The sequence below is a fragment of the Mustela erminea genome, chromosome 9, assembly GCF_009829155.1.
Source record: "Mustela erminea isolate mMusErm1 chromosome 9, mMusErm1.Pri, whole genome shotgun sequence".
Taxonomy (NCBI): domain Eukaryota; kingdom Metazoa; phylum Chordata; class Mammalia; order Carnivora; family Mustelidae; genus Mustela; species Mustela erminea.
The window spans coordinates 54,492,340-54,615,207 of NC_045622.1; the positions used below are offsets into that span (position 1 = coordinate 54,492,340).

The following is a 122,868-nucleotide window of genomic DNA, read 5'->3' on the forward strand; positions in this document are numbered from 1 at the left end:
CTTCAATAAAATGTCTAGGTAACTCTTGGCACACTCAAACATAAGACTAATCTAAGGATAGCTAACCCTGGGAGTTAAAGCCTGTCCAGAGTGACAGATGCCTGGGACTTGCTTCAAAATAATCTGACCAGGGAGGAATGGGTGTGTTTGGGTGAATCCTTATTGGTTATGAGTTAATGAGGGTTGAAGCAGGATGATGGATACAGGACAGCTCATTATGCTGATCTCTCTATTTTTAATATATTTCCATAGAAAGAAAACACAGCCCCACAAACATGCACACCCCAACCCCCAACACACACACCTTCCATGGCTCTGCAGAGGCCCTGGAAGCCAAGTACAAGCTCTTTCACACGTGAACTGTGTTTGTACCATAGCCTCACCCCCTAGCAGGTTCCAGCTGTCTCCCTTTCCAAGAGCCTCACTGAACCATCAGCGCCCACAACGGTGTCTCAATGGCCGATACGCAGCCTGGTAAGGAGCTTTCACCACCCCATCTTCCAGGAAGCCCTCCCTCTCCCCAAAACTGCAGCCCTGCCTCCCTGCAACTCAGCACCCCAGCCTCACTCTGTTTCAGTGCCTGGGCCTGTCTCTGGCCCCCGACTCAGAGCTCTCCCAGAGCAGGGCCCCAGTCCCACATCCTCCCTGGCTCTCAGCGAGGAAAACACAGCCATGGAGGGCTGCCATCTGAGTCTCTGGCAGCCTTGGAAAAGCCCACTTCCGTGGCAGGACCAAACGGGCACCTGACCTGGGGTCCTGAGGGTCAGGAGTCCTGAGGCAGGTGTTCCAGGCCCAGCCAGCAATTCCAGTCCCAGTGACCCTATACAAGTTACACCTTTCCCATTTCCCAACTCCGTGTACCCACTGGACTGGTGTGTCCACTCAGGATTCCAAGAAGACACATGAGAGAAAGGGGGACAATGGAGTCAGGTAGCAGTGACTACAGGAGGAGCTGGGAAGGGCCTGGGACAGGCTCAGGACACAGGGATGGCCAGTGTCTGGAAAGCGCAGCTCAATCCACAGTACAGTCTCACAAGTGCCCCATTTTGTCTCAAGCTTTCTGCCCACTGCGTCAGCAGTGACTCTGAATCAATCCTGTGAGGGAGAAGCTTGCCAAGGAACCCTTTCTGGCATCCAAGGCAGGAATGAGATAAAAGCTTCCTCTTTTGAGTACATAAAGAAGTCTCTCTGGACAGCCAAGGCCACCTTGAGTTTTCACATTGAGGACTAACTACAGCTCCACCACTGACTAGCCAATGTGACCTCAGCAAGTCCCGGCTTCTCTCGGAGCCACAGGCCACCACCCAGGGTGGTCACGAGGGGAAAAGACTGTTGAGCACGTGGCTTTGGGTTCTGGTCGTGGCTAGTGCCACACAGCTGGCAGCCATTGTTAGTTTTACTGCTGCGTCTGAGGTGGGCTTGAACAGGCCATCGCTGGGGGCACCTCAGACTCTCTGAGGGCATGGCCTGGCACCAGCCGCCTGAGCCACCATCTGTGTGACTCTGGAGAAGCTGTTTAACCTTCCTGAGCCTCCAATTTCTCATTTGTAAGGAGCTCGATAGCCCTACCAGACGAAGCTGTTTTGAGCATGAAAAGTTTAATATATATAAAGTACTCTGTATACAGCAGGCGCCCCATTATATTTAGCTACTGAGGTCATCATCGAGTTCCCAAGGACAGGTTCCGTACCTCCTTCCCCAGCAGCGCCCAGTCCTGCCTGGACACCCAGAGGCTCAGGACAGCCCTGCTGAGCAGACAAATGGGCGCCCCAAGCACCCCTCTCCTGCAGGCCCTGCAGCCCCCGCAGCCCCCAAGCGGAGCCACCCCTCACCTGCAGGTCATGGGTCACCTCTACCACCCCCTTGGGCAAGGAGATGGCGACAGCTTTCTTCTGCATCTTCCCCATCCAGATCTTCAGCTGCTCCTTGGTCAGAAGCTTCTCCAGGCGCTCCAGGGGCTCCACATGGTGCGGCATGAGGATGAGGAGGCTGGACAGCTTGTGGGCCAGGGGCATCTCCACCATCTGCAGCTTCTCCTTCTCGTCGTCGTAGTAGTTGTAGAGTCCTGAGGGAACAGCAGGGAGGCCGCTGGGCGGGCCAGGCCTCAGGCACCCTCACACCCCCAGCTCGGCCCCCTACTTGACCAGGCACCCACCTGTGCGGTGCATCATCGTAACCCCAACTGTATACGAGCGGGTCACCATGAAGCCTCGGTTGTCCACCATCTTGTGGTGGAACTTCTCGTCCCAGTGCGCTGTAGTGGGAGGCAGAACAGGGTCGGAAACAGGCCCCGGCTTGGGAAACACGCCTTCGTTCCAGTCTTTGGAGCTCAGCGGCAGTCCCCTTCCCCTCTGAGCACCCACACCCTGGAGTACATGCTTCCCCCGCTTTGGGGGACTGGGGTGCTGGCCCTAGGACACTGCCAGAAGCTATGGGTCTCTACAGTCAGGGCCTGGCTGTTTCCACATGACGGGGAATACCTTCCGGAGGAGGACCCCCAGCTCAGCCACTACCCACCTCCGCCCTCCACTTGGCACCTGTCAGGTATTTAGGCGGCCCCTGCAGAGCTGCAGCCACCACCCCTGCCCAGACTCACGCTTGAAGAACATGGCGTTGACCAGCAGCGCGCCATCAGTCCGCTCCATGTCCTTGGTGACCTCAGGCAGCTTGCCATCGGTGGTCTGCGCGGCCCACTCATTGATGGACTGCAGGGCGCTGCGCTTGTCGCGGAAGTTGATCTTAGAGTGCTCGCAGTTATAGTGCTGCTTGCTGCTGCGCACGAAGTCCTCCACGAAGCTCACCGAGCTGGGCCCATACAGGCGGCTGCCCAGCTTCCAGGTCACGTTGCGCGCCGTGCTGTTGCTGAAGGCTCGCAGCAGCTCGCCCAGGCCCGCGTGCACCTCCTCATCGCGCAGCTGCTCTGCACTCAGCACCGCCTTGGCCTGGGACGCCGTGGTGGCCTTGCCCCCCAGCGACACGAGCCCCAGGGACGAGGCCACCACCACAGGCGACAGCAGGATGTTCTCCACTGCCTGGTCCTTGGCCATGGCCTGGTACAGGCTGAAGGCCAGGCCAGCACTGCGCTCAGCCAGCGTGGCCGCTTTGGGGCTCAGCTTCTCTGCCGTGCCTGGGGCCGCCGGCTTCTTCACCTCGGCGGCCAGGGCCATGGCCAGGAGGCAGCAAGTGCTGGTAAGCAGCAGGAAGCGCATGGCTGGGAGGCGGATGGTATGCACCACGAAGGACCTGTGAGGGCTGCAGAGAGGATGGGCCTGAAACCCAGGGTATTCCTCCCTGATGACCATCCCCAGCTTTCAGGCAGCCACCAAGTCCCCTGCAGATGGGAGCAAGAAAGCCCCAAGTTCTGAGGAAACCAGCCCTAACTCAGAGCTGCCCAGATCTGAGGTCTTACTCGGCCCACTCTCTGAGGCCCACTCTCTGAGCTCCTCATCCAAAACAGCGTTTCTAACAAGCCACCACCTCCTCCCAATTGATTTTAAGGCTGTACTGACAACACTCAGTCTTAGGCATTCATTATGCACTACCTCCATGCCTAACTAGACTGTGACCTCCAGGAAGACAGGAAATCTGGCCAGTCTGGTTTCCCTTTGTATCTCCAGCGCCTAGCACACAATAGGCCTCAGCTATTCCTGAATGAACAGAAACCAGGGCCACTCGGCCAGACTCAGGGTCCTCAGTTTGCATAAAGATTAGCTCTGATCTCACACCACCCCAGGGCCCTTCTCCCAGTGGCAAAAAGTGGCAGAACTGACGGTCTGCATGAAACACAGGTGCCTGGGCAAAGGATGTCCTGTTGGGACAGACGAAGGCCTGCTCCTCCCCCCATGCCTTTCCTTCTGCCCTGGGATGTTAATGAGTCACTGGTTAGCTCACTCATTAAGCGGGGAAGCCCAGATGCTCCACTCTCTCGCCCCATAGTGCCCTTGCGTGTCACCTCCTTGCTCAGCCTTGGTCCCCATTTTCCACGCTGTCGGGGTCTAGGTCTCCATGCCCAAGGCCTGTGTCCTAGCAGGAACAGGACTGCCCAGCTCTCCATGGTCCCTGGCGTGAAGGGGAAATTCCTAGGACACAAGCTGAGTGCGAGGTAGGTTTCCTGAGAGGAAGGATACTGGAGGAGGGGTAGGTCACAGCTCAGTGAAGCAATGACACCCCCTCCCCTTCACCAGAGGCTGGCCAGATGTGTGTTTGCAGGAAGCTGGGTCTACCTCAGGTTCCATTCTGCCCTCCCATCTGACAGTCGCTGCCACCCAGGCCCTCTGCTCTATGGCTTCAGGGTGGGCAAGACCCCTCTCAAACCACAGTGGTAGCAGTGGCCCCTAAAACCAGCCTCACTTGCCTCTCTGGGGCCTCCAACCAGGACAGTCTCTCTACATGGGATATATCCCCCCTACTTTCATGCAGGACAGAAGAGATGACAGGGCAAAGGGAAGGGTTGGAAGAACTCTAGTGGAGGCTGGGACCCCAATGCTCTGGCAGATCCCATCTCGTGGCTGTCCGGAAAGTGCAAATTCGGAATCCTGGTGGAAGACCCTCAGGACCCTCAGGACAGATCCTGCAGGCCTGTCTGTAGGAGCCCCGGGTTTCTGGGAAGACTCCACACTATAGCTGCCCTATGAACCAGGGCAGGTCCCCCTTCCCTGGGCTGCCAGCTCTTTGAAGGTACGGTGTAAAGGGAAAGCAAAAAATGCATGGGAGATGGATGAGGTGGGGGGAGGCAAGGCACAGAGAGACCTGTACCCTACCGAGAGTCCAGACTGGGGAGATCATCTATCCCAGGGCCCAGGCCGCCTTCCTCCCAGCCCTAGCTCCTTCCCCACCAGGCCTGGAGCCTCAAAAGCAGAATGACCATAGGATTATTGCACAAACAAGGACACCTAAGAAAATGAAATGAAGCACTACTGATGATTATACCAAGACAACAAACATATGGCCACTCTATAAAAAAGCCAACACTAGTTCATACAGCTGTGATGCCAGAGCACAGAACCTGGGCAGAGGCCATGAGCAACTCATTAGAAGAAAGTCAAGGAGCCCAGCTCACAGCTCCGCCACGTGGCAGACACCATCTTGACAGCCCCCACCCACAGCCAACTAGGACCTCAAAGGACTGGGAGGGGCCTTCCAAGAAAGCACCAAATGACTAGTTTGGGATTCCTCAGGCAGCCACAGAGCTGCGCTCCTGCTCCTGCTCCTGCTCCCACTCTGGCTCTAGGTGACGTGGCAGGCTGGAAACGGAATTATCTGCATCCGCCAGCAGAGGGGGGCTTCCAGCTTGGGAAGCAGGAGGCCTGGGTTCAGGACCCAAGGGGTGCTCCAGGGGCTCCCTGGCCTTGGCTTTGAGTAGGCACATCTGCTCTGCAGGGAGATCCGTGGCTGTGTAGAGGGCTGCCTTGTTAATCCAGCAGCAGTCACGGCAGAGGAAGACAAGTCTTGGCAAGCAAGCCAGCTTCCCGCAGCCCAGGAGCCCAGCCCACGTTGCCACAGAGAAATCCCAGGCCCGAGGCCATGGTTAGACAATTTACAGTCCCACAAAGGACAGGAGCCAAGGGCTGTACCCATAGCCAGACTCAGCTGAGACTGGATTCCGGGCTTCTCTAAGAGGGGAAGGGCAGCAAATTTTCAGGGGGTCCACAAGAGAGGATCTCAAACAATTGAGGGAGTCTAAAGTACCTTGAAACTGCCTCAGAAGGAGGTCAATGCCTGCCTTTTTCATTCTGAAAGAAAACAGAAGAGTGAGGAGAGTGGGATAGGGCAGAGCTGGGGTGGGTGGTGGTGAGGGAGGGCCCTGTAAGGCCTAAGCCCCAAAATGGGACTCTCCCCCAGCACAAAAAAAGGTTTAACCCAGTCCCAGATCCACAGGGACCTTGGAGGCTGTCCACCTCACTGGGCAGTGGGAGCAACTGAGGCCAGAAAGGGGGCAGGGAGGCACCCCAGGTCCCACAGGATCAGTGGGGGTCAGGCCTCCTAGCTCAGGGCTCCTTCCTCCCAGAAGCACCCACAGAGCCCCCTGAGGAAGCCAGGATGTGGTATCCTGTTACACAGCGAGTTAAAAAAAAATTCTGCTGGGAATCCCAGCGACTAGAGACAAAAGGAGTGGATCAGATCGGAGGCCTCAGGAAGGGGGGATGGGCAGATGAACCATCTGAGGACAGGAGGGTGTGGTACCAGCCAGAGACTTCCAGGGAACCAAGGCCCCCTAATTTTCCTCCGGCCTCCATCCGGGCCCTATAGCCCAGAGGGACATGCTGGACGGAAACCGGGAAGAGGAGGGGCCAGGCCTCCTGGCCATGCTGAAAGTGGTTTCATTCTTTCTCCACTCCAGCCACCTCAGGAATGTCCCTGGGCTGGGGGCAGGGAACCCTGGCCTCTGGAAGTAGTACCCTTAACCCTGCAGTTACCCCCAGAACCAGGAGGTGGACAGAGTTAAGAGTGCCTTCTAGTCAGCTAACCTTTCCCTCCTGGGTGGGGGGATAGGGACCCAGCTGTTTCCTCCCCCCACCCCGTTCTGGAAGGAGGTGGGGGAGAAGGTGCTGGTCAAGTTCTTTCTTTAGGTGCCAACATCTACCGATGCAGGCTGCAGATCAGAAAAGGAGCAACCTTTGGTGACCCCTCACAAACTGTGGGGAACCCAAGACACACACACACCCCGCCCTGAGAAGAGCCTAGACTATTTCACCTCCTTTCCTACCTTCAGGAGGCCCCCCTCCACCCCCAACAAGCCCGTCAGGAGCTGGTCCACCCACCCCTAATGACCCCTGGGCCTCAGCCCCGGAGGCGGAGGCACCATTAACCGTAAAGCTGGCTTGGCCTCCTACCCCAGCTGGAAAGGGCCCCAGACCCCATCTTCTCCCTTCTGGTTCCCGCACAGAGGCAAGTACCAGCATCCTGGCTCCCAGGCCCACTGTTTCCTCTCTGCCATCGCAACCCCTGCCCCATACTTCTGTAGAACTCCTCACTTTGCCCCAGCCTCACTTTGCTCCGACTCCCCGCCCCGCCCTACCCCTACAGGCTCACTCGGCCATCACCATCTACCCCCGGGCTCCGGATCCCAAACGCTCCAGCAGCTCCCAGGGTGCCAGGGCCTCCAGTTCGAGGGCTCTGCGTTGGCCCCCAACCCCTCCCCGAGGGCCTCCCACCCCCTCTCACTCTCCGGAGCACCCCCCCAAGGCACCGGCTGCATGCTCGCCGGCCCCCCGCCCTCACCTGGGCCGGGCGGGCTGGCGCCGGACTAGAGACCCACTCGAGCCGCGGACCGATTCCACTCTCCGCCGCTCCCGGCTCCCCAGGTCTATATATGGCGTTCCCCTCCTCCCGCCCGTCCCGAGAAACTTCTGGAAAGTTGGAAAAGCTTCCGGAGGGCGCCCCGGCTCCGCCACAAAAAGCCAAAGACCTCCCCCAGACCGCCCCGGCTCCCGCCCCTCCCTCTGCGGGCTTTCACCCGGCCCCTGGGTCCTACTGCCCCCCACACCGGGCGGGGCTCGAGGAACCCCCGCAGAGAGGCTGGGCGCTGAGACCTGCACGACCTACACAGGGTGCGGGTGACCTCTGGTTCGGCGGAGACTCCGGACTTTCGAGGTCCTGGAGATGGGGAGCGGGGGGAGGGCAGTCGTTCGAACCGCTGAGCTGGATGGGACACTGAGCTCCTGGGTCCAGCTCCCAGGAGAGGCGCTCCCTCCTCCCCACGTGCCGGCTCACCCCAGTCACACACCCTTCCGGCAGCCCTTTCCCTGGCAGGGGCTCTGCCCCGAGGCGATCCACTCCCCCGTTTTAGAACGGAAACTTAATTAGGTCCCCAGACACAACCCTCCTCAATCAGGGTCCCCCGCCTTTGTTTTAGAGGAGGTGGTCAGAAATGAGAGACCGTTATCTTTCTCCATCCGCAGCTTATCCTGAACAGCTCGACCTCAGCGACCGCCCTGCCCAAAAGGGATCCTACCGGGCCCAATACCTGACCCTAACTCTGGGAAGTCCTGACAGAGGCGGAGACTCCGTGAACGTCGTGGTTTGGCCGGGTCTAGACAAGTGCACAGGAAGGAGAACCTTGACTGTCCACTAAGGAATACGTTGTATGATTCTAAGCAAGTTACTTGCCTTTTCCGGGCCAAGTTCCTTCTTTGGCTGTGAAATGTGCGGCTGTCATTCCTTGCCTAACGCCCCCACCCCCACCCCCTCGCTTCCCCGTCTGTCTCCCGCTCTCCTTGGTTATCCCTGCCCCCTCCCAGGGCTCCAGGGCTCATTATCAAACCCTCTCACCCCACCCCTCCCACAACTGATAGTCCCTTGAGCCCTGAGTTAAGAGGTATTCAGGTCTGTGCTAGGTGCTGAAGCCGCAGCTGAGAACAGGATAAAGCCCTATGGTCAAGGATGTACAGTGTGAGCTGGTAATGCGCACGTTAGTAGGGAACTCCGCAGAAGATTATTTAGGACATCCCACTACCTCTCAGGAGTGCAATGATGGCTAACAGATGAGCCCAGAATAGAGAGGACAGGGCAGGGCAGAGAGACAGGACAGAGAGACACTTCATTCATTCATTCGTTCAACCAATCATTCAGCTGGGCTGAGTGTCTTCTGTGTTCCAGGTGCATCCTTGGATCTTGGGGAGCCAATGAATCTCAGCCGCTGAGGTGAATCATCTGGGTCCCCAGCAGCAGGGGTGGGGGAAGGGCCCTTTCCCTTTCCGGTGGTGACTAACTACAAAGTCTGGGTTAGGCGCTGCTGCTCAGAGCTTGAGGAAAAGGACTGTGGGAAATCTTAGGTTCCAAGAGCTTCAGACTCTTTGAGTCAGGGTCAAAGAATCAGAGAGGACTTGAATCCAAAAGTGACCATCATAGAAGGTAATATCTTACTTGAGTCCCCATAAAATCTTTGAATCCATCTAGTGAATCTTAGAGTGTTAACTCTCAGAGTCAGAGTCTGAGAGTGTTAACTCTCAGAGTCAGAGAAGAAAAGGAGCAGGATCTCAGAGCCGCAAGGCATCTCAGAGGTCATGGGTTCCTGTATGTGGCCCCTGGCAAGAGCTTCTGCAGTATCCCAAAGGCAAGTGCACAGCCTCTCCTAGAACAGGGAGTTCAAGCCCCACAGAGGCAGCTAACCTTTCTTAGGATAGGTTAGATTACTAAACAAAATTGTTCCTCCTCGGTGTGGTGTCCATCTCCTTGGAGTGGCTGTACTGGTTTCTACGTGCCTCTTCCTGCCTCAACTGTGGAACGCTTTTTTTTTTTTTTTTTAAAGATTTTATTTATTTGTTTGACAGACAGAGATCACAAGTAGGTGGAAAGAGGCAAGCAGAGAGAGGAGGAAACAGGCTCCCGCCGAGCAGAGGACACCCCCCTCCCCCATGCAGGGCTCAATCCCAGGACCCCGGGATCATGACCCAAGCGGAAGGCAGAGGCCTTAACCCACTGAGCCACCCAGGCACCCCTGTGGAACACTTTTAAGGGTAAGTCCTTGTTATCCAAGGAAGCCTGCCAGGTCACAGGCCATACCCTGCCCTCTACCCCACCCCCATGCACAGCTTGGTGCTCACAGGGTGATCAGTCCCTGAACTAAGAGTCCACAAAACTGGTGGAATAAAGGAAAGGTCTTGGTTTCCAGTGGGTCCAGATGTCAAAATCCCAAGAGACTTCCTTTCCTCCACACTCTTCCATTTTTTAACTCTCTGAGGCCTCACCAACACTTCCAGGGTGAGCTGAATGCTATGATTCTCAGTGCTGGCTCTGATGGGGAAGGGTCAATGGAGGCTCCTGCTGCTGGATAAACCCAGAATCCTAAGGTCAGAGTAGAAAGGACAAATGCCCTCCGTTAACAGAGAGAGAAACGGAGACCTAAGGAGAAGGCTAGGTCTGAAGTAGATGGCTACTGTAGCTCAAACTGAGCCAGAAGCCTTCGCTATGGCATTATTTCTGTATCATCACCCTACAGTGTCACTGAGTGTCACTGGAGACCCAGGCCTTCTTCTCATTAGGAGTCCCCAGTACCCAGCACAGCGCAGGCCCAGAAGAGGAACTTGGTAAGTGCAGTCAGAGAGCAAGTGGTGGGAAGTTGCTGCTTGAGTCTGTGGGGCTCCAAGCACCGCCTCCCCGAGGAAAGACCACGGCTCCTTTAAATTTCCAAGATCAGCAAAAAAAATGTTGAGAGCCTTTGCCACATTATTCTTAGCTCTGAGCCCAGCCCAGGCCTGGCTGTGGCCCTTCCCCCACACTCCCAGGCTGCACATTCTGGAAAAAAGCACTCTCTTTGGAGGGAGGAAAGCCTGAATTACAGTGAGGCTCTCCAGCATTTCAGGTCTGGATTTCCCTCCAGTGCCTTGGCTCCCTGAAGGAGCTCTTCCTGCCCTTCACCCCCATCCCATCCCTGAGAGGCGTGGAAAGTTGCCCAAGGTCACAGGGCAGGTCCAAGGTAGAGCTGGGCTGGCAGATTTGAGGTAGAGCTAGGCCAGAGTCCAGGCGCGGGATCCCCAGCTCTCTTACCCCCAAACCACCTTCTGATTGATCCAGCCGGATAGGCAGGCCCCATTCGGCCAGGGATTACAGAAACAGCTTTCTCTGGCTCCAGTGGCTAGACTAATGCAGTCCTTGCCCTTAGAACCCTAGGGCGAAAACTAACATATCATTTAAGTGCTCAGCATACCCCTATTTAATATTTTCAGACTAAGTAAGAATGTCACCATCATATTTTCAAGTAGACTCCGCACCCAGCATGGAGCCCAGTGTGGGGTTTGAACTCCTGAGCCTGAGATCAAGACTTGAGCTGAGATCAAGAGTTGGATGTTTAACCACTAACCCACCAGACACCCCAGAATGTTGCTGTTTTAAACCTGAGGAAACTGAGGCTCAGGGAGGCCCAGTGGCATGTTTAAGGACATAGAGTGAGCTGCATTCAGCCCAGGGATTTGAACTAGGTCAGTTTGTCCAAGGGAAGGTAGGGAAAGAAATGGCATTTATGGGTCACTTTGCTCTGGCTGGTCGTGCTGGGCACCTAAACAGTATCTCACTTTTAATTATATGACACTAATTGGAAAGAAGTCTAATCCCTTTCTCCTTTTTACATGGGTTAAAACGGGCCAAGAAAAGCTCTGCTAACCAGACCACGGTGCACCGTCTTCCTCAGGGAGCCTGTGCAATCACATGCAGTTCTTTGAGATGCTGCCCGGAAGCCAAGAATTTGCTCGCAGCCCAAAGCATGAGTCAGGGAAACACAATTTCTGCGATCTCTGATGCTCCCCGTGGCGTGTGGGGCCTTCCCACCAAAAGGGCTGTCCCATAAGCTGGCTGCCACGTAGGAGGGTGGGAGGCCTGAGTGGGGCTGGGGCTGGGCGGTACGGGGTCTCTCCCCTCCTCCTCCAAGAGCCCGCCCACTTCACCCTCACCCCTCCGCAGTCCTTTGCTGCGGAGGGAAATCACAGGGGCCATCCAGTGCCTTCACTCACACGCCTGACGCGACACCCAGGAGACACGCCCACAGACATGTGACACTGCAGATGCACATGTGTCTGTCCACCCGCTGTGGCCCCTTCATGCAATCCACCTACACACGTGGCTGAGTATTCTCTAGCAACACAATGCACGGCAGAGCAAGCTTGCCTTGTGGGAGCCCTGTGTATGGACTGGGGGCAGGGTGGGAGAGGGGGCACCGCCAGGAAGTCAGGGTCCCACTCTCATCTCTTTACCCTTTACTAGCTGTAAAGAACCGAGGAAGTCACTGCCCTCTCTGAGTTTCCATTTGTAAAATGAGAGGCTGGGACTCCTTGCCAGCCCACTCCCCACTCCTTGTGGACGTTCACTCTGCCTTCACCTCAGAACCTGCAGGTCGGGGCCACCTGGGTGGCTCAGTCAGTTAAGCGGCTGCCTTTGGCTCAGGTTGGGATCTCAGGGTTAAGGGATCAAGCCCCACATTGGCTCCCTGATGAGCAGGGAGTCTGCTTCTCCTTCTCTTCCCAATGCCCCCTGGCCCCCTTGAGTGGTCTCTCTCTTTTGCTCACCCTCTCTCAAATAAATAAATAAAAATCTTCTTTTAAAAAATCTGCAGGCCTTTCTTGAGCATCTATCATGGGTGGGGTGCCCCAAACACTACGAGGCTAAGACACAGTTCCCACTGGAAATGGAATGAGCTAGGTACAGAGCATAGGGGCAGGGCTCCTGACCCCAGCCTGGGCTCCCTCCATTGCACCAGCTCTCCAGTGGCTTCCAACAGTCCCTGGAGAAAGTCCAAGCCCCTTCTTCCCCTCATCCCTGTGCATCAGGCATGCCAGTTTGCAAGTGCAGGTCCTTGGGGCCCCGGGGCAGAGATGTTCTGCCTTCTAAGGGTCAGAGCAAGGGAAAATGCTCTTTTAAAAAACTCAGCCTTAGGGGTACCTGAGTGGCTCAGTGGGTTAAAGCCTCTGTCTTTGGCTCAGGTCATAATCCCAGGGTGCTGGGATCGAGCCCCGCAGGGAGCCTGCTTCCCTTCCTCTCTCTCTGCCTGCCTCTCTGCCTACTTGTGATCTCTGTCTGTCAAATAAATAAATAAAATCTTAAAAAAAAAAACAAAACCACTCAGCTTTAGGGACTGGGGGAGTACATTCTCTTTTGGGTGGATTGGTAGCTCTCTCCCTGCACCCAGCCTCCTCCTCCTAGGTTTCCTCTGACAGCCCCATGGAAATGGCTCCAGCTGCCTGCAAGGCCAGGCCAAGAGGGCTGGTATGGTAGTAGATACTTGTTAAATACACTCTGGCCTTTCCCTTCCCCTGCTCCCTCTTCCACCCCGTCACCTAGCGCCCAGCTCTTTTCCTCCCCCCAGGTGACACCCACAGCTGTCATAATAGTGATGCCCAGCTCAGCCACAGGGCTGCCCTCCCTGTTTCACCGTCTATCTCTGACACTCAGAAAAGGGACCCCCGAGTCCTGACCACCCACCCACCCACCCACCCCCCGCCCTCCCCCCGCCCAGGTCTAATCTGGTTCAGCCCAGGGCAGCCTCCCCAGTGTTACGAGTCCAAAAAGTCCTGGCTTGGAGGTCTGCTACATTTTAGCCTCATGCCCATGATCTAGAACCACCACGCCCCCAATCCCCCTTGAACTAGGAACGATCATCTCAAAGATAATGAGAAGCACAGATGAAACAAAGAATTGGAGAGCACTTTGAGAACTCCGGATGAGTTCCCACTCCGCTCTCCTCTTCATTGCCTAGTCCAGTCCTACCTGGCCACTCCTGCTCTGTCCTCTGAGCCCTGTCCTGTTGGTTCACTCACACCTGCCCTTGCACGTACACATGAGGATTCCAAATGGCTGTGAGTGTCATGGCGACTGCCCTGGGGAAGCAGAGGCAGAGGATGGCAGCCCAGCCAAGGAGGAAGAACCCAGCCTGGGAGTCAGAAGATCTGGGTGCCACTACTCATTGAGTGACCTTGGAAAGTCACTGCACCTCCCTGTGCGTCAGTTTCCTCATGTGTAACATGGGGGTATGAGCAGGATCTAGAAGGATCTGAGAGATTTCATTTTAAATAAGAGGAAGTGTTCTGCAAGGAGAAGAAATGGGCCTAGCCTTTCTAGAAGGCACTTTGCACCAGGAGCTTTCAAGACATGTTACTGAATAATTCCCTGCAACTTTGCTTTAATAGCAAAAACTGGGAATAATACCTCTGTTGGTAGGGAATGGGAATACCCAGAAGCTGGGAAAAACAGTAAGTAGGAAGTTCTTTATGTCCTGATACTGACATGGAAGAGGGAAATGAAGGAGAATGTATAAGTTACAATGATGTCTTTCAGACCCCCACGCAGTATCCCCTGCAGGGGGGTGAGAAGCTTGTACCATTCTTCCCTGCAGGGGAAGGACTGGAGGGAAGGGGGAAAGGGAGGGGTGACACATATGTTTGGACTGACCCAGAGCTGACCCAGAACAGCTCTGGTTTGAACTTTGTGAGTCCACTTATATGCAGATTTTTTTTATATATATAAATGCTGTACAATACTGTAAGTGAATTTCTCCTTCTTATGATTTTCTTAAAAACATTTCCTTTTCTCTAGCTTACTTTATGGTAAGAATACAGTATATAGTACATATAACATCCAAAATATGTGTTAACTGACTTTATGTTATCAGTAAGGCATCTGATCAATAATAGGCTATTAATAGTTAAGTTTTGAGGGAGTCCAAAGTTATATGTGGAATTTTTGACTGTGAAGGGGTTCAGCACCCCTAGCCCCTGTGTTGTTCAAGGGTCAGCTGTATACAAATGGATTATGTATTCACACATTTTTAAATTTTTAAATTATTTCTGTTCTTTTGGGGGGGGATCAGCTTTTTTTGAATTTAGCCTAAGGAAATTATTTTTGAAAATATGAGCCTAGGAACATATACAAAGATGCTCATTACAGCCTCTGTGTGTAAGGGCCAAAAATTGGAGACAGTGTCCGTATGGGATGGACTCTTGGCAGCCATCATAATGGGGGAAACTGTTTTAATCCTCAAGCAGAGAAAGACAGCTCAAAGGATTTGGTGGATTAAAAAATAGAGCAGCTTATAAAACAGCATGTGTATGAAAACTCTCTGTGCAGAGGGACAGATGTGTGGAAGTATGTTCACATTACCCCGAGAAGTCCACTCTTGGTATTAGATTATTTCCACTGAATTTTTAAAACATTTCTGCTGCTCAACATTGTCTTATTACTTATTTTTTTATTTTTAAAAATTTTATTTTTTAAAGTAATGTCCATATCCAATGTGGGGCTCGAACTTACGACCCTGACACCAAGAATCCCATGTTCTACTGACTGAGCCGGGCAGACATCCCTGAAGTTGTTTTATTTTTTTTCAATAAATGTGTGTTAATAAAAAATATAAAGAAATGTGTATAAAACTCCTAGAAAAAGACCAGAAGAAAATACTCTTAAATGGTTTAATACTGTTTATCTTTGGAGATGAAAACATACATTATTTCTATTTTCTTCTCTCTGCTTCTCTGAAAATTTTCAATAGCATATATCATTTCTATAGTCAGTTTCTAAAAATCAGTAAAGTGAATAGGGAAGAACCATCCAGTGGGAAGTCAAGCCGGACCTGAAGACCACATCCGAGTGGGGGGCTGGGGAAGTGCATGCCAATGGCCAGTCGGCTCAGGGCCCCTCACTGCAGCTCTGGGGAGGATGGGAGGGTGGAAGGCCTGAGCTGGAGCTCTTCTGGCTAGGCCTGGCATTTTCCACCCCCACCACTCCAAGACTGCTGGCTTTAGGCCTCAGGCTAAAATGAGCTAGATCCCAATAGTACTTCATGGGAAGCCGCCAATGCAGACAGAGAAGGTCCCGACAAAGGTCACTATGTGAGGGGTTGGGAATATGTATGGGTAAAGCTGCAGAAGATGATGGCCAGCCAGGGTTGTCCCAGGAGCTTGGGGACAGGGAACTTGGAGCTTCCTCCTGAAGACAATTTAGCAGGGAATGGACAAGGTCATGTTGGTGTTTTTAAAGATTTTATTTATTTAAATAAATAAATAAAATATTTATTTATTTATTTATTTAAAATAAATATTTAAAATATATATGTGGGGAGGAGTAGAGGAACAAACAGACTGGTTGAGCCAGGAGCCAACCCCAGGGCTCAATCTCAGGACCCTGAGATTGTGACCTGAGCCAAAACCAAGAGTCAGGTGCTTAACAAACTGAGCCACCCAGGCACCCACACCCTTTTTTTCTTTTTTTAAGATTTTATTTATTCATTTATTTGAGAGAGAGAAAGAGGTGTTTTTAAAGTAGTTCTCTGCCTGCTGCGTGGAGAGTGACAGAGGCCAGGAGGAGAATGTCACAACAGTCCCAAGCGAGGTGTTAATGCATTCACCCGGGCAGGAATCATAGGACCGGAGAGGTCCTGGTGGCAGACTGAGCATGGAGGGGCCAGGAGCAGGAGGAAGGAGGGCTCTGGGGCCTGCAGCCTGGGGGAATGGGTTGCCCATGGTCCCCTTCCTGAGACGGACTCTGGAGGTTAGGTGTTGTCTGTAGCTTGAAGAATCTGGGAGGCTGTAGCATCCATTACTATGGGGCTCAAGCGAGAGGGCCAGGCTGGAGAGGACGATTTGGGAGTACCCGACATCACGGGATGGGAGGTAAGTGAGGGCCGGTCCAGAGCGAGAGAAGAACTGAGCCCAGGGAGAAACAGGGCCACTCCAGGCAGAGGGGGCTCCCCTGCCACCGTCACGAAGGAGGATCAGAGTGGAGCTGGCCGGGCCACCCTGAAAGGGGACGGGGTGGGGGTGGGGGGGTTGGGGAGGGAGGTAGAGGGAAGAAAGCCTTGCAGGATGCAGTGGAGAAATCGTGCCCTGGTCCCCTCCTCCCTCGCTGGGAATGCCAAGGGAGGATCAGGCTGCCCCATTCCATGGCGGGTGGGGTGCGTCCGAGCCGGGATCTGTACACTCGGCCCGACCCCATTGGCTGGCGGGCGGGAACCGGCGCAGAGACAAGCCGCGCTGATGCAACGTGGGCCTATGGTTGCCGGCCCCGCTGAAGGGATGCAGCTGTGCAGGCCGCGGCCCAGAGGTTCCAGCGGGGAGCGGGGACCTGCTCTTAGGGGGGCGGGGGGAGAGGCCAGAGCTCTGGGACTGCAGCCCAGCCAGGCTCCATGGCTGTCTGTGGTGCGTCTGCTATGACTCACGAGGGAAACACGCCTTTCATGGAAGCACCCAGAGCCCTCAGCTGGGTGCGAGTGCGTGGGGGCGCTGGCTGGGGGAGGGGCCGCGAACGAGGCGCCAGCTCCGCCGTCCCTCTCAGCGTTCTTTAGGCCAGATAGGGAGGAGGGGAAGGGGGAGGGGAGAAGGGAGAGGAGGGGGAAGAGGAGGAGGGGAGGAGCTGGGCACCTGCGGAGCCCAGTCTGAGCACCGAGTCTTAGGTTTCCAGCTGTGCTCAGCCTCTGACTCTGTACGTGACTTCGGGCAAATCCCTCGTCCCTCTGAGCCTGTTTCGCCATCTCTTTAGCTGGGACAGTTATGGAAAAGGACTTGGAGACTGCGGGCTGGAGCGGGAAGGGGGTTCATCAGGAGCAGAGCTGACTAGTCCGAGTCCCCACACCAGGCACAGAGGAAAAGGCAATGGTATTTATAATGCCCACTGTGTGCCTTCTCTGTTAAGTCCCATAACCCCGCTGTAAGGTAGGCCTTTTTAATTCCCACTTTACAGATGGGGAAACTGAGCCTCAAACAGCCCAAGAATGATAGAGCCTGGATTTGAAGCCAGGTTTCCCTGCTGTCTGGAGTTCTGTCAACTGTAACAACTTGGGTCGTACCTGAGGGCGTCAGGAGGCTGAGGCTGGCTGGCATCACTGATGACCGGAACTCAGAGTTGCCCAAATCTTGGACACTTTCTGTCCTTAAGCAATGAGCCTCACGTGGGATGCTCAGAGATATGACAGAGGGAAACAGGGAGTGGGTATTAGAACCCAAAAGTACCTAGCCCCATGCAGGAATGAAGGGCAAGGAAGACTTCCTGGAGGAGACTGCCTGGGGTTGAGAAGGCACTCACAGTAAGCTCAGAAGGCTTGGGAGGGTGAGGAAAGCAAGGTGCTCACCTCAGGTGCACAACTGATGGCAACACCCAAACCCACAGTAATCAAGGTAAGTAATATTTTCAAAAGTCAAAATCAACACACACACAAAAATCCATGATGAACAAAATATCAAAATTTTAAATAAAGCCAGAACCAAGCCAACTTCATGGGCGTACAACCTGTGTAGTCTCCAGGGTCCCCACACTGTTCTTCTGTTGCCATCATGAAATTCCAAACAATTTTTGAGGAAGGGGCCCCATACATCATGTAACCCGTCCTGGGCAAGAACAGTAAAACAGTCCTGTGTCCTGCTGTATTGGAGCCTGAGCCTAAAGAGGAAGAAGTAAACATTTCTTTTTGCATTAACTTTGATTTTTTTTTTTTTTTTACAAAAACTGTTATTAATATTGCAAATGTTTTTTCTCTTGATTACTGAAATTTTTGATGCTCCTTTTATTTTTATTTATTTATTTTTTGAAAGATTTTCTTTATTTATTTGGCAGAGAGAAACAGTGAGAGAGGGAATACAAGCAGGGGGAGCTCGATGCAAGGCTCTATTCTCAGGACCCTGGGATCATGACCTGGGCTGAAGGCAGAAGCTCAACAACTGAGCCACCCACCGCTCCTCTGATGCCCCTTTGAATTTGCAGCAGCCAGCTGAGTGCCTCCTGGCCTCCCCCAGTCCCACTCTGACTAGAAGTTGAGGAAGGGCAGCTGGGGTAGAGGGAGCCGAAGGGCAGTGGTCAGAAGCCGGCTAGCAGAACCAGCCTGTGAGGAGTTTTAGCAAGGCTGGGGGCTAGGGGGGAGGCTGGTGAGCCACAGAGTCCTTGCAAGAGAGACACCTGGAGGTCTCCCTGCCTTGCAATCGCTGTCCAGAGCCTTAGTGCCCTATCTGGGAAGTGAGAACAAGGGTTCCTTTCAGCAGCCCCTCTTCCAGGTTGTTCTGAGGGACAAAAGAAAAAAACGTTGCCCTGTAAATGGGAAAGTACATGGTCCAGTTTTGTGCTGAAAGTTTTGTGTCTGCTCCCACACGGATGCTTAGGACCCTCTCCCCTCCCCCTCATGCCTCAGACCCTCTGTCCCTCTGTCCCTCCATTCTCCTTTCTCCCTCTGCAAAGGCAACAGCGCAGCAGCATCCTATCTCCCCCTCTCTCTGCTTCCTGTTGTGTTATCACACCTCTTTCTCTGACTTGAACCCCTGTCCCCACCTCCCTCCAACAGGGACCCATGTGGTTGTGTTGGCCCACCGGGGTAATCTCCCTATCTAAGATCTGTAATCGACTCACCCTTACCATGTAAATGAACATATCCAAAATTAGGACCCAGACATCTTTGGGGGACCATTGTTCTGCCTACCACAGAGGCCAACCCTGTGAAGGCTTTTGAGGAGAGGGCAGCAAGCCCTCCAAGCAGAGGGAACTGTGTGTGCAAAGGCTTCAAGGCTAGGCATGTTCTCAGAATAGCAAGAAGGCCACCCTTCTAGAAAGTCTTGTTCCAATTAGCTTGATTTTAGTCAACTTGATCCATGAGGTCAGTCCCACCTCTGCAGATGAGTGTGTTGTGCTCCAGGAGCCCTAAGCATCCAGGACAACCCCTATGGAGCAGTCCCTGGGCACTTACTGTTTTCTCCTCCATCCCCCGACTTCTTGCTGGCCAGCCGTTCACATGCTTAGAATGAGAGCCCTGGGTATTTGAAGAAGGGGCCTGCCTGGGCAGCCACCTAGAGCTGGAGGCCACACTGATTCTGGTCAAGGAGTAGGCCCAGCCCCTGGTACTTGCACATAATTCTGCTTTTTCTTCCCTGCTGAAGGCCAGGGTTGTGTGGCTAAGGGAGGAGGGGGGCAGGAAAGGCTAGGACTCTAGCAGAGGCAGCGGCCTTCAATGGCCACACTGTTAGCTCTGGACTGTGGCAGGGAGGGCTCCGGGGTCTGGCTGAATGAGGCATCTGTGATCTCTAGGTCAGGGGCTCTCCTAGGATATACCTCCCACCCCCTACCTCTGCCTGTACAGTTGGTTTCCTTAGCATCCCTTGTACTGTCCCACAGGGACCACAGCTGCCTCCCTGGGCCACTGGCTGTTGGATGGTGGCCTTTCCTGTTACAACTGAAGCTCTGAGAAGGCCAGACACTCTCTGTCTTGAACACACCAAGGCCCAGCACCCAGCCCAGGGCTTGGCTCAGAGAAGTTCTTCCATAAATGTATTGAATGAATGAATGAATGAATGAATGAATGAATGAATGAGGGACTGTTGCCATTCTTGCTTCATCTGATCACCTCTTCCCTGGACCATTGCACCAGCTTCCTCACCAGTCTCCCTACCTCTAACCCCTGCTCCACACCATTTCAGGGGGTGACGCTAGCATACCTAGTTAAAACCCTCCAGAAGCTCCCTGAAACCAGCTAAGTAGCTGCCAGACTCACTAGGCATTCACCCACAAATTCTCTTCCCTGCTCCTGCACTATCCGCTGAGCACACCAAATACCTTCCAGCCAGTGTGCCCTTCTGTTTGTGGGTTCGTAAGTCCAGAAGCCCTTCCTTCTCTTCTCCCCATCTGGGTGACTTCTACTCATGGTTCAGGAGACAAGCTCCTCCAGGAAGCCTGCCCTGACTACCCCCAGTTTCCTCTGGGCTCCCATAGCCTCCCCATTCCACTCCGTGCTTCCCACCATCTCAGCACCAATTCTGTCTCCTTCTCCAGACCCTAAGCTCCTCAAAGGTAGGCACTGAATCTGACCCATGTTTTTGTCCTAGCAAGGGCTCTGGACAGGGTCAGGCATGGAGCAAATGTTCAACAAAGCTATAAAAGCTCCGCCTCCAGAGAGCGGGAGGCCTGAGGCCTGACTAGTGGGCACTTCTGCCCTCTGGTGGTCCTTTTGGATCACTGCGCTTTTCTGTGTCCTATTTATGTACCTCACTAGGTTAATGGACTGGCTCCTAGAACAGTGGTTTTCGAAATGTGCCGCCAGGGGGCGCTTGGGTGGTTCAGTCTGTTTGGCGTCTGCCCTGGGCTCACATCATGATCTCGGGATGATCTTGGGATCCTGGGATCCTGGGATCCCGGAATCCAGCCCAGCGCCTAGCCCCGCGGGAAGTCTGCTTCTTCCTCTGCCTCTGCCCCTCCCCCTGCTGCTCTTGCTCTCTCTGTGTCTCTCTAATAAACAAATAAAACCTTTAAAAAAAAAATAGGAAGAAGAATATGGCCTCAGGACCACAGCACCAGCATCACATTGGAAGTTGTTAGAAATGAAAATTCTGGGGCACCTGACTGGCTCACTCCGTGGAGCATGCGACCCTTGATATCAGGGTCTTTAGTTCAAACCCAATGTGGGGCATAAAGCATACTTTAAAAAAAGGGGGGGGATGAAAATTCTTGGACTCCACCCCAGACCTATGAATCAGAAACCCTAGGGGTGGGGCCTAGAAATCTGTTTTAACCAGCCCTCCAGGGGCTTCTGATGAAAGCTAGTTTGACAAGTCACCTCCCAGGAGCCCCAGGCGGTGGAGGAGACTAGGGGACCTGCCTCGTGGGGCTGGCAGTTAAAACACAGGACTCCTGCTTAAAGGTGAATTTCAAATAAACCATGAAAGATTTTATTGCAACGATTGCACCAGACACATTTATTTATTTATTTATTTTATTTTAAAGATTTATTTGTTCATTTGACAGAGAGACACAGCGAGAGAGGGAACACAAGCAAGGGGAGTGGCAGAGGGAGAGAGAGAAGCAGACTCCTGGATGAGCAGGGAGCCCAATGTGGGGCTAGATTCGAGGACCTGGGATCATGATCTGAGCTGCAGGCAGATGCTTAATGACTGAGCCACCCAGGTGCCCCACACCAGATACATTTATATTGAAACATTGCTTGTTGTTCATCTGAAATTCACATTTAACTGGGTTTCCTTTGTTTCTCCCCCTTCTAAATCTGTAGGTTTTTGTATTTTTTAAGAATTTATTTATTTATTTGACAGACAGAGATCACAAGTAGGCAGAGAGGCAGGTAGAGGAGAGAGGAGGAAGCAGGCTCCCTCCGGAGCAGAGAACCCAACTTGGGGCTCGATCCCAGGACCCTGGGATCATGACCTGAGCGGAAGGCAGAGGCCTTAGCCCACTGAGCCACACAGGCACACCTAAATCCGTCAGTCTTAAGCAAAGAACTCTTCTCTTGGTTTAATGCTCTGGTGTCATCATCTTGAAATTCTTTTTTTTTTTTTTTTTAAAGATTTTATTTATTTATTTGAGAGAGCACACGAGACAAATCATGAGAGGGGCAGAAGGAGAGGGAGAAGCAGGCTCGCCACTGAACAGGGAGCCCCATGCAGGACTCAATCGCAGAACCCTTGACATCTGGAGCCAAAGGCAGCCGCTTAACCAGCTGAGCCACCCAGGCGCCCCATCCATCTTCCAATTCTTAATCATTTTTGGACATGGAGCCCTGCATTTTCATTTTGCACAAGTATTGAGTCATAGTAAGGACCTTTGCAAAGCCTTATCCGCAATATTCAGAACCAAGAGCTCAGAGACAGGAGGGGTCTTCCCTCCAGCCGCTGAGCCATACCTCTGAGTTTTCCCAGACACCCTGTCTCCCACATCCCCCTTTGCTCCCTGGCCGGATGGGTCAAACCTTCATCTCCTCTCCCCGGTGTGTACTATGTGTTTCCTCATTGTCTAGCTGTCCCCATCCTTACCCCTTCTCTTCCTGGTTCCACTCAGTAAACTCCCCCAAATGTTTGCCATGCCACCCTCCTGCTCAAAACTTTTCTCGGGTATCTTCTAACTTCTGTCTTTGTTATACCGGCCACCTGCCATTAAGAGCACTGAGCTGGGCACATTGCGGCCTCATTTCCCATGTTCAGGGCAGGAATCTGCCTCTGGCCTAGGTCTCTAGGTGGGAGCACTGTGGGCAGAGCCCTGCTGCAGCCTTTAATGGAAGGCTGAGTTTCATCTCCAGCATAGCAGGAAAGTTGCTGTCTGGGACGGCAAGAAGAGGTAGAGAGGCTCCAGAATAACTTATCGAGCACCTCTTTTGTGCCTGGCATTGTCCTGGGTACTAAAGAGAGGGAGAGAGAGAATCTTAAGCAGGCTCCAGAACCAGTGCAGAGCCTGTCACGGGGCTCGATCCCACAACCCCAAGACTGTGATCTGAGCCCAAATCAAGAGTCAGGCACCCAGCTGACTGAGCCACCCAGGTGTCCTGCACACGTTTACTTTTTCAAAGTAATATTAAGACTCCAAAATCTTTCTAGTCTAGAATGAGACCCTTCCTTCAGGCTAGGCTTGCCTCAGAGGTTGGAAACCTGAAGAGAATGCTGCTCTCCTACCATGACCATCTCTAGCTACCCATGGTCCCTCCAGAGGGGAGTGCAGGTGGGAGAGAGGGCAGAAGAGGCTCTCCTTGCCTAACATGTTGTAACCTGGCCTGGGAACCCTCTGGCCAGGGTGGATGTCCCAAGTTGATCTTAACTCATGGGATTCTCCTGGAGATTTTTCAGGAAAACTCCTCCTCTGGGGCCCTCTCACTTAGATTTCCCCTGATAAAGTAGGGCCTCCACTAATTTGGCACTTCCCTGTTGGTTTCCAGCTGTCCCCACTCTGTCGGGATCTCACCACCCCCAAACTGGTTTTCAGGCAGCGGGACACCAGCTTAGGTGGGCAGGCCCTCATCTGGTCCCCTGGAAAATCAGGCGTCCTCTGCCTGGTCTACCCGGGCTGTGGGCCATTCCCAGCGGGGCTGTGGCTCTCTCCACTCTGCCGTCGCACACAGCCCCTTCCTGTTTAGACGGCGCGGCATGTGAGAGCCCTTCTGGCCCCAATGTCTCCCAGACTCGAGGCACCTAGGTCAAGCTCTCTAAACAGTGCTCTGGAAGACCCCTCATTTGGCTTCAAGGAGGGAAGGGAAGCAGAGCAGAAAGACAATTGTCTTTTAAACAGCCCCTGTACCACAGCTGGGTGATGGCTTGAGGCTGGCAGGACCGGTCTGGGAGCCTTCCCTCTGTTGCTCCTGCAGGATGGGCTGGCACTCCATTTAGGACTCTGGGTGCTGGGGACCTCTTGTCCTCAGCTGGAGCCCTTGGCAAGACACCAGCCATAGTAGGAGCTGCATTCCCACCCCAGTCTATCAGGTGATAAGAGAACCTCCAGCTTAGTTGCCAGAGGCTCCTCCATCACCTGGGTTTGCCTGGCAAAAACTTGCTCCTCCGCAAGCCTCCAGTCAAGCTCTGCCTCCTCCAGGATGACCTCCCTGATTGTCCCATGGAGCACACTGAGACTCCTCCTCCCTGGGGCTCTCACCCTACCTTGTTCTCTCCTCCTATAAAAACTGTTCTAGTTCCTGTACTTTTGAAATGTCTGGTGTCATCGTTCCTCATCAGATTGTGAGTTTCTTGAAGAATATCTCTGGATGGCTTCTGGTTTGTCTCTGGGTCCCTGTTATCCAGCACAGAGGCTGCCAGAGACCAAGGAGTAGTAATGCATGAACAGCAATGATGACAACCTCCACTGAGGGTTAATTGCATGCCAGGTCCTGGGCGCCTGGGTGGCTCAGTGGGTTAAAACCTCTGCCTTCAGCTTAGGTCATGATCCCGGTCCTGGGATCAACTCCCTCATCCGGATCTCTGCTCAGCGGGGATCCAGCTTCCCCCCGCCCCACCGCCCCCCGCCTGCCTCTCTGCCTACTTGTGATCTCTGTCTGTCAAATAAATAAATAAAAATTAAAAAAAAAAAATTGCATACCAGGCCCTGTGCCAAGCTTCGTGGTGAATTATCACCTTAATCCTGTTCGAGTCTTAAGTAGTAGGTATTATTATCCCTGTTTTACAGAGAAGGAAACTGAGGCTCAGAAGGGGAAGTCACTGGCCAAGTTTACACGGCTTGAAGGCAGGAGAGTAGGAGTAGACACAAGTCCTCCTGGGTGCGGGGCCCCTTGTGCTATACTGAATTGGGGCTCAGTCATGCTTGATAGGCACCGGGATGGCTGGGCCCCCTTAGGTCAGCCTGATGGCCTCAGAGCCTGCCAGGACTCTGTGCTTTCTTGGGGGTCGCAGGACATGCAGAGAAATCAGTGGATACAGAAGGGTCAAGATGGGCATGGGAGCTGCTGACTTTGAGGCCAGTGCAAGGTCAAGTCAGGGATCCTGGGAGGGAGAAAACACATCCCTGGAAATGGACAGCTTGTAATGGCACAGGGTCTGGGTGTCACAATGCAGCGATAGGGGTTGGCTGGGCCACAGTTCTGGGTGACCACCTGTCCGGGTTTGCCCGTGACTGAGGGGTATGGGGCTTCTAGGACTAGAACTGTCCAGGAAGCAGTTGTCACCCTGCAACTTTAGATATTTCTGCTCACTAGATGCTTGTGGGCCCTGGAGGAAACACTCTTGGGAAGACCAGGTGTCAGCGTACGCAGGTTGGTCGGCCTGGCTGTGGCCCCAGGGGCTGGTGGAAAGAGCAGGACCAGCTGTCAGAGCATTGGGGGCTGATACCCACTTCAGCCTTACCCTGGTCAAGGGCCTTAGGCCACTTGCCTAAATGACACCCCTGAGCCTCCTTTCCTTTTTTCTCCAATGAGGTGGGTAACATCCACTTGGTGGGACTCTTAGGAGGATGTAAATGAGATAACCAGGCATCATTGAGAGATCAGGTTCAACTGAGAAAAACAGATCCCCAGAATTGTTCTGGCTTAAACAAGAGTTCATTTCTCTCTCAGATGCAAGTCTGGAATAGATGGTTCCAGGGTCGAGGGGAGGCTCTACTTCATTAAGTCCTTGGGCATTCAGGCTCCTTCTAGCTCATGGCTCCTCCAACACTAGGGTATGTCCCTTGTCTTCAAAGACAAAGATGGCAGCTAGAGCCCCAGGCATCACATCCATGTTTCAGGCAGCAGATGAGAGAAGGACCAAAGAAGGGCACATCCCACTCCCTTTAAGGGTACTTCCCACAAGCTGGCCGCAGCAATTCCGCTTACATTCCACTGGTCCTAACTTGAGTCCCAAGGTCACGGCAAGAGAGTCTGTGAAATGTACTTTTATTCCAAGGGGCCTGGTAAAATCAGGAGTGCTATTCTTTTTTTTTTTTTTTTTTAAGATTTTATTTATTTGACAGAGAGAAAGAGAGATCACAAGTAGGCAGAGGGACAGGCAGAGGGGGAGGGGGAAGCAGGCTCTCCGCTAAGCAGAGAGCCCAATGTGGGCTCGATCCCAGGACCTGAGATCATGACCTGAGCCAAAGGCAGACGCTTAACCACCTGAGCCACCCAGGTGCCCCAGGAGTGCTATTCTTATGGAAGAAGGAGGGTACAGATTTTGGGGAAATAGCAGAAGGGCTGGCCGCATGCACCTGGTACAGGGCCTGACCTACATCAGAAGGGTTCAGCAAATGTGAGCTTCTTCTCTGCAGCCTGAGAAAGCTTAGGGCTCCAGCTCCCGAACCAGCACAGAGCCTCCTGGGTGCCTCGGTGGAACACAGAAGGAGAAGAGCAGAGCTGGGACTCACTGGGAAGTAAGAGGCAGGGACATCCCCAGGTACCACATGGCTCAACCTGTGCCCCCCCCACAACTGAAGGCCAGCCCCCTAGGAGCTCAGCATTGGGGTTCTGGGGGGTAAGGAGCCCTCATCGCCAGGCCAGAAGCTGGAGGCGGGAGATGGTCCAGTAAGGGGAAAGGGCTTGACCAATGCCAGGCAGGACACCAGAGTCCACCCATGTGGCCTGAGATCAGGGCAGAAAGGCAGCAGGCAGGGGTTCCCTAAGAGCCAGGCCTTTACTGATGGTTGCCATAGAGGAGGAGAACACCGGGGAGTCACATTTGTCCGGTTTTATTTTAGAAGCAAGCTAACAGATGTTAAGTCATCTAAGAAAAGCAGCATCTGCCAAAAAACAGACCCCAAAATACAAGGACAGTGAAACCAGTCAGGGAAGCCCCACACTGGCTCTTGCCCTGGAGATGGGGGTCTCCTTCCTAAGGACATGACAGGGATACTATCTGTAGTATTTATGGGTATAGTAGGGTTGGTAAGACCTTGCCAAAGAGAGGCCGCTGAGTGCCCCACTCCCCACACAAGCAGTTTGGAAATGGAGGCAGGGGAGTTTTGCCTAAAGATGTTAGTCCAGTCTTGGAAGCTTGAGGTGTGCTGGGCACATTCCTTCTCCTGGACCCCGATCGGCAGCATGTCATTTATTCCCCGAGCTGCACGTCTGTCCACACCGTGTTGCCTGGCCCGCTGACCCAGGCTGGCAGAGCTGGTGCTTCTGGGCAGGTGCCTGGGCTTGGGGTCCTCCAAGGCTGCCTGGTCCTTAGTGCATGTCCGCTGATCCCAGGACCCTGCAAATTTCCATGCACGCATACCAGGGCCTGCCCTCCCAGGCAACAGCTTCTGCCCTCCATTCTCCAAGACCCCTTCTCCCACTCCACCTCCCCACTTATGGTCTTGCCTCCTGAGTCACTGAGAAAAGGAAAGAAAATGGACATTTCGCTCTCTCCCACCCCTTCAGCTCTTCTCTCCTCTAGATCCTTCCCTTGGGCGTGCACATGTTCTAGTTCTAGCTCATGAAGGCCCTCTCTGGTTCCCTCCTTCCCCCACAGCAGAACCCTTCAGAGGAACGGTGCGGACCTCTGTCTCCAGTTCCAGCCTCCTCTTCGTTCTTACGCCCACCCTAACCAGCGTTTCTCCTGTCCACTGAAGGTCCTTCCAAGGTCGCTCTGTACTGTGGACCCAGTAAGTGACTAGTTCGACGCTGCTGCCTGTCCCTCGTTGGGAGCCATTCCTCTCTTAAGTCCCAGGACTCCACACACCCTATGGTTCCCTCCTCCTCTTCTCTCCGGCTCTCTTGTCATCCGTTCCTCCTCTTCCCCTGACATGGGTGGCTGGGGCTGGTCCCCAACCTTCTCTCCAGCAGCCACTATTTCCTTGTTGGTCTTATCCCACCTCGAGGTTTTAAATACCTTTTCTTTTCCCCAACTGCCATGTTTCTGGACCTCTCCCAGACTCCAGACGTGTATCTCTCAACTGTGCACCCACCATCTCCTCTTGGGTTTCTCAGAGACGTCTGAGAATTAGCACATCTGGATCTGAATTCTGATCTGACGTTCCAGAATGTGACTCCCTCTCCCACTCCCTGTTGGGGCCCTCCCCTCAGCAACCTGTCCTTTAACTGTCACATCTGCTTCAACCCTACTACCCACTTTGGTGTGTTTCACTCATGAGGCAAAAACACTGACGGCCTCCTGCTTTGAACTCTGCAGTGCCTTCCTAGTTCAACTGGATGGAGACTTAAATTCTTATTGTGGGTTCTAGTCCCTCTGTGCTCTGATCTCCGTGACCTCATGGATCCACATTTTCCCTCCCTGCCCCACACCACCCCCTCCATCACCTCCTTCTTTCAAGCCACACTGGCCTCCTGGCTTGAACGTACTAGCTGTGCCCCACCTTAGGGCCTTTGCACCTGTGGTAAGCATTGGATTTTTTGTTTTTTTGTTTTTTTTTCTAAAGATTTTATTTATTTGACAGACAGAGATCACAAGTAGGCAGAGAGAGAGAGGAGGAAGCAGGCTCCCTGCTGAGCAGAGAGCCGGATGTGAGGCTCAATCCCAGGACCCCGGGATCATGACCTAAGCCAAAGGCAGAGGCTTCAACCCACTGAGCTACCCAGGCACCCCAGTTTTGGGGTTTTTTTTACTCAAATGACATCTTTCCTGACCACTCCATTTATTTATTTATTTATTTATTTAAAAAGCAGTTTTATTTATTTATTTTTAAAGGTTTTATTTATTTATTTGACAGAGAGAGATCACAAGTAGACAGAGAGGCAGGCAGAGAGAGAGGAGGAAGCAGGCTCCCTGCTGAGTAGAGAGCCCGATGCGGGCCTCGATCCCAGGACCCTGAGATCATGACCTGAGCCGAAGGCAGCGGCTTAACCCACTGAGCCACCCAGGCGCCCCCTGACCACTCCGTTTAAAATGGTAAATCCCCTGTTCACCTTTCATGTTCTCCTCTGTCTGTGGTGTTCTTTCTTTTCTCCATAGCACATATCCCATTCTTTTTTTTTTTCTTTTTCTTGCTTATTGTCTACCTCCTTCCACTAGAAAGTAAATTTCATGAAGGTAGAGATCTTTCCCTGCTGTACCCCCAGCATTCAAACAATGCTAAGCACAAAATAGTCACTCAACGTGAATGTATTTAAAGAATGAAGAAAAGCAAGGAGCAGTGAATATGTGAAGGAGTTGCTCTCCCTGCCCAAGGGGGCTGGGCTCCCAAAGAGGGCACTAGAATGGGGGTGACAATGACTATTGTTGAGAGTCCCAAGATGTACCAGGTCCCATGTGGGGGCTGGAGGCAGGGTGTGGCAGATACAGATGCTGACAAGTGATAGACAAGTGATAAATGAGGGGACAGAGGGAACCCCCAGAGGAGGCCTGTGGCAACCCACAGGAGAGCTTACCCATGAAAGATTTCTGTGAGGAGGGGACCCCTGAGCCCTGCCTGAGTCCTACCTAGCCACTCTTTGCTCAGCTCTCCTCTAAGCCTCCCGGAGACTCTGAGGGAGCAGTGAGATAAAGCTGCCCTGATGTGGTGTCAGAACTACCGGGGTTTCCATGTTGGGTTCCCGGCCGGGTGGCTTTGGGCAAAGCATTTTCCCTCACCAAGTCTCAGTTTTCTCCTATGGAAAGCGTGCCAGCTGCTGACCGGAGCTTCTCCTAAATTCCTCCAGACGGCAGACCTCAGTCAGGTCGTGGAAGCTGACAACTCAGATCTCTGTTCAAGAGAGCCCACAGCAGGGACGCCTGGGTGGCTCAGCTGGTTAAGCAGCTGCCTTTGGCTTAGGTCATGATCCCAGCGTCCTGGGATCGAGTCCCATATCTGACTCCTTGCTTGGCAGGGAGCCTGCTTCTCCCTCTGCCTCTGCCTGCCATTCTGTCTGCCTGTGCTTGCTCTCTCTCTCTCTCTGATAAATAAATAAATTAAAAAAAAAAAAAAAAGAGAGAGAGAGAGAGCCCACAGTACGGCAGTGGAAGGAAGCCCGGGGCCTCTTGGCCAGGGACAACAGCACCCGTAAGACTGACGGACCATTCGCAAACTATAGTGTTTACAGTTGAAGAAACAGAGACCAAGCAGAGTAAACTATGTCATTTGTTCTCCACTCTTCCTTCTACCGTTGCCATGGTCCACCGAGAGTAGAGGTACTTCCTTGCTCCGCTGACCTTGGCTTGGTCATGTGACTTGCTTCCGCCAGTGGAATGGGGCCAGAAGGGACGGGGCGATTGTTCTAGAGCCCAGGCCTTAAGAGGCATCACGTGTTTTCACTTGCACCCTGGAAGTTTCTGTCATCCACCTTGAGGAAAGCAGGCTCTGGGGAGCCAGCGATCCCCGAATGAGAGGCACGTGGGGCAGACCTGAGCCTGAAAGACAGCCGGAAGCCTTCCCTGCCATCCCAGCCCACCTGCAGACTGTGAGCAGGACAGAGGAATATTGCTTATAAGCCACTCAGAGATTTAGTTTTCTGTTATGCGGCTTTATCATAGCAATAGCTGACCGAGGCCCCGAGGTAAGAGAAGTCTTATTACAAAACGCCACACTAGAAGTCACAGCATGTAAATTTGATCAACGCTATGCATATAGAATTGTTTAGTAAAAGAAAAGTTCAGAATATTATCAACAAACTTCATTGTGACTGAACAAAACACCTGTTTGTGTCCTGGTCAGTATGGGACCAACTGGGCAGAGGGTCTGTCAAGCACCTTGTTTCCGAGATTTGCCTCTGCTCCTCCGTCCACATTTGCAGACAAAGATACCACAGTTCCTTGCTCTCAACCTCCATGATGAGAAATAAGGGCATAGTCAATCGAGGCCACATGCCTTCTTTCCAAGAATTTTGGAACTAGGACAGAGATAGAAAACTCAGTTTCTCTTTGGAGGGGGGTGGACCATAATATTAATTTAGGACCTGTTTGATGGCCCTGTTTTTGCCTCATCCTGAGACCTGATGGCACCTCTGCCCTTCGAGCTTGGGGGACTCCCCAATAATCTTCCACTGAATTCCCCTTTGGGCTGAAACTTGTTCTATTACAGAAACTGAATCAGAAGAAAACTCTGTGGGAAGCAATAGGAGACATTTTAGTTCATGAAATTTTCTTTGGTATAGTTATTACTGTGATGTGGTTCGTCTGTTTATCCCCACTAAACCAGACACTCCTACAGGGTGGAAGATGGGGCCTGGTTCCATTCTGCATGTTCCTGTGCCAGCTTCAGGTCTGGTGTGGTCTGGGTGCTCAGCAAAGTTTCATTGAATTGAATCATTACAGGAAGCCACAGCTAATATCACCTTTCCTGTGGTGTTGGCTGGTTGAAGGATACTTTTATTCCCATGTTCATAGCGTTATGCCCAGCAGCCAAAAGGTGAAAGCAACAGATGAATGGAGAAAATACATGCAGTGGAGTATTATTCAGCCCTCAAAAGGGAAGACAATCTGATCCATGCTACAACACGGATAAGCCTTGAAACCGTCATGCCAAGTGAATAAGTCTGTACGACTCAACTAATATGAGGTAACTAAAGTAGTCAAATTCATAAAGACAGAACGGAGAATGGTGGTTGGTAGGAGCTGGGGGGTTGAGGGAATGGGGTGTCATTGTTTAATGGGTACTGACTTTCAGTTTGGTAAGACAAAGAAAGTTCTGGAGACGGATGGTGGTGATGGTTGCACAACGCTGTGAATGGACCTCATGCCACTGAACTGGACACTGACAGTGAAACACAAATTTTATTTTATGTATAATTTACTACAATTTTTTAAAAAAGGAATAAAATGCTTAAGCCAGTGCCTAGTACACAATACACACTCCAAAGCAGATGGGGGAACACTTTCGGATCCAAACTTCTTTCGTTTTTTGCCTTTTTCACTGGGGTGATGTTTCACAGATGGGGCCAAACAAGGGGTGTGACCAGGGCTGCCCCCACACCCATCAGAGCGCCAAACTGTCCTAGAAATAGCCATATTCTTTGCTGCCTTGCCCTCACAGTAAAACACTGCCAACATCACTCAAGAAAGCAATAACATTATTTTATTGATGAAACAATAAAATGTATCCAATTCATTATATGTTGAACCTTGAATATACACCTTTTTAATATTCCATGTGGCAGGGGCGCCTGGGTGGCTCAGTGGGTTAAGCCTCTGCCTTCAGTTTAGGTCATGATCCCAGGGTCCTGGGATCGAGCCCCACATCTGGCTCTCTGCTCAACGGGGAGCCTGCTTCCCCCTCTCTTTGTCTCTGCCTGCCTCTCTGCCTACTTGTGATATCTGTCAAATAAATAAATAAAACCTTTAAAAAAAATTCCGTGTGGCCAAGAGGAAAGTATCATAAAACACTTCCGCTGTAGACAGAAGCATCATGGCCATTGTTTGAATTGTGAGCTAAACTAGCCACTTTTTTCATGGAACAGCATTTTGACTTGGAAGAAAAATTGACAGGCAAATTATGGTTATGCTGACTTGAATATCTGGCAGGCAGTTCTCAAAAATGAATAAATGAGCCTGACAGTTTGAGGTAGACTGACAGTATTTGCTGCTAATGATAAAATTCAACCTTTCAAGTGAAAATTAGAATTCTGGAAAACTGTGTTCACCAGTGTAAGCCTGACAGCTTCTCAATCTGTAAAGGTTTCTCTGATGAGATCTGCAGTGATATTCATGAATATGATTTTTTTTAACATTACATGCTAAAATTTGTCAGTATTTGAAAGATAAACTGATGAACTATTTTCTCCCCTAACGGCCAATGCATACTCTTACAAAATCATGCATAGGCAAAAGATACATTCAAAGTGCAAAAGAAGGGCATGTGGCAGGCTCAGTTGGTAAAGCATCGATCTTGGGGTCAGGAGCTTGAGCCCCATGTTGAACAGAGAGCTCACTTAACCAAAAATGCAAAAGAGACCAATGAATATTAATGTAACTGAGGAAGAAAAATTCATTGCTATGATTTCAGATTCTAATAGCGACTAACTGTCAAGAAATTTCTGGAGTTTGGGTTAGTACCAAAGAAGAATATGCACAATTATTTGAAAGACAATGAAAATACCTCTCCTTTTCTAGCTACAAATCAGTAGAAGCCTGTATTTTCTTTATAAGCTTCAAACAAAACAACATATTGTGCCTGCTTGAAGGCAGAAACAGGAGAATCCAGCTGTCATCTATTAGGAAAGCATTAAAGAAATTTGTAAACCTATGAAACGCCATTCCTGTCACTAGTTTTTGTTGTTGTTTAGGAAAAAATATTTTTCATAAAAATATGTTAAAATTTAATATGATTGTTATCTTAAGTTAATTACATAAATATTTTTAAATGTATTTTAATTTAGAACACTCTAAATACCAATATAAGCCACATAAAGAGAAGTTCCGTGGAGTCCTCAATAATTTTTAGGTGTGAAACTGTCCCTGATATCCACCAGTTTGAGAAGGAGAGCTCAAGCGTCAGCCCTTTGAACAATTATGCTGCACCAACCCATATCAGACACCAGGAGGCAGCAGAGACAGCCCGAGAAAGTTATCCCCCTTTAAAGCTATTAGGCACTTTTTTGGGTGTGACCCGTGCTGTTTGCTGCTGAAGACACAGAAGAAATCCAACATGGAGTTCAATGGTCCAGTGGTAATACAGTCGACAATGGGAGAGCCATGATCCCCGCTCTTGTGAACATCAGGAGGTGCTGGTAAAGTCAAATTGATCCCGGTTATTCCCACTGACGTGTGGCAAGGCCTGCCAGAGAGAGGGAGCCCACAGGATCTGGTGTCAGAAAGGACCCTGAAGCTCCCCATCCTTTCAAGGCTGGAGCCAAGGATCCAGCAGAAGGAGAAGCAAGTCAGGTATAAGTTTTTACTTACCCGAAAGAGATACTGCCCAGAGCCATCCCCAGTCCCTTCACCATGTGAAAAAGGCCCGCACAGATCTATGCCTCTCACCTCTGTCTCCCTTCCACTTTCCACGGCCACACCTCCCAGCCTCCCGCTTTGGCTCCTGCTTCCGTGAGGCTTCAGGTCTGATCTTCCTCACCTGCCTGAGCAGCTTTAGCCACCACCACCGCCACCTAGAAGCTGGGAAGTGCTGTCTCTCCTGAGTCTCTGGTCAGTGCCGCGTCTCTCTCCAACACTGCTACTCCCTCTCCTCACTGGCTTTAGGCTTTAAGTCCTCCTCCAAAAACAAAAACCCAAAGCCTCCAACTCTACCTCCTGCCCCAGCTGCCACCCAAGTGTGACCCCCCCCCCTTTGCCAGCAACCCTGGAAAAGGCTGCCCACACCGTGTCTACATGTTCCTGCCTCTACCTCTCCCGGAAACCACCCTCAGTCCCCAGATGCTGACCATAACGATTCAGCCCAGATGCTCCTAGCCTGTGCCCTTCTCCCCTTCTCTGACCAGTTTTTCCCTGACTCTGTCCTGGCCTCCATCCCCTGTGGGGTTTCCTGTGGCATCCTTGTGAACCACATTCCCCCCCTGGGGCTGGTCCCCTCTTACCTCAAAGATAGGCCCAGACCCCACAGATTCTCTATCTCCCTTATCTCACATAGACACCACCAGTAGCTTGCCCCTTCCCCACTAAATGTTCTTGACCCTCCACGCCCACCCTGAAGGACGGAGGAAATTCCACGGCCAAGGATTCCAGGCTGGCAGAGGCAGAGAGGTCCAAAAGCAGCACGTATGGGGAGTTCAGCTGAGCCTCCAGGACCTACCAGCAGGAGTCCCCCAAATCCGGGGACAGCGCCTGTATGTGGTGGGTGCCCCACAAGGATTTGTGAGAAGCAGAGCTCATGAGATGTGAAGTCACATAATTTGGTGGCCCTGGGTTCAAGAAAAAGAACGCAAGATTCCTACTAAAAATGTAGGCGTGAAAGTAAGTATTTATTTGTGATGAAAATACAAAGGATCTGTGCAATAGAGTGGTGGCTATGGCGGCTTCACTGTCACTATCCTCTGGTCAGAAGGCTATGAGGAGGATGGGGGGATCGGGGAGTTCGGGGGCACGAGACTGACAAGGTTAGCCTCTCCTGTCAGTGCCAGATGCCCAGGTTCAGAGCCCGCCTCTGAGCCCTCAATCACCCTCCCAGCCAAGCAACCATGACCGTGACTCTGTCACCCTTTGTGGGCCTCTCTGGTGGCAAAAAGGCCCAGATTCTCCCAGCTCAGGAGATTTCCTCCCCCCTGGGAGGGTAGCCAGAGGACGAATGTGGGTGTCTGAGAACTCTTTGCTGGTCCCCTCCTGGTGACCTTGGGCACTCTTCTCCTGGGCCTCAGGGGTGATGGCAGGGCTGTTCTGAAAGCCTCCTTTTCATTCTGGCATTCTGTTCATCTGACCCGCCTGGGAAGCTCTCCCAGCAGGGGCAGCCAGAGAACGGAGCTCTGAGAGCCTCATTCATTCCCCAGGGCTGAGGTCTTCCAGGGGCCTGCTCCAGACTCTGCTGGCTGCTGGTGGGTGGGGCCACACGGCCACGGAGGTGCTCCCAACCCCCATGGGGCCAACTAGACAAGAAATACGTCATTACCACGACTTCCAGCCAAGAGATCTTATACCAAAGGCAGACTTCCTGGAGGAGTCCAGGAAGGCTTCTCAGCAAGGTGACACTTGATTTGAGAGATGGAACATTCACTCAACCATTACTTCCTGAGCACCTACTATGTGGCAGGCTCTGGGCTAGGCTCTAAGGATAAAGGAAAGAGGCCACGTGGGCATTTGCCCTAAAGTTCTTTCTCTTTGGTCCAGCAAAGAAGTAGAAATTACTCAGGAGTGAAAAGAGGTATGGGATCCCAGGCAAGGAGAACAGTAAGAGCAACCCCATCGAAGGAACAAACTGTATCCTGCCTGTGCACAGAACTGAGAGTTTAGTATATTGGGAGATGTGGCTGGTGAGGTTGGCAGAGAGCAATCATGGAGGGCCTCTAACACCAGACTAGGGATTTAGGATTTGATCATGCTGGCAACTGGGAGCCATAGAAGGTTCTGAACAGAGGCAGAAGGCAAAGGTTTCTTAGCAAAATAGCCTCCTCGCAGTCCTCCTGCCACAGCTCACCAGTGTGAGCTTCCTGGGGCCAGACACCCCACCCCAACCCCTGGACTTCGCTAAGAGAGGGTGCCCCCTCCCCCCAGCCTGGACTTCAGCTTTCAGCTTACCCTCTTCCTTGTTGTTCCAACCAGACTCAAAGGATGGGGTACTCTCAAGAGGGGATGAGGCAGAGCCTCTGGATCCAGACCTCATTGAGGACTCCAACCCTTCACTGTGTAGGCTCCAGAGGATTTGCCTCCTGGGGTTGTTAAATGTTTTCATGCTACCTGGTTTCCCTACAAAGTCTTTCCCATATCAATGTCTGGCTTAAAAATTTCCAGGACACCCCTCTGACAACCAGTAAGTCCAGGCTATGGCCTCAGAATAAGCCTGCTGGGCTCGGGATCATGAGCAAGATCCCAAGAGAGTTCTTGGACTCCTGCCTTTGCATATGCTGTGTCCTCTGCTAGGAATACCTTTCCCTCCACCTCTTAAAAATCTGGTGCCTGTCTGCCCAGTCCCTGCCAAGTAGCCGCATCTTTAGATCCCTTTTACAGATGAGGAACCAGAGGCTCAGAAAGGTCAAGTAACCTGGTCAAAGCCACACAGCTCTGCCCTGGAAAGTGATAGTGATGAGGGGCTAGAATCCTGTGCCAGGTATATGGTCTTGGGAACATCACTTGGCCTCTCAGTACTTTGGTGTCCTCATCAGTGCAATGGGGTACTGTGCAAGGTTGACGGGGCTTACAGAAAAGCTGTCCTGTGCAGCCTCCATTCCTTGGCTCCCCACACCAGTTAGTGACTCTCACATGGCCCCAGAGGCACATCCGCGACTCATTCATTTGTACATCAATAATCTCCAACCCCTGCCCTGTGCCCTGCCCAGTTGACTGGGGACTCTTGGAGATAATCAGACACAGCTCCTGCCCATTGTGCGGGGGAAGGAAAGGGAGGGGAGGAGAAGGGCTGGAGCAGACGGCAGCTCTGTCACTACTCAAGGAGAGTGTGTGTATGTATGTGTGTTATCCTCACACACTACTAGTGACTTGATATTTCTTTTTTTTTTATTTTTAAAGATTTTATTTATTCATTTGCTAGAGAGAGCAAAAGCAGGGGGAGCAGCAGGCAGAGGGAGAAGCAGTCTCCACTGAGTGAGGAGCCTGACGTGGGACTTGATCCCAGGACCTAGGATCATGACCCCACCCAAAGGCAAATGTTCAACCAAAAGAACCACCCAGGCATCCTCTTGACTTTGTATTTCTAAAACTGACAATGACTCTCCTTCCCGCGGATGAGCGCTTAAGGGGGTAATGTTGACGAAAGATCCGCTCTTAAGAAAGAAAGAAAAGGGGCGCCCGGGTGGCTCAGTGGGTTAAAGCCTCTGCCTTCGGCTCAGGTCATGATCTCAGGGTCCTGGGATTGAGCCCCTCGTTGGGCTCTCTGCTCAGCAGTGAGTCTGCTTCCCTTCCTCTCTCTCTGCCTACTTGTGATCTCTGTCTGTCAAATAAATAAATAAAATCTTGAAAAAAGAAAGAAAGAAAGAAAGAAAGAAAAGATCCGCTCTTTATTTTAAAAAACTTGTTTTTCATCGCTTCCTGAAATCTGAGTATTTCACAGCTTCCAAGGTTCACCTCCCCGCCCTGAGCCCTAGAAGCTGAGGAGAAGGGAAGAGTACTGTGAGGGCGCTGTCCCAGCCACCCCGGAGAGCTCCCCTATCTCTGGGAGACTCCACTACCCGCCAATAACCCACCTGACCTCCATCCAGCTTCTTTTCCGACCCCAACCCCTGTTCTTACCTCCTGACTCCCCACTCAGTACACGGCAGCCCCCACGCCCCCATCCCACACAAACCAGCCCTCATCGCCTCTGCCACCTCCGGGTCCCCAGGTGACCCAGTACACTGTTCCACTCTTTAAAAACCCCCCACCCCTCCACTGTCCTCTCCCCAGCCGCAACCTCGTCCCTGTCTGCCCCGCCCTCTCTGGGGTAGAGTACACATTCCGCAGAGCGCCGCTCTTTTCCCACTCTCCCATTGGCTCCTGCTGCGGGACTACGCCGGGGCCGAAGGAGGGGTTCTGGGGCGTGCCCGCCCCCTGCCCGTGGCCCGGGCGGGGGCGGGGCCACCGCTGACCCCACCCCTTTCGGATGGGGCAGCGCCGACTGGCGCTCAGGCGCTGGGCGGCGCTGCCACGGTTGGGCTGGGCTCCGGCTCCGGCTGCAGCTCCTGTGGGGGTGGGCCGCGGGGATGACAGCAGCGGGGGTGGCAGCGGCTGCCGCTCGGGGCTGAGCGAGCGGCGAACGAGCTGGGGTGGGGGGGAAGAGGAGGAAGTGGAGCCGGAGCCAGGAGCTTCGGAGTCAGCCGCCGCGCCGAAGTCCGCCCCATTTTGCAGAGCGAGCCGAGTCCGGACCTGGGAAGACTTCCCCGCGGGGCTCCGGCCGCGGCGGCTGCGAGCGTTCTCGCCTGCGCCTTGCCCTGCCCCGCCTGCCCCAGCCAGAGGTTCTGCGCCGGGACGCTCCCAGTCCCGCGATCCCGGGCTTTGTGGCCGGGACGCCCTGAGCCCCCGACCCGATTCAAGTGCACCTGGGCGGGACGCTCCTGGCCCACCATACGGGTCCACGGTTGCGGGCTCGTTCCCAGCCTTTCTATAGTGTGTGTCGGAGCCCTCCGCCCGACACTCGGGTTAAGGCAGGTGCCCAGCAGCCCCCCGGCTGAGTGCAAAGGGGCCCAGAAGTCCCCAGCGTCGGGCTCCCGAGACCTGAACCTTCAGCTGCCTTCGCCCCGGTGCTTCGGACTTGGGACTGTTTGAACGCCCAGGAAGCCCCGGCCCGGCTCCAGAGCCCCGTGAGGAGTCCCAGGCGGGCTGGGCAGTCGGACTGAGCCGGACCGAGCTGGTGCTGCGAGCCGAAGCTGCCACCTTTTCTGCCGCCTCGGACGAGGGGCTCAGCGCTTGCCCGGAAGAAGGGAGCACCGGGCTACCCCCTGGCGCGGCGCCGGCGAGAGCCGAGAGCTGCAGGTGAGAGAGTCCCGGATGCCGGGTAAGGGCGGCCTTCGACCCCAGCGGGACAGCGCCGGGGCCAGCAGCGGGCGTGTGCCGGTCACTAGCTGGGGCTGCAGCTGGGTAGGAGAGGGCGCGGGAGAGGACGGAGGAAGGGAGAAAACAGGCACTTATTGAGCGCCCATTGTGTGCGGGTCCGCGCCCCACCCTTGCGCAAACGGTCCCTCTTGTGCGGCTCACTACTATTCCTCGAGATAAAAAGGTGTTGTGTATTGTTGCCGGCTCTTACAGATGGGGAAGCTGAGGCTCAGGGGGGTTGAGTGACCCTGCTCTTTCACTCTGGGGATGAGAGTGGGTAGGAGGGTTAGGGTGGAGAGGGAAAGAAGCAGGGAAGGGAGAGAGAAAGGAAGTGGATAGCTGCCAAGCAGGAGGCGATGGGGAGGGGTCAAGGTGGGGCCACTGGGGCATCCAGAACTGAACCTGAGGCCCGGAAGGTGGCTTCCTCTGACCTCCTTCCCTCCCACTCCCTGGCCAAGTCACGTCCGGGGAAAGGTGACCCAGAGTTGAGGGCAGAGGTAGGAGGCTTCCCAGTTCCACAGCTTCCCTCCTTGTGGGCCCCAGACCAGGGAGCCATGACTCCTTGCCCCTGTGTGCCAGACTCTACGGTCCTTAAGACATGGTGGCATCCTGAGATGCTGCTTACATGTTGGGAAAACTCACTCTAAAGGTCCCCAAGTCAGAGCCCATCAGAGCTGGGGAGGTGAGGTCTCCCAGCACTCTCCAACTCCCATCCTTCACATTGTCCGTGGGACATGGGAGGCTGGTGGGGTGGAGGATCTCAACTGCCCCGGGGCCTAGAGCAAGTTAGTGGTTGAGGCAGAAGTACACGTTAGGAAGCCTTCCCAGACATCCTTCAAGGTATCTACTCCCAGCTAGCATCTTCTGGGTGGGTGGCTGGGGTTTTCCCAGCCCTCATGTGAGGTCAGGGTGGCCACTTCTGAGGCTGCTTTGAGAGTCTTGTGTGGTTATTGCTGGGGTCCAAGACAAGCAAGCAGCCTCATTGCCTTTGGCCCAGACTGGAGGTCTGACCTCAGCTACTCCTGGGCAAGGGAACCTGCCAGACACCTCTGGCCCTGGAGGGGAGGGGCTCGCTCAAGGTCTCAGGGCTGGGACTGCCAGTCTGGGGGCACAGTCCCATGAGTCTGGATTCCCAGGCAAGGGCTCCTTCTCTTGCCCCTTGGGGCTGTGCCGAAAGAGGGGTGTTGTGAAAGATAGCTTGGCATGAACTCTGTGGGTTCTTGTTCTGAATCGGGAGGGGGAGGGAATGTGGCCTTGGTCTAAGCCCTGTGGCCTTGGCTGGGACTAGTTAACCCCTGCTGTGCCCAGCTATCCGGAGTCTAGGGGAACCACCCTGGAAAGCCCCTGGGAGGTGGAGGAAGGTGGGGAGATCAGCTGAAGGCTGGAGTCTCGGTCAAGGGGCTGAAGGGGTTGGGGGCACCAGAAGAGAATGTAACTGAGGGGCTTAGGATTACCCCCACTCCCATCGGTGAGGATTCAAATTCTCATAATAATCCCTGCATCTAAACAAAGCTCTTTTTTGGTGAGATAATTTCACACCTGTGATCTCATTTCATGGCATGGTGGGAAGAACCTGGAACCTGGAGTGAGGCAGAATGGGGGTTGGGGAGGCACCTGGGACCTCTCTGATGCATCCATGGCTCCAAGCCTCACCTGTAAAATGGGGTCAAGGCAGGCTGTTTGTTACGTGCTCAGATAATGGGGCCATCACATCTGGCAAACTGTCAAGTGCTCAGGAGATTTTCATTTCTGCCAAGACTGGGCTTGTTACCAACGGCTACCAGGTGTGGGAAACTGAGGCTCAGAGTGATGAAGCCACTTGCCCGGGACCTTTGAGTTTGCTTCAGGAACTGAGAGTTGACTCATGCCAGGTGCTCTGGAAGCTACCCAGATGGAAAAGGCAGTGGGGCGACTAGCTCCCAATTGGGTAACAATAGCGCCAACAGATGCGCTAAGTCAGACAGACCGGGTGGGAGTGAGTCCGCGCTTCTTCCCACTCGCCATGTGGCGCTGGGCAGAGCTCTTCACTCCTCAGAGCCCCTGGCTTCTCTGTAAATTAGAATTTCTCCTTTCCAAGGCTGTCCTGAGGATGAAATGAGATATAAATGTATAGCGCTTGGCTGAATACCTATTTTCTTCCTAAAGGAAGGAAGCTTGAATTTTGACCAGGAAATCCTCAGGCTTGCCTTAGATTAGAAGGCTCTGTTGCAGGCTCACAGACTTGGGTTTGCTCAGCTGGGACTCCTGAATGGGTCATGCTCCCCTGTTCTGCAGCCCTCTATAATCTGCTTGGGGACCTGGCAAGGGGCCTCTAGATTCTGAGCCCCTCACCCCAGGGCTGTTGGCTCCTGGGGTTGGGGGCTGCTGGTACTCATTGTGTCTGTGGCCCATTGTCTGGCCTCCAGGGCACAAAGGTGTGGTGAATAATTTACAGAGCTGGGAGGCAGGCTCTAGGAAATTGTGCTCAGTGGAGCTTCTGAACCCCTCCAGAGCAGGTGGGTGGTTCTTATCAGTGGTGGAAGAAGTCTTGGGTATGGGGGGACAGGACCCCAAAAATGTGACCTATCTTCAACCCTGGCTCTTCTCTTATTGGAGGCGGGGGCAAGGTGGACCCATAGGAAGAAAGAGAAACCAAGCTAGAAGAGCTAGGATCGAGCTGTGGGCCTCTGATGCCAAGTGGGTGGTGGTGGCTGGCCGGGAGAGGCCCTTGAGGACTGGAGTAACCCAGAAGGCTTCATCAAGGAGGAAGATGTTTAGGCTAGGACAAGAGGCAACTTGTTATGGCCAGTAGGGGTCCCGACATTAGTTCAAGGTTGAAACCTGGCTGTGTGAGATGGTGAACAGGACACCAACCCCACCATACCTCCGTTTTCTCCTCTGTGAAATAAGCGTACTTATGGGTCATATCCATAAAGTACATGGCGTGATGGGTACTTGGTGAAAGGGTGCTTCACTGTGAACTTGAAACATGGGGTGGGCTTGCAGAAGGGCAGACAAGATGGTGTAGTGAGCAGAGAGGCAGGGAGAACTCTGGGGTCATCATCCAGGGGTTCGTGGGCTCAGCGAGGGGTGTGGAGACGAGGAGCAGGTGACCAGGGCCTTGAATGTAAGACAGAATTCACCTTTCAGAAAGCACTATGCTGCCCCCATCTTCATCTTGTCTGTAAGATGAAGGCCCCTTTGTTGTGCGTTTAAGCCCTTGGCTGGCACAGCCGCTGCAGGAACCTCTGGCTTAGTGCTCATCACCGGCTCCTGGACCTGTCCCATGGAGGCCTATCACGGCCCCTTTGCTGCTGCTTTGCTCACCTCCCTGTCACTCAAGGCCCAGCTCCAGTCATGACTTCCCCCAGAAACATTCCTGGATTACCTAAGCCTCTGGTCACATCTCCTCTGAATTTTTAACACTTCCCGGGAATAGTCATAAATAATACCTACCCCTGCATCACATTTTGCAGCGTGTAGGGTGTCTCTCCGTACTCATAGCACTATACTGATGATATTGACAGTAGCCAATGCCCTTGAGTACTCTCCATGAGCCACTGTGCTAAGCACTTTGTAAAGATTTTATTTATTTATTTTTCAGAGAGCAAGAGAGTGAGCACAAGCGCACAAGCAGGGGGATCGGCTGGTGGAGGGAGAAGCAGGCTTCCTGATGAGCAGGGAGCCCAATGTGGGGCTCGATCCCAGGACCCTGGAAACATGACCTGTGCTGAAGGCAGAGGCTTTTACCCACTGAGCCACCCAGGCGCCTCTGTGCTAAGCACTCTATAGACACTCTCATTCACAGCTCTGGGAGGTAGCTACTGTTATCACCCAGAAACTGGGTTCTGAGAGGTACCCTGTCTTGTTCAAGGTCACACAGCTAGACAGCAGGGAATGAATAATCAGCCCCCTATTTGGCACTGAACAAACGTCCTGTCCCCTCAACTTTCCCCAAGTACCTCGAGAACATACCTCACATGTAAAATGCCTGGAAATGAGCCTTATTCTCAAGGATAAGGAAGGGCCAGGTGTCCAGGCCCGGGTGTGTGACTGGGTGTGAGTCGGACCTCCTCTGGGGTCCTGTTTGCCCATGTCTGTGGGGTGGGGGATTCTGAGCCCCCAGCGCTACAGCCTTCTGTAGTATCCTCTGTGACTCTGGAAGGTAGAGGAAGAGACCACAGCAACCAGGGCCAGAGGATGTGGTGTGACAGGCAGCTGTGATATTTGGCCTGGCCACTGTCTGGGCCAGCAGGCTCTGTAGTTAGCTGCTGCCTCCCCTGAAGGAGGGTGGAGGCCTGGGCTACTGGCAGCACAGTCATTAGCCGGACGGAGAAGACCCTGTGATTGGGAGCTGACGGAGCCATGCCAGGCTGGCGGGGCCACAGCAGGGTCAGAGGCAGGGCAGCTGGCCGGGCAGCTCCTTCTTCCTTCGCGGCCTCCAAGGTGGTAACAAGTACTCACTGGGCACCAGAACTTTGGAGGCCAAGGCTTGCCCTTCTTCCTGTTGTGGTGGTCATGGGAGTAGAGCAGTGAGGATTCCAGCCACGCCCAAAGATGCCTCCTCCTAGAAGGTTCCACGACTTCCCTGAAGTGGGGACTCTGAGCTGCCTTTTCTGCAGACCCATGACCCTCACTCATGAACTGTGGTCTGCGGAAGGGGGCTGTGCATGTCTGCTTCCCTTGCTGGCTTGTCAGAACTAGATTCTCCACCTCTTCAATTCTCCCCTGCTGACTAAGCTCCTGGCACAAAGTAGTGACCCCCTAGTCAGGGGAGGCAGCCTCTTGGACAGCCTGCTCAACCCCTATTACCTCTGGTCCCTTACCTGTAAAATGGGGCTAATGATAACAGGGGGGGGGCGGGCGCTAAATGAGATGACAGAAGGGAGGGACCCCGCCAGGTCTGGCACGTGGGCCAGTGCTTGGTCAACCTGAGTCCCCTCCCCTGTCCCTGGGTAGCCCTGTGAGGGAGTGAGTCAGAAAGAAGCTGATTGAAGAGTCTGGCCAGTGATACCAGGAGGGAGGGTGGAGGACTTCCAGAGGAGGACACTCTGCTGCCTGGGGGGAGGACTCCGTCAGAGAGCTGGGGTTCGTGTACCTTCCGCTGGGGGCAGGCAGCTGTCATACACAGAGGGCCCAGAGCTAAGTTCAGGACAGGTGGCAGCACCGGGGTGGCCAGCGACCTGGTTCTTCTCAGGCCTTAGGAGCAGCAGGGGCCCAGCTGGCAGGAGCCGTCTGGGTCCTACAAACTGGGCCCTACAAGTAGCAGAGGCTGGGCAGAGAGCGAATCCTTCCTTAAACGGAAGCAGTGTTCATTTGGTCTGTTTCCTGGCACACATGCATATCCAAAATGTGGTTTGATTGTTGGGGATTTTCATCTGCGGGCGGTGTTGTGTGTGTGGCGGGGGGCGCGGGGGGGGGGGGAGAGACACAGATACTAAACAAGTGGGCACATAGATAGAGTGAAGGGTGAGCTCCTGGGGCAGGGCCCGTCCCATCTGTGTTTGTGGATGGTCATAGTCATGCTCAAACCACAGCCTGAGTGCACATACTCATTAACCATGTGACTTGGGGAAGTGATTTACCCTCTCTGGGTCACAGTGTCCCCGTCTGTAAAATGGGGACAATTATAGCACCTGGTGCATAAGGTTGGGGTGAGGAGTAAAGAAATTATATGTATAATGCACTCAGAAAATTACTGAGCACGCAACAAGCACTCAAGACCTGCTATTGTTAGCTCTATCCCCAGCACACAGCAGGGAGTTTGACAGAGATCAGGAACAGCCTGTGGAAGGAATCCCAGGCAAAGGGCTCTGTGGAATGAATGAATGAATGGCCTGGGAAGGAGGGGAGGATACAGGAGCAGTGACAACATAGGATGGGATAGAATGAGGCAAGGAAGGCCAGGGGCTGGGGTTGTCCAGTGTAGGGTGGGGAGGGTATCAGGAAAGGCTTCCTGGAGGTGGTGTCCCTAGAGCTGAGTGTGAGCATATCCTTTAACACACAGAAGGACCACGGCGCCATGCACTTCCTTCAGAGAGGAGAGACTCCTGTCCCAGGGGAGCTGGTGGGGAGCCTAACTTGGGCAGAAAACCCCACAGGCTTCCCTCTTCCCAGGACTACACGCTGTCTCACCACCTGTGATATCCTGCTTTGAGGGCATGAGGAAGGCAGGTGCAGAGGATGTATGGGCTACCTGAGAGTCTCAGCTCTTCCCAGGCCTGGGACCAATCTCCCATGGAAAAGAATAAACAGGTTTTGCTCAGAATCCCACCTCTAGAGGTGGTCTTGCAGCATTATCACTCTGGTGGCTGTTTAGTTTTTAAATAAGTGGACGCTTCTAAAGGAAAAAATACCGTGAAGAATTTGTCTCACCCTCCCATGCAAGAGGCTCAAAGACACTGACAGGAGCTGGGATCCCCAAGTATTGTAAAGGAGTTCACCCCTGAGAAGTCCTGAAGTCAGGGGTCCCTGGGGCTGTCTGAGCTCCTGGTTGGCTGTGGTGTCTTGAGGACAAGACCTCACCCTTGCTGTGAAATGGGCTCTGAGTAATAAAGACTTTCTCTTCTTTAGGAGGCAGGCGGGGAGCTTGTTGGGTGGGAGAGGCTCTAGTGGGCATCTGGGCCCATGACTCAAATTTTGCTGCATGCCAGAATCCTTTAGGAAACTTAAAAAAGTCCTGCCTGGGCCAAAGACTGAGGCATGAGGCGTTTTTAAAGCTTCCCGGGTGATGTCTGCTCCCCAGGCTTGACAACCAGCCACCACCCTCTGGGGCCTGCGTACTTCGGAGTCCTCAGAGGGATACCCACACGCCCCCGTGAAATGGAGCTCATGGCTTCCACTCTGTGTCCTCCTTTGGGGCCCAGCCCTCCCCGGGAGCTCCCTGCCTGGAGAAATGGAGGAGTGGGAAGACTTTGCAGTCTGATAAGTCTGGGTTCCAACCCTCCTCTGCTTCCTGCTTGGCATCTTCTCTGAGCCTCTGTGTCCACCCTGCCCCGACTAGTGCTCTAGCCACCTGAGGCTGGGTCTCTTAGAGGTGTGAGGAGGGACCCACACCCTGTCTTGGAGCCCTTGCCTACTCCCCCTTCTCTAAGAGATAAGACGAGGCGGCAGGCATTTTGTTTTGCTGGGGTTTGTTTTAATGGCCAAAGCGTCAGACCCTCTGTAACAATGAAGCCTTGTCTGAGTCTGCTTGTTTTTCCAACCTGGACACCCAGCTGCACCACCCGCTTGGGGCCCTGTCCCACCTGGGAGAACTGAAGAATGTCAGAAGGTTGTTTTTTTGTTTTTTTGTTTTTTTTTTCATTTAGGGAAGGGTCACAGGGAGACATTGGAGACCTCTGTCTGGCCCTCACCAATAACTGACCCCATTTAAGTCAACTGTCTCTGTTGGAAGCCAGGTCAATGAAATTATTTCAACAGAGTCACCAGGATAAGTTTTGTAAGCCGAAGAACTTGCATTTGTGCTCTTTGTTGGTCACCGATAGCGTGACCTTGGGTGCGTCGTTTCAACTTTTTAAACCCCGGTTTTCTTTTCTGGAAAATGCCTAAATAGGATGTCCTTCTTGGGCTGTAGTGAGACGTGAATGAATTGCTTGGTGCCTCCTGCAGAGTGAGCACTCAGAAATTGTCCTCGATTGTCCTCCTTCGGAGCCCAACGCTGCCTCCTAGGCCTCCCTTCCTGGGCCTGGCCCCACCCCTGCCTCCTGCTTGCTCCCTGTGCTGGGACAGCAGAGGCCTGCGTGCTCAGTAATAGTGACGAGTCCCCCGTAGCTGCCCCGCTCCCCTCGTTCACCCCTTGTGTATTTACAAGCAACTTTCAAGGTCTGTTCAGGGAGAAGGCTGCAGAAAGAGGGTTGTCAGGGGTGGTGTTTGGTCTCCTCTGCTCTGGCCCTGCCAGAGGGGGTGTCTCAGCCCAGGGTGAGCTGCTCAGGCGAGAAGTAGGGGCATGGCAGACCCGTAAAGTGGTGGGCAGCACTCAGAGTTCACAGTCCCCCGGGAGCAGTCACTGCCCAGGGCTGAAGTGGGCCGACGTGGCCAAGGGAGGAAGTGGCCAGTGATAGGGACTGGGGCTGTGGCCCGCAGTAGAGGGAGTCAACCCCGAAGACCCATGGTGGTGGGATGGAAAGCCTCAACTATCTCTCTTCCTTCCTCCAATCTCCTACTGGGGCTCCCCCATGGGTGAACTTACGCAGAAGCTGATGGCATGGAACCCAGTGCAGCCCAACCCATGGGGATCAGGCTCCCCGGCCCTGGGCATTGTGGGGAGGGGCCTGGAGTAGCAAATGGAAGGTACTCCTCACTTGCTCACTCAAAAGCCATGGAGTCCCGTGGGCCCACCCTCCTCAGGAAGCAGTTTAAGGATAATGTGTTGTTACTTGAGCATCCCCCTTCTGACAGGGATCTCAGCCCCCCACCAAAGATGAACTAAAGTGTTCCACTTGCCGCAATCCTCCCAGAGAGGGAGCTCTGGGGGGAGCCCATCTCTCCATCCCTGGCTTACCAGTGGTGCCTTAGCCTGCCTTTGAGATTGGCGCCTGGGCCTCTGCCTACCGTGCCTGCTGCTCTGTTGGGCTCCACCCCCACTGGTCCCAGGAGGACCTGGCTCTGAGTTTTGTCCAGCCTGATCACCTGAACAGCCTGTGGCTCTGTCCCTCCTTGTCAGGCAGTGTGGAGTCATGGTTAGAACACAGGCTCCGAAACCAGATTTTCCTGAAATCCTGACTCCACCATAAAAGCCTGGAGAATGACACATTGTGCCCCTTAATCTCTTATGCTTTGGTTTTCTCAGCTGTGAAATGGGGGTAACAGAGGGTACGCAGGGTCACTGTGAAGAATAGAAGAGTGAGGAAGTGTGAGTACTCAGGACGGTGCCTGGCGAGCAGGGAGTGCCCAGGAAATGACAGCCTTTGCCGTGATCACAAAAAATACAGCGGGAGCCCAGAGCTCACGCTGTGGCTGGACCATCAGTGAGAGGACGGGGACCATCACCGCTCTCAGTCTAGACTCTGCTCTAGTGACAAGGCTCTCATAGGGTCATGCAGCCTGGCAATACTGTGGACACTCATGTGTCAGCTATCCACCCCTCCCCCCAGTCCTCAGCTGCAAACCATGTCCTGTGAGAAATGGCTTCTCATTCTGTCAAGCCTCAGTTTCCCCATCTGTGACAGAGCAGCTGGACTGGGTGTTGCCAAGTTGTGCCCCCGAGTCCATCTGTGCCAGAAGAGGAATCAGGTTGTCCCTCCCATGGAGGATCTCTTGATGGGGGGGCAGGGGATGGGGTGAAGGCAAGTGGTCAGGACACGGGCCAGTTCTGTTCGTCACGGGCGGGCTGGGCAGCCATGAGCAAGAGGCAGAGGAGAAAACAGGAGCTAGAAGAGAATGAGAGAAATTAGGGGGGCTTCATGGCAAAGTGGGTGTATGAAATGAGTCGTAAAGGTAGGCTAGGCCCTCTGTTGGGCCATCTTGGAGGGGAGAGGATGCATGGCCCTAGGGGAGCAGTGAGTGGGGCGTGCAGTACCAGAGCTCACAGCAGGCACCCAAAGAGAGAGTGGTGTGGTGGGAAATCAGGCTTCCGGATTTAGGCCAACCTGGGTTTGAGTCCTGGCTTAGTTTCGTGTTGGTTCTTTGATGGTGGACAGGTAGTTTGGCCTCTCTGACCCTCCATTTGCGGGTAATGTGGGCTTCCTGTCAAGCAGAGAGCTGGAGGCATGGTCAGAAGGAAGATGTGTTGGGGTACATGACATGGAAGAATGGAAGACACCTGTGAGGCCCCTGGTGCGTGGCATTTTGGGGGTGGCTGCACAGGCCTGGGACGCAGAGCCCTTCTTTGCATCCAGCCTCCCCTGAACCCTCCCTCCTCCCTGACAGAACGGGTGCCTCTGCCACAACTTGCCCTGGGCGTCTGAGGAGGGGCGCTGAGATGCCCAGAGCGGGTGTGGTAGGGCCTTGATCCTCAGAGGCCTTCCTGAGAAGGGAGGTGTGTGGCTTCTGAGCCTGTCCTGGCTGCAAGGCCCAGCTCTGCCTCTTTTGATCAGGACTTAGAAGACACAGGGCCGGTCACTCCACCTCCCGGAGCCTTGGTTACTCACCAATGAAACAAGGGCAGCAGCTCTTACCTTGCAGGCCTGTTTCACTGCTGAAATGACCCTAGTGGGTGAGCTCAGGCCTCTTATGTTAGATGGGACTCCACAGTCCTCCTCATGCTTCTCTCCCTCCCCCGGTCCGTTTTTAATGCCGCCTCAGGAAGTTCTTTCTTGTGTTTGACTCAGAGCCATTGTGCTGTAACTGGAACCTCCTCCCTCTTGCTGAGGGCTCCACAGAGGTGGACTGAGCTGGGCCTAGAGACCTGGATCCTGGTGCCCACTTGACCTGTCTTGCTGTATGGCCTGGAGCCAGTTAGCAACCTCTCTGGGCCATGGTGAGGATGTCTGTGCCTGGGGTTCAACTCTCACCCGTGAAGATGTATGCAGTTCTGCCTAAAGACTGTTTTCTTAACTCTCCCCCGACCTGGGCCCCAGACACCTGGGGAAACCAGCAGGTTAGGGTCCTGCTGGTGCTGGTAAAGGCTGAGTCCACTCTCAGACCAGGGCTCCCAAGGGCAGCTAGGGAGTTCAAGTTTAGATGGGGGATTCCTGGTGGGTGGGGTAGCACCCTCCTCTTCAAACCAGGGATTTTGAGAGCCTGGATCTCCTCCTACCCATCCAGCTAAACTCACTCAGCTCAAGGTCAGTCACATTTCTTGAGTCCCTCCTTGGAGAGTATCTTTCCCTTGTGAAGTCTGCTTTAACCCCTCATGTTGTGGGGGGAGCCCGAGGCTTAGAGAGATGAGAAGACTGGCCTGAACCCCACAGCCTCTCTGTGGGGAGGGTGAGGGTGCCCAGAACTCCTAATTCTGCCCTGGCGTCCCCCATGGCACCTGGGCCACTCTGAGTCCTCTAGGTCCTTGGTCGGGTAGAGCATGGGGGAGCCAGGTGGTCATGAACAAGGCTGTTTCTGGTCTGGGATGGGGGATCTGGGAAAAAGTTGGCCAAGGAATGGAGGAGGCAGAGGGGTCAAGAGCCCAGGAGTCCTGAGCTGCGGCCTGTTCTGAATGCCCCTGTGAACTTCAGTATTTGGTTTCATGGAGAAATCAAGATTTGTTTCTTGTTGGCTTGGGATACCTAATAGTTTACGTTTTTTAAAGCACTTTGATATCCATGGTGTTACCGAATCCTCAGCAATCAGTGAGAGGCAGCCTGGGACTCCTCCGGGAGGTCCGGAGAAGGTGAGCTCTGGAATCTGACAAACAGGGGCTTAAATTCCAGCTCCCACCAACTCGAGTGCCCTCGAGCAAGTGAGTGAGCAGCTGAGTCTCAGTTTGTTTATCTGTGAAAGGGACAATCATTCCCAGCAACAAATAGCAACAGCTGTCTGGCTGGCTGTGCTGGCCAGGGCAGGATAACACGTCTGTAACCACTGGCCCAGCGCCTGGGGCAACATCACAGTTTTCATGGTCTTTAGTATCTCCCCACTTTATAGACGAGAAGATGGAGGCTCAGGGAAGGAAGGTGACTTGCCTGAGGTCACGAGGTCATTTAGCTTGGTCCTCCAGACTTCCTGTCTGTGGCTTTTTCCTCCAGCTCTTCCCTTTCTGTCTTCAAGTGACCTCACACCTCATTTATCCAGTCTTCAGCGCGATGCTATCTGATGAGGCCCTGAGTCTGCCCTCCCCCACCCACATACCTAACAGTGCTTGCCTGGCACGCAGTAGGCACTTTTAAGATGTTTCTCCCGCGCACGAACATGTTGGTAACTTGGTAGGAAAATGTAAGAAGTATTTTTCCAGGCGGCTAAGCTTGTGTCCCTAAAGTTTCCTTCTGCTCCCTTATCCCCTTTAAAAACAACCTTTTAACAGTTTGGGTTGGAAACCTTTGTGAAAAGGATAGATCACTTCCTTTCCATGCACAATGCCGACATGGTTAACCTCTCAGGGATGGGCCTGGGGCACAGACTGCGTTGCTGGGAGTGCCAAGCCCCGATGTCCCCTGTACCCAGCGGCCGGGGCTACTGCACCTGCTCCATGAGATTGTCGGCCTTGGCAGGCTTCTGGTTCTTCTCACCCTGACCTTCATTCTGCTGCCCACAGATCAGCCTCCAGCTATCCAGTACCTTTCTTCCCTCTTGCGTGTGCATGTGTGTTTCCTTTCTGATTTACTATTTCTACCAGTCAGGGACGAAGAGATGCGACAATTGAATTTATTGGATTTGTTCATTCATTTGTGTGTTCATACCTATTCAAATAGACCCATTCTGGGTCCTGCTAGGAAATCATCCATCTGTCTATCCATCCACCCACCCACCCACCCTCCTCCCTGATCAAGGACTTCTGCAGTGGCTTGTGATCAGTCCAGACGTGACCACAGCCTCCAGGCAGTGTATGCAGGGTGAGAGCGATGTACCTCACACGTGCCGGTACAGGACCTCCGGTTTATACCCTGCCTCTGCGTGCATCAGCACACTGAGTTTTTGCAACAGCTCTGAGAATAGCATTTGCCCCGTTTTGTGCATGATTAAAGCAAAGCTCAGCAAGATGAGGTCTCCCGCCCAGTGGCCAGCAGTGAGCACGGAATTGCAAGGGGAGCTCAGGTCTCTAGCTTGTCCCGTCCCCTGTTCCTTTTCCTCTGTGTTCCGTTTGTCAGCTGGATGATGTCCCTTTCATTTTCTGCTTCTGTCCCGAAAGATGGTTGGTGGTGGCTTAGGTCAGACCCATGCCTCTGTAAAAAGGCCAGTGCGGGGAAGAGTGCCCTGTAGTGCCCATACCTTGTTCTGCAGTAGATCAGTGCACATCCTCCAGGCCACACTTGCCCAACTGTGCTCTCAGGAGCCCTGCTTCCCTGTGATGGTCAGGGTCCTAGGACGCATGCGTGCACAAATTCGGGAAATGCTGGATCACCTCGGTTGAAATAGGACTCCTCAGGGCTTTCAATGTGTTGATGTCAATTAGGGATCCCAACAGGCGGTACAGTAGGCAGCCAGCCTTCCCCAGCCAGCAACTCCTTTGTCACAGAGCAGACTCTGGGACTCATCGCCTGGAGGGGACACTTGGGGAACTGCTGATCTACAAACCCTCGCTTTCCCATCTTGCCTCCAGCTAGAGTAGCTTCCTTGCCCGAGGCTGTTTGCATTTTGACAGAGGATCACAGGGAGCATGGTTTAGCCCCAGGAAGGAATCAGTAATAACGGCAGAGTTTGGGCGAGAGGAAGTGCAAGGTGGAGACCCTCTCATTCTTATTCTTTCATCCTCCACAAAACGTATCTCAGACATCTACCGCGCGCCAGGCACAGAGCCAGCATCTGGAAATGCCAAGATGAATCTGACTAAGAAGCTTCCATTTCATTTCCCCGTGCCCGCCAAGGGTTTTTAAAGAAAGCCAAATTCAAGCCCTAAAAGGAATAAGTAATTCTTCTCGTTTTTCAGGGGTCTTTGTGGTGAGTGTGGGTTGACGCTTTCTTCATCTGGGCTTTAGTCCTGGGTTCTGAAGGGCGTGAGGGAGCCGCTTCCAAGAGCAGTTACCCTGGGCAGAGGGCGCAGAGGTCATCAGGGAGGGCAGGAGTGTGGGAGGTCCAGAAGGGGGAAGGAAAGAGGGAGGAGTACTTCCCCTGGGATTGAGCTGGGGAGGGGCAAGGGGGGTGCTGTGGGGGGATCTCCCCGCAAAGAAGCACAGAGGTTATCCTGGGAGTTGTCAGGGTGGCAGGCTCTAGCCAGCTGGGAAGAGCATTCTTGAAAGACAAGAGCCTGAGCAAAGGTAGAAAGGTGGCAACAAGTGGGTTACGTATGTCTTTAGGAAGCTGGAAGGAGCCAGGGAGATGGGGGAAGAGGGAGGAAAGGGGGTTTGCTGGAGATGGGGGTGAAGAAGCTGCCTGGGGCAGATCAGGAGGGTCTGAACACCAGCTGAGGGGAAGCATCTGGAAGGGCCAGACCATGTCGTGTTCATCCCAGTGTCCCCTGCACCTGGCGGTGCCCCGTTTGCAGACTGACTGGACCCTTCCGCTGTGGAACCTTGAACAAGTCCTCCTCTCTGGACCTTGAGTCACTCATGCTCATGTCAGGCAAAGTCACCTAGCACTTCCCCTCCAGCTCTGAAGGACTCTCAGGAATTCTTGATGTGTGTGCAGGGCAAGGCGAGAGCGTTTCTCCCCACCCCCTGAGATCCACTGGGCTGCCCCAGTTGGGCACAGGCCAGAGGCTCCCTGGGTGTGGGGCAGCCCATTTGCTGGGGCTGGGGTCAGGCTGGCTCTCCTGGTGGAATTCGCTCCTCTCTCCCCCTTCAGCAGTTGGGCAGTGGGCTCAGGACAAAGTGCCTTCGTGCCCTCCCTACTAGATCTTCTCAGTCCCCAGGCTGTGCTCTGGGGGGAGGGGGAGTTGAGCCAGCCCGGGGTTGAGGGTTGTGCACATGAAGCTGTTTGGTGCAGGGTGGGAAATTCTCCTCCTTCCCTCTTTGGAAAAATGGCTAAGTTACTTAGCCTCTGAGCCTGTTTCCTCATCTGTAAAATGGGAAAGTCGTAATTCCCATTCTGGCCTTTTCTGAAGATTCCATGAGATAAAGTTTATGGAAATGCATAGTAAACTCACTTACCCCACATAAGTATAAACCATTTTGTCAATAACATGTATTTGTCCTATTTCCATGATCCTCCGGGGCCTCTGGCCCACTCACTTCTTTCTGGAAGCCTCCCCACCCCACCCGTACCTGCTTACTATTTACCATGCGGTTTCTCCTGCTGAGTACATTTTATCCAGGCCAAAGCGATAGGAGCCCATGAATTATGTACAAGCAGCACATGCAGGCCTGGGCTGTGTTTGCACTCCTTTTCTGGCGTGCATTCCAACAGGAGAGACAGCCCTGCCCTTCCTGTGTGCTGGGCCCTGGACCAGATACAGTCCCCTGTCCGGCTGTCTCCCAGAGGTCTGCAGAGTGTTGGGTCCTGAGCCCCGGGGAAGGATGGGGAGCACACATAAGGAAGTCCTTCTCCCCAGCTCAGCTGTCCTATTCAGGAGGCTGGGTCCCACAGGTCCTACAGGAGACTCTGGCCTGTGTCCCTGGGTAGGTGAGGGGGAGGGGAGTGGTTGGGGTCCATGGGCAGAAGGACACAGTCACCCCCCCCTTCCACTTCCCAGAGGGTACCAGGAGATGTCAGTCAAGGTGGTTCTGATCTCTGATGTGGATGCTACTTTATTTCTGGGGGCTAGGTGCCCACTCTGGGAGCAGCCTGCAGCTTGTCACAGAGTGCTCGGTCAAAGCCACTCTGCCCGTGAGGAGGCACAGAGGGAGAGGAGTGGGCTGTGCCTAGCTTCCCTTCCCTCAGCGTTTTGAGGGGCTTTCTCAATGCCCTGGTTCCTGAGAGGCTCCCAGATGGTGTCCTGGCTCAAGTAGGGCTGGGGTCTCCGGAGACAGCTGGACTCAGCCAGCAACCAGGGGTGTCACAGACTCTCCCTCCTCTTAGGTTGGCGTGGGGGCAGGGGAGCAGGAACAGGCAGGCAGAAGGATATAATGGAACAGGAAAGTCATTTTAAGCAGTTTATTGAAAGAAGAGCCAGGAAACATAAGCATCAATTGTCCCTCATCCTAAAAAGGCCTGACACACCCAAGTTCCTGTCCAGCTCTATCCAGTGCCTCTGCAACCTTGGATATGTGACGCAGGCTCAGCTGGAAAATGCTGATGACAAGGCCAGCCTCACAAGGCTACTGTAAGGTCAGATGAAAGGCCCCAGCAGGTGGGACATTCAGTAAGGTACCGGGCACATAGTAGGCCACCAATTCACAGGGAGGATCTAATTATGACCCAGAGCAAAGAAATCGCATTTTTAGTCGATGTGGTGTTTAAGCTGGAGAGAGAACATTCCGTTAAATATCCTTGGAAAGGTCAGCACAGCTTAGATGTGTTCTCAAACCTATGACCCCAGCAGAGGCGCTTCTAAGTCGCCAGGTGTTGGGGAACTTCCTTCTGGGACCAGGCCAGCCTCTGCGGCCAGGTCACCCAGGGTGTGAGGCATGACTCGGCATGTTGCCAGTGGCCCAGGGTGAGTCCCTAGTCTCCCCGTCCCCATGGAAGGAGGGGAATGGGCACCTACCTAACTCTCTTGAATGGTGAGATTCATGTGAGAAATGATCTGTAAAACTCTACTGGGAAAAAAACACAATGGACACATAGTGGGTGCTTGGGGGCTTTCTGCAGGAAGGTGGCCCCAGGTGCTGGCCAGCGGCTTGGGGCAGAGAACCCAGCCTCTGCTTCCTTCCTGGTGTCATGGCTATGCTCTGCAGCCCTCCCTTGGTCTCGGGCTTCGGCCGGGTCAGGGACTGCTGGCTACCTCATGGTCACGGCTGACCCCCAGGCCAGCATCCCAGGGCTAGCCACACTGCTGGCAGCTGGCAAGGCACTAGGCCCCTGCTCAGCTAAGAATAGAAGGCTTTGTGTGAATTAAGCAGCAGCCGGATCATCTCAGTCCTCCTAGCCTGGCCCACAGGGCTTTATTAAGCAGGATCTGGGGCCATTGTGGGTCCTCCCGGGTGGAGGAGGGAGAGGGTGGGTGAGGGGTGCTTGGGCTACCACAGGCTTCATCAGGACTTCTCTCATGTTTCCACGTGAGGATGATTTTATTTTTTTTCCATAAGTAAGGCTCACTGCTCCTCCCTTCTCGTCCCTGGGGCTGGCTGGGGAGCATTACCCAGGGTTCCTGGGGGAAAATCTCTCTGAGATGTGTTCAAACAAACAAGCTGGCCTCGGAGAGGAACAAACGGATCGATGAAAATGGCTTTGTCTTCAAGGAGAGCTGATGACGGCGGTCATTTATTGAGGGCCTACTGTATGCCAGAACCTGGGCTCCACACTGGGGTCCTCGGCTCATCTAACCCTCACAGGGGCACTGCGGGAAGGTGTCCTCATGTCCACTATGTGCACGAGGACACCAAGACCCAGTTACTACTTGGCAGAGCTGAGATCAGAACCAAGATGTGTCCTTCCTCATGAGCTGGGGAAAAGGTGAGAGTCCTGATTCCTGGAAAGAGCCCTGGGCAGGGAGGACTTCATCTCAGAGCAATGACTTGTGCTTTACTTTACGTTACTTCAGGACTGGATGGGGAGGACAACAGAATAGATGTAGGCACCTGTTTGTTGAGTTGGAACGAAACCAAATCCTGTGCATCTCAGGCTCCCCTTCTGGGAAGTGGACTGAAGCTGCTTGGGGCAGGGTCATGAGGCCATAGCTCCATATTCCTGGTGTTTTGAACAGTGAGTGTCCGGGTCCCCCCTTCTCTGCAGGGCCCTGGCACCTCCCAGCTCCCTTACCCCTTAGAGATTACTCCCAGTATGAAAACTGGAAGGAGTCTTAGGTCATGCTCTGGTTATACAGGTGGGAAGCCTGAGTCCCAGGAGAATAGAGGCTGGGCTGAGGTCATGAAGTAAATGTGGTGGGAACACATAGTAGGTGTTTAAGAAATCCCTTCTTTCTTCCAATGTTGCTTCCCTTGGGCTGAAGGGCTAGAGTGGAGCGGGGGATAGAGTTAGCCTGATCCTAGGAGGGAGGGAAGGAGGGAGGAAGGCAGGGGCCAGTGCTGCAAGCCTATAATCCCCCAGTCCCATCTGTGTTTGCCCAAACCTTGTCTAACTCAAAGCCCCCTCTTCTGTGAAGCCTGCCTGGACTCCCTTCCCTAACTGCCCTTATAACCTCCCTCTCTACCCTGAGAGTGGGAATTTTTTTAAGCTGTGGTAAAAAAACATATAACTTAAAATTTACCATCTTTATAATTTTTTCTACTGATTTTATTTATTTTTCAGAGAGAGAGAGCAAGCACAAGCAGGGGAATGGCAGGCAGAGGGAGAAGCAGACTCCCTGCTGAGCAAGGAGCCCAATGTGGTACTTGATCCCAGGACCCTGGGATCATGACCTGAGCTGAAGGCAGATGCTTAACTGACTGAGCCACCCAGGTATCCCCCAACTTAATCATTTTTAAGTGTATCATTCAGTAGTGTTAACTTTATTCACATTATTGCACAACATAGCTCCAGAAGTTTTCAGCTGACAAAACTGAAATACCCAGGGCACCCGGCTGGCTCAGTCGTTAAGCATCTGCCTTCGGCTCAGGTCATGATCCCAGGGTCTTGGGATCCAGCCCGCATTGGGTTCCCTGCTTAGTGGGGAGTCTGCTTCTCCCTCTCCTTCTGCCCCTCACCCTGCTCATGCTCTCTCTCTCTCTCTCTCTCAAATAAATAGAATAAAATCCTTAACAACAACAACAAAAAACCCCACTAAACTACAACACCCATTTCCCCCACCTTCCAGCCCCTGGCAACCTCCATTCCATTATGAATCTGACTATTCTAGGTGCTTCATATCTGTGGAATCCTACTGTATTCGTCTTTTTGTGACTGGCTTATTTCACTTGGTATAATGTCCTCATGATCTGTCCACGTTGTAGTGTGTGACAAGATTTCCTTCCTTTTTCATGGCTGAATAATATTTTGCCATAGGTGCATACCACATGTTTATCCGTTTGTCTGTTCCTGAACACTTGGATTGTGGTGAAGAGTGGGAGTTTTGAAGGTGAATGGGCCTGGTTTGAACCCTGTCTTCTGGCATCGTTTGAGCTGTGAGTCTCAGTCCTTCATCACTCACTGCTGAGCCTGGTGGGGTTGCAAGGATTAGAAATCGTGCATGTAAAAATGCCCAGCAAAGCAGGTTCCCAGTTGGGGTGGTATTCATCCTCATTATGCACTTTCCATCTCTGGATGGATCCCTTTTGGTATTTTGGGGACCCACATACCCAAACTCACCTTAACCCTCCTCCACAAGGCCAGCTCAGCATTTGGTGAATGAGCAGCTGGAGAGCTCCAGGGCCCAGAGAGGGACAGAGACTCACCCAAGTTCACACAGTGGGTCAGTGGCCATGCCAGGATTACACTGTCTCCACCCTTCCCACTCAGGGAACTTCCTGCTGCGGTAGCCAGGCTCCAGGAGCCTTGTCCTCAGGTAGGCCTGGCTCTCCAGGGGCCCGTGTATAATCCTGCAGCATGCAGGGCTGGGGAAGACCGGAAGCAGGGAGATGAGCATCTCAGGCTCCTCTGTGTGGGGCCTGAGGCAGGTGGCATCTGCCAGGCTCCTCTGATGGCCACCTTCTCCCAGGGCTGCAGACGGCAGTGCTGCCCCAGCGATGAGGGGCTCGTGTCTGACTCCTGCGCATGGCTCAGGCTTGCCTGAGGTCCTGCCTTGCACCTGGGAGCTCACACTCTGATTTCACTCACCTGTTCATTTGCTTACTCCTTCACTCGGTCATTTATTCAGCAGCAGCTCCCTGAGGCCTGCCAGGGGGCTGAGTACCAAGCAGACCTTGAAGGCAGTTAGTATGGCATAGCAGTGAATATCATGCTTTCTGGGGCTGAACTGCCTGGGTTCAAATCTGGACCCTGACCATTACCAGCTCTGTGATCTTTGCCAAACTGCTTAGCCTCTCTGTGCCTCAAATTCTAATTCCCTAAAGCAGGGATAGTGATGTTCCGGTTACTATTATTACAAATCAAAACCACCTCAAAATTTTGTGACTTTATAAAAGAACAAACATTTTGTTATCTCAGCATGTATAGGTCAGGAATCTTAAGGTGGGCTCAGCTGAGGGTTTCTGGCACCAATATAGTCAGATGGCAACTAGGGCAGCGAGGAGCTGGGGCAGCTGGTGGTTGGCTGGGCCTCTTGTCGCAGGGCTCTGTTCCTAGCTGTGGGCTCACATGGGCTTCCCCATGAAATAGCAGCCTTGGAGCTGTCAGGTAGTCCCCACAGCGGCCCAGCGCTCCAGCAGGAGTATCCCGGTGAGGGTGGCAGAAGCTGCATCACATTCGATGAGCTGGCCTGGGGAGCCTCATGGTGTATCTTCAGCCATTAGTCCAAACTCCCCGCCCAGATTGAAGTGGGGGTAGCATAGACCCTACCTTTCCCTGGGAACATTGTAGAAAGAGCATGTGGGATGACAGATACTGCTGCAGATGTCTCTGAAAATACAGTCTGCCACGGTTGTGAGAGTTAGGTGAGTCAAAACATAGGAGCCATCTAGAACAGTGACTAGGCATTGTAAATAAGTGATAGCTATAGATAATCAAGGGTGATTTTAACCATATGCAATTTACTCATGGAGTGCTGACTTTAAGACCTGATGCCCAATACAGAAGCCAGTTCACTGAACTGCAGCATTTCCCACTTGGGTATTGAGGGATCTACAGGAGTTTGATGCACAGAGGGAGATAGCTGTGTAACGGTGTGGAGTGTGGTGTTCCTGGGGCAGGGACTTAGCTCCAGGTGGCTGGGACTCCCCTGAGATGAGGTGGGGGGGCTGGGAAGGTGAGAAAAGCTTTGCATGTAGGGCTTCTCCCAAGGGGTTCTTGGCTATTTCTCAGGCAGAGATATGAAAGGCTGGAGAAGGGGCCTGGCTAATGAGGGAGCCACTTCTGAGGTGTAGTCAGCAGGATTTGGGAAGGTGCTGGGCTTAGGGGGTACAGGGAGAGGACAGGGATGTTGGGGCACATGCCCAGGTGTTTGCCCAGAGCATTTGCATCCATTTTGCATATGATATACGTACCCACCCTCACTTGCCTTTTTCTCCCCTTCTGGTATATTGGATACTTTGCAGTTTTCCTCTGCTGCAAGGGGGGATGAAAGGGTGGGAGTGTGCCTGCCTTGGCAGAGGGGTCTGGGGGAACCTAGAAGCTAACCCTAAGGGCCAGAGAACACCCAGTGGCCTCAGCCCTGCACCTCTCCTGGCCTCTCCTTCCAGCACCCCTTCCTACTCTGCAGACTTGCAGGGTCTGAGTGGAACAGATCCTGAAGGTTGTGGTGTCCTCCTCCCACTCACATCACAGATGGGGAAACTGAGGCCTGGGGACTTGCTCCACATCCCACGGCAAGTTAGTGAAGGAGCCAGCCCCAGATGCTCCATGTGGCTGCCGCACTCAGGTTGCCTCTGATTCTGTTCAGCAGGAATAAGAGCTCTGTAGGCCTGGGTTCCTCCCTGCGAGCCCCTCCAGCCTCTGCTCTGCTCCTGCAGCCTCCTCCCATCCATTCTCCATGGCCGTGGCTGGGCACAGGATTTCAGTGAAAGAGAAGAAGGGCTTAGCAGTCATGTGGTCCTGGGAAATCCACCTGTCTCTCACCCGTAAAGGAGCAGCCCCCCAGCAGCCCCCCAGACCCTTCTGTCCTGACGATCAGATGGACTTGCCAAGGCTGGCTTCTGCCTCTGATGTTGGTGCTGACTCTGGGGAAGGGAACAGCCAAGGATTACTCGGTGGGGCATGTGGGCCACCATGGGGAGGCAAGGCAGGACCAGGGCTGGGGAAGGGGACTTAGTCTTGATCCTAAAAGCTCTGAGCTGTGACCAAGCTGGGCCAGCCCTTCCCTTACATGGGAGAGGGGGCTCAAGGGAAAGATCAGGGTGGGATCTGAGCAGGATCTCCTCTGGGGGCCAACTCCCCACCTAGCACTGAAAGGGCGGGCTTCCTAGAGGAAGAGGTTATGGAAACTGAGGGGGAAAGAAGGGCAGAAGCTGCAGAACTGTGAGCTATTGCCGCCGCCCTCTGCCCCAGGCCCCTGGTGTGCAGAGGTGAGAGCCAGCCCTGAGCCCCAGCCAAACCAACCTTGACTCTTGGCACCCATGGTGCCCATGGGGGAAGCAGAAGCCCGAGTCCATGCTGCTTCCAGGATGCTGCATCTGTGGGCCTGTCTACACCTCCACGAGCCTGTGTTTGTGCGTGTGCGTGTGCGTCTGTGTGTATTTGCCCGGGCTGCCGGTGAACATGCGCTCTGTATTTGTGTGTGCCTTCCTCTGTGTGTTTGTGCATGTGTTTGTGCATGCGCACACATAAGGATAGAGATAGGGACAGGGGTGGAGAATGAGAGGGGCCCCTTTCTTTCCTGCAGGCCCCGGGGGGGGGGGTCTCGCCTTAACACGGCAGACAGGTTAGACTGTGTCTACAAGGGGCTATTAGAGCTCCTGGTTTTAAGCCCCAGGGGGAGGGAAGGGGCGGAGCAGAGACAACCTTTACCCTGGTAGGTGTGTGGGTAGAGGGGTGATCCAGAGCTCACCGATGGGGCAAATTCAGCAGAAAGATGAGTTCCCCAGGTCTGGGGACTCTCTCCCAGGGGCTCTTGTGTGTAGAACTTGAGTGGGATGCTAGGACCCACAGTCAGATCAGGCACTGCCTCAGCCCTTCCAGAGCCATACGGGGGCATCAGGACGCAGCTGGACACAGCATGGCTCCTGAAGCAGGCTGTGCAGGGCTCATGAAAACAGGAAGAGGCATGCCTGATCTACCAGGAGAGTCAAGGAAGGCTTCCTGCAGGAGGGGTTTGAACTGAGACTTGAGGGCTTTTTGGTGGGAGCTGAGGGGAAAAGGTTGGGGAACAGGTCTCAGGTAGGCCTAGGGGCTTGAGGAAGGTGGGTGGGAAGGGTGATTCTCATCTGCCAGGTCTGGAAGACTGAAGAATGGAGGTTTCTTGAGATAGGGACAGGGGTGGAGGGCACTTAGGGGAATGTGATGAATTCCTATTGGGCCACCACAGGTATGAGGTTCCCAAGCCAGGATGACCAGGGGTCACTGAATACTCGGGCTTTGAGCTTGGTCCAGAGATGGCACTGCTGGATGATCTAGGAGAAGGTGAAGGGCAAGGGAGGACAAAGGGCTTGGGAAGAAATGCTGCATGAGGCCTGGGGAGAGAGAGGGGCCTGGAGACAAGGAGGGAAGCCAGAGCAAGTGATGTGCTGTATGCCAGGAATGAAGGATGTTTCCAGAAGGAGGGTGAAGCCCACCGTGTCAGGGAGAACTGAGAGCTGCCCAGTGGCCTCACTCACACGGAGGTCACGGCTGAACCTGGCAGGAACAGAGAGCTGTGGGTTTAGCAGCAGGTGGGAGGGAGGGAGAGGGGACACGAGTGTAGACATCTTTTTCAGAGGTTTGGATGAGAGGGAAGGAAGGAAGGAGAGTGCAGGCTAGAAGGAGGGGAAGGGGAACCAACTGGGTGAGGCTCACGCCTGTTCATTGCCACCTGGAAGGAGCCAGCCCAGCGGAGGTTGGAGGGAGGAGTGGGTGAGACGGGCTAGGAGCACCTTCTTTAGTCCTCTGCAGGGGCCAGGAGATTTTCCTGGAAGGATGGTTATATGGAGCGGGGGAGAAGGAGGTGGCAGCCCTCAGACCTGCCCTGAGCTCTGCCAGGCTCCAGGACCTCCATCCATCTTGGGGGTGGGAGGATCAGGGAACCCTTTCCTGTAGAGACTTTTGGTGTCCTAGGAGGCAGGAACCCCGCAAACTGAGCATCTTCATAAAGCAGGTTCCAAGTCAGCGATGATGCTCAGGGCTGGGCGGAGTTGCGCTCCCATGTTTTTCTGTCCCAGGACTCTAGGGTTACTTTGGAGCTGCTGCAAACAAGAAAAGCCTGGGAAGGTCAGGGCAGGGATCCTCGGGCTTCCAAGGAGAACACACCCAGCTCCCTGGGGGAGCCGGGGCAGGGTTGGCCTGCAGGGAACTGGAGCAGGTGTTCACAGCCCGAGTCCCCCTCCTCGTCCTCCCTGTACACCACCTTGGGGCTGGCTCTTTCCAGGGGCAATCAACCGACGAGTCTCACCCAGTTTGTCCCCCTCCACCCCTTTCCAGTGAACACTCCCTTTCTTCCCAGTGACCAGGACGTTCTTTCTCTGGGTCTAGCCGAAGTCTGTCCTGCTGCGTGTTCCCTTCTGGTGAACTTGTTCAACCCTGCTCTGTGGAGCCAAGCTGATCAGCCGGCCTCTTTGAGTGGCGGCCAGTGTTTTTACAACTTGTTTTCATAAAGTTGGTTTGAAGTCTCCCTGCATTCCCAGAATGTCAGACCCGCCCTGATTCACAAGGATTGACCAAAACAGGATCTGAGCCAACCAGAAGAATCTGAGGACTTAGTCATTCTCCTTGGATCATCTACAGATCCTTCTGCTTTCCTTCTAATAAAAAAAAATGAAAGTTAGCTCAGATGGCCAGGAGGGGACAGCGTTCAGGGCTGTAAGCAGATCAGACCATGCTGGCTGGTAGAGGGGTCAGGGCTTAGGCTTTGCCCACCTCAAGTCCATTTTGCTGCTTGCCATATGGGGAAGCTTTAACAACTCAAAGTCTGAGCCTCAGTTTCCTTGTCTCTGAAATGGGAAAATTAACGGTACCGCTCACCTAGCTGTCTTGGGTTGGGTGATCTAGAACCAGACTGTGAGGCAAGGATTCAGGTGAGAGTGATGTATTAAGAAGTTTTCCCAGAAAAGAAGCTGCTAAGGGCATAGGGAAAGTAGAACCAGAAAGAGGAGGAAAAGCAAAAGCAAGAGTGGAAGGGTGCTTGGCTCAGTCTGCACGGGAGCTCTGGGGACAGGGGACCAGAGCTGACTGCCAGAGCAAGGATGCTAGAGAACTCAGACCTTTACCCAGGTGGTCGTGGTAAAGGGGGCCCCAGGGAATGACCATGACTGCAAGTGAAGGGATTCCGGCAGGCTCTGGGTCGTCTGCCCACACACTTCCATACATGTTGGCGGCTAGGAGGGATCGTGCAAGCTGGTGTGCCCCTGAATGGTAAAGGGATCCAGGGAGCGTGTGTGAAGCATGACAGAGGCCTCTCCTGAGAATTCGTCTGTGGATTATATTCCAATAGAGCGTATATGGAGCTGATCACCTGGAGTCTGGCCCAGAGGACGTTCCAATAAGGGACAGCTCTTCTCGCCTGTTAGAAAGGAGGGTGTGGGAGAGGTGCCGCACGAAAGCATGGTCCACACGACATGGGGCCTTCTGAAAGCTTCCTTGTGCTTCCGCTGCTCCCTCAGGCCCATGTGCTCTCTTTCCACTTCCAGAAGCAGAATCCCACAGAGCTCCCCAGCTGGGAGACCTGGCTCCAGCCTCCAGCCCTGTCTAACTTGGAACCTGAACTAAGTTCACCAGATCAGGATGGACTGAGCTGGGTAGCTGAGTGCTCCGTCACCGCTGTTAATCACTAGCACATCTGACAGGCGTCTGTGGTGCTCATACTCTGCTCAGATGTGCAGGGTCTTATTCTCACCAGGCTTAACAACTAGGGTACTGCAAGACCTATCCTGAGGCCCAGGCTCCTCCCTGCCTGCTCGCCACCCCACCCTCCCTGCCACCGCCCCAAGGAGCAGAGGGTTGATGGGCAGGCCCTGTACGAAGTGTGCAGGGCCCAGGGCAGAAATACAAATAGAGGCCCGTAGATCTCTGTTGGGTATTTGAAGGTTATAAAATAAGCCCAGACAATTAATTTGATTTTCTCACCTTGACAATTATATCTTCATGATAGAAATTGAAATATACATGTAAAGTAAGGATTTTATACAACTGAAATTGACAAAATAGCAAAGAAGACCGAACATAATTACAAGTACATATCTGGGTGTTTCGTTGGTAGGCCAGTGATGTTTCGATGAGAGGTAAGACATTACTCCTTATTCATTTCATAAAATATATTTGTTCATTTTAGCGAGATTGCCACAGTTATGGTGTTATAATCAGGATTTGCACATCATTTGAAAATTAGGTACTGATAGTAACAGTCTGAAGGATCAAAACAAAATGCAGTTATCTTTAAGGTGCATGGAATTTGAGTATATTTCCATCAAAAATGTAAATTAAATGCAAAGAAAGGAGAACCTGTCTCTTCAAAAATAATTTTTATGCCTTGAAATTATGTATGGAAATCAAAACTATACATATTATAATCAATGAATATCAGATTTTAAAATAAAATCATTTGAATAGAGATGAAATATTCAACGTTTTGAACATTTATAGAATTGAAACCATTCAGTCCCAGCCTTTCATGTCAATGTAAAGAATTTGTGTCCCTTTTCATGTCACGTTAATCAGAGTGATGTGAATTCTAAGATACCGTAGCATTCTTCAGCCACTTTGTGCATTTATTGTGGGCACCACCCCCTTAGAACCACAAAGTAGAACAGAGAGAAAAGCCAAAAATAAATAAATAATAAAGTTGTTCGGCATTCCTGGGAAACAGATACTCTGTTATGCAAGAAGCCATTGCTCTTGCAGTCTGAGAGAAAGGATTAGACAAGTTGAATTCCCCCCCCCCCCTAAATCTTCCTGCCTCTTGGTCCCCTCCCATTCCCCCCAACCTGGGCCACCACCACCTAGTGTCCCTCTCCCCCATCAGTAACAAAGTGACCCACAGTTCTTCATCTGAACAGAATCACCTTTTGTTCTTCATGCCCAAGGAATGGAGAAGGGGTTTAGGGGGGCCTGAGTGGCGTGAGGGGAGCAGATTACACCTGCGTGTCCCACGAATATCCCGTGGCTCCCGTATGTTCTCTACCATGTTCATTTGTGAGCGTGTTTCTGTGATGTGTGGGCTCTGGGCAGTGGCCTTTCTTCCCTGTGCCTCAGGGTGATTCAGGGGGTGGGAGGAGATCTCATCGGTGAGATCTCTATCGGACAGCTCAGAGCAGATAAATGATGGAGCTTGTCCTTTGGCGGGTGTTTCAATCTATGTGTCCGCATTACTCAATGCCTTTCATTCATATATATGCATTTTCTCATTTATTTAAAACTTGAATTTGCTTCCTCCAGCCCTTCATTTCATCATGGAATGCCAGGCCATAGGTAGTCTTGTTTTTTTGTTTTCTTTTAAAGATTTTATTTATTTGTCAGAGAGAGGGAGAATGCACGCATACATAAGCAGGCTTCCTACAAGGAGTCCAACGTGGGACTCAACCCCAGGGCCCTGGGATCATGACCTGACCTGAAGGCAGATGTTAAACCAACTGAGTCACCCAGGCATCCCTTTAGGCAGTCTTGTAATGCTGCCCCACATCCTGCAGATGAAGGAATAAAGGCTCAGAGAAGGGTACTGATGTACTTAAGATCACATAGCGAAAAAGTCCCTGGCCACGTTTCACAGTCCAGGGATGGATGCCATGTTTGAGTTTCAGGTAAAATCCAAATAGGTGTTACTGTATCCCAGGCAGCTTCTTCAGGCTCTGCTCCCCCAGCCACCTGCTGCTCAGGGCCCTGGGGGATCCTGAAGGGGTTTTCAGCTAGAAGAGCCACTTCCTGTTTGGGGCCAAGCACTTCCTTGAAGTGACTCACAGGCTCCCACTGGCCCCGTGCTGGGAAACCAAGGTGGGGGTGGAGCCAGGCTCAAGCCATGTCCCCTTCTTTCTGCCTGCCACCCCAGCTGGGGGACCCGAGACCACACAGTGCCAGAGACTGGAGGTAGGAGGAGCTGGAGATGGAAGGAGGCCGCTGGACCAGCCTGCTGAGCAGGGCTCTGAGAGTACAGGGAAACCCAGGCCATGGCGGGCAGGCGGGCAACCTCCACATCGCGTCATTCCCACATCTGCCTTCCAGGCTAGCTAACGGCCATGCGCAGGCTGACAGCAGAGGCTGGGACCCCTCAGAGAGAATCTGTGTCACTTTCTCTTCAGTGCAGAAGGATGGTGAGGTGGAAAGAGCAGGAGGCTGGGAGTCATCAACCTGGATTTGTGACACCAACTTTCTCATGAATTTGCCCCCCACCCTTCTCTGGGTCTCAGTCTCCACGTGTGGAGGAAGAATTGCTGGCTGTGGTGTTCTGTGATGGCTTGGTGTCTCAGGATGTGTGTGAAGAGATTTGGGGTTGAATTTTGGCTCTGCCACCTTGCTGGCTGTGTCCGTCTCTCAGAGTCTCCATTTTTAAATTTGAAAGAAGAATCACTTTAAGCATTTTACATAATGTAATCTTCACATCAACCCTATGAGTCAGGTTTAATACTGTTGTCATTGTTGCTATTTTATGATAAGGAGATGGAGGAATAGAGAGGTTAGGTAACTTGCCCAAGGTGACACAGTAAGAGTCAAGATCCTAACTTGAACAGTTTGACCCCAGTGTGCATGCAGTAACAACTGTGTTTTTGGGGTGTCTGGGTGACTCAGTTGTTAAACATCTGCCTTTAGCTTTGGTCATCATCCCAGAGTCCTGGAATCAAGCCTTGCATCAGGCTCCCTGCTCGGCAGGAAGCCTGCTTCTCCCTCTCCCACTCCCCATGCTTATGTTCCCTCTCTTGCTGTCTCTCTCTCTATATCAAATAAATAAATAAAACCTTAAAAAAAAAAATGGAGAATCTCAGGTCCCGGTCTAGACCTCCTAGAAAACACTGTGTCAGACTGTGTTTTAACAAGGTCTCCAGGTGATTTGTTTGCACGCTGAAGTTTGAGAAACCCTGCTCTATTTATAATCCATCTGTCACTTACGGTCCTAATGGGAGACACAAGAAATAAGAAAGCTTTGTAGACAGTAGCACTAGGAGAAAACTGGGGACTGCAGGTAGAGGGAGGCAGGGTTCAGGTGCCATAGGGGTCTGTGTCTGAGGAGCTCGATGTCACTTCTAAGCTCTGTCCCGCTCCAATCTGAGGCTGAGCCTTGGCCGTGTGTTTCTTGCCAGTGTGTGACTTCAGGGCCCGATGGCATCAGAGAGTTCTCATGTTGGTATGGGCTTGGGCAATGGGCCTGAGCCACCCCTGTTGTGGGTCTGCACAGCAGCAGGAGGCCAAGGTCCCAGGCCTAGCTCTGCCTCTGACTCTCTGAGAGGCCCAGGAAGGCTCCCAGTCACGCCAGCCCTTGTGGGCGATGTGGCCGCATCCTCGCAAGCCTGCAGCACTGTCCCAGGGCTGCCTCCTCTCTCCTTTTCTTGCCACGGCCTATGGGTACCGTCTCTCCGCCCAGTTCTTAGACAGGAGGGCTGCCCCGCTAGCTGTAGGAGCTGGGGATGGGGGAGGCAGCGCATGAGTGAGAAATTAGCCACATAATTGTGGTGCCCTGGATCCCGCCTCCAGCCCCCCGGCCCTCCTTGGTAGCTGGGTTAGAAGAGCACCTGGTTCGGTGGCTACCTCCAGAGAAGCAGGTCTCTGGGCTGCATGAAAGGACCTCAGCCTCCTTACCCCAGGAGCCACAAGTAGCCCCAGTCTCTCTCCAAGGCAGCTGGGACTTGAATTGCGTTTCTGTGGGTTCCAGAGGGAGTGGGAGTGGCTCAGGGTACTGGTTGCCCTGGGTTTAGGGTTAGGGCTCATTTGTGGGCAACATACATGGAGGTAGGATTGCTTGTGTGGGGTCTGGTTGCTCACAGCTGGATCCCCCCGTCAGCTCGGCAGCTTCCCTGGGCAGTGACAAGGTGTGGCCCATCCCTGGGGCCCACACTCAGCACAAGGTGGACGCACATGGGGACTTGCAAAGGGTCAGGTGGGAGAGAAGGCAGGGTGGACTGATGAGTGATATGACTGGGTTTGTCCCCTTGTCCCCTCAGCTGTCCCAGGGAAGTGACATCACCGCCTCTGTGGACAGGACATCCTAAGGAGCCCCGGTCACAGCCACTGATACCTTCTTCCAGGTAAAGAAAAGCGAAGGGAAGTGTTGGTGGCGGGGGGGAAGGGGAGGTTAGAGACAAGCTACAGAGGGCAGCACGCTGGCTGCTAGCGGGGACAGCACTGTGCAGTTTACAAAAAAAAAAAAAAACAGTAATAATAATCAGAAGCCCTCAGTAGAGCTGTCTGGTAGACCATTCCTTCCTGTGTACCAGGGACTTGCCTAAGCCCCTGACACATATTAGCTTGTTTCATCCCCACAACAACCCATGAGGTGCTATTATTTTTCTAAAAAGATTTTATTTATTTATTTGACAGACAGAGATCACAAGTAGGCAGAGAGGCAGGCAGAGGGAGAGGGGGAAGCAGGCTCCCTGCTGAGCAGAGAGCCTGATGTGGGGCTCGATCCCAGGACCCTGGGATCATGACCTGAGCCAAAAGCAGAGGCTTTAACCCACTGAGCCACCCAGGTGCCCCAGGAGGTGCTATTATTATCCCCACTTTATAGATAAGGAGGCTGAGGTCTGGTTGTATTATACCAATTAGTAGGTGGTAGAACTGGGTCTCAAACCCAGGCAGATTGGCTCTCAATGCACATTCTTAGTCCCTGTGATTTCCTGCCTTTAGAGCCATATATTAAACTAAGTTTCCTTGACTTTCAATTTGGGAGTTTAAAGGGCTCCCATTTCCAGGAGAGACTGGTATTTTAAAAGATAATCCTAGAGAAAGTGATGCTTCAGCCAAAGGAATGAATAGCAAATGATGGAATTGGAGGTCTTGAATCATGGAACTGGCATGAACCTTCAAGGCATGCTGGGCCAGCAAATTCCTGCAGCTTTCTTCCTCAGCATTTGAGTAAGTCCAGTTTTCTTTGGTTACGGAAGGGAGACCTAGACATTTGAAAGGAGGGAAGAAAAGGTTAGGCCCCAGTTCTCAGACATCCTGGAAGTAGAGGGGCCCCTGTCCTTCACAGGACACCACGATGAAGAGAGACAGAGTAACAGGAAGTCAGTATTCTGTGCTAAGGCTGAGGTCATCTTGTTCTAGACCCAGAGCAGATGTGTGTAAACAGATCTCAGGGGGTTAAGCAAAAATTGTGGGAGAAAATACTTAATTGAGACTTTTTTTAGTAACCTTTTTTCCTGTCAATTGGGAGAAGCTAATTATTCTTCAGGAGTAGAAGTGGAAAGGGCTCAGAAACGGCTGCACAGTAGCGTGGTTTAAGAGGCTCTGATCTCCTTTCCTTCCGCTGCACATTCAACCAGCTTTTCCGACTGACAGATAACCCTGCAGCCTCCTTGGTGCCAGGCCCAGTGCAGAGACACAGGCCCCCTGCACAGTGACTCCCCTCTTGGGGATGGGGACTGGGGTATCTTGTGTCCCCGTCGCCCCGTGCAGGGTCACAGACACTGGGCTCCTCAGAAAAGCTTGACTAAATGGTTCTGAAATCCTGCCTGGTAGGCAAGGCAGCTAGGGAAGCAGATAATTACTGGGCACAGAGGCCTGCGATCATGTCTGGAGAGTTCTGCCAGATGACGGGAACACAGAGATAGGAGGCAGTGGGCATCTGGGGGGGGGGGCGGATCGGACCGAGCTTTGCACAGGGCCCATTTGTTAAGATGGACAGGACTTGAACTGGGGTGGTGGGGAGGGCTTTCCTGGCAGAGGGCCCAGCCTGAGCAAAAGGTATGGAGGTGGGGAGACGGGATAATGTGGTGCGCTTAGAGCAGAGTGCTGTGAAGAGGGGTAAGGGGGAGGTGAGGCTATGCAGGTAGATATAAGGGGAAGGAAGCAAGAGAAAGATTCCTTAAGTGATAGGCCTTGCTTCTCTCCCCAACCCCAAGGGCCTGCTTGGGAAGCCCGTTTGTATGATAACTGCTATTTTACATAAATAAATAAAATAAATCAATGCTCTCCATTCCCTCCGGGAGTAAAAACTGGGCAGGGACAGGTTTGCTTAGTGCAAGTCTCTGCCATACTCAGCTTTCTCCTTTTCCTCCTTCATGAGGACCCAGGGAGAGGCCTCGGAAAAAGTCAGCCTAGTCCCTGTGATTGAATCACCATGTTCCTGGGAGGGACTGGGGTGTCAGCCGAGACAAGAGGTTGATGGAAGGCTCCCCCTCACCAAGCCCCCAGGCTGATTCTTGAGGCCCTGCCAGAAGCCCTGAGAATATTTGCTCACTCTGCCTGCTCCGGGGAGAACGTGTCAGTGCCAGTGGGTAGCAGCAGTAGGGGTCCTGGCAGCTTCAGGGGGGAAGAAGTCAGCCTTCCAGGGAGGGAGGGGCCTATCACAGGATGTATGCAAGCCCACGCAGGCCCCTGTGCTGGGGAACCAACCCTAGGAGCTGTACTGGGGATTTCTGCATGAGAAGGGTGGCTGGATGGAATGTTCCAGATCTTTCTCTGCTGACATTTGAAATGGTCTGAAATCCAAAGATAGTCTGAAAATCCAAGGATAGTTCTTGGATCCCTGTTGGACTGCACCAGGATTTCGTGATTGTATGAGTCTTGAGTGAGTCGATTCTAAGACCCTGGTTTTGAGAGCTTGGAGCTAGAGATTTTAAGTTCTGAGATGCTAAGCTCCACATTCGGAGCAAGGCCAGGTCATTCCCGTGAACTACTCAGCCTATACACATAGTCCCGACTTGGGAAACAGTGGTCCCACCTATGGACCCTGGGCAGGGTCCATTCCTGGCTCCTGTCCAGCCTGCAGCCGCAAACACGCCCGAGACCCCCGTGTCTGTCCCTGTAGGGCCTTCACTGAAGCTCGGCACACCTATCCAGGCCTCCACCACCCTCTCCTCCCTGTCCGTCTATAAATTGCGGATCTGCTCCTGCCCTGTGGAGCTGGCCAGATGCTCTGTGAGCGGGTGTGTGGAGGCCCTCATGCCCTGGAAAGCACCGGGCGCGGGCTGTAGCTGTAGCTGCCATTTGGGCAGCGTGCTTGTCTCCTCGAGAGGAAGGTTCGTGTCTCATTCTCTGTGAATCATTCTTGGCTCCCAGCAGGGCCTGCCACAGAGCGGAGGCTTCTTAAACATAGACTGAGGGAGCTCAAGAGCTTTAGGTAGGGGATAAATCGTCCCCGAGGCCACAGTTCCAAGGAAGCCATCCCATCCCGAGGGAGAAGCAGAGAGCCCTTTCTGCAGGAGGACAGCCAGGAGGGGCGGAAGAACTGGGGAGCCCTTCGCCGGGGTCTGGAGCCAGCCCGGAATATCAGTCTGGCTTGGCCTGCTTGGAGGGGAAGGGAAATCAGAGGTCTCCTGGCACGGAAGTGTTGGATAAACAGGCAGCCCTGGCACCACTGTGGAAAGAGACGAATAATGACCCTAATTACAGCCTGATTGATTCTTTGAGCCTCCTGCAGAGCCCAAGCTTTAGCCACTGAGCCAGAGCCAGGGATTTGTCTCAGTGGGTTTGGGTTTGGTATCTTGATGGGTGACCTGGAGGTGCCCTGCTACCCCTGGTCTCCCAGAGGGCAAGGAGTCTCCTGTTGGCAACAGACCCCCTCCCCCAGATGGTGCCCACATGGGGCTTCACTTGCTGGCTGGAGCCTGGGGCCGCCCTCAGCCCTGCTCATGCCTCTCAGCCACCAGGCTTTCCTTGTGCTATCCCCCTACCTAGAGCCCCCGTGTCCCCCCACTTTGCCACAGATCCTTCCTTATTTCTGAATTCCGCATAAGTCTGCCTTGTCCTAGAAGTCACCCTGCAATGATTAAGTGCCGGGATCCAAGGAGGCACAGGAGTTAGTGAGACCCAGAAGAGACCCTGATGTGGGCAGGGAAGGTTTCCTGAAAGAGGGGTTTTTGAGCTGAGCTCAGTAGGAGTTTTCCAGGCCTTGAAGATGGGCATAGGGGCCCAGAGCAAAGGCCATGATAGGTACACCTGTGCTGGGCACAGGCGATGGACGAGAGGCAGTGAGGAAGGACCACAGGGAGGCCGTGTTCCCTGAGCACTATGGGGAGGTGTCCTCATAACCCTGTGCCTTTTATGCCTGAGGTTTTACTCTAGGAGAATGTTGGGGTAATCACTGTGAGTTACCAAGCCTGTGACTACCTATACCGTGGTCCTTGTCAAAGATGGTGGAGGCATGTTCGCGGGGGCAGCCCTGGCCTGGGGCTCTAAGCATGTCACAGGCCTTCCTGCAGCTGTCATCGTTGTTTTGACTGTTCTAGTCAGGGCTCCCAGCGTTACTCTTGGGAAGGGAGGGGCCTCTTCTCAGACTGGGCAAGGACCATGGGGTTTGTCTTTCCCTCCTTCCTGTCCTGCCCTGTCTCCAGTTTTCTCCGGAGGCTGAAGAGAAAACAAGTGGTTAAAAGGCTGTCATCTGGTGTCATGTATCCCGAGACAGGAAAGCTGAGGCCAGAGGCTTGTGGGGTCCACCCAGCTTGCTGGTCACCCAAGGCTGGGTTGGGGTTGAGGCCAGTGAGGGCAGCTGTGGCCAAGGAGAAAGGGGGCTGTTCCTTGTGCACTCATGTGCCCAGCCTCCCTCCCCGAGGCCCTGGCAGGCCGCTGGAGAAGCTCAGGTCTCCTCCTCCTCATCAGGGGTTTCCCTTTTCCTCCCCTGGGTTCTCAGCCCTATTCCCTGCCCCTGCTCCCCTGGTGCCAACCAAAATATTGGGCTTGGCCCTTTGATGTGCAGTTTGCTGGGCGTCGTGGCCGGCGCAGACATGGAAGGCAGCAGGAATGTGGGCAGACCTTCCCCCTGGGGCTGGGGCCACGGAAAGACTTGACAGTCCTAGGTTCACATCTTCTCTCCTCCCCAGTTAGCAGTTTGGCCTTGGGTGAATCACTTAGTCTCTCCCTCCTACCTATCTGTCTATTCATCAACCGACTGATATAGGTATCAAATTGAATGCACAGGTACTTAATTAATAGCCTTTGGGAAACATTTTTAGGTTTACGGAAGAATCGATCACAAAGTAAAGAACTGCTCTATACTCTCCCCTCCCCCCGCAGATGCCCTCCTTATTGACATCCTATGCTGGGGTGGTATGTTCGTTCCAACTGCTGAGACAATGCTGACACAGTATCATTAACCAAAGTCCTAGTTTCCACCAGGGTTCACTTGTGCTGTGGGACATTCTATGGGGTTTGACAAATGTCTGATGGCATGCACCCATTATGAACGCATCGTATGGAGTCGTGTCATTGCCCTAAAAATCTTTCTCTCGCCCTCAACCCCTGGCAACCTCTGCTCTCTTTACTGCTCCCATGGCTTTGTCTTTTCCAGCGTGTCACAGAGTTGGAATCGTGCAGTTGTGTAGTCTTTTCTCAGACTGGCCTCTGTCACGGAATAACACGCTGTTAAGATCTCTTCATGCATGTATGTGGCTCGATTGTGCATTTCTCTCTGTCACTGAGACTGATTCTGTTGTCGGGGGGGACCAGTTTGTTCATCCATTCATCTAGGGCCCATGTTTCCAATGCATAAAAGAAGGCCATGGAGCTTGACTTGGGAAGATTGTCATCAGGAGATGACACAGGTATAATCCATGTCACTTTCTGTGACTAGCTTCTTTCACTCGGCCCTGTGTTTTCAAGATGTATTCCTGTTGTAGCATATATCCAGGTTTTGTTCCTTTTTATTGCAGCCTTAGGTCCTTTTTAAAAAGAATTAAAAAAAATTTTTTTTAAGATTTTATTTATTTATTTGACAGAGAGAGATCACAAGTAGGCAGAAAGGCAGGCAGAGAGAGAGGGGGAAGCAGGCTCCCCACTGAGCAGAGAGCCCGATGCGGGGCTCGATCCCAGGACCGTGAGATCATGACCCAAGCCGAAGGCAGAGGTTCAAACCACTGAGCCACCCAGGTGCCCCATTTAAAAAAAAATTTAAAGATTTATTTAGAGGGACGCCTGGGTGGCTCAATTGGTTAAGTGGCTAACTTCAGCTCCGGCCATCATCCCAGGGTCCTGGGACAGAGCCCTATATCAGGCTCTCTGCTCAGCGGAGCCTGCTTCTTCTTCTGCCTGCTGCTCCCCCTGCTTGTGCCTTCTCTCTCTCTGTCAAATAAATAAATGAAATCTTAAAAAAAAAAAAAAAAGAAAAATATGTACTTAGAAAGAGTGCAGGGGGATGGGCAGAGTGAGACAGAGAGAGAATCTCAAGCCGACTCCGTGCCAAGCGTGATGATCGCTGCAGAGCTCAATCTCATGACCCTGAGATCATGACCTGAGCTGACATCAAGAACCGTACACTTAGCTGACTGAGCCACCCAGGTGCCCCTGGGTCCTTTTTGGTGTCATTCAATCTAGTCCCCCATTTCTCAGGCAAGTAATGTAAGGCTCAGAGAGAGCTAGTGAGCCATCCACGCTTGCACAACAAGTCAGTTGAAGACCAAGCTGGAACCAGGGCACCGACAGCTGGCCTGAAATTCTTTCTACTCTCAGGAGAGAGAATAGGCTTGGGGGCTGCAGGCAGCATGGTCCTGGACAGTGAGGGTGGTGGTCATGTGAGGGAAGTATAGGGACGAGGGTCAGTTCTGTGCCCGAGATGTCAAGATGGGAGAGAAGCCTGGAGGTGTCAGTATCATGATCCTGCTCCATTAGCAAGGGCTCACTGCATCCCAGGCTCAAACCCTTGCAGGCCCTTCCATGTATAAAATAGAAGGCTATAAAACTTCAGGGCAGGGGGGGCACCTGGGTGGCTCAGTGGATTAAGCCACTGCCTTCGGCTCAGGTCATGATCTCAGGGTCCTGGGATCGAGTCCCGCATCGGGCTCTCTGCTCAGCGGGGAGCCTGCTTCCCTCTCTCTCACTCTCTGCCTGCCTCTCTGCCTACTTGTGATCTCTCTCAAATAAATAAATAAAATCTTTAAAAAAAAAAAAAAAGGTTCAGGGCAGGGGCCGGGAATTTGGACAGAAAATGGAACTTTGGACCGAGGGGTGCCCTTGAACAACGGGCTCAGAGGTGAGGGCTTTCTCTTATCCTAGAGCCAGGAGGAGGTCCCAGCTAGGGATTTCTTAGGAACTTGGCTGGTATTAGCAGCCCTGGAGGTTGCTTGGAGAAATCGATCAATCCTAAGTAATGTCATTAGCCCTGGCAGGAAGGGGAGGTATCCTAGGGAGGCTGGGGAGAGTCTGGTCTCTGGGAGCATGTCTGACTGCTCAATGACTGAACAGCACACCTCTGTTAGCAGAACTTCCAGGGCCCCACAGGAATCCAGTCCGGAAGGTCCCCAGTGCCCCCCACCTCTTGTGGCTGGTCACTGGGGACATGGACATAACTCAGGCCATTCCATGGGGAAGGCAGGCCTGTCAGCCGTGTTTGCCCAGGGTGCCTGGGGAAGACTGAGGGATACTCAGGACTATGGGAAGCTGGGAAGCCCTCTAACCAAACCTGGAGCTCAGGGCAGACTCCCTGGAGAAGGTTAAGATCTGAGCTGAGACTCAAAGTATGGGGAGGTGTTCATTAGCAGAAGGAACAGCAAGTTCTGGAAGGTGAAGCTAGGAAAGTCAGAGGCAGATCCTGGCCATTTGCCTGTGAAAGAGCTCACTCTGGCCACAGGGCAGGCCTTAGACTGGTGGGGTGTGACCCCTGTAGGAGGCCAGAGGATTTCCTATCGAGGGGAGATATGAGACTCGGGCCGGACCAGTGGCCAAGGGGCTCATGAGAAGAGACTATGAGGGATGTTAGAAAAAGTTCGAGGTGGTAAGGAGGTCACTGTGGCCTGTGCTGGGTCTGTAGGGCGTGGGGGACACCCCTGGAGGCAGCTAGGAGTCACTGGCTATCCCAGTCGAAAGGGAACGATTGAGTGGGCTTGTCCACACCTGGTAACTGAAGTCCTGGGAGTGGACGAAAAGGTCCCAGGAGAGCATGCAGAGGAGAGAGAGGAGGCTTGCCTCCCCAGAATGCCCCTGCCATGATGAACAGTGTGAACACTCACGGGGCCGGGGGCCAGGGAGGGGAGGCGATTCTGAGAGCCACGATCAGCTGAGCCCTGGGCTGAGGCCTAGTGCAGGCAGTTCTGCTTTCCTAACCTGAAGTGGAATTTCCATTTCTGTGCCTTGTAAGGCTCAGTGTGGTGGGCGGGGCAGGGGAGGGCCGAGGACATGTGGGAATCATTTCTGGGCTCTGGTAGTCCCGGGAGAGGCAGTTGAGAACAGGGGAGCTTGGGTGTGGGCTCCTGTTCACGGAATGCCCTGATCACGGTACCTGCTGTACCTTGGTCACTGCAGCCATTTGCCCTCCTGGCACTCTCCCCCCCTGTAATCTGGTCTCCTGTAGGAGTCCTGGCAAAGGCCATTAACCATTTTACAGATTGAGAAACCAAGCATCAGGGAAGAATCCCGGAGGCCCCAGCCACAGAGCAAAGGTGAGACAGATGTGATTGATCTGACCGGTAGAGGCCTCATCTTGGGGTCAGATTTGGCCTTCTACCCCTTCTGCAAGGCTGCAAATGTGGGAGTACATTTGTGAACACACACTCCTTCCGGAGCTGAGAGCAACCCCCCCCATGGCCCCTCCCCTGTCCCCAACCCCATGGGACCTAAGTCCCCAGACTGCAGCTGCACACCATCCATACTGCCCTTATGCGCTGGGCTGGGCTTGGCTCCCAGAGCCCCGGGCCGCTGCACTGTGGTCCACAGGCCTCCCCCGGGAGCCACGGGCCCAGAGGCTACATCACACAATTCCCAGCAATTAGGAGGCTCCGAGTCAGTCAGTCGATATTCCCAGCAAAGCCCTAATGCATTCCCCACCCCCTTTGCCAAGCTGAGGCTGTAATCCCAGTGCTGAGGTGAGCATTTGGTGGGGGGGCGGGTTGGGGGGATGAGGGTAGGTAGAGGCCCTGAGTGAGGCCACGGTGGAAGTAGTGGGTGGGCCTGAGGCCCAGCCTGCCCCTCTGGTGAGGCCCCTGGGGCACTTAGAGACAGGCCTCAGCCGCTGGCTGCCTCCTGGAAGCGTATCCTGATCCTCCGTGCACAATGCTAAGTGCCTACAACCTGCCTTTCCTCTCTCCAGAATACCAGCTCATGAGCCGCTGTGGCCAGCCCAGAGGCTGCCAGGGTCAGCGGACTGCCCCCATCAAGGGCCGGGCAGTAAGTTCTAGGCTTTGTGGGCCCTTCAGTCTCTGTCACAACCACTCCCCTCTAGAGTTTCTGTTGCAGCAGCCATAGACAATATGTAAACGAATGATGTGGCGCAGCCAATAAAGCTTTATTTATGGACACTGAAACTTGACTCTCCCATAATTTTCATGTGTCACAAAATATTCTTGTTTTGATTCTTTTTTTACTTTTTATTTTTTTGCCCCTGAACTATAGAAATAGAGAAAAGTCACTCTTAGATTGTAGGCTATACAAAAACAGTCCGCCGCTCAGATCTGGTGCCTGAGTTACATTTTACCAACTCCCGGGTTAGAGGAAGGCCCCTGGAGCCAGACTGACAGGCTCTACTGTGTGACCTTTGGCAGACGGCTAAACCTCTCTGCGCTTCAGATTTCCCATCTGGAGAATGGGGATGATAATGACGATATGTGGGGAACGTAAAATGGTGCGCTGCTTTGCTGTTTTTATGAAAATGACTCTTGGCCGTTCTTCAGAAGGTTAAACATGGAGTTGCCGTATGACCTGGCACTTCTGTTCCAAAGCATGTGCACGCAAGAGAGGAAAGCACGCTCACACGATAACTTGTTCATTAGCGGTGTTATTCCTGACAGCTTGAAAGTGGTAACAGCCTAGAGGTCTCACAGCCGATGAATGGGTAAAATGGTCTGTCCGTTCAACTGAGTGTCCTGCAGCCCCTGAGAAGGAAGGCAGCACTGACTCCCACTACGACAGGGTGAGCCTCGAGAACCATTAAATGAACGAAGCCAGACACAAAGGGCTGCTACTGTATGACTGCAATGACAGGAGGAGTCCAGAAATGGCAAATCCATAGATGCGGAAAGTACATTAATGGTCTGGGGGAAAAGAAGAGGGGCTATGGAGAGGGGGAGGGGCGGTGAGTGCTAGTGGGTCTGGCTGTTTTGTTGGGATGAGGAAGATGCTTTGGAATTGGTGGTGATGGTTGTATAACTTTGTGACTACACAAAAAACTGAATATGCTAAATACTGAATTGTACCCTTTAAAAGGGTGAATTTTTGGGCTTCTGAATTTGATCTTGATAAAAAGCTAATTCTTCCCAAGGTCACTAGAAGAGTTAGTGCAAGTGAGAGGCTTTGTCTGTCCCTCACTGGCCCTGTGGGGTCCTGAAGGCATCAGTGTGCCTGTTGCGTTCACATTGTTCACATTGTCCCCAAGACCGAGGACAGGACCCCATACATACCATGTGGCTTGAGTCTCTGGAGTCCCACGGACCCAGGGTTGAGTCCTGGCTCCTTGGGAAAATCACTGGGCTTCTCTGAGCCCCAGGCCCCTCGTCAGGGTGTGTGAGGCACCGGAGCCAGAGGCCATGTGGCCGAGGCTAGCCCCGAGTGGCAGAGCCCCCAGCAGGCATCTCCAGGGTGCCAAGCAGGGCCAGGCCAGTTGCTGCTGGTGGCAGCGACTCAACCCTCAAGACAACTCTCCTTGTTCCCGCAACCACAACAGGATTCTCTGAACCCAAAGCCGTGAGCACTGTGGACCAGAGCAGATTCTCAGACTGGCCCCAGCCCGGTACTGGCCTGCTTGCCGGGCACCGTCCCTTTCTCTCCCTGAGCCTCAGTTTGTCCAGTTATCCATCGGCTCCGGGACACAACACCTGCCACAGGAGGCATACCGGGGTCACTCCGTGCCTGGCCTATTTTCGACCAAGTACATCGGAGGTCGTGACTGAGAAAATAAAGCTGAGGATGGCTGAGGGCTTTGGGAAGGGGTTGAGGAAGGGGGCCTGGGAAAGTGTGGTTGAGGAAAGAACATTTGAGCGAAGACCTAAGGAGAGGAGGGGAATGATGGTGCCCTGTGGAGCTTGAAGGGAAAGGCATTCTGGACGCAAGAAGGAGCGACAGGTGCGGGGCAGGTGCAGCTGGGGGTGACTGGGTCTGGGGTGAGGGGCGGGAGACCAACCCAGGGGTGCTGCCAGTGTGCGGGCCTCCAGCTGTATAGGCCTCACGGCAGGGCCCTGGGCGGGGACTGGCACCTAACTGCGTGGCAGCGATTTGGGCTGTGTCTGGTGCCAAGACCCTGCACCTCCCCTTCCTCACAGGCCTGTGCTTCCTTCCACAGGAGCCGCCAGGGGCCTCCATGGGCGCCTGAGGGCCGGGCGCCGGGGCGGCAGGCAAGAGCATGGTGAGACACCAGCCGCTCCAGTACTATGAGCCCCAGCTGTGCCTCTCCTGCCTCACGGGCATCTACGGCTGCCGCTGGAAGCGCTACCAGCGGTCCCACGATGACACCACGCCGGTGAGCTGCCCTGGGATCAGGCAGGGGACCTGGGGCACCGCAGTGCCTGGGGGAAGGCTCTCAGCTCTGTCACTCTGCCATGGGACTCCGGACAAGTCAATGCCTCTCTGGGTTTCAATCTTTCCTTCTTTAAAACGGGCCCATGGTCATTTCAGAATCTACCTGACTAGGCGGGCAGGGAAGTAGGCTGTCCTGTCCCAGAGGGAGCCAGTGAACTCTCCCCTGACATCCTGAGGTCTGGGCAGAAAGGGGCGCACCTAGGAGGGACACTCCAAGAGGAAGGGCTCTCACCCTCACCAGCCCCCTGCCAAGGTGAGCAGAAGTTTTCAGCTTCCTGGCAGCTAGGCAGGTGGGCAGGCGGGTGGCTGGAGGGGAGGGTGAGGAGGTAGGCCAGGCCATCCTGGAACCTGGGAGCTGGCGGGGCCATGGGCTGGCACCAGGGCATCGTCACCTGAGCCACAGGCCTGTCCGAGTTGGCAGCCGGCACCCCAGGCCAGACCCTCAGCTGAGCTGACGCTTCCGTCCCTGGGGCACTGTTAGCCGCCGGATCTAGTTTCTTCCCTGAAGGAACCCAACTCCTTCAAGAGGGAAGGGAGGGAGATAAATAGTATTTATCTAAAAGATTTGCTGCCTGGAAAACAGCTCTCCTCCTCTCTGCTGCTTGTCTAAACAAAGAACCCAGGGTCCAAATTTAGCCAGCCTTGAAACAGGCTGGAGTGGCCAACGGTGTGGGTGACCCAGCTGAGGTCAGCAGCCAAGAATCACTGGGGAGGGGGGGCTCTCTGGATTGGGGGAGCATGGGGAAGCTAGTCTACCTTCCTGCCCTCCTTCTCTGCCTGTGCTGGGGACCAACAGAGCCCTGGCCTGAGTCAGGAGCCTGGGTTCACAGTCCCCAAAGGGTAAGAAGCAAGTGCTACCTGGTGAGCACACGGTCTGACATTACCACGTCCCCACGCCCAGCCCAGAGAAGAGGACATGCCAAACAGAGGCAAGGGTCTGCTCCAGGCCACTGGACAGGTCCCAGGGACAGGGGCCAGCAGCAGGTCCTCCCTGAGTCTGGAAAGGCAGGAGTTCAGTGGGTGGCTGGCCCCAGGTGTCTGTGCTGGGTACAGTGCTGAGCTCTGATGCAGCCCCTCTCGCTTCTCCCACCAAGCCCTGGAGCTAGGTGTCATCGCCACCGTTGTGCACAGGGAAGCAGAAGCCAGGGATGCCAGTGAGGGGGCAGAGCTGTGATCTGGACCTGGGGCAGTGACGCGTAGGGAGGAGGACGGCTGAGCTCCCCAGCAGTGAGCAACTTGGCTGTCGTCCTCATCAGAGTAGCTGCTGGGGGAAGGCAGAGCCCCCAGGACATCTCGCAGCCCTCTGTGGGCCCAGGGCAGGCCTATCCAGGCTTCAGAGTCAGGAAGTGATAGGTCCTTGCTGCGGCCCGCACGGGGCCCAGGGTGGAGGAAGTGGTTGGCTGAGGCCGGTTTTGAGCTGACTGGGAGCCCAAGCGGGGCTGTGTCTGCAAATGCCAGCACCTGGGGTGCCAGGGATGGAGCAAGTGTGGGAGGGGCTACAGGAGGCCCCAGGCCAGCTTGGCTGCGAGGAGGTTTTGTGGCAGCTCTGGGTGTCAGGGCCTCTGCCGACTGGGGTGAGCTCCCCTCAGGCGACCCTTCGAAGCTCCCAGCTGAGATGAGCCTCCTCCTCCTTCCCTGTCATCCACCTCATTCTGCTTCCCCGCCCACTTCCTGGGTTCCAGCTTCAGCCTGCTCATCCTTTCTCTCTCTCTCTCTCTCTCTCTCTCTCTCTCTCCCATCTCTCTCTTTCTTCCCAGTCCCTCCTTAGATGCCTGGGTGGAGACCATGATGGGGGCTGGGCTCTCTGGCCCGACACAGGGAGGGGAATAGTGACCCAGTGTTTCAGAGTCGGGGCTGGGGCTGAGCAGGTGTTCCGTAAGCTTTGCTGAACTGACAGGCCCGGGAGTGAGCTCTGGGGGCACAGGCTGGGTGTGAAGGGACATTGCCAAGGCAGTGGAGGAAAGGCCCCCAAAAGGGGCAGGGGCTCCACCTTTGCCTGTGCCTCTTCTCATCCCCACCTTCCCTTGGTGAAGACCTTGGGGACCCCTCTCCTCCCCCTGCCCAGGCACTGCCTCCCCTCAAGTCCTCTTGAGGGAGCCTCCCTAGCACCTCCCAACCCAGACAAGCCCTGAATCAATTTATTCTGTGAAACCAGACCTCTCTGATCCCCATCTGTGAAATGGGGCGACAGACTGGTGGTGAGTCACAGGAGCCTTTCATCATGGCCCTGCTCAGGCTGGGAAATAAAGCCCAAGAGTAACGGTTAACATTTATTGAGTACCTATTGTATGCAGGGGTGCAAGAGCTTACATGAGTTGCCCTGTTTGTTCTCTGCTGTGGGGTGGGTTTTACTGTGATGCTGATGGAGAATTTGAGGCTTCGCTTCACATCACACCTGGAGTCCAGGATAGATTTACTAGAGGAACCCACAGGAAGATGAAGTCCGGGAGGGGAGGACACGCAGGTTTTGCGTATGTGATTAAGTGAGAACTTGCCAGAAGGGGAAAAAGGAGGGGCAGGAGGAGGATTTGGGAAGTTGCCAAAGGGAGGAAGAGCATGGGACCAGGAGCCCTACAAGTGGGGCAAGAGTGGGCATGGCTTGAATGCCAGACTGGGAGCCCTCCAAGGTTCTGGGATGAACAGGGGCCCCTCCCTACTGGAATGGACCGTGGGGGCAGTCTCCTTCCTGTCCCCCCAGCCCTATGCAGTCCCACCTCCCCCGAGCCTTTGCTCTCACTGTCCCCCAGCCCCAGGACACACACTGGACACATAAGGGAACAGGAAACTGAGGACCCAATGGGAGAGGTGAAATGCCCTCTTCTGCCCCCAGCCCCTAGGGAGCGGAGGAGCCGGCAGCAGGAGGCTGGCTCACTCGACAGCTAGGAAGGGGAAGTGAAGCTTTTTATAACTGGAGATAATTAATTGGTTGTTGTCTGTGACTCATTACTCTAATACTGCCAATTAAGGACCGGGTAGGACAGAAGACAGTTCTCAGGCTGTCCCCCAGGGCTCCGTGAAGACTGCGTGTCTGGGGGAGACAGCACAGTGTCCAAACCAGCTTCTCATGTAGTGAGGGGCATTCAGGTCAATCACCTGGGGAAGCTTCCCAGCCCAAGATGAGGAAGGAGACGGACATCAGCTGTCATCTCTCTTGTATTTCTGTAGTGCATTTGCCTTTCGAAGGCTGTTTTAAGCTCGTTTGACCCCTCTGTCTCCCAGAGAGGGCTCCAGGAAGAACAAGTGATCCGTTCAAGCCACAGGGTTGGAGGCCAGGCATGTGTGGCCCTCTGCTTGCCTCCCCAGGCCTGTGCTCCCCCACCTTGGGCTCCACACCAGCAATCTTGTCTGGGACGCACCAATTCCAATTCCTATTTCCTCAACAAGAACCAACACAGCCAGGCCACCCAGCGTGCTCACTGCTGAGGCCCAGGAAAACCCCAGACAGGAGAGCTGGCCTGAGCTGCTGTCTGAGAGTTAGTCCTGTCTAGCCAGATGGGGAAGTGTTCGAGGCACGGGGTGCTGTGGGTGCCAGAGCTTCTTGTGCTTGGGAACTGAGAGCAATCTGGCCTCCGTGTGGCTCTGTGTGAGGCGGGAGGTCGTTGCTAGGCACTAGGCGGTGGCAGCCTGAGGCTGTGCTGGGGAGCCTGCTCCCCATCCCAGGCAGAGGGAGCACAGCCAGACTCAGGCTGGGCGAGGACCAGTCTGGTTCTGTTGTGGAGAGTGCGCGGAGACGCTGGAGGGGAGGTGAAGGAGCAGGGAGCCAGACAGCGGGGCTGAGGCCTCACCTGGGGGAGGCATATGCAGCATGCTCCTGGCAAAGGGAGGGATTTTAGAGACGCTTGGAAGGTGTAATCAAAAAGCTATCTGTGGAAGAGATTGAGGGAGTCCTGTATGATGCCTCCCATCGCCTGATTTCTAGTCTAGCCGGGTGAGGCTATTCCAGAGACCAGAGATGGAAATGGGAAAGCATGCTGTTTCCCCGGGGCAGGTGGGGGGAGGCAGGAGGGGAGAGTGGTCCCCACAGAGTCCAGGAACAGAGTCTAGGACACAACAAAGTCTCCCCACCCCCAGTGGCCTAGCTCCTTTGACCAGAGCCCCTGCAGCCACTCAGGAAAGACCCCTGCTGGGGGAAGTCCATCATTTCCCCCCCATACCCAACCCCTCCCAGGATGGCCTCACCTCTTCATGGCACTGGGCCTGTACTCAGGCTGCCCTGTCGCTTGCAGTGCCCCTTCTCTCTTTACCTTGCGAGGCTCGTGGCAATGCCTACTCCTCTCTCTAAGAGTTATCTCCTTAAACATAAAAAGAATCAGGCCAGCTTCCCTGAGCTCTCGTAGCACCTCTGGCCTGGGCTGCCCCCATGGACTGTGACTTTCTGTGTGTCCTAAGGGACTCAGTGTTGTGGGAGCAGGGCCCAGGTCTTGGGGCAGAGCCTGCAAGATGACGGAGCTGGGGAGCGGCAGAGTAGTGAGGAAGCCAGTTAGGGACCAGGACTGCCGTCCTGCTAACTGCACCCAGGACAAGGCCTCTGATGAGCTCTTGGGGATTGGGTGGTCTGGGAGGGGTGAGCATACACTTGTAGACAGGTGCATACTGCCTTCTGGTGCTCCTGGCTGTGGTTGGCAGATGAGGGTGTGGGTTTCGCTGTGGGACCTCCCAGGCCACCCTGGGAGCAGAGACTGGACCCTGCTGGCAGTGTGCAGGAGCCCCCGGGGTGGAGACTTCCCCAGCTGGGTCCCCACCTCTTTGTCCTAGCCCCACCAGGTGGACCTCCAGGGGAGAGTGTGTCCTACTCGGGAATCAAGGTGGGATCCCTGGCCGCCTTTGCCATAGGCTCCAGGGTGTCACTGCAGTCAGCTGAAAGTACTTGGGCATCCCTGGCCAGGGACCTGTGGCCTGAACTCCACCCTGCTTCCATCAGTGACTTAGTGTGGGACTCTAGGCCAGGTCAGACCCTCTCTGGGCCTCAGCTTTCTTATGGGTTAGATGGAGGTGCAGAGTCATATGCCCCAAGGGGGTACCAGTGCTCCCTCACATCTTGTACAAGGGAGACCGCTGTCCCAACCTTGGTGAAAGCGTGTTCACCTATAAACTTCCCTGTTCCCTTTTCTGGTGCTTTGGCGAAAAGGCGCCCAGCAGGTCAGAGGGGTGCCTTCTGATCCCTAAATCCATAAAATGGGGATTTAAAAAAATAAAATAGGGGCACCTGGGTGGCTCAGTGGGTTAAAGCCTCTGCCTTCAGCTCAGGTCATGATCCCAGGGTCCTGGGATCGAGCCCCACATCAGGCTCTCTGCAGGGAGCCTGCTTCCGCCTTTCTCTGACTGCATCTCTGCCTACTTGTGATCTCTGTCTGTCAAATAAATAAATAAAATCTTTAAAAAATAATAATAATAATATAATAAAACAAATAGAGTGGGGATAAGACCTTGTGTCATCCTCCTTATTGCAGCAATAAAGCCACACCCGTCTTGGCCTTCAGGAACCCCCACACTCCACCCAGCTCCTCCCCGGCCAGTGCCCGGGGTGCCCGGCAGTGTGGCGGCATGGCCGTGTGCACTCCAGGGGAAGCGGCTAACATTCTGTGACCATCTTGAGTGTCTGCTTAGGGAGCCCAAGCAGGGTGGGAGATGATAGGGGGCGCTGGCACCCAGCACTCTGCCACCCTGGCAGGGCCCTCTAAGAGCCTGGGGTAACCCCTCCTCAGGTCCCCCAGCCCTCCCACTCCCATCTCCCTGTGGGCTGGTGTAGCCCACAGGACGTGTGCGGGGAGGCGGGATGCTGCAGGCCAGGCCTGGTTCCATCGTCCCGCCTAATGAGCCGCTCTCAGCAGTCCCCAGCAGAAGCAAGGGCAGTCAGAGGCCTAATTGCCTGGCTCTCGGTAGCCCAGAAAAATCAATCCCGCCTCTTAGGCTGTCAGGAGCTGGCTGTGGGTGGGGACTCTAATCCCTTTCCCTGCTTTGGCCCTAATGCTATAAACCTCCCCAGGCCACCCACTCCCCCCCAGATCTCCTGGGTCAGGGCCAGAGTAATCCTGCCAGGGCCTTCCACACCCTTCCCAGCTGACATCTCCCAGGCTTTTCTGGTACATCAGTCCCCCTATTTGGCACGTGGCATGGGTGAAACAGGAGGATGACTGAAGAGCTGGCATGCCCGAGACCTAGCCTGCAAGAGGGCAGACTCCATGGGTAGGCACCCCTCAACCTCTCTCTTGGCTCTGCAGGGCCATGTGGTGCCGAGGACCTGAAATCAGAGTGGGGACCCCGGCAGAGGCACAAGGTACAGAGCTCAGCCAGGCAGCACCCACCCATGGGGAACGGGCTGCTCTGGGACAGACTAGAAAGCCTAGAAGCAGCGCGCGCACATCATGAGCACGGAAATGATGCCAGACTTCACAGACCGTGCAGGGACAGCTGAGGCATCCATTTGGTGGAAGTAAAATTAGATCCCTGCCTCTTACCTCACACCCAAATACATTCCAGATGGATTAAATTGTTTTTTTTTTTTTCTATTTTTAAACTCCTCTTTTCTATTTAGGAAGTACACATTTGTTGAAAAAATTCAAACGACTTGGAAAGATGTAAAGTAGAAGGAATTCTAATCTTAACACTTGAGAGAAATGGCTTTCCAGCCTCTCTCTGTGCGTGCACGCATACGTCCACGTGGAGCCGTAGACAGAGGCGGACAGAGAGCTGGGCAGATTACAGATTTGAATGTAAACAACGAAGCCAAGAAATTACCAGTATAAAATACAAGTCAGATATATAGACTTAAGCTACCTTTTCTTTCTTTCTTTTTTAAGATTTTATTTATTTATTTGACACAGAGAGAGAGGCAGAGCAGCAGGCAGAGATAGAGGAGGAAGTAGGCTCCCTGCTGAGCAGAGAGCCTGATGCGGGCCTCCATCCCAGGACCCTGAGACTATGACCTGAGCTAAAGGCAGAGGCTTAACCCACTGAGCCACCCAGGCACCCCAGAGCTACCTTTCTTAAACACAATACCAAAGACAAAACCTATAATAAATTTTATTTATTTAATGTGTTGTGCATGTGTTGTGAGAGAGCACAAGTGGGGGAGGAGGGGCAGAGGGACAAGCAGACTCCACTGAGCATGGAGCCCCATGCAGGGATCAATCCCCGGACCCTGAGATCATGATCTGAGCTGAAGTTAGACACTTAACTGACTGAGCCACCCAGGCACCCCAAAAATTTAAATTTTTATGCAAAAGTCATAATAAAGTCAGGGCGCCTGGATGACTCAGTCGTTAAGTGTGTGCCTTTGATTCAGGTCATGATCCCAGGGGCCTGGGATCAAGCCCTGCATTGGGCTCCCTGCTCAGTGAGAAGCTTGCTTCTCCTTCTCCCACTCTCCCTGCTTGTGTTCCCTCTCTCGCTGTCTCTCTGTGTCAAATAAATAAATAAAATCTTTTTAAAAAAATAATAAAGTAAAATGATCAAATAAGAGAAAATATACAGTATAGATGCAAGCAAATACTCTGACATAGAGAAAGCTTTTATATGCCCATAGGAAAGGAAGCCAGTTCCCCCAAATAAAAGTTGCTGAGCTCTGCGCCATCATACTTCTACTCCCTCCCTCTGCCCCAATCCAGGCCCCCTGACCTGTCATCTCAGCAAGCCCTTTCCTTCCAAATTTATTGCAGGCATCTCCTCCTCCAGGAAGCCCTCCAGACTGTACCCCCTCCTGTAATTGGCTGTCTCCTGAGCAGTCCTATTCTCCACACCAGTTCCTAGGACTGGAGCTGCCTGCTGTCTGCTCGGTCATCTGTGGGGGTTGCTCCAATGGGATTCCAGACCTCATTCACCTCCCACTGCGCAGGCAGGGCTCAGCACGTGTGTCTAGGGTGACTAGAAGAGAGTGGTGGCAAGGACACAGATGCTGGGATTTGGTTTAGTATGGAGTGTGAGGTAGGGGTCTAAATTTTTAACAAATGGATGTCCAGAGGTCCCAACACCATCTGTTAAATGCGCCATCCTTTCCGTACTGATTTACCATGTCTCGATCTGTGTCCTTGCTTCCAGGCTATTCCCCTTCTTTAGGTCTCAGTTTCTCCATTTCAGAATGGGGTCTGTAGAGGATGAGGCGAAATGGTCTCTGAACACTTTTCTAACTGAAATTCCAGGGTTCCTGGCCTATGACTCACTTGGTGAACTTGGGCCAGGCCTTACCCCTCTGAGCCAACTTCCTCCTTGGTCAGACAGGATAATTACCTGTCCTACTTACCATTGCTCTGGGATAGTTGGAGATGCTGAAGGCACTCACACCTGGGTGTGAATTCTGGCTTCACTCTTAGGGTTGCCCTTTGTGGCCTTGGGCAAGTCACTTCCCCTCTCCAAGCCCTGCTTTCCTCCAGCTCTAGCGCCTGCTTTGCAGAGCTGAGAGAAGAGAGGACGAAAGAAGATGGAGCAGGCGGGGGTGTCTCAGGAGCACCCTGCCCCCACCCTGTGAAGAGCTCACGCAGGGCTCTGTCCTCCCGCAGCTGGCACTGTGGGGCTGGGAGTGGGCACGGGGCATCCGTGCACCCCGCCGACCCTGGCACCCATCCTAGGCTGGGGGCAGGTGAGCTACTGGCTGTCCTCAGCAACCGGAAAAAATCTGGTGTAGGGCAGGGGGGTGGCGGGGGGGGGTGGTAGTCTTGATCACTGTCTTCACGTAATTAAAGGGCTGTCAGATGTGAAATGATAATTAAAGGAACAACCATGGATTTGGCAACTTACAGCTTACATCTGTAATCACATGCGGGCCTGGCAGCCCTCCCATGACGTGGAGGTGATGTCATCCCCGTGAACAGAGGAGGAAGCTGAGGCTTGATCCTAAGCTGGTGGCACACAACCCCGAGGCTTGTGGGGAGGAGGGCTGAGAAGTACAGTCCAGTGGCTCTTGCTTGCATTCCCCCCACCCCCTGGTCATCTGACCCCAATATTTCTTGCCCCTTGGCTGGACTTGTTCTGTGTGGTATCGGAGAGCCAGCTTCAGGGAGGCCGTGGAGGGGGCAGAGGTCAGTGGCACCTCAGGGAGGGACACAGGGACGTGCAGGTCCTTGCGGGTCTGTGCCACCTTGCCAACCTGCTGTCCTCATTTTACGGTGCAGGCAGCTGGTGCTCAAGAGAATAAACACATGTCTTCTCCTGGTGGCCAGTCTGGGGTCCGAAACCAGTGTTGCTGGGCTCCCAGAGGCAGCGTGTCCCTATCTGGCTGCTGTCTCTGAAGGAAGGACGTTCAGTTCAGAGGGAGAGCACCCACCCTTGGAGCTGCAGGAAGAGACACAGGGTGGGCACCTCTCCTGGAGGCTCAGAGGCAGTCTCTGCCCGGGGAAAGGGGGGTGGGTGGTGACAGCTGGGAAACAAGAGGCCAGCACCCAGTGCTGGCTCTGCCGTCCTGTGACACTGAAGTCTGTGGGCAAGCCAAGGCTGGCTTCTGGACCCTGGGTGGTGGGGAGTTGGGGGTGGTTGAGGGGGTGCATCCTGGCTTGGGGCTGCAGCGTGGGGCCAGCAGGGACCTGAGGTGAGCAGCAAGCTGCAGGGCCTGGGCCCACACTTCCTGTGCAGGGGATGTGGCTGCAGCCCAGGCTTTGTGGCTACGTGAGACCCTGCTGCTTACAAGCTCTTTCAGCATGGCACGTTTTTCTCTGAAGGCAGAAGGCTCTGGGGTGGGCGGGACAGACACGGAGAGGGGTGAGGAGAAGACGTGACCATCAGCAGGAGACAGCGAGGAGGAGAAGTGGCCTCTGGGAAATTGGCACACTGTGGCTTGGTGCGAGATGGGGGGACTGGCCTTCCTCGGGGGGGATCGGGGGACAAGCATGGGAGGAGATGAGGCAGGGGGCACAGGGCTGGATGCCCTGGCCTCTGGGGCTGGGGCCTCTGTGGTTCTCTCTCCCACTGCTGCTGGCTCAGGGATGGAGCAGCCTAGTGAGCTCACAGCCAGGGCCTGGCCCCTTCCCAGCTGCTCTCCGCTTCCCCTTGTGCCTGGTCAGTTCAGGGACTACCTGACCTTTGTTCTGCTCCGGCAGCTAGAAGATTCTGAAGGAAGGCGGCTGCGTATCACAGGACCTCCTTCCCTTGGTTCCTGGAGGCCCGCGGCCTCAGCCTGAGGCTACGTCTGGGTTGGTGATGACCTTGTCCGCTACTGGCCCAAAGCCTCTCTGGGTCAGTCATGCTGGCACCCTCTTCTGTTCTTTACACAAGGTCCGAACGCCACCTGTGCTCTGTGGGCCCAGGTCACACAGACCTAGTTCAGCCATCCCTGCCCTAAAGGAGTCCACAGCCCAGGGAATGGTGCCCTTTTATGTACCTCCCCTGTGCCACTGACATATACTCAATATCAGCCCTGCAAGGTAGGGGGTTATTTTCCCATTTTGCAGATGAGGAAACTGAGGCCCAGAGGGTTTCACTTGCCCAAGAGGCAGAGACTGGTCCATCTGCCTCCCGAGCCCAGGCTCTTTTCATCTCCAGATTTCAGAATAGGATTGAAGGCCAAGTTGGTGGGTACTGAGAGCCTGTGCAGAATTGCTCAGGAAAAGGTCTTCAAGGGCTGGAGGGATGGGGGCGCTCCCTGAAGGAGAAGGAGTTTTGGCCCAGTGTGGAGCCCAGGGAGAGAGGAGCGAGGAATCGCAGTGACCCACACTGGGCAACTATACCGGGCAACAGTCCCAGCTGGCAAGGGTGGGTTTGTGGGGAGAGCTGTGCAGGGCTGGCTCTCAAAGGGGACCCGCAGAGGACTGCCTCCATCAGGATGCCTGGGTTCAATCCCACCTCCAGCTTCTCCTACTAGGTGACCTTGGGTATGTCGCTCAACCTCTGACTCCCCTCTACTCATGCGTATTTGAGCCTTGGTGAAATTAGCAAACGGCTGCCCTCCTCCAGGGCCATGTCCAGGGTCTGCTGGGAAAGGGCCATGATAAAAATACATACTGATGGTAAGCATCATGAGTGCCCCTTCTTAGTGATGGGGTCCACTGCTCGCTCAGCTGTATGTACTGGCCCTTCTCTGAGGCTTGGGGTCTTCATTTGCTTTTGGATGGGGATAAAAACCCACAGATAGAGACCCCTAAGCCCTGTGCAGACTGGGAGAGGTGAGGGAGGGCCAGCAGGTCCACCATCCCTCACAGCTGGCCGTGACCCCGGAGCGCGCTCCTCCCGGGAGGAGGCCCAGGCCTCTCTCCTGTCGTAGCCCCAACAAGGGACTTGTGCTGCTGTCTGGAGCCCCTTTGTTGGTGGAGCTGCTGCCCGCCTCTTCCTCCGCCAGTTCCTGGCCTTCCCTTCCCCTTTATTCCAGCCCCTACCATCCAGATTTTTCCTCTGATTGTTCTTACAGTGACCTGTTGCCTCCCCACTGGGATTGGGCCTCTCCATCCCCATCAATGGGCTCCTTGTGGCCTTGGAGCCCCCACCTTCCAGCTCCCAAGATTTTCATCTCTAGGTGGCCCCCACCCCCAGCTCATGCCTGGTTCTGGTAATGGGGTTCCTAGCTCCTTGTTGCTTAGGCCTGGCCCCCATCTCCTCCGTACCCTGGGTGTCTCACCCACCTGCCATCTCGAGTTTTCTCATCCGGGACCCTGTCCAGGCCCAGGGCAGGGCAGTTCCTCAGTCTTGCTCCGTCCTCCCTGCCCTGCTGTCAGGATATGGCCAAGTGGGACAGTGGTCCTCAGTGCAGAGGGCTCCTGTCTGCTGTGGGCCCCCCAACCTCTGTGGTCTCCCTGGCCATCTGTTGGAATTGCCCCCGGGTCCTGCATCGAACCTCACCCTAGGCCCCCTTCCCAGCCCCTGGAGTGGGTTCTCTAACCTGCCACGGTCCCTGAATTCAGGTTGCTTGCCTGGGATAGGACCCATCATCGGCTGAGGCTCACCCCTCACCCAGAGCCCCCTCAGAATCTTGTCTATGGACCACAGGTACAGCAGCCTTGCCCCTGCTGAGGTGGACGATCACTGTGGACAGATGTCCCCCCCACCGCTGGTGGCTGGGGCTGCACAGAAGCCCACGGGCCCCTCTGTGGGGGATGGGTGGTTAGCCCCCCGTGAAACCTCTCCTGGGTGGGTGTCCTCATGCCAGAGTGGGAGAAAGGGTCTTTCTCAGCTATCGTTTCCTTATCAGATCTTTCTTACGCTCCCACCCCACCCTGGAAATGTGAAGACCACCCAGATCTCAAAGGCAGAGATCTGGGTAGAGCAGAGAAGACCCACAGAGGCAACTACAGAGCTGCAGGGTCTCTACCCAAACAGACATGGGGGCCACAGTTCTGGAAACTCTGTGGAGAGGAGGTTCTCCCTGCTGGGACAGGGAAGGCTACAGGGAGGAGGAAGGTCGCCCCGTGAACCAGAGAGGGCTTGCCTTCTAAGTGGAGGATATGGCTTGTGCAGAAGCATGAATGATGCCTGTGAGAGCCTGTGTGAGGAACTGGGGGCTATTCGGTGCGTGGCCTCTAAGGCCCAGGTGCGGGCACAGAGGACAGCTCAAGTCCGTGAGACTCTTGAGCTGGGGCATGACCAGAGGTGGCTCAGTCTTGGAAGACCAATGTTTAAACTGGCCTGGGACCAGTCAGCTGCACTCTGCAGGAAATTGGGGTGGGGGGGGCGGGTTGGTGGCGGCGAATGAATTCATATTTGTGAGCAAATGAGGACTGGAGGCAGCAAGAAGAACTCTGAGAAAGTCGAGGCCCAGGGGATGCTAGGCCTGCCAGGCTGGGGTGCTGGCTCTGATGGGGCACTCCATAGCCCTCAGCCCCCATGGCTGAAGCCTGGCCCTTCTCTGTTCCCTGGAAGCATGCCAGCCGTTCATGGGTGGCTATCAGGGTTCCAGTGCTCCAGGAAGACCCACGGCTTGCCCTGCTCCCATCTGGGGTTTCTCCATTCCTAAGCAAAGCTGAGCGTCATGGGCCTGGAGCCAGGGCTCGTGCTGCTGTCTGGGCGGGACAGACACAAGTTCTCACCCGTCTGAGAAGCCACCACCTCCCCACTTCCAGGGAGCTATGACCTCCACGGCTCTGTTTATGTGTAAAGTGGGGCAAAGCAAGGCAGCCTGAGCTCTGCATGTGACAGTGAGTGGAGGAAGCTGCTTTCACTGTCACCCAAACTCAGACCCTCTTGCCCAGGGCGAGGCGTGGAGTGGGTTCTGGGAGTGGAGCGTCACAGCGCCTCTGGGTTCCAGGGCCTTTCCTGTATGCCTGGGAGGTAGAGCGTGCTTGAAGATGCTGCTGGAGCACTGACGGCTTGCAGGCCTGGTTCTGAGCACTTGGCTCCTATTATCTCATTTAATCCTCTATTGACCCATGGCGTATGTACTCTCACTGTCCTCGCCACACACGCGAATAAACTGAGGCACGGAGAGGTTATGCCTGTGCTGATACAGCTTGGGAGACAAGGAGTCTGGCTCCAGACACTGTACACACAGCCGCTCCACGGTGGTGTCTCTTAGTGGCACAAGATAGAGGTGTCCTAGGCAGTGAATGATCTTTCCCTCCTCTTGTACGTGTTCCTACTGCAGTCATAAATTATAAGGGCATGTATCCTTGCAGACCCTGCAGTTGATCAGGAGATCTGGTCCCAGGACCAGATTGCGGTGCACAGGGCATGAGTTTAAAGACAGGGGCTCTGATGCCGTGGGAGGGAGCAGTGTGGTGGTGGAGGTGGAATCCAGGAAGACTTCACAGAGGAACTGACATGTGCGCTGACTTGAAAGGTGAATGGGAATGTCAGGCTAGTAAACCAGGGTGAGAGAACTGGTAGAGGAAGGGGATGCAGCTAGGGAGGTAGGTGGAACACCCCCCAGAGGGGCCTCCCTGTTTGGCTAAGCAGTGAGGAGCCATCAAGAGGTCATACCAGGGCTAGAGCCATGCCTCTGGGCTAGAAGGGTTAAAAAAGCCTAGAGGAGCCGCTGGGAGCCCGCAGGAGTTCCGGGTGGTGGCCAGGCAAGAGATGCCTTGGCTACCAGAGCCCTGCAGCCCCTCAAGGTGGGGGTGGTCTTGGTTCTTTCTCTTCTGCACCGACTTCCTGTCACCCGCTACTGGATTGTTCTGATGACCTCAGCAGTTTCCCGGAGAGCAGGATGTTCCCAGCTGGTTGTGCTTCTGAGATAAGGGGACAGACGAAAGCAGGCGTATACCTGAGGGCCCAGCTGGAAGTGCCTACAGACCTCTCCGGAAGCAGCAGTGTCGGGGCCTCACCCCCATCCCTGCAGGAGACGGGTGGTTACATGGCCCAGGTCCGAGGGGCTGGCACCTGGTACGGGGGGGCAGAACCCTGTGCTTCAAGTCCAGAGACCGGGGCACTGGTCTTTATATCTCTGCTGGCTTGCTGTGTGACTCGGACAAGTCACTTTACTTCTCTGGGCCTCCGTGCGTCTATGGGGAGCATGGAACAGAGGTGGGAAGGAACACTTGCACTGCAGGTGTATGTGGGAAGGAAAGGTGAGGGATGTGACCTCACAGACTGCAGAGGACCACGCCAGTGCAAAGGTTTAGGGCAGACATGGCCTTTGCTCCTGGGGGCCATCACCAGAATGTGCATACTGCTCCTGGAAATGGGCAGAATGGGCAGAAATGCCCCCTGGAAAAGCCTCAACCGAAGGGGCAGAGAAGATTCCTGGGGCAGACCCCTGACTCTGATCCTAGCTCCCTACCATTTTATGGCTTTGGGCGCTGTGGTATTGGGCAGGTTGCTTCCTGCTCTGAGCCTCGGGTCCCCATGAGGACAAAGAGGCTAGTAATCTCTGCCTGGCAAGTGTAGCCATAAAGGGGGAGGCGGGAGGAACATTGTAGGTGGGAAGTGGCCCAAGGGGCCAGCCCCTGACCTCATTTGACCCTCTCCTTGCTCTGTCTTCCAGTGGGAGCGCCTCTGGTTCCTGCTTCTCACCTTCACCTTTGGCCTCACACTCACCTGGCTGTACTTCTGGTGGGAGGCCCACAACGACTACGATGAATTCAACTGGTGAGTGGGGACAGGGAGGACAGGGACACATTGCCAGGGCCTTGGGCTGGAACTGGGGGGCTCTGGTTTGAACCTGTCTCCCAGGCTGGCCCTCAGAGCTCTCTGTGTGGCTTTTGGGGACAGAGTCCTCTGGAAGGCACAAAGGTCTACAGGAGCGGAGACCAGCTGGGGAGAACACGGCTTCCTCCCTTGTGTGCTTTCATGGGAAATAAGAACGGAAGACTAGGGCAGGGCTCAGCCGGGGTCTGGGGCCTCTGGACCTCATTGTAGATAAGAACACCAAGGCCCAGAAAAAGACCAGGGCCTCAGCAGGGAAAATGATCCCAGATCCCAGGCATCTGAAATCCCTGTGCAGGACCTTGGGCTGGGCTGGCAGATGCTATGGTTCCAGGATAGCTCAGTGTCCTTTATGGGCATGAGCCTCAGGTCCAAGGGCAGGGCCTTCTGAGGCTCGTACCTGGATACACAAGGGCACCTGCTTCTTCCTCACCCCTTTCATGGCCTACCTTTGTCAGACAGTGGAAGGCACGAGCAGGGGAGCAGTTTCCTTGGGTTCTAGCAGGGGACTCCCCCACAGATAGGTGTGGAAACCAAGGCCCCAGGTCATGCAGGTACTGGGAGCAGAGATGGGGCTTAGAAGCCAGGCCTCCTTGCTTGCCATCCCCTGCTGTCTTTACCTTCCTGCTGGATATTCAGCTCAAACTCAGTTCATTGTGACCATGAGCACACTCAGCCGAGGCCCTCTTTTATTTTTTATTTTATTTAATTTATTTATTTTTAAAGATTTTAGTTATTTATTTGACAGAAATCACAAGTAGACAGAGAGGCAGGCAGAGAGAGAGAGGGAAGCAGGCTCCCCGATAAGCAGAGAGCCCGATGCGGGACTCGGTCCCAGGACCCTGAGATCATGACCTGAGCCGAAGGCAGCGGCTTAACCCACTGAGCCACCCAGGCGCCCAGCCGAGGCCCTCTTAATCTCAGTTTCTTCTTCCGTGAGATGGATTAACTACCCCCTAATCAGGTCTTTCTTTTTTTTTTTTTTAAAGATTATTTATTTATTTATTTGACAGACAGAGATCACAAGTAGGCAGAGAGGGAGGCAGAAAGAGAGAGAGAGGAGGAAGCAGGCTCCCGGCTGAGCAGAGAGCCCGATGCGGGGCTCGATCCCAGGACCCTGGGATCATGACCTGAGCCCAAGGCAGAGGTTTTAACCCACTGAGCCACCCAGGTGTCCCTCATCAGGTCTTTCTGAGGCTGGAACGAGACCATGGCCATGGGAGGGCTCAGAGATCCATGTCACCTTCAGGGCCGCTTCCTGGGAGGCCGGAGCTCCAGCTGGAAGGCGGCCATGAGGTTAGAATGTGGGATTTCTAGGGCTCTGAGCTTCTGATGGTCTGTGGTGCTAGGATTCTGGGCTGATCCTATTAATGAGCCATTAATGGAGTCTGGGGATCGACTCTCCTCTGCACGGCATGAGGCTGTGGCCCTATCATTAATGAGTACAATAAAGGATGTGCTGCTGTCCCCCTGCAGCCTGGCAAGATAAGCCTGGGTCCCAGAGGTGGCCTCTGGCCTTTATTAAATGCCATCAATCAATTATTCATCCTCCCAGGTATCCAGAGCATAGGCCGTGTAGTGCATGGCTGGAAACGTTGCCTGCTGGCCCTCCACGGCAGACCCTGGACAGTTCTGAACTGGAGGGTTGCTGCCTGGGAGATCATTGGGTCCACCCCCGTCATGTATGGATGGGGAAACTGAGGCCCTGAGAGGGCAGTACTCACCCGCAGCTGCAAAGCCAGTTAGTGCCAAAACAGTTTGGGGACTATCTGAGGGGACTGAAGCTTAGAGAGGTTAAGTAAACTTTCCAGAGTCCCACAGCAAGATGTGGGCAGATCTGGGACAGGGACTTGAGTCACACTGTCCACAGAAGTTCCTCACTCTGCCCAGGGAGTAAGTGCCCTGTTATGGGGCAGTTCAAGCAAAGGATGGGTGTAGGGGGAGACTGTAGGGGGAAGGCCTGCCTGGGACTTAGGGAAGGCCTGGAGACCCACAGCTCCCTCACATGTCACTGTGGTTTCTTAGAGTCAGTGCTGGGATCCAGGAGACCCTGGCCTGGCCCTCCAGGTCTTGACAGTATCTGGGGATCATTCACGCAGTGAGAGGATGTGAACAAGAAGCAGGTGGTCAGGGTGGGATGTCGAGAGCCGGGGAGCGACCCTGTGGGCTGTTGCTCTCCAGGAGGGCTCCATGCCAAAAGTAAGAGACAAGTGCCGCCAAAACCTCTTTCAGGAGTCCTTCCCAAGGAGCAGGTCCTGCCCGTCTTTGGGCCTCGGTTTCTCCAGCTGTATGGTGAGAAGAGTACACTCAGTGGTGTAAGCAGTAGGTTTTCCTCTGGAATCTGAAGATGAGGGCGGGGGGGGGGAGTGGCGGGGAAGGCAGGTGCCCCCAGCGTGTCCTCCTGGTGTCCCCTCCCAGGCCCAAGATGGCAGCAAGCCAGAGACTGACTGGTGCCGGATCACGTTCTCTGATTACCCTCAGTGAATCGCGCCTTCTCTGAGCCTCAGTGTCCCCAGCTCCAGGGAGGATGCGGGTGGTTCAGTCTTTCTGGAGAGCAACTAAGCAGCACCTACCAGGAGCTTTAAAAAGGAAATTCCATTTGACCCTATAATTCTATTTGTAGGAGCCTATCGTAAGAACATAATAATACAGTGCAAAAAAAAAAAAATTGTGTGTGTGTGTTCATTTATAAGACTGAATCATTGGAAACTGTTTTCATTAGTAGAAAGTTGGCTACATATGGCACATTAATTCAGCAGACCACATGGCTGTTCGAAAGTCACGCTTCCTCGGGGTTTTTACTGACATCAGTAAATTCTTGGGTGAATAATGAGAAGAGAATTGATTGAGTACGTACCACGTGCCTTGCCTCACTTCGTGCTCAGGAAGCCTGGTGAAGGGCACTTTGTTCTCTCCATCCTATAGAAGAAGAAACAAAGGCTCCAAGAAGTCAGGGATGATGGTATCTGAGCAATCCTAGGACCCCCAAATTTTAATATTCTCGCATTGAAATTGAGATCAGTGTCACAGTCAGTGGCATCTTCACCTTGGGGAAGCCTGTCCCCAAGGAACCCTGCAGAGTCCTGCAGTGAGAGGCAGAGGGGGGATTGGAACCCTCGCACCTCCCTCCAAAACCCAAGCTGAGCACATGTGCTAGGCATGACAGGGTCCTGGCTTTGCTGTTTTACAAATATATAAAATCAGGGGAAACCCATGGAAGAGAAGTCTACAGAGTCTTGGTGATGGTTCCTTCTGGGCAGTAGAATGATGGTGAATTGTTGTTTTCTTCTTTATGCCTCTGGGCCTGCCTGGGTGTTCACTGGCCTGACCGGTGAACACAGAAACTGTGATGGTGTCACGGAGCGGTCCCAGCCTGGTCACTGACCCTGGCCACGAGAGTGGATGGCCCGCTGGACCTCCGGGAACCTCCTGGCTTCCTGGTGCAAGTCTGACCCCTCCCCCTCCCGGCAGGTACCTCTACAACCGCATGGGCTACTGGAGCGACTGGTCGGTGCCCATCCTCGTGACCACCGCTGCCGCCTTCACCTACATCGCGGGCCTCCTGGTACGTGCAGCTGCCCGGAAGGCAGGCAGGCCTGCTCCCAGGGGGAGGGTGACCCACCCTGGTCTAAGGGGGGAGCTGGCTTTTCCCAGGGCCTTGTAGTCTCCTGCACCACTGGGGCTCGGTCTCAAGGTGGGAGGTCATCTGGCTTTTGCCCCATCCTGGAATGTTTTCCTCCTGACCCAGTGAGAGCCATCTTGCTGCTAGGGACCACTGCAGACTGTCTCTTCCAGAAGCTTCTGCTTTGGTTCCTGCTCCCAATTCTCTACTCCCTCAGACTCAGGTCAGTCCCCAGGCTGAACTAGAAGCTCTCAGGGGACTAGGCTCAAGTCTGCTTCAGAATCCTGGGGCCTTGAACTCCCAAAACATTCACTGGGGACCCCAAAGGCAGCAGGGCCCAGTGAACTCTCAAGGGAGAAATTGTAGAGGAGGAAGAACCTAGAGACCTAGAATAATCTGGGAGGTGGCCAGGCTTGGGCTAAGCTGGGCACTCCCAAGCCTACAGGGAGGGTCGGTACATGGTTCCGAGCCAGGCTCAGAGTGGCAGCAGGCAGCAGGGTGTCTGGGAACTCATAGAAACCTTTGGGTCACACATGGGCCCTGACTGTCCACCTCGGGGCCCCCTCTTCAGGTCCTGGCACTATGTCACATCGCTGTGGGGCAGCAGATGAACCTCCATTGGCTGCACAAGGTAAGGGCTGCCTCTGTTGGGGGGCCGGGGGAAGGGAGACGGGGCTAACGGCTGCCGCAGAAGAGGAAGAGCTTGGACGTGCCATCCTGGCTCCTCGGACTTGACACTTGTTCTAGTGGCTACTAGAGTTCCCACAGGCTGGACTCTGTTAACTCATTTAACCCTCCCAGTAGCCCTATGATATAGGTAATGTTATCATCCCATCTTGCAGTTGGGAAAACTGAGGTACAGCGAGGTTAAGAAACTTGCCCAGGGTCTCCCACTTAATAAAATCCTAGCCCAGTAGCTGTGGACTGGCCAGCACAGGTCACAGCCCTCTCATTCTTCACTGAGCCCCCAGTGTAAAACTCGGCCCGGTGATGGGACTCCCCCCTCAGAGCCCTTCCCACCACTCCCCTTGCTCCCTCGGTGATCCCACTGCCCCAACTAGCACTAAGGCCCTGCAGGACGTGGGCCCTGCTCACACCTCCCAGCTGCTGTGTGGCACAGTCACCTCAGCTTGTGCTGCATGAGACAGCCCAGGCCTTCCCAGCACGACAGCCTCTTCTCTACTTACCTTTCTGCTCTTGCCTCCCTTTCTCTTTCCTTCCTTGGTTTGCCTCCCCCATGTACAGGCTGCTTAAGATCCCCCAGCACTGGCAGGCCCCCCTGCCACAGTCCTGAGCATCTGTGCTGTCCACTTTTGCCTGGCTTCCCCACCCCAACCCTCCCCAGTCTGGGAGCCCCCTGCAGGCCAGACAGAATTTGCCATTCTCTGTGGCCTCCAAGCCCCACTGAGGCCTGGGCCCATACATACATTCCGAGCCTCAGCACTCAGGCCGTTCATTGCATGCCTGGTGCTGAAGGTACGTGGCTGAGGTCTGCCCTTCCTGGGACCTCAGTGGGCATGGGGTGTGGTAAAAGCCGAGCAAGAGAGCCTCTCCTTCCCCAGAGCACATGGGCCTTAGAGGGAGGCTGGACACATCTTTTTTCCCAGAGCCTGGCTCAGAGTGAGCATGCCATTTAGGACGGGGCAGAAATGTACAGAGGTAACCATGAGTCCATGAGAGGGGTGCAGAGTGACCAGGGGAGGGGCTCACTTCCTGCTAGAAGGGGGACATAGAACAAGAACAAGAGGACAGAGCCAGAAGCTGGACTGGGCTGAGGGAAAGGTGCCAGTGGCCATCCAGGGGGACTCCAAGGTCAGGCGCTGGGGAGTCAGACCTGGCAACTGAACTCTGAGAGGCCTGAAGACTGGCCAGCAGCCCTTCCCGCTTCCTCCCACCTGTCACTCTCTCCTAAGGTCTCCTCTGGGCTTCTGAAGTCCCCTCATGGGGCACTTTCTTCTTCCGGCTGGGCAGCTGACACTTGAAAGAACTGCTCCAACTGGCACGCCGGGGGTGGGGGGGCGGCATCCACTGGGGTCACCTCCTCTAGCTCAAGACTGCTTCTCAGCAGGCCAGGTCACACCTGCTTGATCCTGGTGGAGGCCCAGAGCCAGCCCTGGGGAGCAGATCAGTACAGGGAGTCGTCCCCTGGGGCTGGAAGGATCAGATCCTTCTTGAGCACAACGGCCAGCTCCGGGGGTGCCAGTCCTGCCTTCCTCTCCCCTCAGTCCCCTCCCATGAGGTCTCAGCGTGAGCAAGGTCTTTCTAGGCAGAACTGATCCACAGCTGAACCTGACGCACCAGGAGGGAGGGGTTGGGAGTATTCAAGCAGGGGTCAGAAATTCTCCTGTTCTGCTTCAAAGATTCTGTCACTTGATTCTAAAATTCTAAAGAATCCTCTCCTTTTTTGTTTTAACCAATGTTTGACCACCTAATACATTGACATGGTTCAAAATTAAAAAGGAGCTAAAAAGTGTGCAATGCAGATCTCCCTATCTCCCCAGAGATACTTTAAATGTGCAAATATACATGTGTATTTCCTGTTCTCCTCCTTTCCCCTAAGCAGCCTGCTCCCTCTCTCCTGCACCTTGGCCAAACCAGAGCTCCTTGCCCTTCGGGCACCGAGAGTGGTGCCATCAGTGTCCAGCCCTCGCGCCTGCCCGCCAGCTCCTCCCTGGTTTCCCACACCCTCCTTTCCTCACCAGCATGGTGTGGCAGTGAGCTGGGCAGAGTTCTTGCAACGGAGCCTCGTTGCCCTGTGCCACAGATCCACGCCCCACAGTCGGGGCTTAGAAAACACCCTCGCCATAAAGCGTTCACCAATTTCTTTCTTGGCTTTGGCCAACCCGACGGGTGAAGATGCCGCTCATTTGAACATGCATTTGGAGTCACTTACCTTTCCTTTTCTATGAACTGGCTCTTCCTCTCTTTTGTCCTTTTAGCGATGGGATTTGCTTTTTGCTTTTTGATTTGTAGGACTGCTTTATAGGTCCAGAAAATTAGCCCTTCGGCTGATGAACTGCAAATAATTCTTCCTGATTCATCTTTTCACTGGGCTTGTATTATTGCCATAAGAACTTTTTTATTCTTCAGTGTGTGAATATATCATCTGTTTGATGTCTCCCGGGTTTTGTGTCAGAGTTAGAAAAGTCTTTCCAGAAAAAAATGTTTCTGCTGGTATCACTTGGTAACTGTAGGTTTCTACCTTTTTTTTTTTTTTTTTTAACATTTACCTATTTTATCTTTCTGAAAGTTATTTAGGGATATAGTATGATCTTTGTTCTTTTTTAGATGGCTTCCCAGGTCCTCTCTGTTCAGTAATCCATTCCTTCCTTCTAATTGGAGATGACACTTTTATATTAGACTAATTTTTTTAATGTATTTAGATCTGGGGGCGCCTGCGTGGCTCAGTCAGTAAAGCATCTGACTCTTGATCTCAGCTCAGGTCTTGATCTCAGGGTCATGAGTTCAGGGCCTGCGCTGGGTCCCACACTGGGCATAGAGCCTACTTAAAAAAAGAAAAAGAAAAGAAAAGAAAAGAAAGAAAGAAAGAAGGATGGAAGGAAAGAAGGAAGAAAGAAAGAAAGAAAAGAAAAGATCTTTCTGAGCTTTTTATTTACTTCCACTTCTCTCTCTGGTCTCATGCCAATATCGTCTTGCTTTACCTCTGACAGTTTGATGTTTTAATCGTTAGCTTTATTTTGAGCCTCTCTGGTTCCCCAGGTCGTGAGTAGGGCTGGCTGCAGAGCAGAGGGCCCAGGATGGTGCAGAGAGGGAGCCATTTGGGGCAGGCAGAGTACCGCAAGCAGATCTGGGTGTCCACTTGGGGACCTTCCCCTTTCCTCCCCAATCCTCCCAAGGCTTCTGTTTCCCAGAAATAGGAGCCAAGTCCAGGGGCCCAGAAGGTAAGAAGGTCGAAGTGTGCTTGGGGCTTTCCAGTAAACAGGAGGTCCTTTCCCTGAGATGCCCCATTTCCACCCCACCCTCCACTCCAGAATTGGCTCTGAGGCCACTGCTGCGAGGGGCTTTGACCACAGCTCCCACCTTCCCAGGCTGTTCCCCGTCCCAACACTGCCATGCCCCCATCTGTGGCCTTGTCTGACTCCTCTACCACAGCGGCAGCAGCCCCCAGTCTAGGGGCTGCCTGGAGGAGGTGTCTGCCAGTGACTCAAGCTGTTAGCCCAGAAAAGAGGGTGGGGCACCATGCAGCCACACCGCCAATTACCAAGGGAGCTGGGCCCAGCCTCCCCCACACCTCCTGACCAACCAGGCCGGGGTCCCCAATTCTTCCTGGTGTCCGGCCCCCTCCCTGTCCAGCTGCTGTTCAGGAAGGCACACTTGCGCTAGGTGCTGCTCCTCACGGTAGCCATGGCCTTGTGTCCTCGGCGCTCATTCTGTGTGTCTGACACTTTCCACACAGTATGTCGGTTACTCTCGGTAATAATCTTGCTCATTTGGTATAATGCCCGCTTTTTCAAAAGCTACCACTAACACTTAGCAAGCATTTACTCTCTGGGTGCTGACCACTGTGCTTACTGGCACGCTACCTGCTTTCTGTCCCTTGTCCCCATACCCCTTTCAGGTGGACACTCTCTCTTCCCATTGCACAGCTCAGAAGATGTGCTTCGGGAGGCTAGCCTCTCCCCGTAGGGCTGCAGAGTTGGGGTCTGACTGAAGGATGGGACGTGCAGAGCCCCAAACCCCAGCCTGCCATGAGGACCACAGAGCCCAGCATCTAGCTGCCCCTGGAAGGCCGCCCTATGACCCCTCTGCAAGCCTGGCTTCCAGCCCCTTGCTGCATGGACAGGCTGCCTGTGTCCCTGTCCCTTCCTCTGTCCTCTCAAACCACAGTCCTACTTGTGCAGAAGACCAAAGACCGCTTTCACAGGAGCCGAGCGGGCCATCCCTGGGCCTTCTGCATGAACTCTACCCTTTCCAGTCAGATGTGAGGAACAATGGTCATGTTGGGCGTCAGTGCTATTATTGTAGCTTCAGGAGACAGAGGGGTGGGGGGGACCCCACAGACACTGAACACCGCAGTAACGCCTCTAAGCATAATGGTTGCCAGGACAGCAATGGCAAGACTCGGAGAGAATAACAATTTTAATCATGCTAGGATTATGGGAAATCAGCATTACTGCAAGCCTTTCCACTAGCAGTTAAATGTAGTAAGACTGTCAGAAGCAACCCTCCAGAGACCTTTGCGGTGTGCAGGGCTGGCCTGGAGGGGGCAGCGGGGCCGGGAGCAGAGAGCCTGTGTGTGGAGGAGGGATTCTCAGGGATGGCGAGCACACCCCTCGGCCTCCCTCCACAGCAGTGTGACACTCCAGAAAGAGCACAACCTCTGGGACAGGCAGGAAGGGGTCTGCTTCTGGATCTGCCCCCTCAGAACTACACACATGCCAGCCCTTCTGCTGAGCGGTTTCCCTGCGCATAAAATCAGGGTGATCATGACCTTACCCGGGACATTAGAAGAATAAACACAAGGAAAGCAGGACATCCCTTCCCTAGCCCTGGGCACACAGGCCCTCTGACTACCTGTGCCTCCCCTCTTCCCATGTCCCCCAGGCCAGTACGTTACAGCCATAAAGACCCCCACCCACCTCAGCCTCATCACTGCTGCTTATGGGAACGTTCATCTCCGGGCTGATGGGCTGTAGTGCCAAACCTCCAAAGGAAAACTCAATCCCAGGAGAAATGAATCTTCCCTGCCTGGCAGGGGACAGAGATGGATCCACCGCTGTCTGTGCCCTCACCATCCGGGCTTGTTCAGTTGGTGGAGGGCTCTCAGAAGGCTGCTGCCTTGAGGAAGGTGCTGCAGGAAGGGGGACAGTGGGGAGACAGCAGCTGTAGGGCAGGGTGGGGCCTTGACTGGCGCATTATGGAGTTGGGGGATTTGGGGAAGAGGTGTGACTTGAGCTTTAAGGTGCCAGGCTTGGCAGTGAGGCAAAGGTGGCTGTGCGGGGGGTGGGGTAGTTAGATACTGGGCTGCGCTTAGTTTTGGGGAGCATCTGGCTTTGCATGAGATGTTCCATACTCATCTGTCCCTGGAGCTCTCTGTCCTGTGGAGGTCCTGTGTTGTCTTCCCTTGGAGTCACACTCCTTGCTTCCTCCAGGAGGCAGCTCAGAGGGCAGCACCCCCACCCAAACCAAAGCTCGGAGGTGGGGGCTGGGAGCAAGCCTTGGCAGTGGGGCCGGTGGGGCTGCACCCCGGCTCACTCCAGCTTGCTCCAACCTCCGGGGCTCTCAGCTCCTGCTGGGGACCCAGCTCTTCCACCTCTGGCCGCATGGCCTGGACAAGTCACCCTTCACCCCAAGAGCTGCTGGCTGGGCTAGGAGAGTGACCGGCTGAGTCCAGATGTCCCCACTGGCCGAATATCTTCCCTCCTCACACCCTCAGTGGGGCTGAACACTGACTGGGCTGCGCCTCTGCCTCCCCCCAGCTTCCTCCCACCTTCTCTCCTCGCCAGCCTCCCTCCTGTTCGCTTGAGGTCCGCTAGCCTCCTCCTGCCTCTGTCCCTCACTGTCGCTTCTGGCTGGCCGGCTCTGGCTCTCTTACAGTCATTCCTCTTCTCCACTTCCCCGCCTCCCTGCTTTGTGGGTCTCTCTTGCACTCTCCATTCCTCCCTGTGTCTGTGTCTCTCAGCCTCTCCCGCCGCCTCTGCTCCCCTCTCAGACACACTTGGGGACACTCTGGCTGTCTAGGCACACCTGTTCTGATCCTCTTGTCTGGTGACTCTTCCCCTTCCAGATAGGGCTGGTGGTCATCCTGGTGTCCACAGTGGTAGCCATGTCAGCCGTGGCCCAGCTGTGGGAGGACGAATGGGAGGTGCTGCTCATCTCCCTGCAGGTGAGTGTGTGTGTGTGGGGGGGGTGCTGGGCAGCCGCTTCCTCAGAACCTTCCAAACAAGGCCTTTTCATGGCTTTTTTTTTTTTTTTCATGCCTTTTCATGGCTCACGTCTCTCCAAAGGCCCAGAGGGAGTAGGGAGCTGTCTGGGTCACAGAGTAAGTCAGAGCAGGAAGGAGGCTACAGCTTGGGGTTTCTGCACCCTGAGTGTCCTCCACTGAAAAACGGAGACAGAGTTGCCTGCCCCATGGATAGAGACAGGTTATCAGGATGCTGGTGACCAGAGGAAATGGACATGGCTGCGAGCCAATGGTCCCTCTTGCCCCTTCCCATACACAAGGGCACAGCACCATTCCTGCACGTCGGGGCCCTGGCCGCCATCACTGCACTCTCCTGGATTGTGGCAGGACAGTTCGCCCGGGCAGAACGGACCTGTAAGTATGACTACCTGCCCTCACCTAGGTGGCCTGGGGACAAGGTGTCGCTCTCGGCGTGGGGGGGTTCTGGTTCAGAGTGGCCCACACATTCCACCGAAGGCTGCAGCCCCAGTAGGCCCTTCAGGACTCCTCGTCTGCATGCCTGTCTATGTGGGAGTTAGAAGTCAAGCTCACCTTCCCAGTGGCAGCTGCCCATGGTGCAGAGTCCCCAGAGAGTATCTGGGTCCTGACAGGTGGAGGGAAGAAAGGTCCAGCATCCCCCACAGTTCGTGGGTGGGCCTCCTGGGAGCCACACGGTTCACCAGACAGCCTCACTCACAGCCTGTGTCTGCAGCCTCCCAGATGGCCATTCTCTGTACCTTCTTCGCCATTGTGTTTGCCTTGTACCTGGCACCTCTCACCATCTCCTCTCCCTGCATCATGGAGAAAAAGGACCTGGGCCCCAAGCCTGCCCTCATCGGCCACCGCGGCGCCCCCATGGTGAGTGCCACCTGAGGGTCCTAACAGAGTTGGGGGGAGGAGCTGCCATTCTGGGGGAGACAGGCCAAGACTAGCTCTTGTAAGGAGGACCTTGTAGGGAAAGGGACAGAATAAGCATAGTGTAGCAACCGTAGTAATCCCTTCCAGAGGGTATGTGGGAGAACTGGTGGAAAAGCTAGGGAGCTTAGATGGGACTGAATCCTGAAGCATCCTGAAGGCATCTTGCTAAAAATATTTAACTTTTATCCTGAGGGCCCTGGGGAGACACGGGAAGGCTTCAGGCCAGGGACAGACCCGGCCAGGTTGTGGGTTGGGAAGGCCCAGGAGAGAGTGCCGGGTGTGGGGAGAACAGCAGGACCCTGGGTTACAATAGCCAGAAGGAACACCTTCCAGGCTGTGGGGGCCGGAGGGGATGGGTGCAGCTCAGAGCCCATTGTTAATCGGAATGTAGCTGAACAGGGTTGAAATGGAGAGAGGAAGAAGTCAAAGTCCGAGCCCTGTGACCCCACAGCAGACCTTCCACTTGAGAGGACGGGTTCAGAGGCATGCTTCCTTGGTCTTTCGGCAGCTGTGGGAGCCTGGATCAATCCCTATCTGCTCCGTGCCCATTTCCTCATCTTGTATCCTGGGCTAATGGAAAGTGTCTGGGCCATGTGAAGTAGGACTTAGCACACGTGAAGGGCCCGGCTATGAGCCTGGTGCACAGACAGTAAGAGGGAGACATTCCTGCTTTCTGGGGCAGGCCCTCTCCCTTCTCTGGACCAGGGGTTCCTTCAAGGACACCCTGAACTTGTGGTTCTTAACAGAAGCAGTACCACTTCCCACCCCCAGGGAGCGCTCAAGGACTTCATGAGAGCTTTTTCTTGGTTTCTGCAGTGATTCAGAGTTCCATGATGTTACTGAATTTCAGGGTAGTCAAGGTGGCCTCACAAAGTAACTTTTAAAAGGAGGTGTTGAGTCCAATGGGGCTGTGAATCACCCTTAGGTTCTTCCTCACTACCTGTGGTGAGTGTTACTGTGCCCATTTTCTAGGTAAGATTCAGACACCTGTGCCCAAACTGGACCCTGGAGTCCTCCCAACATATATCCCTTGCTGGTCCCAGTACCTGGAGGAAACTAGCTAGAAAGGCCATGGCTGTGGAGTCAGAGGGATCTGGGGTTGGGGTCCAGTTTTGCCCCATGTTGCCTGTGTGTCTCACCAGTCCCCTCTGAGATTTATGCTACAAAGGATCATGAGCAGAGCTTAGAAGCACAGCCCCCTCAGGTGGGTGGAGCCCAAGATTACAGGCCCTCCTCCATTCAGGACCCAGATCACCCAAGCTCATGCCCTGAAGGGGTGGTGTTCAGCCAAAGGGAAGGAGCCGGGTGGCCCCAGCATGGATTATTTTTTTTAATGAGAAAATTTTCTATTATTTATAGAAGTTGCAAGAATGGTATAAGGAATCCTAGAAAGAAGAATAGTATAATGACTCCAAGACCACATTCAACACTTATCAGTTCTCTTGCCACTCTCGTTTCCTCTATCTCCCTTTTTTCTTTTCCACGATATTTTATTTTTAAGATTTTTTAAAAGATTTATTTATTTTAGAGAACACAAGTAGGAGGGACAGAGGGAGAGGGAGAGACAATCCCAAGCAGACGCCACCCTGAGCACTGACCAGATGCAGGGCTCAATCCCACGACCCCAAGATCACCACTTGGGCTGAAACCAAGAGTTGGATACTCAACTGACTGCACCACCCAGGCACCCCTATTTTAAGATTTTTTTTTAAGTATATTTATTTAAGCAATCTCTAAACCCAGTGCTGGTTTTGAACTCATGACCCTGAGCTGCATGCTCAGGACACCCGGGTGGCTCAGTCAGTTGAGCATCGGATTCTTGGTTTGGGGTCAGGTCATGATCTCATGGGTTGTGGGATCAAGCCCCAGGTCAGGCTATGCTCTTCCCTCGGCATGGAGTCTGCTTGGGATTCTCTCCCTCCACCTCTCCCTCTGCTCCTCCCGCCCCACACCCCGTGTTCTCGCTCTGTCTCTCAGAAATAAATAAATAAAATCTTTTTAAAAAGAAAGCTTCATGCTCCACAGACTAAGCCAGCCAGGAACCCCTCTGCTGTAATATTTTAAAGCAAATCTCAGCTATCCAGACCTCATATTGTTTTGCCTATACATACTTCAGGATGGATCTCTAATCCATAAGGACTTTTTTTGTTGTTGTTTTAATATAATGACAACTACAATGCTGCTGTTACATCCAACCAAATTAATAGTAATTCTTTAATATTATCTTATACTGCACCCATGTTTAGCTTTCCTTTGTTGACTCAAAAAGCTCCTTTTTACAGCGGAGTTGTTAACAATCAGGATGCAAACGGGGACCACATGGCGCATCTGGCTGACACATCTCCCCAGTATCTTCTAGTATATGGTGATCCCCCTCCCTTTTTTCCATATGCTGTTTATATGTCAAAGAAGTCATTTCTCCTGTAGAGTCATTTCTCCTGTAGAATTTCCCACGTTGTGCCTCTGGCTGATCACGTCCCCAAGGTGGCTGCAGAATGGCTGGCACACGTGTCTGACACGGCCCCATGTGTCACTGTGCCTGCATGTGTGTTGGGGTCTATACCCGAGTGTGTCACTGCTTCTGGACCCATGCATCTGGGTGTGAGAAGCCTGAGTGCACACTGCTGTCTCTGAGAGGGCATCTGTGTGCCCTTAGGTGTATGGACCCGTTTGTGACAGCCACCCCCACATACACATTCCTGACAGCAGAATTCCAGCTGGGCTTAGGTCTGAGGCATGTAGGGATGAAGAGTCACCCTGAAATCCTGTGTGCTCCTTGGAGCCCTTTTCGGGTCCCCAGGCTGGCCAGGGAGGGCTAAGTTTCCACAGCTCTTTCTCCAGGGGCCAACCCCTACCCCCAGGAGACCTGAGTTTACAAAGCCTCTGCCCTTCCCCCTCACTGCCTCTGCTCCCCGGGAGTATTTATTGCCCCTGCTGTGCTCCTTTGTGTCTCCCCATCTACCTTCTGCAGCTGCAGCCCACAGGCCAGCGCTGGCACCCCTCAGGGGGAGGCCTGGCTGCAGGGCATTTAGAGGCAGGAGGGGCAGGAACTCCACCAAGTCCATGCCTGTCTCTGATGTCTCTGAGGCCCTGTGCCGCCTCTGCCTCCGAGTGGGGCCTCACACAGCCCACCCAAATGGGAGAAGGGAGCCCTGTCCTCCAGAGCTGCTCTGCCCCAAGGAAAGAGGAAGAAAGGAGCTCAGTTATAGAGACTGCTGCTGTCTCTCTTCTCTCCTATGAGCTCAATAACATTAGCCTGTTTTACAGCTAGAGAAGCCAAGGTGCAGAGGTGAGGTGAGAGGGAAGTGGAATCATTCCTTCTCAGCCCCACAGCCCTTGCTGTACCAGGCTACCTCCCAGAGGAAGGGGATGTGTTACATGTGGGAGCAGCATGGCCAGAGGGAGAGAAGAAGGGCACAAGTGTGTCTTGATGGGAATGAGATCGGCCCATCCCTTACTGCCAGACCTCCCTTCCCCTTCCAGCCTAGCCTGCACTGCTCTGGCTCCTAGTCCAATCCTTGGTATGGTTGTGACCCCCAGTGGTGACACAGGGTATGACAGGGTCTTCAAACCGAACAGACCAGGGAGGGACACTTGGAACTCTGACTCCCAACTTGAAGGACAAGTGAATTCAGAGAACACTGAATATCACCCCCAAGGGGAAAACAGGGAAACTGAGGTCCATAGGAGAAAAAGATGCACCAATGGTCACAAAGCTATGGCAGGGCCAGGGCTAGAACCAGAATCTTCTGATTTATATGCTATAGGATTAATAGTAGTCCCTTATCAAGCACTTACTGCATACCAGGCAACATGTTGGGGGCTTATAATCCATGGAACCATCTAGGAGATGGTCTTGTCATGTCTGTACACATGCAAAAACTGGGCGCCCCATGGAAACTGCCATCCTGAGTACCCCCTCCTCTCCCTCTGGGATCTCCACCCAGACCCCGGGGGTAACCAGGAGGAAACATGGCTTGCAGCTCCAGTCCAAGACTACCACAAGGCAGAGAGCTGTATAAGAGCCTTCACACCCCCACATTTATGTACATCAACACTAACCACCTCTGCCTCCTCCCCCACCAACAAAACCTGTAAGGCAGGCACAATTTAACAGATGAGGAAATGGAGCCTCAGAGAAGCTGCATGGTGCCCAGGGTCCCACAGCTACTGCCTGGATGAGCGGGAACTAGAAGCAGGCTTACTCCAGCCTCCTGACACACAAGTTTCTGCGTCAGCGGGGGAGATGTGTATCAGCTAAAATTTTGGCTCTCCTCTCCTGCTCAGCTGGCCCCAGAGCACACGCTGATGTCCTTCCGGAAGGCCCTGGAGCAGAAGCTGTATGGGTTACAGGCTGATGTCACCATCAGGTAGGTGTGGCTGTTGGGAGGACCACAGTCCCCCATCATCCCTGCTGCATCCACATTTGGGACTCTGCTGAACCTCAGGTCCCAGAGCTTCAGAGATGGGAGGGCAGAGGCTTGGATAAGCCACTGAGGGCCCACACCTTGTTTGTGCCAAATGCCAGGATACAAAATAGGGAGACAGATAGGTGCTCATGGTTCAAGCAGAGGTAGGGGAGTGGGATCTAGAGTCCTGCCACAGATGCAGTCGAAGGAGAGGCCAGCTGTATGTGGCTCAGCAAGACGGAGCTCAAACACAGGTGAGGGAGATAAGCACACGCAGAACGAGATAGTCACTGTGATGTTCAAAGACCACATAAAATGACTTCTGTGTTCTCAACATAGAGATTGCAAAAGCACCTATTAGTACAAAGGTTGAGAATTCATAGCCATCTCACAACAGAGGAGCTCTGAGAATGGGAAAGTGGGGGCTACCACCTACAGTTTACACAGGTGGTGCAGTGAGTGAGGGCACCACGCGTGTGAGGCTCCGAGTGTAGACACCACAGAACTGTGTGTTCATCATCTTCCAGCAGGTGGTGGTAAGATGCCCTGAGGAAGGGGGCCATGCATACCCCTTCTAAGAAACCACATGGGCTACTGGCAGCCCCAGTGGGGTAGAGGAGGAGGGCGGTAGAGGGGAATGTGTCCAGAGGGCCTGCATTTGTCCTGTCCTATTATGGCATCACATGGATTGGGTTCTCATCAAGTTCTACCACTTCCCGCGCTAGTGGGCTTAAGCTAGATAATTGCCTTTCCCATTGTCAAATGAGGTAGCACCTTTCTGCTATCCCACTCTAACCCTCACAAAAAGCCAGAGGGACTCACCCCATCCACCTTGTGCACAGAGGGAGCCTGAGGCCCAGAAAGAAGCAAAGCCCGCTTGGGTCCCATGGGGGCTGGTGTACGTGGGTGGGAAGGAGTGTGTGGGGGTTGGGGAGGGATCACTGGCAGGCAGGTGAGGGACCTGGGTGGACAGTGATGTGGGGATCCCACCTTCCCGCAGCCTGGACGGCGTGCCCTTCCTCATGCACGACAACACCCTACGTCGAACCACCAACGTGGAGCAGGAGTTCCCAGAGCTCGCCCGCAGACCCGCCTCCATGCTCAACTGGACCATCCTGCAGAGGCTCAATGCTGGCCAGTGGTTCCTGAAGGTGTGGCTCTACCTGTCCCAGCCCTAGGCATGGACCACACAGGCAGGACCCCACGGAATGAGGGGGCCAGGGGTGGCCAGCAGCTCAGAGGACCGCTAGTACCTTAGCAGCAGGGACTTGCAGCCAGGCCAGTTAGAGGCCTGCTTGAGCTCCCGCCGGGGAGCCCGGGTGCCATGTGGCGTGGTCGTCACTGCTTGTTCTGGTTCTATCTTCCCCGTCAGAAAAAGTTGACGGCAATGATGAGAGTTAACAGGTAAAAACTGTGACTTTGTGAAACTCCAGAGGGAGACTGGTTCCTATGAAATGCTACTAAAGGAGAATGTGCAGGCGTCTGGGAGAATTCCCAAGCAAATGACTTCCAGAAAACCGGGGTGGCGTGGGTAAGCTAGGTTTGGGGTCTTCTAGACCCCCCCACAGGGCCCCAGCCAGAAGGTCACCTGACCCCGTGCCCCAGCAGCCCCTCAGTATTGGGGGTGCTGGTGATGTAGCCATGTGTACCCCTGTCTCTGCCAGACGGACCCCTTCTGGACGGCCAGCTCCCTCTCGCCCTCCGACCACAGGGAGGCACAGAACCAGTCCATCTGCAGCTTGGCAGAGCTCCTGGAGCTGGCCAAGGGCAACGCCACCCTGCTGCTCAACCTGCGAGAACCACCTCGTGAACACCCCTACCGCAACAGCTTCCTCAATGCCACGCTGGACGCCCTGCTGCACTCTGGCTTCCCCCAGCACCAGGTGAGGCCCCCACCTCCACACTGCCCGCCCAGACCTCCACTTCCACCGGGGCAAAAAGGGGGAGCACACCCCTTGCCCTCCTGACAGGTTAGCCCAGGGTCCAGAGGGAAAAAAGGAAGGCCTTCAGAGTGGACAGTGGGCAGGAGCAGGCTCTCTGGAACACTGCTATTTCCGCATCCTTGCGGACTCACACTCGGAGATCAGAGAAATCAGAAACCACTTCGTGGCAGCACAAGGGACTGGTGGCAAGCTGCAGAGTGACGTGGGTTATCAGTCTTGGGATAGGGGTCCGGAGGGGAGAGCAGTTTCACAGGCTCGGCTGGACCACGTTGTCCCCTGTAGATGCTTATTACATGTGAGCCTCACTGTGGGCCGCATCCCATCGCCTTGAACCCTCCCAGGAGCTTTAGGAGGGGTAGACGCTGTAACCCCAGGTGAGGCCGCCTGCTCCCGCCTGCAGGTCATGTGGCTGCCCAACTGGCAGAGGCCCTTCGTGCGGAAGGTGGCTCCTGGTTTCCAGCAGACTTCAGGCTCCAAGGAAGCAGCCGCCAGCCTGCGGAGAGGCCACATCCAGAGGCTGAACCTGCGCTACACTCAGGTGTCCCGCCAGGAGCTCAGGTACCCACCCCAGCTCACGTGGTGGGGGTGGGGGTCGGATGCGCTGGGGCTCGTGGTTCAGAGAGTAGAGCTCGAGAGTATTAGGTCTAGGTGTTGTCTGAGCTTGGTCCTCTGGGGATGGAGACTCCTTTCTCGGGGACAGCTATGAGGACAGTGGGTTCATAAAGGGGTCCCACGCTGGGCCCAGAAGCCCCCCTCAGAGGGCTGACCGCCTCTGTCTGCCTGCCCCACAGGGACTATGCGTCCTGGAACCTGAGTGTGAACCTCTACACGGTCAACGCGCCCTGGCTCTTCTCCCTGCTGTGGTGCGCGGGGGTCCCCTCCGTCACGTCCGACAACTCCCACACCCTGTCCCAGGTGCCTTCCCCGCTCTGGATCATGGTGAGTTGGGGAATGGGGGGGGCAGCGGGTCCCTGGGGGTGTGTCGAGAGAACCTGGGGCATGAGGTGGGGGCAGGCTCCACGCTTGGGGCTCTCTGGTGAGATCTCAAGTGGGAAGCAGCATGGGAGGAGGATTTTCATGACCTCTGGGGTCTGCACTGAGGCGCTAGGGGGTGGGAAGAACCTGGGCCCAGCCCATGGGGAGAACAACATCATTCAACGGCCCTAGAGAAGTAAACTACTACTTGGGGCTTGGGTTTTGGGGGTTGATTATGTTGTGTTTTAAAGGAAGGGAAGGCATTAGAAAAAGAGTAACAACAGAACAAGGATAGGGGACATTATATGCTATTCTGAGAGTACAGCAAATAAAACCAATTTTTACCTGGCTGAGCGAAGCTCTCCTGACAGCCTGAGCTCCAGTCGCTCGGGGCACCCCTGACCTCCCCGCTGTGCTCCACTGCCACCTCCCTGAGGACGTGATAGCCAGTCCAAGGGTCTCGTTATGGCTGAGACAGTGTCAGGCTCACTGAACCAAATCTAGGTTATGGACGATGTGTCCATCCACCTGCCCACTGTCCTTACAAACCTCCAAGGGCTCTGCTCAGGACAAGGTGAAGTGACTTACTAACAGCAGCAGCAGCAATGAGGACACTCACATTTTCAGGTCACAGGAGCTGACCAACAGCAAGGACTCCAGGCGCAGCCCCGTCCCTCCTCCAGTTTACCTGAGCTCAAGGGCCCGGGAGGCCTGGCCGCACTGGAGGCTTTGCCCTCCCTGGCCCCCGGAGTGGGAGCCCCTGCACTCCACACCCTACGGTGACACACGTACTCTTACACCCGCACAGATGCCCTACGCCTCTCCACACATACGCCTGCCTTTACACCTCCACATTCAGCTGTCTCCCTTCCATTTACTCCCCTTCCACTCGGAGCCCCCTTAAACATACAAATCCTCCAAGCTTAACAACACATGCCCCCTTCACCCTGACCACTATGTCTCTTATGCTACACACACAGGCCCACAGTGCTCAGAGCCCACACCTACAAAATACTATCTCAAGGCCCCAAGCCCCAAAGTCCCCTCTAGATCCTCCGTAGCCCTTCCCTAATGGTAACTTGGGGTCATCCTCCCCACGGAACCTGTCTGGAGGTCTGGTATGAACCAGCCAGAACTGAAAACTGGCCATGGGTCATCTGTCCACAGCCCCCTGATGAGTACTGTCTCATGTGGGTGACCGCGGACCTGATCTCCTTCACGCTCATCATCGGCATCTTCGTGCTCCAGAAGTGAGTGGGCTCTGACCCCCTTGCGTGCCCCACAGACCCAGCCCCTGCCCCAGCCAGGTAACCCTCCTCCTGAGCCCGTGGCCAGGAGAAGCCCTGCCTGGGCAGCCTGTTCAGGGTAGGACTGCCCAGCGGGGGCCCCCCAGCCCCTCCTCCTCAGCCAGCACGGGTGGCTTCTGGAATGAGCACCCAGCTGGGAGCCCAGAGCCAGCCTTGGCCATGACCTGCTCTGTGGACTCAGGCGGGTTGGGCTCCTCTCCGGCTATGTCCTCACCTGTTCCCCAGGGTCTGGGCTGTCACCAACACTCAGCACTCAGGTGTGCCATGCTGGAGACCTCCTGCCTGTCAGGGTGGCAGCGGGGAAGTGGGGGGTTTGTCTGGGGGAGGGCTTAGGGGCAGGCAGGGGCCCCCAATCCGGCCACAAACAACTGGCTGTTTTATTCCTGACTGACGTTCTTTCTCTGTCACTCACCGCTCTGATCCGGCGCATGTCCCTCCTCTCTCTCCCCACCCCCCTCTCTGCTGCACTCTGGCCTCTCACAGCTATCACTTGATCAGGTAATTCTGGTGTGGTCTTCCTCTCCTGCTCCTCTTTCTCCCTCTTCCTCACCATCCCCTTCTCCAGTTCCACCCGAAAACCTGCTGTGCACCAAGCCTATGCCTGGGTCAGGGTCCCTGGTGGGCCACCCTCCCAGAATCCTCCCCTGGTAGCCTGATGCCTCCTGCTGTCCCCTGCACTCCTCTCCCCATCTCACCATGTGTGGCCTCCCTCCGGTTCCCCTTGCTGTTTCTGTGGATGAAAGGAAGCCAGTGCTTCCTAGCAGGTGGCTGACCTGGCCTCTCTCAGCACCAAAGCAGCTCCCTCCAGGGAGGGACTGTGCCTGGCCACCCCTCCCAAGGCAGGCACTTGCAGGGGCCTTCACTACTGCCCCGAGCAAACCCTACCAAGTTCTGTCTCTCCCTTCCCATCTCTCGGTGTCTCCCCTTGGGCTTTGCCTCTTGAATCATTGCTTATCTTTCTGTGTGTCTCTAATCTCTCTCACTCCCCATTTCTGCCTCCTACCTGACTCCTCCCACCTTATACACACAGCCTCCCTGCTTTCCCCTGGGGGAACCCCCCAGTGGTTGAGCTTCCTGTCCTAGATGTACCTGGCTGCAGAGACCCTGGCATGACTCCTTCCTCCTGGGCTTACTATGAATTTCCAACATGAGTCCTAGGTCCGGGGGATCCAAGCCCCCACCTTGGTCCAAAGCCTTGGCCCTCCTGGTGACAGCTTCCCAAACTGCTCCCTGGCTAAGGGACATTGCTCAGCGAAGGGACACGTACTGGTCCTTCCTTCATCCTCTCCATCAGCAGATGCCCCCATGTGCTGCTGCTGTGCTGGGCCTCTAGCAAGGAGCCAGGCCTTCACTGTCGGAGCCCCAGGGTGCTAGGGACAGCCGAGGTGGCCCAAGTGCTGGAATGGACAGGCCAGGCCCGCTCAGTGTCCAGCCAGGGCCATGACACAGTCTTCATGGGGGTCAGGAGAGGACTGACAGAGGAGGGGACCCTGAGGGAAGCCATTCCCTGCAGGCCCCCTTCCTCCACCCATACAGTCAACAGATACCCTGGGCACCTGTCACACAGCAGGTACTAAGGTTGGCGCCAGGGACACTGTGACAAATGAGAGACCCAGTCGCTGCCCTCAAGGACATGTAGGGCAGCCAGCCCAGCCAGACCACAGGCTGCCTTCCCCTCTGCTTCTTGCTTTCCCCTGTCTGTCTGCTCTTTTAATTCACCCACCTGCCTGTCCATCTGTCTGTCCATTTCTGCTGTGCTGACCCCATCTGGAAACACCTGATTTCTCATGGAGTCTGGGCTCCCCCTTCCACCCCAGCAGGACTCAGTGCCTGGGGGGTTGGGTTCTTATTTCCAAGCTGACCCCTGCTTCTCTTGGTGGGAGTGGGGGTGGGGGTCCAGTGAATCTTTCGGTCTAGTCTGCAGGAAAAGTCTTATGTTTGGACACCAGGGATTTGGGGCTGGTTGAGAAGAACTGCAGGGCAAGACCTGTTGAGGCAATACCTTCCCTGGGCTGGGCACAGGAATCCACGTCCCCGGCTCGGCCTGGCCCCTGCATGTCCCGCACAGCCCCATCTCTTGCCCGCCAGCCTCCTTTTATTCCCGCCTCCCCACGAGGGAAGAGGCCCCTCCTCCAGGGCTGCTGGAGCAGAGCAGCCTATGGCCCTGACACCCTTGCCTCTGAACCTGTGGAGACAAGGCCCCCACAGCCTCCTCTCCCTCCCTCACTTCCCCTCTGGCTTCACTAGCCTGGCCCTGATGAGGAAGCTGGAGGATCCAGCAGCTGGGACTCCCTGAGATTGGTGTGTACCCCACAGATGGGTGTCAGAGTCATGCCTGCCAAGCTCTCCCCCAATTTGTCCCATTCAGAGTCTGTGTGCAACTGTGGGCACCTGACACACAACTCCCCAGCCCCAAACAAACCATCTTCGGGGCAAGGGGACCTGATCTTGGGTTCCGGGGACAAGGGGGAGGCCGGAGAGCCCTGGCTGAGAGTCAGTAGACTCCGACTCAAGCCCTATAGCTCTGCCTTCATCTGGGCCTCTGTTTCCCCATCTGTAGTCAGACAAGAGTCTTGCCAGTCTCTCAGGCCAAATCCAGATAGGCTCTGGGACTGGACAGGACCCTGCTCCAGGGAAGGGTGGGAAAGGACCTGTGCCCGTGGGCCATCTCTGCAGGTGGCGCCTGGGCGGCATACGGAGCTACAACCCTGAGCAGATCATGCTGAGTGCTGCAGTACGTCGGACCAGCCGGGACGTCAGCATCATGAAGGAGAAGCTCATCTTCTCAGGTAGGCAGCCCTGCAAGTTGAGGCAGGCCATGGGCTTGGTTACCTCCAGCCCCCCACATGCACACACACCTGCAGGTGACACAAATAGGCAGGAACACAGAGAGCATGGACAAACATCTGTGCCCCTGGCTTCACAGACACAGAGAGAAACTCACACCCCTCCTCACGCAGTCATCAGCTCCAGACCCCGTGGCTGTCAGCCACACGGGTGGTGGGCAGGGGCTGCTTTTATGTCTCACCTCTCTCTGCTGGTTTATACACCGTAAATATTAATTTTTCACTCTTGCTGGCTGCCAGCCCCCATTGACATTCCAGTCTGATGGAAGAGGGAGCTGTATAAATAAATACATAGAAAACTGGGTGCCACTAGAGCTCAGGGCACCTGGGTGGCTCAGTGGGTTAAGCCTCTGCCTTCGGCTCAGGTCATGATCCCAGAGTCCTGGGATCGGGCCCCGCATCGGGCTCTCTGCTCGGCGGGCAGCCTGCTTCCCCCTCTCTCTCTGCCTGCCTCTCTGCCTACTTGTGATCTTTGTCTGTCAAATAAATAAATAAATAAATAAATAAAATCTTTTAAAAAAAAAGAAAGAAAAGAAAACTGGGTGCCACTAGAGCTCTAACGGGCATGCTGAGCCAGAGTGGGGTAACAGAAGAGAGTGGTCAGAGCTCTCTGGGGCAGTGAAGTTCTCGGGGCCCACTTTGCAGGGTGACCTAGCTGGAATAGGAAGGTCGCACAGGAGGAGCCTGGGTAGTGGGTTGGAGATGAAGGCTGACTGAGCAGAGGAAAGGAAGGGTACCCAGGCAGGAAAAGCCAATGTTCAGAGGTAGTGAGGGACTATGGCTTACTGGGGTACCAAGAACTATCCACCAATCCATATGGCATGAGGGGTGGCCTCATGTTCACTTACCCCAGCAAGGCACTAGGGAGACACTCAGGCCTCACCCTGAAAGCAGAGCGAGGTCATGGGCAGGTCTGTCCTTGTTACAGTAGGACCATAACAAGCACCACAAGCTGGGGGGCTTAACCAACAGAAATTTATTGTCTCTGTTCTGGAGGCTGGAAGTCCAAAATCAAGGTGTTGGCAGGGTCGCTTAATTCTGAGGGCCATGGGAGAAGGATCTGGTCCTTCTCTCCTTGACTTGTGGGTGGTCCTCTTTGTGTTGACATGGTGATCTCCCAGTATGCATCTATGTGTCCAAATCTCCCCTCTTCATAAGGACACCAGGCAGACTGGACTGGGGCCCACCTTAATGACTTCATCTTAACCAATTACCATCTGCAACAACCTTATTCTCAAAGTCACATTCTGGCAGTACTGGGGGTTAGGACTTCAGCCTATGATTTTGGGGGAGAGCACAATTCCACCTATAACAAGTATGGATGGTGGACAAGAGGGGGAAGCTGGAGGCAAAGAAACCAGTAACTCGGGAGAGACTGAACGTGGGAACACAGAGGAGAGGAGAGATTTGAGGGATATTTAGAAGCCAGATGGGCTGGGGTTCAAATCCCAGCTCTGTCCCCAACTAGACAGGTGAACGAGAGCATGTTGGCGTCAGACTCCTCTGTAAAAGGGACTGGCACTGCTTCACAGCGTGCTTGACAGTTAGAACCACACCTGGCCCAGAGGTATGCTCAGTAACCACTGTCTGAATGAATGACACCCCAGTGGGGGTGACTGATTTGGGGGCTGGTTCCTGGGACGGTGTGAACATCCACTCATTCATTCACCCCTTTATTTATTCATTCCTTCAACAGATGAACTTGTTACTGTGTTAGGTGCCTAGGAGTCCCAGATTCTTGCCTATGGGGCACTTGTATTCTCCTGCCTTGGCTCAAAAGGAGCTTCCCTGAGCACTAAGGGTGGGTTGGAGTGCCTCCCCTGGTGACCCGCAGCCCTCTAGCCACACTGGGGAGCTCCTGGGACGAGGGGCCAAAGGCACCCACCTGGGGTGCCCAGGCTCCTACAGCCTGGCCCAGAGAAGTCAGAAGGAGCAGGGAGAACGAACAGAAAAAACAGGCCAGCCCCTAGACCTGGCAGGTTCTGTACCTCCAGGCCCCCCATCCTTCAGTGCCAAAGGCCATTCATTGAGCACCTTCTGAGGGCAGGCTCAGGCCAGCCACAGTCCTCCCCCACCCTGCCCACTCCAGGCTGAAAAGTCCTTTACAGAGCCCCTCAGCCTCCCCTCCTCTCAGGGTGGGCTCAGCTCCACTCAGCAGACCTTTTCTGAGCCTCTGTTCTATGCTCAGTGCTGTACCAGACAGCAAGACACAGATGCCCAGACCTCCCCACTGTGCTGCATGTACTCCGGCTAGTGGGGTCACAGGTAGGGACGATAGAAGAGGTGATGGGGCAGGGGGAAACAGGAGCTCGGGGGGCCGTGAGGAGGCCCCATTCCAGCTTGAGGGGGCTCAGGGGAGGCTTTTAGGAGGTGGTAATAACAGAGATGAGAACAACTGAGCCAGATTTTAAGAAAAGGAGGTGTTGACAGGGAGATCACTCTCAGGAGAGGGGACAATGTGTACAAAGGCCCTGAGTAGAATAAACACACGGGCACAAAGGTCAGGAGGGGACAGATGATTGTCTGGGGCTGGAAGGCAGAACAGCAGAGGAGAGGAGACTGAGCGTCTGCAGAGTCCAAGGAGGGCCTTGAAAGCCAACTCAGCAGCAGACCCAAGTCCAGTGATCTCATCAGCCTCCAAGTGCCTGACCAGGGCTTGCTGCAGGGTACTCTTGCCACTGCATCTGCCAGCCATCCTCATTGACCCCACTCTCCCCACTCCCATTCTGCCATCCTTTGGCCCCACAGAGATCAGTGACGGCATGGAGGTCTCCGATGAGCTCTCTGGATGCTCAGACCACAGTTACGACACGTACACCACCAGTGCTTCCACCCCTGCGGATCACCGAAGGAGTGGCAGCCGCACCAAGACTCTCACGGACCGGAATGGGCGTTAGCTGAAACCTTGTCTGTCTCAGCCTGAACCTAACGTGGAGATCAGGGAACCCATAAGAGCTGGCAGAAGCATGTCTGCATGGGGAGTGCACTGGGAGCTGGCTCCACCGCCTCCTCGTTGGCTCCAGCCCTCTGTCAGCCATGGCCTCCCCTGGAGGGGGCTCTCCTCTCTCCTGAGGCCCACTTGGGTCAGAACTCCAACCTTGCAGATGCCCCTGCAGGCCTGGGGCTCCTTCTGGAAAGTTTGGGGCCTGGGGCCTGGCCCTCCCCTGGAGGCCTTCCCTTATATCCTGATCTGGAAGGTTGCTGAGTCACTGGACTATGCCCTGGCCCCTGTGGCAGCTGAGAATTTGGATGTCCACATGTCTATGCTCAGAGGCAACTGACTTCTGCATGTCTCCTGCCTTGAGGGCCTGGGCTAGGCCTCTGCCCCCAGCAGCTCAGTTCTTCATGTCGGTCTCAAAAGCACAAGGATTTTCAGCCCAGGTGGAAAGCCTGCTGCAGTGGTGGAGACACTCCTCCCCAACCAGCCTCATACCACGACTGGCCCTGCCCTGGGAGAAGGACCGAGCCAAGTCCCCAGGAGCAGCTAGAAATGGCCAGAAGAGTAGGATTAAGGCTTTTACAAACCCTGACCTAAGTTTCCAGCAGGTCTCTAAGGCAGACAGGCACAGAGACCCAAGAGATCCACAGACTGACACAACCTCAGGTTTCCGCATCAGTGGCCACAGGGCAGTGGTACTTGGGAAGAGCGTTCTAGGCATGGCCAACAGTGGGCATGTGCCCAAGGAGGTCTACAGTGGAGCAAGCCTGAGGGCCTCGGCCAATATGATTAAAGCTGCCATCTTAACATGTGTCGTCTCTGAATGGTCTGTGGGAGGGAAGGGATAGGGTTTGCTGGGTTTGGGATTCAGTTTGAGGCCAATGATTTGAGGAGGAAGCATTCTCAGAAATGAATGGAAGAGCGCAGGGTGTTTGGACCCCTACCCAGCATCACCAGGACACTGCGACTTCATGAACAGCCTTGGGGTTGGGTTCTAGAATCCCCATATTGTGGTGGGGGGAGACGGTCCTGGAGTGGTAAAGTGACCATCCAAAGTCACACAGCTTAGTATGGGCAAAGCCAGAAGCCCACCCAAGCTCTGGCCCCAGAGTGGATGCATGGCCTCTGTAACCAGCCAGAATGGCAAGGCAGATGGGGAAGTTTCCTGGGTCTGATATAGGGCTGGGTGGCGGAACTAGCAGGTCCCCTCACAGCCACATGGAGGCTTTCTGAGGTGCTTCCAAGAAATTTATCTCTTCTCCAAATAGGGGTCTTCTGGATAGAATTCTTGGGGTCTGAGCAATTCTGGCACCTTCTTGGAGGAAAGGAAAAGAAACCCCTCCCAAATGCTGGAATTCAGACTGGGACCCCGCATTAACCTCTAGGACTGCCCTCTAGGAACTGTGAGGGGATTCACCCTCCTTTCCTCCTACTGAACATCTGCCAAGTGCATCCCTTCCTGGGACAGAGGTCAACTACCCCCTCTCCCTGGGCATGAAGTATAAGGGGAATCCTGAATGGCTGGATCAGGGATGGGGCACACTGCTCCACCCACAATGCCTCAGTAACTGCTCCAGCCTCTGGCGACGCACCCAGGAAAGTGGATTTGACCTTTCATTCCAGCCTTTGCCTGTCCTATCAGTGCTCCCGGCCAGGCTATCCCAGGCTCATGGCCACACTTGGGCTATCTGAGACATCCCTGATCCTTCAGGGATCAATACCGCTTGACCTGAAGAGTTACTGAGAACCCCACCTTCCTGATGCCGTCCCCCACATTCTCTACTTGTCTACAAAGGACAGACTGACTGCCTTGTTTGCAGGAAAACCAGAGATGGGATCCCTTCCCTTCCCATTTCTTCCCTCCTGCCTTGGACCTCAGGGGTGTGGCCCCTACCAGGCAGAGCCTGCCCTCCACCTGCTCCACAGCCCTCCTTCCCAGGTACAGATATAAAAGGGCCCAAATCTCTCTTGTCCTTTGACGCCCAGCAACACGCACTCCTTCTTTAGGGAGAAAGCAGATATACCATTCCCTGGCATGGGGTACACGAAACAGACGCTGCCCCTAGGCCTCAGGACACACAGTTGGCCAATATCACAGTGACTGCACCACAGCTCCTTCCACAAACTCAGCCCATCCAAGCTGGCCAGGCCACATTCCTGCATCACCCAGGCCTCACGGACTCCACACAGCACACAGCTTTCACTGAAAAACCTCCCCTTGAGGGTCACAACAACTCAATAAGATACGGCAGGGGAGGAACTGTGCGCCTCCCTCCTGCCAAGATGAAGAGCTGGGCCAAGGGATGGGCAGTGATCTGCCTAGGGCTACGTGGCGGGGCACAGCAGTTCCTGGACCAGACCCCAAGTGCCCCGGGCCTGTCTAGGCTCTCATCAGAGTAACTTCCTCCCAACTGCTGTGCTCCTCCATGAAGGCAAATCTTACCAGCCTCTCAAACACCAGGCCCTGTGGCCCTTTGTGGAGGCAGTAAATGATCTGGGACCATCATATGGGGTGACCTCCTCTGGCTCCTGGAGGCCAGGCCGGCCCAGAGCTGCCTCCTCTCATCTACACCAACCAGGCCTGCTCCATATCACCATGGCCCCCTCACTGAGTCCCCTCCAACACGGGTCCATTG

The 122,868-nt window shown here is 54.2% G+C and overlaps 2 protein-coding genes across 9 annotated transcripts in view; one reads left to right on the forward strand and one right to left on the reverse strand.

Moving 5' to 3' along the window:
• SERPINH1 (serpin family H member 1) overlaps positions 1-8,071 on the reverse strand; it is a 9,470-nt gene extending 1,399 nt beyond the window's left edge. The window contains exons 1-5 of one of the 3 annotated variants that reach the window (XM_032357879.1): positions 7,222-7,426; positions 5,689-5,732; positions 2,597-3,252; positions 2,156-2,254; positions 1,833-2,065 (exon numbers count right to left, since the gene is read on the reverse strand). In XM_032357879.1, the coding sequence (XP_032213770.1) occupies positions 1,833-2,065; positions 2,156-2,254; positions 2,597-3,209 (945 nt within the window). In that variant the 5' untranslated portion in view covers positions 3,210-3,252; positions 5,689-5,732; positions 7,222-7,426. Of the gene's footprint in view, positions 1-1,832; positions 2,066-2,155; positions 2,255-2,596; positions 3,253-5,688; positions 5,733-7,221; positions 7,427-7,966 lie in introns of those variants that run through there. The other 2 variants (XM_032357880.1, XM_032357877.1) reach the window with 2 other exon arrangements.
• A 29,631-nt stretch (positions 8,072-37,702) lies between these two features.
• GDPD5 (glycerophosphodiester phosphodiesterase domain containing 5) lies at positions 37,703-121,041 on the forward strand. Of its 6 annotated transcripts, XM_032356678.1 has the most exons (20): positions 37,703-38,567; positions 67,937-68,020; positions 76,252-76,306; positions 77,651-77,772; positions 79,138-79,314; positions 94,210-94,313; positions 97,842-97,935; positions 98,564-98,623; positions 104,741-104,839; positions 105,178-105,271; positions 105,609-105,754; positions 110,102-110,184; positions 111,224-111,374; positions 111,888-112,106; positions 112,567-112,724; positions 112,958-113,105; positions 114,309-114,391; positions 114,932-114,946; positions 117,125-117,237; positions 120,043-121,041. In XM_032356678.1, the coding sequence occupies exons 5-20, from the start codon at positions 79,198-79,200 to the stop codon at positions 120,189-120,191; spliced, it is 1,833 nt and encodes a 610-aa protein (XP_032212569.1). In that variant the 5' UTR covers positions 37,703-38,567; positions 67,937-68,020; positions 76,252-76,306; positions 77,651-77,772; positions 79,138-79,197; the 3' UTR covers positions 120,192-121,041. The 6 variants fall into 6 exon arrangements, with proteins under 6 accessions (XP_032212569.1, XP_032212570.1, XP_032212571.1 ...); XM_032356679.1 differs by lacking the exon at positions 76,252-76,306; XM_032356680.1 differs by lacking the exons at positions 76,252-76,306; positions 77,651-77,772 and having other exon boundaries at positions 37,703-38,589.
• Positions 121,042-122,868: the final 1,827 nt, after the last annotated feature.

Excerpts from the sequence above, each read along its gene's own strand:
- GDPD5 (XM_032356680.1), top strand. The coding sequence starts at position 79,198 with ATGGTGAGACACCAGCCGCTCCAGTACTATGAGCCCCAGCTGTGCCTC. Across the intron at positions 111,375-111,887 it reads CTGGCCAGTGGTTCCTGAAG|ACGGACCCCTTCTGGACGGC; the intron begins GTGTGGCTCTAC and ends TGTCTCTGCCAG. Across the intron at positions 117,238-120,042 it reads GGAGAAGCTCATCTTCTCAG|AGATCAGTGACGGCATGGAG; the intron begins GTAGGCAGCCCT and ends TTGGCCCCACAG.